General features: G+C 38.5%; 11 protein-coding genes and 1 pseudogene across 23 annotated transcripts; 4 read left to right on the top strand and 8 right to left on the bottom strand.

Moving 5' to 3' along the window:
• Window positions 1–829: 829 nt before the first annotated feature.
• Window positions 830–7,109, bottom strand: LOC103718685 (uncharacterized). 3 transcript variants are annotated; one of them, XM_017845604.4, is made up of 3 exons: window positions 6,978–7,062; window positions 3,688–3,783; window positions 830–1,511 (listed from the first exon to the last, which is right to left on the bottom strand). In XM_017845604.4, exon 3 carries the CDS (start codon window positions 1,482–1,484, stop codon window positions 1,086–1,088), a length of 399 nt encoding a protein of 132 aa, XP_017701093.1. In that variant the 5' UTR covers window positions 1,485–1,511; window positions 3,688–3,783; window positions 6,978–7,062; the 3' UTR covers window positions 830–1,085. The 3 variants fall into 3 exon arrangements, with proteins under 3 accessions (XP_017701093.1, XP_038972396.1, XP_008805830.1); XM_039116468.3 differs by lacking the exon at window positions 3,688–3,783 and adding an exon at window positions 4,823–4,860 and having other exon boundaries at window positions 6,978–7,031; XM_008807608.4 differs by lacking the exon at window positions 3,688–3,783 and having other exon boundaries at window positions 6,978–7,109.
• On the bottom strand, window positions 4,926–7,042 carry LOC103718684 (Tetratricopeptide repeat (TPR)-like superfamily protein). The gene is made up of 2 exons (XM_008807607.5): window positions 6,978–7,042; window positions 4,926–6,656 (listed from the first exon to the last, which is right to left on the bottom strand). Exon 2 carries the CDS (start codon window positions 6,618–6,620, stop codon window positions 5,064–5,066), a length of 1,557 nt encoding a protein of 518 aa, XP_008805829.2. The 5' UTR covers window positions 6,621–6,656; window positions 6,978–7,042; the 3' UTR covers window positions 4,926–5,063.
• Window positions 7,110–8,454: 1,345 nt separating the features above from the next.
• LOC103718697 (dehydration-responsive element-binding protein 3 pseudogene) lies at window positions 8,455–9,153 on the bottom strand (annotated as a pseudogene).
• A 3,971-nt stretch (window positions 9,154–13,124) lies between these two features.
• Window positions 13,125–38,923, bottom strand: LOC103718698 (myosin-1-like). 3 transcript variants are annotated; one of them, XM_008807627.6, is made up of 23 exons: window positions 37,554–38,923; window positions 35,514–35,615; window positions 35,273–35,416; window positions 35,038–35,188; window positions 34,927–34,954; window positions 34,622–34,787; window positions 34,398–34,461; window positions 34,258–34,271; window positions 34,089–34,173; window positions 33,769–33,872; window positions 33,510–33,648; window positions 31,984–32,102; window positions 31,717–31,869; window positions 31,542–31,631; window positions 31,258–31,335; window positions 29,536–29,694; window positions 27,189–27,392; window positions 24,816–25,021; window positions 24,586–24,721; window positions 21,594–21,723; window positions 20,424–20,539; window positions 14,403–14,585; window positions 13,125–14,016 (listed from the first exon to the last, which is right to left on the bottom strand). In XM_008807627.6, the coding sequence occupies exons 1-23, from the start codon at window positions 38,034–38,036 to the stop codon at window positions 13,567–13,569; spliced, it is 3,504 nt and encodes a 1,167-aa protein (XP_008805849.4). In that variant the 5' UTR covers window positions 38,037–38,923; the 3' UTR covers window positions 13,125–13,566. The 3 variants fall into 3 exon arrangements, with proteins under 3 accessions (XP_008805849.4, XP_088559179.2, XP_088559178.2); XM_088703053.2 differs by lacking the exon at window positions 34,258–34,271 and having other exon boundaries at window positions 34,089–34,196; XM_088703052.2 differs by having other exon boundaries at window positions 34,089–34,271.
• Window positions 38,924–43,346: 4,423 nt separating this feature from the next.
• On the bottom strand, window positions 43,347–61,422 carry LOC103718686 (ADP-ribosylation factor GTPase-activating protein AGD5-like). Of its 2 annotated transcripts, none has more exons than XM_008807611.6 (11): window positions 61,173–61,422; window positions 58,768–58,826; window positions 57,841–57,931; window positions 56,697–56,751; window positions 56,505–56,595; window positions 56,170–56,368; window positions 47,769–47,982; window positions 46,860–47,245; window positions 46,223–46,477; window positions 46,053–46,111; window positions 43,347–43,893 (listed from the first exon to the last, which is right to left on the bottom strand). In XM_008807611.6, the coding sequence occupies exons 1-11, from the start codon at window positions 61,221–61,223 to the stop codon at window positions 43,737–43,739; spliced, it is 1,617 nt and encodes a 538-aa protein (XP_008805833.3). In that variant the 5' UTR covers window positions 61,224–61,422; the 3' UTR covers window positions 43,347–43,736. The 2 variants fall into 2 exon arrangements, with proteins under 2 accessions (XP_008805833.3, XP_088559181.2); XM_088703055.2 differs by having other exon boundaries at window positions 43,347–43,560; window positions 61,173–61,417.
• Window positions 61,423–63,374: 1,952 nt separating this feature from the next.
• Window positions 63,375–69,169, top strand: LOC103718687 (protein TIC 20-I, chloroplastic-like). The gene is made up of 3 exons (XM_008807612.6): window positions 63,375–63,688; window positions 66,650–66,841; window positions 68,386–69,169. The coding sequence occupies exons 2-3, from the start codon at window positions 66,661–66,663 to the stop codon at window positions 69,033–69,035; spliced, it is 831 nt and encodes a 276-aa protein (XP_008805834.1). The 5' UTR covers window positions 63,375–63,688; window positions 66,650–66,660; the 3' UTR covers window positions 69,036–69,169.
• Window positions 69,170–84,027: 14,858 nt separating this feature from the next.
• Window positions 84,028–86,199, bottom strand: LOC120104749 (F-box protein At2g35280-like). The gene is made up of 4 exons (XM_089924948.1): window positions 86,118–86,199; window positions 85,206–85,461; window positions 84,935–85,097; window positions 84,028–84,432 (listed from the first exon to the last, which is right to left on the bottom strand). Exons 2-4 carry the CDS (start codon window positions 85,358–85,360, stop codon window positions 84,028–84,030), a joined length of 723 nt encoding a protein of 240 aa, XP_089781074.1. The 5' UTR covers window positions 85,361–85,461; window positions 86,118–86,199.
• Window positions 86,200–86,664: 465 nt separating this feature from the next.
• Window positions 86,665–87,805, bottom strand: LOC103698043 (uncharacterized). The gene is made up of 2 exons (XM_039116479.3): window positions 87,568–87,805; window positions 86,665–87,428 (listed from the first exon to the last, which is right to left on the bottom strand). The coding sequence occupies exons 1-2, from the start codon at window positions 87,803–87,805 to the stop codon at window positions 86,680–86,682; spliced, it is 987 nt and encodes a 328-aa protein (XP_038972407.3). The 3' UTR covers window positions 86,665–86,679.
• A 14,687-nt stretch (window positions 87,806–102,492) lies between these two features.
• On the bottom strand, window positions 102,493–103,436 carry LOC149753029 (3-phosphoshikimate 1-carboxyvinyltransferase 2-like). Its single transcript, XM_089924910.1, has 3 exons — window positions 103,194–103,436; window positions 102,976–103,093; window positions 102,493–102,868 (listed from the first exon to the last, which is right to left on the bottom strand). Exons 1-3 carry the CDS (start codon window positions 103,430–103,432, stop codon window positions 102,647–102,649), a joined length of 579 nt encoding a protein of 192 aa, XP_089781036.1. The 5' UTR covers window positions 103,433–103,436; the 3' UTR covers window positions 102,493–102,646.
• Window positions 103,437–106,290: 2,854 nt separating this feature from the next.
• On the top strand, window positions 106,291–116,480 carry LOC113463499 (putative F-box/FBD/LRR-repeat protein At4g03220). Of its 8 annotated transcripts, none has more exons than XM_088703062.2 (6): window positions 106,345–106,619; window positions 107,183–107,231; window positions 110,534–111,304; window positions 111,380–111,528; window positions 115,671–115,850; window positions 116,051–116,480. In XM_088703062.2, the coding sequence occupies exons 2-6, from the start codon at window positions 107,192–107,194 to the stop codon at window positions 116,339–116,341; spliced, it is 1,431 nt and encodes a 476-aa protein (XP_088559188.2). In that variant the 5' UTR covers window positions 106,345–106,619; window positions 107,183–107,191; the 3' UTR covers window positions 116,342–116,480. The 8 variants fall into 8 exon arrangements, with proteins under 8 accessions (XP_026664914.4, XP_088559188.2, XP_088559189.2 ...); XM_088703060.2 differs by lacking the exon at window positions 106,345–106,619 and adding an exon at window positions 106,638–106,792; XM_088703063.2 differs by lacking the exon at window positions 107,183–107,231 and having other exon boundaries at window positions 106,485–106,619.
• A 9,625-nt stretch (window positions 116,481–126,105) lies between these two features.
• On the top strand, window positions 126,106–137,359 carry LOC148702748 (uncharacterized). Its single transcript, XM_088703065.2, has 4 exons — window positions 126,106–126,279; window positions 126,627–126,697; window positions 134,659–134,745; window positions 137,063–137,359. The coding sequence occupies exons 1-4, from the start codon at window positions 126,174–126,176 to the stop codon at window positions 137,084–137,086; spliced, it is 288 nt and encodes a 95-aa protein (XP_088559191.1). The 5' UTR covers window positions 126,106–126,173; the 3' UTR covers window positions 137,087–137,359.
• Window positions 137,360–141,062: 3,703 nt separating this feature from the next.
• Window positions 141,063–142,041, top strand: LOC103718696 (uncharacterized). Its single transcript, XM_008807625.6, has one exon. It carries the CDS (start codon window positions 141,175–141,177, stop codon window positions 141,841–141,843), a length of 669 nt encoding a protein of 222 aa, XP_008805847.1. The 5' UTR covers window positions 141,063–141,174; the 3' UTR covers window positions 141,844–142,041.
• Window positions 142,042–143,255: the final 1,214 nt, after the last annotated feature.

Below are 143,255 nucleotides of genomic sequence, written 5' to 3' on the forward strand. Positions count from 1 at the left end.
TTGTCTTACCATTCACCGAATGTTGCCGAGTAGAAGACTGTCATCCTCTCTTCGCCCCTCCTCTCGTATCCTGTCGATTACTATAGCCAAACCTTTCTCTAGAATGATGTGCTCTATCCTTAGCCTTTGTCTTGCATAGGAAAAGCTTTTTTTATGCTGCCCTGAGCTCTATCAACCCATCAATGCGTCGCCCGCGGCAATAATCTGCGAGTCTTGTCTCCTGATTATAAAGGCCCACTATTTACTCGAACAAAAATGCCAGTTTTCCAATGCTAACAGCCTCGGAGTGTTAAAAAGATGCCAACTAGTTGCTTTTTGATATTCCAGAAAGCACAGCGTGAAATGCAGCAAGCATTAACTGCTTAAAAGAAATAACTTTTAGCTGAAAAAAATTCTGAATTATTTATTTTCCCAAAAGATTACGGCGTTCCCACTGATATTGCTCTCTCGTGCAATCCCACGGACGAGCCTAGCCCCTGCTCCCGTTCTATTTTGTGAGTGAGAATATACTCCAGAATTTGACTCAAGTAGTCATGGGACTTGACCACCTCAGATACGTGGTCAGCCTTGGCATCACTGAAGCTAGAAAAAACCTTAAATCCATGCGGATTTTGTAGTGAAACTCCCTACCACGTACAATGGAAGATTGTCCTGGTGGAATTTGGGGGGATTCCCTGTGGTAATAGTGGAGCTCAAGGGTCTTTTATTCACTGCTTTTGTGGTGGAAGATGATAGTCCTGCTTTTATTCACTTATTTCCAGAAGTTAGCCATAGTTCAGGCAGAAAAATAACATCCATTCTAGACATACCTGCGTGCAACCATATAATATAAATGTGAAAGCTTTGGAAAATTAATCCTTCTTGCTCAAATGCAATGAGCTTCATCGTATTTTTGTTATCATCCAACCCACAATGTAATTATAGTTTACCAAAAGCAAAGTAGAGAGAAACTAAAAGGGCCTTCAGTACAGTAAAGTTATTAGACATTCACCATCGGACAATTTAAAGGGCCTCATAGCTCGAACAGGAAATACGAAGTTGGATAAAAAGAAGGTAGAAAAGAAGAACCTCCCATGGCTCTAGAATCAATTCTTGGCCCTCAGAGCATTATTTTCTTTAATCCTTGCCCGGTTGTCAAGTTTAACAAAACGTCTCAGGTCATCCAAAGTAAGAGTTTCTGTGCCCTCTCTCCGTAGTTCGCTCAATGGAAGACGCTTATCAAGCAAGTGCCACAGCCAGTCAGGATAGTCAGAATCTGGCATGATCTTGGGATCAGCTCCATCCTTGAGAATATTGGCTCCAAATACCATGGTGCTCTTCAGTTCTTTGCTTAGCTCAGAAGCTTTAGCAGCATCGCCGCCGCCGCCCTTTGCTCCCTTCTTTGACTTGCCACCAGCTACTGCAAACCTCCTGATACCCAGCACCTGAGCCGCCTCCTTTGTGATGCTATTGTGCCTCAACAATCTTACGCAAATCATCGCCATATTCTTATTTCCTTAGCAACAATTTTACTGCATTTGCAATTTTTGAGAAAAAAAATGAAATGAATTGCATCTATAGGACTGCATTATAAATCAAAGGCCATATTATCCATCTATCATTGCATTGAAACCACCAGACCATTAAGGTGACAGGCAATTAACACTACATAAAAAGAATATACCAAAAGGAACATGGTTATATACACATAATTCTAGTCATACAACAATACATTTCTAAGTCTTTGTACAAGTCAAAGCACGGGTCTCTTTGCCACGCTTCAGAAAATTTCAAGATAAGGGCATAAAAAGTAAATATGAGAAAGACAGGAAAAAAATCAAATGCGAACTGGATCGGTTTGTCTTGAATCTTAAACATCCATTTTACTATTCTATGCTGATGATCCACCCTACTCGGAATTTCTGTTGGCTGTTGAATGATAACACTTAATCTAGAACTATTAAGAGCCTCTGGAGCAACAAACCCTCAGCCTAGCATAACCACAACAAAGGGTTCCTAAAATTCAAGAATGGGGCTCAGAATAATCAACCCACTAATCCATCACCAGCCTCAAATGCTATGTTGTTCAATTCCAAAGACCACAGATAAATGACTCGATGAACTAATGGAGGACCTATTTGGATGCCAGAATTCATTATCCAGCAGTAAGATCTTCCGCATGAGAGAAACTGAAGAAAGGAGGCAAGTACATAGAGCTTTTGTTGATTTCAAGAGGGTCAGAGTTTCTAGTGTCCCAAAATTTTAGGAACAAGTTAAATCACCTTTTTAACAGAACCAAACTTCCGAGATTACTAGAATCGGGAGCATCCTCAACTACCCTTTGATCCTTCTCTCACAGCATCACTTATTGCTTGAAATCTCCAACGAGTTGGGATCTTATCTCCGGATAATGGAATCCAGCATCCAAAAAGCACATAGAATGATTAAAATGACTATATTGAGCATAACATTATTGAAAGTTAAAACATCTATTAAGGTTTCTTGGCTCTGAACTTCAGCATCTTTAGGTCTTTAACAATCATCTGTTATATTTGTGCGATTTCTCCATGGGATAAAAACTACAAAAAAAGCGCAGGAATCAGCTGACCTAGTTCAGGTCAGCAAGCAGAAAATGGCAAGTTGAAGAAAGGTTTGCACTTTATATCAATACCATTAATTCTCTGAATTTTTTGCGAACATAGTTCCCTGCAAAATACTGCTTTTCGTAGTAAAAATGTTTTTTTCTGCAGTTTTATATTGCACATGAGATATGCACAGCACTTTCATGTGATGCTTACGTATCAAACTACTTAGCCAATGTCTTATCATAGTATGTTCAATACAAAGCATCTTACATACAGAAAAAAAGTAACTCATGCTCAAAGAGAAGTAATCATTTTTTACTTTTGAATTAGACTCTTTGGTTTCAGCAAAAAAATTAGACTCAGGCTAAGAAATTGTTCCTCTGGCATGAATGCAGCTTCCTAGATCAAGCATTGCCTTCCTCGCTCTTTTGTCGACTCTTTCCAGGTCTCTAGGAGCCTTGTGGGGTTGCTCTTCACTTGCATAAGCTTAAACTGTATAAGCAGCAAGGTATGTCTCCCAAATTGCCACCATTCCGGTAGGGTATTTATTTATAGTTGAACATAGTTTATGATCAAATCTTGATCTCGGAAAAAAAACCCTAATACTGCAGAAAATTGGCTAGAAATCCTGTAGCTATTTTTTTTAAAAAAAAATGGAGTAGTTAAATTTTTAACAATTGCAAAGACCCAAATGAGTATTCCACCATTTTCAGATTTTAAGGGTTAAATTGCATAGGACTATTACTAGTTTAAAATTCCCAATCCAGATGATGATAACAAGTATAAAACAAAACCCACAGAAAAGCAAAAAAGAAAAGCACTAGTGCATAAGTAGTAGGCCTTTATCTATAACTTTTGTCAAATTCAACTAGGGCACCCATGAACCAATTAAGGCCTTTCTATTAGCCCAAGCCCAGTTAAGTTTGATACCAAACAAAATCTCAACAAGTGTTCTATTGGCACATACATGCACAGTATGTCCCCTTTTTAACTTATTAAAATACTTTTTCTCTATGTGACAAATTACCAATATGTACAAGAGTAAAGAGATAAATGGTAACGAAGATTATGCAAAGCAAAACATCAAGAAAGCTAAAGCAATGCATAACAGAAAAAAACTTACTACTGATTAAGCTCAACGAGCACGAGTACAATCATCTTCATCAGCCAATCCAAAATACCATTTGCTTGCAGAAAATCCAAGGTTCAAAATCATAATCTGATAACGATGAAGTTTCAAACTTGAATTAAATCAAATAAAGACGGAGAGATATAAATCCAAATACAAACTCAACAAGGATTTCCAAACCCAAATCAATCATCCATTCCATAGAAGTTTCAAGAAACTCCATCGGCTACAATAAATTCAACCTCTAATTCTCCAAAAAGCTTAAGCCCTTAAATGAATGGATGGACCTTATCTTCTTGGTATTGTAGATGACAGAGGGGATGGATCATTTACCCATTGATCTATTGCCAACTCTCTAGCAATACCAAGCTCCCCTGCCTTGACAGTTTATTCAGAGTCTTGAGTTTTGCCATCTTAACAAACATCTTAATTCAGAGTTCCTGTCACCTTACTTGACTCATGTCTATGAAATCAGAAATCCCAGTATTGCAGACCTTCATTTTTTCCCATGATGAGCATATGTTCAAATTGAAGCACTTTAATTGTTAAAAATACTAAATTTGATTTCAAAAACCAAATGATTGTCAAATAGAAATGAAGCTACATGACTCATCATAAGGGAAAAGTTTGACACCAACCATCCACCAATAGAAGAGTTCAAGCCAATATATCCACAGCAGATGAAATAGTCCAATGATGGAAAGAAACCAAAAAGATCAAGTGATGTCACAAAAGATTTAAAATGAATCAATATTTCGTTGCTAATAAGATCACAGAGCATCAAGTGAAAAACTGAGTTAGGCATTTTACTGTTTGCAAGGACTTTGCCACTCTCCATACAACAACAGACCAGCCATTTATTAATTTCACCACAACTAACAAAAAATTCAAACTCATATGCTGGGATTATTCAGAAATTTTGACATTTTAGCGAGCTAAGCCATTTCCTTTAATCCTTTTAATCATCACTTGTAACATATGATTAAAATATTTGATAGTTGTCTGGTTGTATTTTCTTTACCAGTTACTACACATACCAGACACTTTAATTAAATTATGTTAACAGAAAATTAATTAAGGAAAGGAGAATTTGTTATCTTTTAATAGTATTATCAAGTTCAAGATCTACCATTGGAGGAGCAGAAACCCCTTGATCGCCACTATATCCTTCATAGGTAAAAGAAAACGGTAAGTTGGGTGGAGCTTAGGAAAACCAATTGCAGAAACTGAACTAATAAAAACAACTTCCAGAATATACTTGCGGGATTAAGTGTACAGTATTCAGGAATTATAAGGGGAAAAAAATGCATATAACATTTACCCACCAATTGCCATAGTACAAAATGAACAATCACACACATACACACATATTAAGGGGTATGGTCAATTTGCTTCATAATAGTTTTGATCCTCTCTACAGCTGCTTCCATATTTTTTTGTGCAGCTTCATCCATAAGCAGCTCACATGTTCGATTCCTAGGCTGTATCTCTCGTCCTATCATCTCATCAAAGAGAAGACATGCCCACACGATGTTACCTACACTACACAACCCATGAATCAGAAGCGTGTATGTATCAAGATCTAAACTCAAATGATGTTTATTGATGATATCACTCAACAAACTGTGTATGTGGTCATCTCGCTGTCTCAGTTTGAAGCATAATTTGAGCAATGGCCTGTAAGTTTGAAGATCAGGCTTACATGACAAATTTTCCATCTCCTTCAACACATTTAAAGCATTTTGCTCTTGGCAGTGGTGGCAAAAAATTGATATCATTGTATTGTAAGTCGACAGATTATGCCTGATCCCATTCGTTTGCATATCTACATCAAAGATGTGAGCAGCCTCATGCAGTCGACCTGCTTTTCCTAGAATGTTGATCAAAGAGTTGTAAAAAAGTAAATCAGGTTTACAACCAGATAACTTCATTCTCTTCACTATATCCAATGCTTCTTCAAGCTTCCCTGAGTTAGCAAGAGAATTCATAAAAATGGTGTAAGTGACAACATTTGGAGGGCAACCTTCGGCAACCATTCTATCAAGGAGGTCATAAACCTCCTGAAATTTATGTTGGTTACAGTAAGCTTGCAGAATAGTCGAGTATGTAATTACTGAAGGTCGAAGTCCCCAGTTTTTCATCTCCTGCACTGTCCACATAGCCTCATCAATCCTACGTGCATTGCACCATCCATGGACAAAAATGTTAAATGTGAAAGCATCAGGAGGGATGTGAGACTTGAGCACTAAAAAAGCTTCACGAGCAACCTCAACTCTCTTCTCTTTGCAAAGAGTGTCAAGCAAAATATTCATGGATCTAGTGTCCTTATCAAAGCCCATAGTCTCTAAATCATCAAACAACTTCACAGCCTCCTTCCATCTCCCGGCACCTGCAAGTCTTCTCATGATCTTGGCCATTGTTTCTAGAGTAACAAGACCCTCACTACGCAACTCGTGTACCAAATCCCACATCCGGTCCTTCTGTTTCATCTTCCCCAGTATGTCCACCATCTTATCGCAAGCACATGGAGTATGTTTGTACCCTGACTGGGAACTAGCCCACTTGAAGAAACCCAAAGCAGACTTCCAATCATCTCCAAACCTATGAAGTAAACTATCAACAAGGTTTGGTGTGAGTTGGACCCTACAGCAAGACTGATCACTCTGGAGTGATTGAACAACATCCTCGACCGTCTCATTACAAGCCTTTAAAATCACTCTCCTGATTTTCTTGGCATAAGTCAATTCCTTCAACTCAAGAGAAGAATCTGTTGTCAGGTATTTTACCAGCAGCTGCCGGTGGGGGGACGGAGAAGGCGAGAGATTTGTAGAGCGGGCTTCAGAAAGACCAGAAACAGATGAAGGAGATATCAAACAAACAAAAGAACGATAAAAACTACGACTCATGTTCCCCTTTGCGAAGGCCATCGAAAGGAGAGAGCGAGAAAGAATGCCAAAGGAGTCCTGCATCCCCCAAAGCGACCCTACCATTAGATTCTTCAGCTGAGGGTGACCCGATTACTCTAATTTTTGAAGGTGAAAACTATGAAAAACAAATTTGTTGCAATAGTTCCTGAATTCTCCCAATAACTTCCTAGTTAATCAAGCATTCAAGATCCATGAAGCAATTAAATCAATAAAGAAATCAACCAAGAGCATGCATCAACCACGAGGCGAATGAATTAGTGGTGCAATTAACTCTACTATCACGAACTGGGGTTCAAGAAATCTATCCACACAGCAAGAGACCGAGAGAGAGAAGGGGGAGAAGGGATGGAGGCTTACCAGCGAGAAGAGGAGAGCCGCCGCGCGCCAGTATCGCCGGCGGGTAGTCGGATGAGAGCGTTGAGAGGAAAGACGATAAACCCTACATGAACGAAGACCCGACCCGTTAATAAAAAGAATGGAACTGCGATCCGACCCGTGTGTAGTTCGGGTTCAGCCATGTGGTTCAGACGCCAGGCATCCCCCAGAAGTTGAAAACGGGATGAAGTCCGATCCACCAGAGGATTATGTTTTTTTTTTTCCTTCCCTTTGACGAGTTTATGAATACACTCAATAAAACCAGAAAACACAACCTCGCAGATTGCCTGAGGTAACTCTCCCTCTCCTGAACGCAAAATACTCCATAAATGATTAGCCACATAAGCAGCCATCCAATCAGCAGCTCTATTGATCTTTCTAAATACATGCTTTTCATTCATTGACCCGCTTTGCTTGCCGGAGAACACCATGTCCTCTTAGGTCTTAAACAAAAAAAGTTTTTTGCATATATATCCCCATGTATATGGGTTATTGCATATTCATCCATACAGAAACATTATTTGCATGTATCTCTTATCATCCTGTTGTTATATTGGTACTCTTTTGCTGCAAATCTAATAAAAGGGGCATCATTGCCAAAATAGGATGATTGGAGGGTGTTTGTGTGTATATGTGTGTGCAAATAGTGATTTGCCAAGAACAAGTATGCAATGAACTAGATTTGTAGGGTATATATATTAATAATCCCTAAAAAGTGTTCAATCTTATGCCAACCATTCATGGATAAGGGATTACCTAGGAGGCAACATTGAGTTTACTTTTTGTTCCCATAGTCGGTTGACCATAAATTCCAATTCAATCCCTAGGTCAATGACTATTTATTGATCTCTGACCCACATTCAAGACAAGGTGCTTCTGTGAACAAAGAAGGAATAATTATGTATGCTAGACTTTTGGACATGCTATGTCCAAAAAAAATCCATTTTTTAAAAATGCATTGTGCCTTTGATAAAAGAACAGTAATATTTTTTTTTAAAAAAAATCCATTTTGGCCTAGAATATACAAGGAGCGAAAACATGGCGGTGGAGTCCAACCGTTGGAGTTCGCATCATAATAAAGTAGATGTAGAAACCAGGGAGTAAGAAGTAAATAAAATATGTCCAAGGATTGATTGTTAAATTGGATCCAGCTTTTATTTTTCATGAAAGTTTTTGGGAAAGTATATTTATTTCAGTTCTAAGATTTTAGTACATTCATTATTACATCACCTTAATCTTAAATGGGTAAAATGAGAACAGAAAAGGGTGTTTAGTTTTCAACTCTTATTTAGATTGATTTTTAATGATTTGTTTGCCAAAAATTTATTATTTTTTTAAGTTTTTTGCATGAATATCCTTCTAAATATCAGATTTTGCATGAATACCTTTCCAAAATTGATATTTGCATGTATATTTTCATAAAATTATGTTATTGTACAAATACGGTTGTTCTAACTGTATTAAAAAAAATATATTTATATTAATTAAAAATAAAATTTAAATTTACAATGACGTTATCATCCTTACTCCTCGTTTTTCTTCTCTCCTCCCCTCTCTTGCCCTTTAAAAAAGAGCACCGTGCAATTAATTCAGTTACAATGGCTAATGGCCTTATAAGCAAACCCACTAAGCGAATGGGAAACAAAGAAGAAGAAGAAAATGGCTCATTCAGTTACAATGGCTAATGGTCGTCGGAGGACCCGTCGGGACGGGTGGGGTAATGGGTGGCGGAGGGGAGGTCCATGGCGGCCGCACAGGCGGCGGCGGCGGCCTGTACGTCGCGAGGGGAGAGGGTGGTGGGGCGGGGGAGGGAGGCGGCGAGGTCGGAGAAGTTGAGGACGGCGGCGGTGCCCTTCACGCTAAGCGCCACCACGTCGTGGGCCCGCGCAGCCATCTCCGGCGTCGGGAAGGTCTCGAGCCAGATGCGCGACTTCTTACGGGGCTCCCGGATCTCCGACACCCACTCCCCCCATGCCCGCTTCCGCACGCCGCGGTACATCGGGTGCTTGCTCCCGTCCCGCGCCTGCTTCCCCCCACCTCCCATCAAACCTCTCTTCTTCGGAGACGGTGATGGCGAGGAATTGGCGCCTGCTTCCCCCACCTCCCATGAGCATGGCATTGAGTTCCTGCAGCTGGTTTCGGTTTCGGAGGAGGCCATTCGATGTGTTCGATTCCGAAACGGCTGAAACAATTATCTCCTGGGAATCGTGTTCAAAGGGCGGCTGAGGAAGCGTATGGGGGTGAATGAGGAACAGCCATTTGGATTAGAAGCAGCCAGAGGGTACGCAGCATATGGGATTCTCTAGGTGGTAAAAAGGTTTAGATAGGTTGCTATGTGGGATCACGCGGTTGGAAGAACAAGTTAGCTTTCTTTTCTTTTCTGTCGTGTGCTGTGTGCGGAGAGAGAAGAAAAGAGCGACTTGATGTGGGTGTGGGGAGAGGCCAGAGGAAGTGAGGGAGACGGGTGGGGGCGTGGGAGGGTTTTAGTAGAGAGCGGGAGGGCTGCTAGGTGCGCAGGGAATGGATAACCAAGTGCGACACAAAGCCTTTTTTTTTTCCTGTGAGAGATGAAAAGCGAAGAGAGAAAAAAAATAAGAATAATAATGTTATTTCAAATTTTAATTTTAATTTTAATTAATATAAATATGATTTTTTTTAATACCGTTAAAACAACCGAGTATTTGTACAATAAGAGGGTATACATGCAAATATTAATTTTGGAAGGGTATTCACATAAAATCTGATATTTAGAAGGATATCCATGCAAAAAAATCTTTTCTTTTTGTACTTTTTGTATTTGTGATCCAAATCGAATGCACTCAAAATGGCAATGTAATAAAGTTTTCGACATTTCATTTAGCTTCCATATCCATATCAAACAACTATAATAAATAGGAATCTAAATTCATCATCTTATTCAAAGTCAACATCAGTCCAGAGCATCTACATAAATAGCCAACCCATAATCAAAATATTTAGAAAAATTATGAAGCTACAAATCCATGACCAACTAAAAAATCTAAAGCTCTGCTGCATAATTGCCAACCTTACTAGTGCGTACTCTAAGCCTGGAACATCCTGATCCTACTTATTTGAAAAAAGAAAAATATAGATATCTGAGTGACACGCCTCAGTAAATAAAACTTATATTATTTTACCAGATCAAACAGAAGTTTTTCGATGTCAATATAATATTTTTAAAAAATAACGGTTATTGAAAAAAAAACGTATTTCATAGTACAATATGTTAATATAAGTCATAAAAAAAATTATGCATAAACAAATCATCCATATTTCATAAACATGGTTCCAAGTTCATTTGCCAATGCAAATTTTTTGATACTCTCATATTTGAACTAAATAATAATGTGTTGTAGGCCTGATATCATGTTCTTGATGATCGATTATTTATGTATTCTTGCCATGATTTATTTGCATGTAAAGTTGGCTGACACTATTTATAAAGAATGGAATGCTTTTAGGTTGATTGCTTGTTGTGATCACCAAAGTAACCTTAGGCATGAAAAACCAGAAATTTTCTATAATGTATAATTCTAGATAAATATAAATGGCCCAATAAGTTTTAATAGTGTAATTATTGCGTCTAAGCTATTGAAATGCTGAGTTGATTCCAAAGAAGCATCTTCATGTTCAATGCTTAGACGGATGAGATGGTAGTAGTGTGCATTGGATCAAGTGGTATTTTATATCCAAAGGTATGGTGTTTGCTTGTACCCGATGTGTATGTCTTGCTAGGTTCACCATGATGAAGATATACCACTAATGGGGTATAGTCACTAGCATATTATGGCACTTGCCCAAAGAAGAGACAATGATGTACCTGGTTGCCTGCTGAAGTTAAATATAAAGAAATTTAATTTTCTTTGGATAAAATTTAATTGTTATTTAGTCTTATTAATCGATGATAAAGTGAGCATGTATGAATTGCAGTATTTATTCTCATAATCATGGATAGCAGCATTGAAAAAATTCCTTTTCTTAATGTTTTTTTGAATGAAAAATAAGAACAATGCTCATATTATGATGTGCTGACCTTGACCTAGTATTCTGAGTGGATGAACCTTCACCACTTACGAATGAAAGTAACAGTAGAACAAAGGAGACTTTTTGAGAAATGAGAGTATTCTAGTGCCTCAGTTTGCTCCTAATGAAATCCAACGTCGTTAGGCATATTAGAGGTTCCATCCCTTCATCTAACAAGGGACATATTTTTTTGGATACTATGGAGCAGCAAGTTGTAAGCTCTAACAAGAGACAAAGGCCAGCACCCTAATGACGAGATTAGTCGCCATGAGCTATATAGACAAACTTGGTATGTACGAGCACATTATGAAAATGAGATATATTTCAATGCAGTTAAATGATAGCAATATTTCTATATTTGATGTATTCTTAGTCCACTTTATTCTTACTTTTCTTCCATCTGAGTATGATCTCTTTAAGATCTCCTATAATACATACAATGAGGATTGGATAGTTAATGAATTACTAACCAAATGTGTGCAAGAGGAGGGATTGAGAAGGAAGAAGATAGAGAATGTGAACTTTGCTTCATAATGGATTGGTGGAAGAGCATATAAAGGAAAAGGTGTACCCAAAGAAAAAGGAAAGAAAATATTAGCTGTGGTTTCAGGTGAAGCCAGCAATAAGGTTATCAAATGCTTCTTCTACAAAAAGAAAAGATACTTAAAGAAAAACTGCATAAAGTATGAAAATGACTACCAAGGGAAGGTACCCTTTACACTTATGTATGTTTTGAGTCTAATTTAGTAAATATTTCAAATTCTACAAAGTAGATTGACTCTGGTGCATCTGTGCATATTGCCAACAACTTACAGAGCTTTCTATCAAGAAGGCCTCCGATTGAAAGTGAACAATCTAGTGTCACTGGAAGTCAAGCATATTCACATGTCAAGGTAGTTGGATGCTACAAGAAAGTCTTAGATTATGGATTTGTCTTAATTTAAATAAGATATTTTATATTCCTTCTTTTTTCAAAAATTTAGTTTCTGTGCTTGCTTTAGTCAAAGTTGGTTTACATGTTTCGTTTGGAAACTCTACACTTGATTTAATAAAAGACTATTATATTCCTTCTATCTTTACAAGCTTTCCTTCGATCGCTTGTTTGAGCGATCTTTCTTTGTAGACTCTTCTGTTGGCAATAAAATAGATAGAATTAATGAAAATTTCTCTACATTATGGCATCGGAGATTGGGGTATATCTTGAAGAAAGGTTAAATGATAAGTGAAGGATGGGAACATAAGATTAATAAAAATTTCATTGATTTTGTGTCCTGTATTGACTACATAAAGACAAAGCAGACACATCTAAGAAAAATACTAGGAGGAGTAAAGGAACTTTGAAAATTATTCATACATATGTATGCGGGCCTTTTTTTCCCATGTCTAACAAATGAAATGTATTTTGTCACATTCATTGACAACTATTTATGGTATATATATCTTTACCTTCAATTTGATAAGGCTAATATTTTTGAGACCTTTAAAGAATTTAAAATAGAGGTAGAGAGACAATTAGAAAATATGATTAAAATAGTCAAATCAGATAGAGGTGACGAATACTACGGTAGACATAGATATTGGATAAAGGCCAAGACCATTAGTGAATTTCTAAGGAAACAAGGCATTGTACCACAATGCCTAGGCACATCAGATCAAAATGTTGCAGCTAAAAGAAGGAATTAAATGCATAAAGAAATGGTTTGAGCTATGATAACTTACTCTATCCTGTTTATTGGTATGAGGCTGTAAAGACAGCTATGCATATCTTAAACAGACCCTACTAAGGCAGTTTAAAAGTCTCCTTATAATCTATGAACTATTAGAAAATCTAGTTTGGAATATATGTGTATATTGAGATACCCTGCTGAAGCCAAGGTTTATAATTCCCAAGAAAATGTATTTGACCTTAGAACGACTATTGGTTTTTTATTGGTCATCCAGAGAGGTCAAATGGGTATAGATTCTACTGTCCATCTTGTACACCACAAATATTAGAAACTAATAAATCTAGATTTCTAGAGGGTGGCATTTTAAGTGGAAGTGGAAGATCTTGAGACATCGTCTTTGAGGAAATATAGAAAACAATTGTTCCAATGAAATGGAAGTTTCTATTTATATGCTCAAATGCAGTCATTTCCAAGAACGATGGTTAATAGTCCTCTCCAATGTTCATGAATCTGAAATCAACACTTTGAAACCCAAAAAACAAATGAATCATTACATGTAGTTTTCTTCTTTTACATGTTCAAGACTATCCCTTAGCTATAGATGGGCACTTCAGCCACTCCTCCGGATGTCGATAAACATGGTGAAAGTTATACAACCATCTTCTGCACTGCAAGTATAGCAGAAATGCAGCAATAGAATCAGATATGTGTAAGGAACCCCTTTCAGCTTTCTGCAAAAGTCATCACCTCTGTTTCCAGCCCCGGGAGTTGGAACACAAACAAGCTTGGTCACTGGGTACACGAAAGCAACGCCGCCTCATATGAAAGAGCTGAATATTAAAAATTTATATTATTTTTTTTTACTTTCTGCCACAGCCCAACCATCTTCTACGGGGCTTTTTCCTTTCAAAATTCGCAAGTTTATGAAGTGCTGCCTTTGTCTCACGAAGCTGGACCCCGTACTGCTTCTTCCACGCTGTAAAATGGGACTTCAATTTTCGTAGATCTTCCATGCCTGAACCTGACTGCTTCACCTCAACAAGGATTCGTGCATCATTCTCAAAGGCCTGCCTCTGCTGTTCGAACTCCTTTGCAAGACGGCCAACTGCATTCTGCTTGTCGGTGGAATCTCTTGCCGGCCCAGAGTCAGAAGTCTGATGTCTTTTTGGTGCGGCTTCATGTGTGCGTGCCTCAGCAGACATTGGACTTTCAGAGTCATGACTGTGATGAATTGGTAATGCATCAAGCCTTCCAGGTTGGCTCACTCTGTCATCAGCAGCAACACTCTTTTTTGCTGCAGCCAGACTCATCTATGACAAATTGCCAGATTCATTAGCTATACGTGGCAATTCTATATCCAGTTACAGAATTGTTGCATAAGGACTTAAGCTAACAGGGGGTCATTATTAAAGTGTAAAGCAGAAACTTGAATTATATAAGCAGAAAAATACAAACTTCGTGCTATGCATAAATACAATAACTTAACCGCAGGACATTTGTCAGGGCAAAAGGCATGGGTCTTAGTTGTTACTTCCCATCATCACTCTCTCATTTACAGGACATCAAAAAGGAGATGAGAAAATCAGAATTTCGTAGAAACAATCAAATGATTCAAATCTCTATCCTTTCACAAGGGAAATCTCATTGTCAGAAAGTATACTTTATCTAACTGAGAAAAATTGGTCAGCAGATTCACCTGCAAAGATGTTATTTGATTCTGCCACATCTCCTCCATAGATTTCATTTTCGCCTCATACTCTGACAACCTTGTCTCATATTGCTGAAGTTGTTGATGTAATGCAGCATTCTCCACCAGTTTTTGTCTGAGTTCTGCTTCAGACTTCAGAATCCGCATCTCCAGCACTGCTGGAACTGAAGCCTGCACTCACAAAAATTTTACTTTGGTGAAATAGTTTAAATAATATCATGGTTCTGAGGGGGAAAACTACTTTATAGCTTCCAATGGGATACAAAAAATAAATAACTAACGTGTCAAGATTTGACTCACCTAAAGAGCATTAGCTCATATTTCAAGCAAGAAAAAAATCATCTCTTAGGATGGCATGGAAAATAGGATGCTCAGCATCTCAGGATTCAGTTTTCTCCTATGTTCGATATTTTCCACTATTCTATTGTTATTAGATTCCGCATGCCCAAACAAAAAGTATTCTGATTAAAAGCAGCTCTCAGATCTTAATTTTCTTAGGTTTTTTTAAAAAGATAAAAAAGCAACAAAAGATTCATCATGATGTCCTCAAGTAGATATTTAAACCTGAATGGAGACTAAGTAAAATTTACAAGTGAAATATTACACTAGAATTGTTTACATTAGCAATACCGAGGAGCTCCAAGAGTATACGAACTCTGAAGAAAAAGCATATAATGTCCTCATAGAATTGGACACCAAAATGAACACTGAAACTATTATTTATAGCCACCACTGCCACTTTTACAGGCAAATTACAACACAGATATGAACATTTTAATTTAATGGCGGTATGAGAAAACAAGCGATATGGAGAAAAACTGAAACTACTAAATTGGCCATATCCAGGCATCCATGATTTATCCAACTGTCAAAACAATAGGATATTATGAAATGTTTGAAATTCAGTTTCAGGCCCCCCAGGTAGAGTTTTGGTTTCAGCAGTTTTGGTAGTTCCACTTTGAGTTTCCAAATTTCAGTCAGAAATATCAGAAAAAAAACAAAAAGAAACAAGGAAAAAGCAAAAGAAAGAAATTGACACAAGTTATTTCACATCACTTTGTTGTGTTATGAGTTATTTGGGATCATAATCTGTGTAGCTTCAATAATTTTAGGCTGAATTTTGCTATATTGAAGCATAGCGCACTAATTTATAACAAAAAATTCTCATCTCCCAAAATATTGGCATTGCTATCTTCACAGGTTATAATATCCTTCAAATCTAATATGCACATGTATGATGTATCTTCATAGTCTGTTCCTAAACCGGCTGAAATTGGCCGAAATTGGCTGAAACCGACTGAAACTGACGGAAACTAAAAATTTCGTCCATTGTCAGATTGGTCTCAGCTGAAATGAAATGGATAGGTTTCAGGTGAAACTTAAAACGTTGTTATTATCATAGCAAAAAAACGAACACTTTATGAACATCGCAACCATGACTTCTACCACCATACAATTGTACTTGGCAGCAAGTATAAGCTAATTATCCTTCATACTTAGTCCTTGCTACTACTTCTACAGGTCATTTCCACCTCAAAGTTTGAACTATATATGCTAACAGACATTGTAGTTGCTTCTGCTTCCTATATGCTGCCTTCTATGAGTTTTAATCTCTTCCCAACTGGAAGATTGGCTCAACATGAAGTGCACATATGAAGAACAAAATGCATGACATCAGCATTTCTTGCACAAAGTTTTTCACAAAAAGTGCTTTCTAATTCTCTTTTACATAAACATACCTAATACATATATATGTCCATAGATAATGCACGTTCCGGCATGATAATGATCTTCACATTTCCTAATGATACATTTTGATAAATAGCTCATTTTCTTTGAGTATTTGATGTAATGTTAACATGGAGCTTGTACATAATCAGTCATTTGTCAAGTACTCCATTGGAGTATGAAACTTGTAATTGTATATATTGGCCCCATGATCTAATGATATATGGATTCACTATAAGGCATACATCCCAAGTTTCACATATCAGAGCTAAGATTGGATTTTCATAACATATGAAGAAGTGTGAGGCATCAATTTGATCATCCCACTGTTCGAGAAACATTAAGCGGACAACAAAATGAATCTAAATCTGCTGGCAAAAACTGCCAGGCTATTACAGGAATCAAGCAGTTGCACCATCATTTACTGCCAGAAAAGCTGCTAAAGTAGATGGTATGTTAGGTTTATGATGCTCTCCGAAGAGGAACTTATCCCCATATTTGGATCATGAGTCAAAGCATCTAAATTTAAATATTTTCACACAGCATTCTGATAAGTGCCATGGATGACTTTTGCCAATCTTCTTTCGCAGGAGGACATGCTACTTGGTTTGGAGGGTATTCTGGGCCTTCCTTATCATTGAACGGTAAGCCACAATGCAATTAGTGGCTTCAATAAGTTTTTGGTCATTGGTACAACTTCAGTTCCTAGACAAAATTGATCTCTAAAATTGTCCAGTCCTTTATAATGCTTTGAAATACCTCTCCCACCCCAACTCCCCTTCTCAAATAAAAAAAAAACATTTTGGATTCAAATGGTTTTAGGGCTTCAGTTTTGCTTATTTCTTTGATCATAGGCAGGATTTACTGCTCGCAGAGAACACGTCGTCAACAATTTCTCAGTTGTTGTAAACCATCCTAGACCTGCTTTATGCTCTATTGCTATTTATTTACAATTTTCGCTTTTGTGAGCCGCTTTTTACTAGTTACTTTTTCTTTTTTTATCATTTTAAGCTTCTATATACTCTACTATTTACAAGACATGTCATAGTCAGCAAGTAAAGAAGCATGCTCTATAATGAAATAAGAACGGCAAACTATCAGTATCATGCGTGTGAAGATCAGTTAGTGGAAATTTACATAGTCTAAGGTACGAGTAAGAGGAATAATTAACAATTGCATGTTAAAAATGTGAATAAGCAGCATAGATCTTAAACAGACTAATTACAATCCTCTTATCAATTTAATCTCATCGAATAGGCCAAAAATCCAACATAAATCCAAAGTAGATTCAAGTATCAATACTTCATTGCTCCTAATCCATAAGAAATAGTCATGGATTATGACACAACGAGAGCAAACAGCATCTCCATAAGAAAACAGATAATGAGCAAGTAATAGTACATATAGGGTACAACCCGGAGTTTCCTAAACACTTGAGAAGACTACTAACCAAGCAGTTATCCTTGTAAAGCAGGCAGTCAGTAGGTTTTCCTAAACCTTTCTAGCTGGGCACAGAAAGCCTTTCTAATAACAAAAGCAATGCAGCTTGCCTATAGGATCCCTACTTGACCACGCTTTTTGTTCTTATAGAGCCCACAATCCTTTCATGGGGCCAAACACCTTCTGCTAGTCAGATCCCTTTAGCCATTTTCCATCCGGAAATATCCTTTTCTATTATTAGTACATGGCCCTCCTCTAGCCATTGTTGCAACCCAACTACGAACCTTGGCCTTTAGGGTTCCTTCAGTTTCTTGCGGATTTCCTTAGGCTTTATTCGGTGCAAAAGCTCTCTCCCTTGTGACCTTATCTCTAATCAGCATTTGTGCCTATTGTATTCGTTCCCCCTTCTACCATGAATTTTCAATTCCTTGTCCTATAGTTATCTTCTCTTGGCCTTTGTCCCTCTCACTGAGTTTGTTCCACCATTTATTTGGGGTCTGACGATTTATCATGTCTCTGACTAATTTTGGCAACATCAGTCAGATGCATTTCTAGATTGTCCAAGTTTTTATTGTTCAGTTCTCAAGCAAATTTTAACTATCAAGATCGGATCTTACTTTAGAATGACCCCTCCACACAGTTCACCTACTACCTTAAAATTTTTCAAACATGGTGTCAGCTCACAGTTTAATTTGCCCTACCTTCCAACAACTCCATGAATCTCAAACTTGCTTCCTCATCCATGGGATCAGTCTTTTAAACATCTTAAGTCTTTAGACTACCATCATTATCTTGAGATGTGTAACAACTCAGGACCTCACCCAAAATGGCTAGCCGGAAAGTATTATTTGGGTTCCTTGATCCTGTATAAGTACCCAAGATCTACCCAGCGAATAACCAATATGGGACTAAACACACACCTGCACGGGTCCTCACATACTCCTCCCATTTAAACCCCGACATCATCGTCAGGCTAAGGCTTCAAATCCATTTAAATTTAATCATAAATACTACGATCGGCCCGTGGTTAGCCCAATAGAACCGTGCTGCAGTGTCCCCCTAGTCTATATAGGTTATGGCCGAGTCCGCTCCGATACCATTTGTAACAACCAAAAACCTCATCCAAAATGGCTAGCTAGAAGATATTATTTGGATTCCTTGATTCTGTATAAGTACCCAAGATCTACCCAGCGAATAACCAATATGGGACTAAATACATGCCTGCATCTAGATCTAGCTACTTATTAACCCCGCTTGGCATTTGTTAGCTCATTCCTTTTTACATTACATTAAAGGGGCCCATCTATATGTCAGCAAGTTTTAGATCAATTGGTGGCTCATACACATAAATAGTGCCAAACATGCAGATATTTAGCATGCCATTTTTGCAGCATAACATTGTCAATGCTGCATGTTTACAATTATTCAAATTGATTTTGCTAGCTAACTCGGTTTTCTGCTGTGACTTTAACAAACGTTTCCACCATCATCTTAAACGAATATATTCATCACTTGCAGTTCTCTATCAAACATACGCATATTTAGAAGATCTCTATGCTATCAGTTCTGAAAGTGAAGTTGCACGTCCAGGATAGACCTAGCATGTGCCGTTTCTATGATCTCTAATGATGGAATCTTTCTTTTATTTGGTGTTAAGCTCCATTTATCTCATTATTAGCATTGCACCTTATTCCTTTGATTCATTGCTTATGCTGGTTACTCTCCCACTGTTGACTTCAGCATGTCCTGAAACTCATCCTTCAAGCCTTGCACCCAAAATGCATCTTGTACAAATCACATCAGCCACTACATTACCTTGGTGGTTCGTTTTCTCTCAGCAAGGGAATTTGTTTTTTCACTCATGATTAACTTATAGTCCTTTTCTTCTTTGTTAAAGTTCATATGACCACAATTGGTACATATACATAGTCTATTCTTATTGCACCCTGACCTCTTGTATATGCATGTCTCCGAACTTGTTTGGTTTGCAGGAAGGATTTTAACTCACTGAAATTTTTTTTTTTTGAGAAGCTGATGCTTAGATATATGGTACCTAAAAAAGTAATTTTTGCATATTTGGTTGACAATGAGAAAGTGATATAAGAAACACACTCTCCAGGGCGACTTATATTTGGTTGAGCATCTGGTTTCCTGAGAAATTATATAAAATACCTATTATACCCTTAATAGCTATTTTTTAAATATTTTTAGATCTAAAAATATTTTTAAATATTTAAAAATAGCTATCAAAAATATTTATTGGGTTGAGTTTCTAGAGTTCTAACAATTTTTAATAGTTAGACAACTTTTTTATATCGTGGCCATTCTTTCATAGTATATTTTTAGTAGTTTAAGATTAACTATTGAAAAAAGCTATTAAGAAGATCATGAAATATGGCTTAAGGGCATTTTTGAAAAAATAAAAATTACTACAATTTCCATCCCGTGGGAAAGTGGCTTTCCCATGTCCTATATGGATTTTTCTTTCCCATAAAATGTGGAAAAGTTATTCCCATAGAAAAGTTACCTTCTGTTCTCTCTCCTTTGAAAGCTCCAAACAAATATGAGATATTTTTCTATTTTCCTGATGACCACACTTTCCCCCCAACTTTTCCCGCGAACCAAACAAGTCTTGAATGGTATGTGACTCCAACAATTTGCTTTTCATATCTTAAAAAAGAAGTAATAAAAAAATCCAAGTGACATAAGAACTTTCATGATGACCATCAAAACCATCTTTTGACCTTCTTTTGATGAATATTTGCCCAAAGAGTATCCACAAATAGAACAAGAATGGAAACATCCTCTTTAATATCATTAAATAAATCTGACATAAAGTACCTGTATTTGTTGAAAATTCTTATGTAGCTCTATATTAATTCTCTCATTATCAAGCTTGGATATTGCTAGACTCTTTAGATTGATCAATTTCTTCCTTGCCAACCAACCACGGATACCTGCAAAAGAAAGGAGACAGAAATTTGAGAAAAACTATTAACCACAATTATTTATGAACTGTCCTTACTAAAATTATACTGCTAAACTGCAAGGCAGTAATATGCTTCTGCAGGTCTTCAACTGTTTCCTGACAATCTGCCACTTCACATTGTTTTTTTGTATGGAAACAACAGTCCAGCAGAATGTCTCACTATTTCACTTCAAACAACTACTACACGGACCATAATTCTTAGATGGAATGGTAAACTTCATGTTAGAAATTATAGACAATTGTTTAAAGTGAGATAAATAAGTTCCCTGGTATAACCTAGAATATTCTCTGAATAAAAAAGCATCCAATGGATTTCATATGATAACAAAACTGTAAATTGAGGGAAATTTTATATTGGTGGAGAAAATATACAATTATCCCACCTTTCTCCTCTCAAAAAGGAGAGAACAAGCCAAAGTAAAGAAATTAGCTGAGTAAGAAAATTATACAAGTCATATAAGTTTGTCAGAACTCAGAAGTATGTAAAATATCAAAATGTGAATCATATGGAGTAAATAAAAAAATGAAGCTATTTGATGGACAATGAGTTAGAAGGTTCTAAATCTATCCCAAACTTTGACAAGAAAACTATATTTTGTTTTGCATTAGAAACTTTTATATGAAAATTACTCACAAACAAAACAAGGAATCAACAATAAAAGTTGATATTCAATGACTCAGAATCCTCATGGTTTTCAGTTGATATGTTTTTGATATTCTATTATCTTCCAAACCTGAAGCAACTATTGTTCATGTTTAACTTCAATGTTTGGACAAAGAAATTAGGGAAAAGAACTTCGTTAAGTATGCTAGAGAATTTATAAATATCAAAAACATTTTTTTCCAAACTTTATGAACACAGCCTTTGAATGAAAGCTAACTGGGAATCCCTTTTAAACAATGGAAGGCATATCAATCTGCCTAATTCAAACAGCCATTCTTGAACTTGATTAACAACATAAACGAAGTAAATTAGTAAAAACAAGTCATTGAGTATCACTAATATGCGATTGTAGGATTACATGATTGAAGTGCAATCACTCCTCTCTTGAGCTCCTGAAAATTATGGCGAGATATAAGACCACGATAACGTCTCTGAATCCAGAGGATTGCTTGCATCGTACGGTTTCTAATATCTTCTAGAGAAGCTATCTGCAAATCATCAAACAAATACATAAGATGACAATGTTGCAGGGTCCCATGCCCTGCCCTCTATGATAAATGGGTGGGTCAATTTTAAGACCTACAGAAAGATGTAGATTCAAAAAGAAATCAACCTATAGAATGAATCCAAATTCAATGCTTTGGTAATGAAGGATCTATGCAATGCTAAATTGTTATTATTGATGGTTGTTGTATTGTTGTCAACAAAGAAAAACTAACTGAACTTCTGACTGTAACACTTGTTCTTTAACTCCATGATTTAAATTCTTAATTTATGAATTCAATTCAATGGAACAACAAACAATTTTTTTTAAAGTACATCTTTCTGGCATTTATCATTAGATCATGCGTAACCTACTTAATGATGAAACAAGCACTCGGTGGTTAACTAAATGTAAATGGCTATAAATAAGTTTGGCTTTTATTAACATTTTCAAAAATGGAGAAACAATTCCATTTTCCTTGCCGTATAACTGCGAACAATAATATATAATAGTCCTTCAGTTTCATTTCTTAGAATTTCACCATACACCATATATCGTTATAGTTTTTGTTATTACACTAGTGAGCTTTATAACTCCAGTAGAAACTCATGTAAACCTGAAATACTGAATATATGCCTAAGTTGACATTCAATAAGATTAGGTAATAAATATGGTTTATTGCTAGTTGAATAAGTAAATGAATGACAATCTAGTTTGTATTTTTATTTGCTCAAGACTATTACAACCAATGTTTGCCGAACCAATACTAGAAGTCAAACCAGCCGGCAACCAATTCAGTCCATGCTGGGCATACCCAAACAGGGAGAGGGATGGGGAGACAGAGAAGCAGAGAGAGGAAGAGAGAGGGAGATAGAGAGAGGGACAAAGGGAGAGAGAGGGGGAGAGAGAGGAAGAGAGGTGAAGAGGCTTACTTGTCGTCGGTCAGCATCATCAGCATCAAAGAGGAGCCCTACAAGCAATCGAGTGAACGAGATGGGCGACCAGGAGAGCAGGATGGGCGACCGAGCAAGTGGGACGGGTGATCGGGCAAGCGATGCGAGCGACGGAGCTTCGAAGCTCCAATCATGGTGTAAGGGGGGGGGGGAGAGAGAGGACCTCAAAGGGCATCGAGGGGGTGGGAGGAGGCTCGAGAGGTTTTGAAGGGGTTGAACCGACCCGACCACCTAAACCATTCCAATTCTTGACTGGTTTGGGTCGGTTCAGCCTTCCTTGATTATAATTTTACAAACAATTTGGGTTAAAAAATATTTCATTTTTTTCAAGGTACCTATAGAAACAAGTAGCTATTACAAGTCATTTTAGAAAGGCAGAGTCCAGAATTTTATCAAAATCATCTATGACCAGATTTTTTATTCTAGAGGACCATGTTATCATTTGCCGAAGCAGCATAGATAAGCATTGCAATTCTACCTTTTTTTGACAAAAAGGAAGGGAGACCCCATTTACAATATGGGTCTGTTTGGAGCCCTATAGATGGAGTTGTGCTGCAGCTCAAGCTACAATGCAACTTAAGTTGGTTGTAGCTCCATCTTAGATGGAGATGAGGAGAGTGGTGGAGGGAGGAAGGAGAGGATGAGATGGAGAAGCAGAAGAGGAGAGATGGGGGGAAGGATGGGGTGAGGAAGGAGAGGCTAGGGGGAGACAATCCAGAGGAATCTTGGTTTCGAACATTGGCAAGGAGGGTGCATGGGCGTCAAGGATGGTAGGGGGAGCGCTAGATCATAAGGGAGGTCAAGGATCAAAGTCTAGAAAGGTGTGGATGAGGGAGGTCGGGTAAGGCATGATCGAGGGAGGTCAGGTGATGTGTGGCGGGTCACGGCTGGGAGATCTGGCAAGATGTAAGAGAGAGAGGTCAAGGGGAGGTTATGCAAGGCATGGCTAGGGAGATCGGTAAGATGCGGGCGAGAGAGATCAAGTGTAGGTCCAGCAAGTGTAACAGAGAAAATTTGGCAAGACATGGGCGAGAGAGGTCAAGAGGAATTTTGACAAGGCATGGCTGGAGGCATACGGTGAGACATGGGCTAGAGAAGGTTGAGAGAAGGCCCAGCAGGGCATAAACGAGGGAGATCCAACGAGGCAACAGTCAGAGAAGCCTAGGGGAGTCAAGCGGGGAATGACTAGCGAGATTCGATAGGAGGAGAGGTCGGGATAGGGAACCAAAGAGGAAAAAAATGATGACATGGAATGGGATGCTAAGACTTTGATTGAGATGGAATAAGGAGAAAATCCTTTTCTTTATTAAGATACCAACTTGAGCAGCTACAACTCGTCCATGGCCATTTTGGCTGTGGATCAACCTAATGCAAGATAGCCCTAAGTTGCAGCCTAGTGATCAACTCAATTTGTTGTGCAATTTGAGTTGCAAACATCCAAACAAGTGGACTATCCCACACTAGCAACTTGAGCTGCATGTGGCTCTACTTACAGGACTCCAAAGAGCTCCTATAATTACCCAAGTCCAAAGTTTTGGGGATGCACGATCTAGGAATTGAACGCAAAACCTTTGGTTACTGAATAAAGGGGTGCAACAACTAGGACAAGCCCCACTTCCACATTATTTATTTCAATATTATAACTACTAAGTGGATAAATTACTAAGCGGACCTTTGCAGGCAAACAAAATAAATATTGTATCTGTGTACCCATGATAATGTCACCCATAGACTAAATCCAAATCCAAGTTCATGGTGAAAACTTTGCAGAAGTTGTCATGTATTTAAAAGATTTTTCAAGGAATTTCCCACAAAAGATCCATCACTTAATAAGGAAACCTAATTCGTAGCTCACATGTATGGTCGCCCATGGAAAAAGAAACAAATAATAAAGATGAATAAAACTGAATTACCTGTCCTGCACGGAAAAATAACTTCGTGTAACCAACTTGATACATTTCAGGTAGGATATTGAACTGTTGAAGAATGGCAACTGAAACACCGAGTGGATCCTGAAACTGAACATCCTCCAAGAGAAGAAAGCCATACCTTAAGGGACAATTATAAAGGCATCTCACAATCACAACCTATAATATAAATGAGTCATGAAGGAATCAAATATAATACAGATGATATTGACTACCTTTCCGCAAATTGTTGATGTGTCATCCGACTTGGATAACCTGACCTTGAAATCCTGACTACCTCCAAAACCCCACAGCATCTGAGCTGTTGTAAGACGAGATCATTCTCATATATGCCAGGAAGCTGCTTATTGTTTGGTTTAATGCATCGAATGAAGTGAGGAGTGGTGCGTTCTAACCGCTGCATCAGTTTGAATAATTGACCCTAAAAGCATATAAAGGATTTTACAAGTAAGATAAATTAGGAACTCCACAATAGATTTTCCAAGAACATATTAAAATGCCCAAAATTTCCAAAGAGATTTTCCAAGAACATATTAAAATGCCCAAAATTTCCACTTTTAGCTAACATAATGTTGTAACTTTAAGTAAAATGGTTGAAATTTTGCAGGCAGGTACTAATGGATGAGTCTAGCAAGAAACAAGAAACATGAATAGTTTCCTTCATAATGGTTTGATTAAGTTTTAAATTTTACAATCCATCTTGATAAGAACATTGTCCAGGTTGTTTCAAGATCTGACAGACAGAAAGGTCAAAACTAAGTGCATCTTGAATCTAACCTAGCCTGAATAACAGAATTTTACTGGAGAACACATCCCAACAAGATTCATTGTGTCATTACAATATGTCTTAGCAGTAACAACATATGTTCCTTCATTAATCTATCATCATAATAGTATTTTTCCTGACCTTCTGAAATACGGTTTCTAAGTGTACAGCTTTATTCAAATTCCATTACATATACAGGCATGCACAACAAGAATTTTTTCAACAAAACCATAACTCTAATCGTCCACCCTTGTCCCAACTATGCAGTGATACTGCTAAGAGACATCCAAACCCAAAAAATGTTGCTTACAAAACATGCATATAACATTTCATCACAAATCAACTAAAATGATATGCTCACAAGCTGCAAAGTGCAGACAGTACTATATACTTTAAAGTCTAAAATGATGTTTAGTTTTTTTTTTTTCTTTGACTTGTATGTCTTCTTTTTTTAACCGCTTTTCCAGTCTCTTCCATATTTGGATTTTCAATTATTTTCTTATAATTTTTCATTCAAAGATGCTAGCATCAAAATTTTTCCAATCAGTTCGAGAAAAGAACCAAGTCTTCAAAGTTCAAACCTTGCTCACAGTAGTTAACACACAAAATGGTCACCTGAAATGTTAAAAAGTGAAGTCCATTCAAGTCAGGGTACCAGGCAGCATATCATGACGCACTAGCAATTGGCATAAGTGATATAAGCAACTAATTCATAGATGCTATGACCCCATTGCATGCTTAACTAAAAGGGGTATACCCAAAGATGGTCGTGATAACATGATTTAAATATCATTTGTTTTTTATTTAATGAATAATGTAGCATACGACCAAATTGATTGCTATGCACATGGTACTTCTATTTAGGGTGGACAATGTGGCATTCGCTCGCCTCCAACATCTATGACGGGTATAATTGAAAAATAAAGAAAAGTTGAAGTTAAAACGAGAATACAAAGAGGTATCATGACTCTCCCATGGAAGTGGACTTAGAGAATGATGGGTTCATGTGCAGGAATTCCCTTAATATAGCAGATTACCAGCACAAATTCTGCATTCTGAAAAATATTTGGTATCTATTATACCAAAAATAGGTAGTGCTTCTATAGCTCCCACCACTAAGGCTATAAACAACTAACTACTAATAAATAGATATAATATACCAATTATCCCATGAAGAACATTCATTAATCATTACTCAATACAACTTTAAAGGAAAAAAAACAAAGAAAGAAAAGGATAGGAATATATCTTACAATTTTACGCCTTTGAGTATGCAAGGATTCTTTCATTATGATCAAACAAATATCAGATTGCTGCAAGTGGCATACTGTATTCTGATATCTAACAAATCAGAGTTTAAATCACATCCCGACCTAAGCATGGTATGATGTACCATACCGAACTGAACGGTACCTGACGTACCGTACCATACCGATACCGGTGGTGTACCGACACTCACTATGCGAAGCGTACCGCATACCATACCGTACCGACACTATTCTAGTGTGGCACCGATACGGAGTCTGGTACCGATACAGCGAACCTTGAACCTAACATAAAGTCTTAAACCACTTTCCAAGAAATCTAGAACCAAAGAAGCATACGGCGATCAGCTAATAAACTTAATTTCGTCTAAAATGATGAACATGTATCATAAAATTAACAGAGAAAGTATACTTAAAATCATTATAATGATGCAATAGAAATTGACATTCTTAAACTAAGTCATGTCTTTTTCCTATAGAAATTCTAAGGGAAAAAAAGAATACAGAAAATGTTGATCAGAGACAATGGAAACTTTATTCATGTTCACATGATGTACCTTAAACTTTATCGCAACACTCTGCTTTTGTGATTCAACACTACCTAATCGTCGAAGAGGACTAACTGGATTCTGTGATTGATTAAGTAAATGAGCAGCCAATAACTGAGGGAGTTGGCAGTTACAAGACAGAAGCAATTGGATAGAATCTGAATGAAGTGGATCTCCATTCTTCTCCAAGAAGCCATTTGTTTCATACAAAACCTGATGAACACAGTCACACAGTGTTAGTCATTTGAATTACACTAATATGGTATACAAATAAACAAATATAAAAGGTTATCTCCATCTACAAGTATAGGTTCAATTGCACCTTACCTTGCAAGTACTTTTAGAAAATGAAATTTATGCAAAAAAAAAAGGAAAAAGATTACAGATGCAAAGCACATCTGAAATTAACTTCATTCTTTGCATGCATCACTAACTAAGTTTAAACCTGTTAAGTTTGACAGTGCATAGAAATTATATCGGGTGCATTATTCAATATGTTTGCCATGCATTTTCCTCCTTTTTTTCCTTTTAATTAGATTGTGCCCGGATTGTGTAAAAAAATTCTGTACATTTTTTTTTTTTTACATATGACCTGTGGTTACATGTCCTACATACCGTAATTTTTTCTTAACAAATGGCCTGTGGTGTTGTGTCCTACATATAAGGCTAGTCCTTTCTAACTGAATATGCTTCACTTAGTTCCCTCAAGAGATGATGCATGCAATCCAGTACTTGCTCATTAATTTTTTACATTATCTAATCACAAGTTCATCATTATAAATAGTTAACAAAATTTCAGGAAAAAGTGTAGAATTCAGCTAAAGTTGGATTTAAATGGGTTGGCCCTCTTTGCTATCATATATTCACCCAATAGTTATGACTAGAATCTCTTCTGAATCCTCAAAGCAAAAAAAAAACACAGATCTCACTTTCTTTGACAAGACAAGTCTATCTCCACCCTCCAACCACATATTTAGTATTAGTGATCTAGTTCTAACAAAACAAACCACCCCATCTGCTGCCAATTAATAATATTTGAAAGGAGGCCTCTACTTCTTTCTTCACCAGCAAAGGATCTATCAGTGAGGGAATCAAAGTGTATGGTTATTTTCATCCTATCAAGCCACCGTGCTCTGACTAGATATATATACTCATACCATTCAAATGACTATGGAACACATCTTATCCATTCTGTGTTTTCTAAAATAATATATAACAATTTCTTTTGGCTATTGAATCCATTTTAACCACTACAAAACTTTCATATATGCTTTCATGTGTACTTCTAATTTCTTGAGAAGTGATTTTAAAGTTTTCAGTTCAGCTCGCTTGAGTTGCGTCCCTAAAACCCATAGCTTGTCTTTCTCGGGCTTGTTATTGCTTTTATAGCCACAATGCATCTTCTTCTGGAATTTCAGAAGAAGGATGACAGAACATTAAAAGAATAGAAAAGAGAGAGGGACAATGATTGTATCTTCTAGTTACAATAGGCTAACTTTGGATCTTGTTTGCCCTTTTGAATTAGCCTTAGATTGTGAGGATCAAATTTTATTGCTATGGGTCAGGGTAGACATCACATGAATAAAATGCACACACTGATGAACCTGTGCTAGATAAATAACAAAGAGACTCCAATCACAAATTACCCAACTCCTTATCAACTATCCCAAGGGGGAAAAGAAAAGATCGAAAAACCCAATATTACATGACAGCATTGTGATTACCACATCAAGTGCTCTACTCTAAAAGTGAAAAGTATGAATTTGGCATACATTAAGATTGAATAAACTTCACAACTTGCTCCTCATTTTGATGTTATGTTTTCAGCATTTCATGATTTCGTCATTTTTCCTCATATAATTTCTTAAATGATGCAATTTACTGCTATATAACTTGGTTTTCATAATTTTCTTTATTTTACTCACCTTTATTAACTATGTTCATCAGAAATTGCACCAGTATCAGCATAATGTGGAAATGAGATGCAGGCAAGACTATGACCATGACCATAACTATCAAGCATTGCCCCAGCTATGTTCTTATCCATCAAATTAAGGCAATGCAAGACTTAACAAATTTAGATTATTTCATTAGTTCCAAGAATAAATTTGCAGATCAAATAAATACAACTTAAGATGCAGCCTTGGAGATTCATGTAAATGTATTCCTGTAAAAAGATAGGGTGCACACTTAATAAAAAGAAAACAGAATCAAAACCATGAAATATTAGAAAGCACTCTTTCAATATTCATGCATGAATGTTTATAATGAAGTCCTCATTCTTTCAATATTCATGTATGAATGTTTATAATAAAGTCCCATAAACAACTTAAAGACTTGGATAAGAATGACTCACCTCTCCAGCATAGTGGCAAATTCTGAAGGCACCTTCTCTTTCCGCCTTAAAGCAACGATTACCAATCAAATGCTGCTTAAGCTTGTCAGCAAGGGTCAAATCAGTTGCTTTGGGGAAAGTTAACTCTTCATCCAATAAAGATAACAGCCCCAGGGGTTTCTGTCATTCACAGGATCTCAATGTCATGATCCAAACATCAAAACTATACTTCAAGCAGTATGCCATGGCCATGATATTGTCGAGAAAACATAAATGCAAATGCCATTAAACTGTCATGAATGACAAACAAATGGTAAGATTTTCCTTCAGAATGTTTTGAATCCCACTATCAGTTAAAGTGCCTGATGTGTGGTACAAGCTCTTGGAATTATTTTTTTATATTACTCTACAATTTGATTTCTGAGCTTGAAGATTTAGATGTTATGGGAATTTACAATGACATTGATTGACTGAGGAAGCAACAGGATTCTTCTAGTCTTTTTCTGTCGGATTCTTTAATCATTTTATTAACCAGAAGGGGGTGGTTTAGCAGTTTGCCCTCTAGCTTCAGTGTTGTGTAGATGTGCAGCCCAGAGAAAGTTAAGATTTTTTTCCTTTTGGAGCCGGCTACTGGATATATTGGTCAAGTGCTTGCTAAGAAGAGCTGGAAGTTACATCAGAATGGTGTCTTTTATTCTGCTCCTGCAGAGACCATAGATCATGTTTTTAATATTCTCTATTAAGTGCCTTTCAGGTTAGGGGCGATCCATCTTGCAGAAGTTAAAAGACTAGTTTGAAACAGTTAGTTGGTAGTTTTTTGCTAGTGGTTCTGTTTTGTAGATAAGCAAACTGGGTGATCCATTGTTGTATGCTTTGTGTTCTGTTTGTTTCCTTTCTTTCACTATCTGTATGATTTGGGTGGGATCACCCTCCCAAGTCAGTAAGTCAAATCCAAAATAAATTAATCATAACTGAATACAGCCAAGAATGTGGAATCTGAAACAGAGGATTAAAATATCATGCTCTGATTTAAAAATGACAGGATTGCCTTAATGTTCAGATTGGCATTTCGCACATATTTGCATTTACAATTGTTATGCTGGACTTATAGGTCATGCCCTTGCTACTGCAATGCTCTTGTTACCATGAATGCATTTGAAGCACCAGCAGGACATGAATCTACAGGACCAATGCAGCACATGAGGGATAGGATGGTCAGTTGGTCACACTGTTCATTATGAGCACTATATGCTCAAACAAAGTGTTATAACTCAAAACATATAGCTAAGTGAAAAAATAAATAAGCAGATTTTCTAGTATAGATTTATCAGAATTCATATCTCAAAAGATAATGCAATGGAAATGAACGCCTAGATCTTGTACACACTCACAAAATTAATGACTTTCTAACTTTCCATCAGCAGAAGGCATCAGGTAGTGAATGCCATTGGCAGCCGTCATAAGAAGCAAGTAATACTGTAATAGTCTCCAAAACAAATTGCAATGCAAACTGATCAAATTTTATAAAAAAGCTAACAGAGCCCAGATGACAAAGGAAAGAAAGGAAACACGAACATTGATATATGACAGAGTAAAGAACCGGACATCTTTTATGGTTAAACTTCTCAACAATTTTGCTGCACTCAACACTAGCCAGAACTTTATGAAAACCAGAGATTTATTTAAAAAATAAAGTCAATAGTTCAAAAATGCCTTCTCAAATGTAAACGATCACAAAATTACCTTCTCAAAAAGATTTAAACATTCAGTATTGTCTGCAAATTCAACTTTCGTCCAGTCGATCCCATCTTGGATATATTCCTAATATCAATAAGAAAAGCGCATAAGGCCCTTCGCAGAAAACCAGGTTATTTTGTGCACAGACAATCTTATATATATGGTACTTATCAGTAAAAAAGAAAAGAAAGAAAAACAAAAAAAAGAAAAGGTGACTTAAATCTCACAACTATAAGTTAGGCATTATGTATAATTAGAAATCCTAATACCAGCATATTTGGGATGCTCACCTCCTGCTCAAGTTTGAACGGATGTCGATTGAAGTGCTGCTGCAGTCTTTCATTTGCATAGTTTATACAAAATTGTTCAAAGCTGTTCTTCTGCAACAATGACAAGTGCATTTTCAAGACATAAGCTTGTTGAGAATGTCATTTCAATAAACAAGATATCAGACAATAATCGTACATCATAAGATTCAAACCCATATATGTCCAAAATGCTTATAAATCTCCCAGTACGTGATTTTCCGACTTCCAGTGACCTGTTAATTTGCTCTACAAGCCAGTCGAACAAGCTAGAATAAATTGATTTTGCCAATGCATCTCTGGTGCTGATGGCCTACAGAGGGATAATATGCCAATCAAAACCTACCACATAAATGCAGGCAAAGAGAGAGAGTGGAAGGTGGGGGGTGTGGAGAGGGGGCAGACAGTTGGCTAAGCAATTAGGTACCTGGGGCAATGTCAGCTTTTGAATAACTATGTCATTTCCAGCTTGAATTTTGTGAGTTGATAAAGTCAGCATCAGGTCAGGAACTTTGCAACCCATCAATTTTGTCACATTTGTTACAGCTGTACAACATTTAAAATCAATGGTGCAGCATACTGGTGAGTGAACATATCAGCTTTAAAAGACATCCAGAACCAAACAGAAATTCTGCAGAATTTATTTACACTAACAACAATATATTCTACATGGTCTGTAATGCAAAATCAAGTGCTATCTTATTTCCACACTATTTTCATATTTATGCTTCGAGTAAAGGTTCTTGCATGATATGGTTCATCAACAAAAGTTGATGGCCCAGATGCCGTAGCCAAATTTTGCAGTATTCATATTTTCATGTTTCACTTTTCATATTTTCTTCTTAATTCTACATTTTAATATCTAAACCATGGTCTCAACTCTCAAGTATCATTGTTGTATGACAACCAAAATATCATAAATGAAATACCAAGAATGCCTCTCTCATTAAAAATTCTCTCTGGAATGTGATTACAACAATACGAGATTTCTCAGTTCCTATACATGAATTCAATCTCTTGACAATGTTAGTTGAAGCTTCCCGTTAAGTTTTAAAATGTACAGGTGCAAGTTGTTGATCGAATCCTAGCGACATCAAATTTCGGTGCCACAAGTGAAATCACAAAAAACATAAGGGAAAAGGAAAATAGGAAAATAGGAAAACCTTTAAAGAAACTTGGCATGTAACAACCAACATCTTTTGCCTCCACCAAGGTTCTTTGAGATCTGCAAGCTACTACTAGTGCTAGGCTATCACATCAAAATATCAGGTCATCATCTGTATAGATGCATTCTGTTAATCGCAATCCATGATAAAGTAACCAAAGTTAAAAAAGAATGTTCTACTTATTTATTGATGTAAGTTAAACATTAGGTTTTATATTCACCTTTAGTTTAATGGATTTGTTAAGCAGCACAAAATAATATGACTGTTACTGCATAGTCATAACAGGTCTGGGACACCTTATTTTAGAGACTTGAATATTAGTTAATATAGATATTTCTCTCTCATTGAGAAAGTCAAGTTTAAATCTCACTAGAAAACCTTCATTGATTAGAATAGGTGGGAGGGTCCTAACTTTGGTCATAGGTGGTAGACTTGAACATATAACCATATTTGCAAGTGAAGCAAATTAACAGATTAAAAGTCAGCACATAAATGTAGGTTATGGAATATCAGATCATTCTTATGAATTCAGTTCACAATCAGGGGCCCAGAATTTGATTCCATCCACCATGAAATTGTAGCTGCATTTGGAATGTATATGAAACTCTGTCATGATCTAGAACCATAATAAGGAATATCATAATATTAATACAGAATAGATTATTATGAAGCGTCCACCAGAAAAAAGCAAATAATCATAAAGTTTATCATTATGAGCGCTTATAAACCATCTAAATGAAAGAACCAAAAAAAAATGGCTTTGTAGAAATTTGACTAACAAGAATACCTTCACTTGGAACGACTTCCACATGGTTTTCATTGTCAATTACCAAATACTCAATATTTCCCAGCCATAGAACTGCAGCAAGCATTGCAAATACACTCTCTTGATCTTCCTTAGAGACTCGAACAATATCTAATGCTTCCTGGACAGTTGAACACCAATTAGAGCAACATCCAGAGTCTTATGACTTCCAGAAGGCCAGATTGAAAAAAGATTCATACAAGAGGTTCAAAAACGGGAATCAGGGAAAAATCTAAAATACCGTCAGCCTGTGAAACCTTAAAGCATCATCAACATCATCAATTCTCAAACAGTCACTCTGCTTCAAATATTCGTAATTGTTGGCTGCTTTCAGGTTTAATTTCTCTGTAAATTGGATTGAATCTTCAAACAAATGTCCAGCACAAAATTATTGCTATCTAACGAATATACTTAAAATATAGATGCTCATCAAAGAGTAAATCATGTGCAGTAAAAAAAATGGCCTCAGTAAATGAAAGGCAAGCCAAGCCCCTAGAAGTTCGTATGTCTCATGTAACTAACAGAACTAAAAAATAAAGAAAAATTTTTCTTTTTGACTACCTCTGAGGGATGCAGGAGCTCCTGCACAAAGTTGATAGAATACATGATATGATCTTTCTCCTTTTGCTCGCTGAACCACCCTAGACTGCTCATGGATGATATAGAAACCTTCAGTGACCAGTACATCGCATAGCAAATAAGCTAAAGTTTCAAATAGCAGTTGACATACCTTCTCAAGCAAAACTGCAAATTAAGTTCAAAGTCAACGAACAAGGCATAGCAAAAGAAATTAATTAGTTGACTAAATAGTAATAAAAGTTATTTGTTTAAATGTGTTAAAAGAAACAAGAGTCATTAAAGCATGCTCACAGGTTTGGATCTTTGCACCGCAAATTCTTCCAGATGTACTGAAATGTATATCAATCAGCTTCCCCTGCAACAAATTATGGGAACAAACAGCTACATGACAAATCTCTCAAACGCTCATTTTGACCATGAAATTACCCACGAAAGCATAGTTTCGTAAATTATGGAAGCATGCCTGTTACAGACACTGTCTGCCTGTCACTAGGAAAATAGGAAAGAGGACTCACAAATCGGCTAGAGTTGTCATTTCTAAGTGTCTTTGCATTTCCAAATGCTTCTAGTATAGGATTAGTCTGAAGAATTTCATACTCTATACCACTGCCACCCCCCAGGGCAGCAAGGTATTGCATCGCAATCTTCGCTGTTTCAGTTTTCCCAGCTCCGCTCTCACCACTGCAATGCAAGCCAAATGTCGAAATTCCATCAGCAATTTACCTAGGGACTACATACATACAAATGATAAATAGAACCTTGGAGAGAGAAAGGGGTAATTAAAGAATTCATATCTATGAACCGAGAACCTGTCATTTACCTAATGATGATAGATTGATTTACTCCATCTGCAAAATCCATATATTAATTACAATGGTTGTTCATCATACTGCATCCAGAACTATATGCCTAAAAGTAACCATATCCTCACCTCTCATCATTTCATTGAAAGCACTGTCAGCTATAGCATAGACATGTGGATTCTCCGTAGTTTTCTCCTTATAAGCTGCAATATAGTCATCTCCATAAAGAGGAACTTCTTTAAAGGGATTGATTGCAACCAAAACAAGCCCTGCTTTGGTCTGCATAAAGAAAATATGCAAGATTATACAGGCATATGCAAATTGAAGAATACAAGAACAACATCAATTTGTAACAATACTTACATAAACCATATCATGAACATATCTGCATTTAAGATTGTGAAGAACTGAAGGTTCATTTAAGTAACTAAGCTGTATAAGATCATCCACTCCATCAAGGACTTGTGGATTTGATGGTAAGAGATTTTCTACAAGCACTGCCAAAACCTGTGTGCAACAAATAGGGAGTGCTTAAATACCATTAAACTGAGTGGTTATTGCCAAGAAAATACTAATACACAGCTAGACCAAACATAAAACTCACTCTGCCCTCAGGTAGCAAGATATTAGCATTGTTCCCTGAAATTGATTGGATTTCTCCCAACCCCCACTCAGCATCTGGAAGACGACACCAAACCTGAAGTTTCTGAAAAACAGAAGGCTTAAAATTTAGTGAATGTATTCCACATCAATCACTAAAATTTAATGGAGAAAGTACAGAAGTGGAAAACTTGGAAGCAAGCTTGCTCATCTCCATATCAAGAAAAACAGATCTTCACTAAAAAGGAAACAAGAGAACTCTAAGCACTTTAGGTTTAGGGTGTTTGTTGTTCATGAACTATACAATTATGACAAAAAAAAATGAACAGTAAAAATGGACAAAAATAGCCTAATTTAAGCCTGAGAACCCAAAAACTAACAATCAGAGAGGTTAAAGTCAAAAAAAGGATTTGACATGCATGCCAATTATCAAGAGACGAAATTGCCAAATAGGGGTGTCAAACATATGTCGAAAAAGGGGTTCTCAAACATCCTCAAACAAGGTTTGGGGGATGAAGGTGATAGGAGTTGGAGGAGTGCAGAATAAAGCCCTCAAAATATGTGGACAAGTATGAGGCTATCAGAATGTGAAAAAAAACTTGGTGTGATTGTGCATATGGGTGATGGTACACAACATATACAAATAATCAGCTTCTAATATAATGTTTCCAAACATCTTCATGAAAATTCAACACAAGAGCCAAATCCTCATTATTCAAAGAACCTTGGTTCCACTAGAATTAGGCAATTATTCTGGCTGCAACATGTGCTCACATCATCAGAATTGAATAATGATTTTTGATGGCAAGAAGACAGGTATGATCATCAGGATATTTTGATTTTATGAAAGTACAAGATGATGGAGACCGATGAATATGATAGTAACTTGGAAAAGAAGATACTAGAAAAGTCTGAGGCTCTATAAAAGAACAAAGTGATCTGTAATTTCCATGAATCACCATTTTGAATACATGACACCTATAGTGCTCAGTTAGGCAGCAAATTGAATAAAAAATTAAGATAACAGAGTTGAATTTAAGTCCTTAATATAGGGCTAGTACATTTGCTAACCCATTCTTCATTCATAGCTTGCAGAAGAAACAAAAGACTCAAAGATGAGACTGCTGGTTGAAAAGAATGCATCATTCTTCTAGTTTTCTTCATGATTTTAGGTGTCATTAATGGAAGGAAAAGAAAGTAATTTGTGATGATGGATGGGAAAAAAAAAAAGGTGAATACCTAAGATAACATGGATGTCAGTTGTGAGGAAGAATATAACAAAGCTTGGAATACAATCGGAGGTGGCCCTAAATAAAAATACTTGGCGAATGAAGATCCATAAAGCTGACCCCAGATAGTTGATAAAAGGCTGGATGCTTATGGTTTTGGTTATCAATATTAAGGGGAAAAAAAGATCCTACATATAATCAAAGAGAAGGTGCACAAAGCTTCCAAAGGGTCTATACGACCATAAATTTTATGGTTGTAAGCAGAAAGATCAATTTTAGAGTTTTAGATATTTACTAAATACCTCAGCAAAAATTGTGCTGTGGAGACATGACAACTTTGACTCAGAAAGGTGCACCACACCATTATTCTCCAAAAAAAGAAAGAGTATTTGTATGTATCTCCTCTAAAAGTCATAGGAAGTTCTCTCACATATTCACTTACTATTAGAATGGGAAATTTTCATGTGATCCCCACAGTTTCTATCCCAAGATAGCCTTTCCTTTCATGTTTTCCAGATCCTGGAAGTTCCCCAGGCCACAAAATGCTAACTCTGACACTGTTCCATCTACTTAATCAGAAGGCCACCATATGTGCAGATTATGTTGACACTGAAACTAGCTTTACTAAGTTTTATGTTCTTATTAAAGTATCAAAAAATTAAGTACTTTTAAAGTGATAGGTGATAGGCAAATCTAATAATATATTAAATTTTATACAAAGCACTGCACTGCTTTAACAGCAAAATTTTTATGTTCTATACAGTAGCTAATTCAAAGATTAAGTGAAATTCAAGAGTATCATCCAAAAAAATTACCTTCTTTAAGACATAATTTTTTATGTGACCAAATCTCAGCTTCTCTTCCAACAGACCCACCAACGACAAGGGGTCCACAGGAGACCCCGAGCCATTGACATCTTCTGACCTTTCTTCATAGCTGTCTAGCTTCGATATCTTATCATAAGGAGATTCTTCTGGCTGGTCGGATTTTGAGAACCTTTTGCTTCCAAAGATACTGCTTTTGAATACTGCTTCCTTGTCTTCCTTCCAAGCCTGCCCATCTTTATTCTGCACCCATTTCTTCGGATCCTTCATCAGGCATTCAGCTGTATTGGTTTCTATCTTAGAATTTAACAGCAATGACCTCCTCGAAGAAGGAAGGCGTCCTCTTAAGGTGGGTCGTACCGGCAATGCTGGTGGCACATCCTTCGCCTTCCGGTCCCTCTGCTCGAGAGCCTCCAGCATTTCCTCCAGCGAACTCTTTGTAGCCAGTGGAGTTAAGGGCATGGCAGATGACATGATTCCCCAGACCCAAGTCACAAAACCAATGCTAACAAAATCACAATTTTCTCAATCCAGTATCATCTTCCTTAAACCAAAAAAGTCTGATTTCCCTCAAATACAGGAAAAGAAATAATAAAACCTCAAGAAATCGTCATAAAACAGAGATAGAGACTAACGATGAGCCCAGCGGTTCCTCAAAGGAGCTCAAGTCCTAACACCTAATTCCACAACTCTATTTCCCAAAGCGAACGAAACACCAAACTTCTCAATCTGGCTTTATCTTCTTCACACCAAAACCCAATTCTCTCCTCAAACTCAAATAAATGCAATAAAAAACGCAACTTTCATCTACTTGACATGGAAAACCAAAAATCCCTCATCAAAATCGCAGCTTTTCCTCATTTTGATCAAAATAAGACATCAATAAAGAAGAAAAAACAGAAATTTCACCGCCCAAAACCCGCATCTCTGAGAATCGGAGCGTGTTTCCACCGAAGAGAGCCTCTGCGACGGAGAGGAAAATGACAAGGAATCGCAGCAAAAAAAAAAAAAAAAACTACTTGCAGAACCCTAATTCAAGTCGCCCGTTGGGGAAGCTGGTAGGAGGCGAAACGCTTCCAGGGAATGGAACGGAAATCAGTGTTCTTCGCTCTCCGAAACATTGCAAATTTTCCGGAGGCACCTCTCTTCTGAAGAGCTTCCAACCGCGTTGATCTGTAATTAGAGGAAAACAACAGAAAGGGATTCTAAAATTGTTGTTTCGGTGAATGGGGACAAGGGAGATTTTATGCGTGAAAAGCGCGAGCTCATCCTTTTTCCTTCCTTTTTTTCCGCTTCTCTGCTTTTAATGAAGAGGAGGAGACGGAGGATAAGCCCGCCAGTTTCGGAGACAACAATTGGCGAGTTGGTGTCTTTACATCTAACACCCTCACTTAACAATTATTTGAATACATGGCCACCTTGCTCACCTTCCAACCCAATTGGAGGTTGGTTCAGGTTAGTTCAATAAAACCAACCCAATGTCAATTGGTTCTTACTTTTTTGACCTGGAACTGAATCAAATAATAATATTGGAGCCCAACCCAACCCGGCTCAGTTAAGATTGGCTGGAGGCTTTCTTCGCGACCCACCATTTAGGACTTTGCCTCGGCAAACCTATATCGGCGTTTTTTCTTTTGCATTATCTTATTCTTTTTTATTCTGTTGACTACCCTCACTCCTGCCGGGTGTGAAAACAAATAAACTACTAATTTTATTCACTATAATAAAAAAAAAGTTTTTTGCATTTATATCCTTATAAATATCTAAACTTTCATATATACCCTCATAAATTTACTATATATCCACATATCCTTATAATTAATATTTTATGTGGGGCCATTATAAATATCTTAAATTATATATATATTCTTGCAAATTTACTATATTTATGCATATGCTTATAATTTATTTCTTTTTATGAATATATCCACATAAATTTACTCTAATTGTGTGTATGTTCTTACAACTTATTTCCTTCTCCACATATATCTTTATTGAGGTAAGGATATACATGCAAACAAAAAAATTATAAGTATATACATATAGAAAAAAATAATTTACAAGGATATACATGTAAAAAGAAATATTTTATAAAAGCATACATGCAAGTAGCAAATATGCAAAAGGTATGCATATGTTTTGGATTGTTATAAGGATATACCTACAAAAAGAATAATTTATAAGTATATACACATAAATAGTAAATTTATGAACATATACGTGTGCTTTCATATGTTTATAAGAGTATATGTACAAAAAGCTCTAGTAAAAATTATATATATATAATTCAAAAGATATCTTACAATGATATAATTGAAATGTTTATAATTCTAGAATATAATATGTTACAAAGAAGCAATATTTAATCAAAATCGTGAGTGAAAAATCTATGAAATCAATCATATATTATATAGCATAATTAATTTATTTATTCAAATTATATATGCATATATTTAGATTGGACTGGTTCAGATCTGGATAGGACCCTTTAGCCCAAATCTAAGCAGATACAATCAGATTTATGAATATGGGAACTAGAATTTGCATGATTGTATTAGGAACGTGAACCAAACCAACCCTAGAAGGTCGCTTAGCTCAAATCTCATGTGCGCCCCTATTTGACAAAAATATTTGTAAAGAACTAAAACTTTAAGATTCTCCAAATTACTTTTTGACCATTATTTTAACAATATTTATTAACTTATTTATAATTTATTCATGGATGTTACTATTTATTCACGATTTTTTTATGACCAATTCAAAAATATTTGTGCACTATAAATTAATGATGCTATATGTTCACAATGATGATGTTGATTTTACCAATCTTCATACTTCATGAACTTGTTTTTATGAGGATAAATATATAAATATTTGAACAATCTTATATTATCATTTTATTAGATACATTTTATGATATTTGTTTATTTATTTTTAAATTTTCAATTTTTCTAAATTTTGGATTTTATGTCCTGTCAAAATATTTCAGAATGCCAAATGGTAACTAGACACCGCAACTTTGCAAGATTCTGCTCCCTTAAAATGCTAACGTGTGGCCACTAAATAGAAATTCTTTTCAATGTAGATGGTGAAAGAGATTGGCAAGTCTAAAGAGGATGGCCATAAAGATTACTTTTCTAAATCTTTTCCTACATAACGGTTTAGTTTTATGGTTCATGAAAGAGTCTTCTCGTATTCTAGTCTTTTTTTCCTTTTAAGAAAAAAAGGTTTTTTATGAAGAAATGAATAGGTCTTCCACCTATCATTTTTCAAGAATGCAATCTAATAACTTACAATTTTATATTTCGATCAAAGTACTTTACTATTTTAATTCTTCCTTCAATATCTTTTCTTCTTTGTAGTTTCCAAATTTTTCCATATATCTCATCCTAGAGAGCACAACATGCACCAAACTAACATCTCCCTTAAAATGAAGATCTTTGATAACATCTGATTGGCTACAATAGCAAGTGCAAGTATTAGAGTTCTTGAATTCTTGTCAAACCAAATACAAGAATTTTTTTTCTTATACAAGATAAAATGTATAATATTAGGTCATATTTCAATTTGGAAGCAAGTTTAATAGTCAGGGTCTAAAATTTCTTTCTAGTACATGCATGTTAATAAGGTAATATTAGTTTTTATATATCAAGTTATAGCGTAATCTAATGATTTCTGAAAATTATTTATCTAGAAAAATGATATCAAAGGAAGATAAATTTTACCACGTTCAGTTAGTGAAAAAATACTCCAAAAAATAATACAAAAAAAGTTATGATGTTTGGTTGGAGGTAATCTTATATAGGAATATTGCAAAATTTCCAACAATACTCTTGAATAAATGATTCAAGTAATGACAATCTTTTTGTTTGGTCTCTTTGTTGGCTATTTATAGCCTGCTTATACGAAGGTTATCAATATGGGCCATTTCAAATATTGAAATATATTTGTTTGAGTTAATAAATATTTTTAAAAATTAATTATATATTATAAAATATATCCCTTATTATAAATAAATTTTAATTTATTTTTGATATATTAATAAATGTATTACTTCTTAATAAATCTCATGTAATATTTATTAATAATTAATAAATTTTTATTAATTATTTATTAATAAATATATTCATATATTAATTATATTAAATTATTAATAATAATATATAATTAATATATTTAATGAATTTAGTATTTTGATTAATATATTAATGACTAACATATTTATAATATATTAGTATAATTAATATAATATTAATATAATATAAGTGAGGGTATTTTCTTCGAGAAATAATAATTTCAGATTATCTTCACTCGATAATCCAGCTTGAAAAAAAAAATATCACTCTCATGGTTATATTGGTTTTACCTTCTCTCTCATTAAAATAGATATGGGATCCGTCATTTATTTTACCATCTTTCTCATTTACTTTTCATACTAAATATAGTAATATGATATGAAATTTATTTTCTCATGTCAAATTACCTCCAACCAAACAAACCCGAGAAGCATCGGGCAGCAACAAATGATATCGCCATTGGTTACCACATACGGTGCTAACACAAACGGGCTTTTTGGATTCGAGAATGTCTATTTAGATGCTCTCATAGGATTCGTCTTCTTTGGAAAACGTGTAGATGAATCATGTTGGAAAGAGGTGGCAATATATCTTATAGAGGATTTTATAATAGATTGGAAAAGAATGCGGATCTTCCTTGCAGGAATTAGAAGGCAGGCAACATGAGATCATCACCAACGAAGGTGGATGACAAGGAGATCACTGGCTGGCAGGAAAAGGAGAGAGAACTGTTCCCTAGCATGAAGAGAGACTAGAAATGGAGTCAAACAAAATATTATGATGTATTTTAGGATCTGAGAAAATGCGTGTCAATTCTGCACAACCAATCACTAAATTGATCGTGCAAGACTGTGCAATGGCGACTCCATAATTGACCAAAGGACCTGTTTGGCAACAAATCCTGCAAGTTGCACCAATCTCCTCTCTGAGAGATTATTTTGTGAACATGAGAACCTGCAACTTTACCCCATTCTTTTGAGATAAGAAATTCCTCCTAGGTGATGTATAGATATTATTGCTATAAAATAGGGATAAGTGACCGCTTGGCTTTCCTAATCCTTTTGTTGCTATCACTTAGCTTTCTTTATCTATCTATACCTCCTGTATATTTAAAACAAGATCCCATCACAAAATCTTGATCTTATCAGACCAATAAGATCTTGCAACATCCGAACAAGAACTATCAGAAGATATTTAGGCTTGATTAGGAACTTCAGCACCTTCTTATGTTAATATTTGGACACTTCCTTGGAGACCTGCATTGCTTTCTCAGTAACAATAAAAGCAAATGCAACACATTCAAGTATTCTCACCACTTGTTTATTGACTGTTTTCCTATTTATCCTCCACTGCTCCTTGCGTGATCTTCTTGGTGATGGTGAACTCAAATCATCCTCCAACTGTTCTCTTTCAATTTTAGATAAACTCCACTGCCTTCCAAAGCATACCCTCCTCTTACTAGCTCTTGCACTGTGTGAGGATTTTAGCATAGCTAATGTAGATTAGTAATGTCAGTTACAAAGATAAACTTTCATGTAAGATTAGGACTGAGGAAGCAGTTAAATTTTCCCAACCAGCCTTAGCTCAGCTGGTCGGCATCCCTTTCCATTAGGAAGTGTTCAAGAATTTGAACCCTAAGGGTGCAATCCCCATATATTTCTCAATAAAATAAAATGAAACAAAAGGTATCAATCCGACACTTACCCTCTATAATAAAATGGTTCATTCTTGGAAAAAATTATGAAGTTACGGGTATACAATGGAACTCCAAAGACTGCAGCAATATGTGCAGTTATGTTCATCTGAGTTGTAGAAAATGTCAGAGTAAAATTTCATACTTTACATCAAGTATACTCCCAGCCATTGCAATTACTATAGAGACTTCAGCAACCACTGGCCCATCTTTATTGATCCCGGACACCCTTTCATACAAATGAAGACATCAAATAAGTATACAATGCCTAAAATGCAACTTACAACTCTATGCAGGAGAACCGCCACTGCTATGTATTTATATGTTTTTTTTTTCTTTCCCTGTAGATCGTAATGCTAACATGGAAGACCGCCATAATCTGTTGTGCCATGTGCCTTTCTCCGTTTAGTGTTTTGAGAACATCCCTTGAGTTAAAGATGAGAAATCGTAATCACTTAGTGATTGGTTGGGAGTAGTAGAAGGGGACGAGGATGCAGTGTTTCTGCCAGCTCCACCTGTGGTTGCTCCATTAACAGGTGCAGCTGATCCAGTAGCATGCATCCTGCAAGATAATATTTTTAGACACATATAATCTCATGCTAGCTGCTCTTAAGAGCATCTTTTGGCAATAATTTTAATATTTACGCAGAACATATATAAATGGTACGGAAGAATAAAATTGACTTTGATAGTGCTCTCTAGACACTTCAATTTTCAAGAATTTCTATATACCAGCACTTTTGGAGATCCCCAATTACCTTAGATGCCTTTTTGGCATCACTTTCATTTTTTTTAAATAAAAACAGAAATTATATTTCAATTTTATTTTTAAATTATTAAACTATAAATATATTTGATATGATCAATTATTTTTTTAAAATATAAATAAGATGATGAAGGCCAAGATGGCGGTATTGAAGGTGGAGATAGTGGAGGTAGTGACAGTGGTGGTACTAGCAATGCAACGCAACACCAGGTTAGTGGTGGGGGCACCAATAATGTGGCAGCGACAATGATGGTAGTGGTAGAATGGTACAAGTTAAGGTCGGCGGAACCGTTTCGAACCGAATGGTTCCGGCCATCTCGAGCCGTATCGATGGCTTGCTGATACGGTTCCGGCAACGAAAACAAAATCCGTTGTCGGAGCCGAAGAAGGAGAAGGAAAGAGAGCGAGCGGAGAAGGAAGAGAGAGGGAGAGGGCGGGAGGCGCCCGGAGGCCGCGGGAAGCGAGGCCGGTGGAGGCCACTGCCGCTTCGAATAAAATAGGGGTCTGGCCGCAGCTATGGCCTCTACCGACCTCCGCCACCATCCGCTGGCCTCCCTCCCTCTCTCTCCCCCATCTCTTTCTCTTTTTCTCTCTCCCATAGTCTGTGTTGTCTCCTCCATCGGTACAAGCTCGGCACGGCCCGTACCAATTCATGCCACCGGAGAATGGTATGATGCCCGGTACCGATTTCGCTGACCTTTATAGGTAGCGGCAAAGGCCATCGTGGCAAAGGCGGTGCAGCAGAGGTGATGGAGACAATAATGATGGTGGCAGTAGTGATGGTGATGGTGGAAATAATGATGGTAGTAGTAGTGACAATGGTAATGGTGGAGACAATGACAACAATAGTGGCAACAATGCCGGTGACAATGGATGTAGAGTTAATGGTGGTGCTAAAAGGCATAAGTTTCTTATTTTTGAAAATGGTGAGGTAAGATTTCTTTCTTTTACTTTTTCGAGAAATAATGAAAATAAATTTTAAAAAATAAAAATAATAGTACCAAAAATATTTATTGCCTCGATTTCTGAAATTCTATTTTTAAAAATAAAAAAAGAAATAAAAGGATGCCAAACAGGCCCTTAGTTATATTTTCTTCTTAGAGGCATAACATGAAAATTCATTAGCTGTTCTAGGCATGAGGCTGCCTGAGGGTAAATTGGTTTTAGTCCTCACAACTTGCTGGCACCCAATTAATTTTGGTTTAATTGATATGGACTCAAAAATTAGCACAAAGTATGCAAATTGATTAGGAACACAAATCCTGTTTGGAAATCCCAAGATTTTGCATTAAAGAGACCTCAGTTTTGGATTTTAAGGGTTTTTAATACATCCAATGTTTCCTAGGACTTAAACATTCGCTTGGCTTGCATAAGTACAAAAGGATGTGTATGAAGAATTATAAATTGATTTTCTTCCTTTTTTTACTTTGCATGGTGCCTCACAATTTTCCCAGCTTAGTGAATTCCATTTTACTCTTATTTCCTTCTCACTATTCTTAGCTTTTTTTTCAGCTCGTCACTTTTAAATTTACCCCTTCACTAGACTGCACCAATTTTGTGTCAGGTCCTCCAGCCAAACAAACTTACAACAGTCTACTAGGAATTACCATGCCAAATTAGATCAGGATGCACCATAACTGTGGCAGGTGCATTCAGAAAACTTATGACAGGCTTCACCAGAAGAGAAGAAAAGTTGGACGATATTCAGGAAGGGGCAAGTTTAACGTTGGACTATTTTATTAAAGAAATTATAAATCCATATTCAAACCCTAAACTTTTATAGCCTACAAGTTATGCTTGACTCAAAAAAAAACCTGAATTATACAAGTAATAGTGATTGGCAACAATAAAGTTTAAATTAGCCTGAGTATCAGTAGAACACCAAAATCCAGCAATAAAAAAGGGTGTGGCATGAACACAAAGATTAAAAATAGAAATGCTAGGCGAATGCCTACCTAGATGTAGGAAGAGGACCAAAATTGCCAGATGGATGTGCCTGACCGATGTTTCCAATCTGCCATCAGAAAGAAAGAAACAAGTCAGAATCGCAAATTTGCAACATCCTGAGTAAGCAATGGTGTATTTGGAGCATCTTCTTTTTCAGGTGCGTATTTAAGTGTAATACCTGACTGAGAATGTCAGTGTTCTGTTGTCCAGCTACAGATGACATTCCAGGAATTTGATAAGCAAGATTTGGCCAAGTTTGGGTTATGAAATTTCCATTAGGTTCATGTGAATCAATACCTCCTGGCTGATGAGTTTTGCCAGGAAATATTGGAGGTGCACTGCCAGATTTAGCTGCAGCCATGAGAAGAGCCTGCTGTTGGGAGAGGAAAGCAAGCTGCTGTTGACGAACGGCATATGATGACACCATATTGGACTGCAATACATCAACACAAAAAGATGAAGCAATTAAACCTTTTTCTCATCAATCAAACCCAATTAAAATTTCACATAATAATAAAGAAAATGCATAGGAAGTAGTTTAATTGTGACCTTCAGCTCATCTATAAAAGGTAATATCTCATAAGCTTAAAAAGGGTATTTCCATGCAGCATGACAAAATTACAAATCTCCCAATTACAAAGGTTAGAGCTATCAACAAGTTTTTGGTTTAAATGGGAAAAGAACTAAAAAATTACTCATATATTCTCATTTAAATTAATTTGATAACCGAAGTTATGAAAATACTGCAAAAGTGCAAATAACTCTCTACTTATTTCAAAATATTGCTAAAGCATGCCATTTCCTTCATGACTGACCTTATCAAAGAGGCTCATGATGTCATTTTTCACATTTGCCTGAGATTTCTCTGGAGCTGAAGGCGGTGCCATTGATGCTGGATCTTTAAATAGGTCATCAATCCCTGTTGCAGATTGACTCTTTCCAACAGGTTTTATAGTGCTGTTTTTCTCTGAAGCCAAAGGCAGTGTAACTGATGGTGAATCTTTAAATAGGTCCTCAATTCCTGATGCAGATTGACTCTTGCGTTCAACAGGTTTCATGGTGCTGTTTTTCCCTGGATCTGAAGGCAGTGTAGCTGTTGGCGAGACTTTAAATAGGTCTTCGATTCCTGATGCAGATTGGCTCTTGCTTTCAACAGGTTTCATGGTTTTGTCTTTCTCTGTGGCACTGGTTGCTTCTGCAGCTGCAAGATTCAAGAATTAACAAATTATTTGACTGCATCATTTACAACTAGAATTCATCAGATGAGATACATGTGCAGCAGAAGGGACAACAGTTATTATTTCTCTGATCTCTTAGGTGCATGAGCCTCATCAAATTTATTATCAAGAGAAGCATGTGCAGTATATGGAGAGGAGCATTACCTGCATGAAGGTTTAATATATATATATATATATATATATATATATATATATATATATATATATATATATAACTTATTAACTTGCATGAAGGTTTTGGAGTACAGAAGCATGCCTGGACTTCAAGGCATTTACATCTTATAGAGATTAATATACCAGTTTCAGTTCTACCTAAATGTGAATCATCTAAGATGGTTAGAAGAAAGAGATTGATGATCACAAGAAAAACCCAAGTATAGAAAAAATGGAAGCTGCATTTCAGTGAAGGAAAAGTTGACCACAGGAAACAAACATGAACTGCAAAAAAAGCTCAGTCCCCATGACTAAGAATGCAGCATAGCTTACACTGGAAATTTGCCCATGCATTATCATCAGTGGAAGATGATTCTGACACATTTTCACTTGGGTCCTCCACCATAAGCACGTTGAAAAGATCAACTGTCTGATCAACTTTTGGTGGTGGGGCAGGTGGAGCATCGACTACAGCAGGAGCTGTCTCTGAAGGCTGTGGAGGACTTACCAGGATTGTGACTGGTTCTGCTTTTGATTCAGGGGGTACCTATTTAACAGGAAGCCATAACAGGTTGTAATTATCTTCAAACATTCTTTGATATAATAGAACAGGAATCCATTTTAAGCCGGGGAAAAGCAAATCTTTTTATAAGAGTTCATACATATGATAGAAACTACAAAGGCAGAACACATAATAAAGAAAAAGTTCTGCTAACTAAATCAACTGCATCAGGTTTCATGATCATAAATTCACATAATAATGTCCATATTATTCAACAGATCACAATAAAATTTACATTTAAAGGGAGAAAGTATTAAAGAAATCCAATTGCAAAAGTTAAGACATCCAACAACCATTAATAACATAGACCAAACAAAGAAGAGTGCACGTGCCACTTTTGAATCCAGAATCCCCAAGCAATACCAATTAAGGAAAGCATTTACAGTTCAGAAATCTACACTATATCAAACACGGCCAAAGCTGGTCCCCCACGCAAGAGGATTCACGTCAGGTTAACAGCCTCTTGTAGAAAACTTGTCAAATAATGAAATGGATCCAAGTTTAATATTCATGAATGTTAGGATCTCCCCTGTTAAGCTTGTAACATTAGAGGTATCCTTAAATAAGAATGCACAGGGAATGAGGATCTAAAAAGCCAACCCCAACTAGTTGGGACAAGGCTGGATGGTTATGTTCATGTTTATACTAATAAAATATTAAAAAGAGACAATTTGAGTTTCAGGAGTATTCTAGAAATACTCTATTCATCAATTTTTGTTTCCACCATATCCTAGAGACCTAGACCCCAATGCAAGTTAGGATTTTTTTTTTAACCAAATCGACGAGGGACCATCAAAAGTTCTCATGCATCCACCTCTAAGCTATAGCAAATAATTGGAAGCATTAAATGCCCCAAAATCCTTACGACTCAGTGGTGTTCTTTTTCTTAACGCCAGAGAAAGAGGAGAGGTAAGGGATTCTGCCTCATTCACTAATAACAAATGAGTACCTGAAAGATATGGAGAAAAATGAAAGACCCAAGAGAATAAGAAAAAAATACGTTATTGGTTGTTTCATGCTAGAGGCCTAGATGTCCTAGCGTGCTTATGTCATCCTTTCTCTTCTCCTGGTCCCACCACAAATGGTTTCAAATATGAAATGAAGAGACAATATTCCAATACGTAAGCACAAACTGGTTACCAAAATGTTTTTGCCCTCTAATTTCGTAATTCCCTACTCCCAATTTAAACACCCAATAGCAATATTCTGAAATCTTAATTGATTAGTATTGGCCATTATCATAATTGAGAAACTTAATGATGCATGATGGCAGTGAATCAACTGTCATCTACATCTAGGCATCATCTATCAGGCATTCTGTATTAAATCAAACAGGGATATATTATTAGGAATGCATGATTCCATGATATTTGGGACGGTTGATGAAGTTTGCATCTTTTGCTTCTATTGATCCTGTCAAGGTGACTGACTTGGGAAAGAAAAAAGAGCAGCATGCAGATCAGATTGCTCAGATAATGGAGTGAAACCCACATTATTGAGGAAGGACATAGAAACAGATAATTTAAAGATGAAGTTGTCTCTATATCTATAATTAGAACACTTATTATATTTGAGATTTGTGGAATCCAAATCAGTGAGCAATTATAACAGAACAAGAGGAGGGAAGCCCACATTGGAACCTGCAGGTATATTTGTCAATCCTATTGGGGAGAATCCTCCTGTTGGATCTTTAATCTTCCTTTACGTAGGCTACATATGTATGTCATGGAGTTCGTCACATGACAAATAGTAATCTTCTAGAATACTTTTTTTTTTTAAGTATATCTCTCTCCTCCTGAAAATACATAATCAATAAAGCACCCAGCTCATCTTTCCTGTTAACCCAATCAAACATAATAAAGAACAAACTATACATTTTTTCCTAAGAAACCAAAATTTAAATTGAAATCAAATCTATCTCTATTGCAAATATTTCTTTCCTTAATAGAAAAAAGGCAAAATCTCATGTTCGTCTCCTTCCTCTTTTTTTAACAAAACTCATGTTCACTCCCTCATGCTTCCTAACAAACCATGCCTTATCACAGAGTTTTTTTTCCCTCTGAAAATACATTCTTCGCAATTTTAAAAGTCCCATCCTGAATAATACTAGACTATATTTTTTCCCATTTCGATCCAACTATTCTCCCTTTCATGCCTTAATTGTTACGTGACCTTCTTTACAATTTGGAAAAGAAAATGCTCTTCATGCATACTTCCTATTATTTCCAAAGAAAGAAGAAAACAAGTGAATCAAAAGGCAGGGATGATATTAATAATTTACATAAAAATATAAACGGATAGCATCAAAAGTATTGTCTTATATTTTTAATTTTATTTTTAGTTCCTGACATTAACACCTCAAACTCTGTTTTTTAACTTATTTCGTTTCGTTTTGTGTTTTGCTTTTTTCTCAAGCCTGTTATCATGCTATTATTGTACTTCCTGTTTACTCCATCTTTTAATAATTCTGCCTTCTCTCTTGTAAACAATCCATGACATGCACAAAATTAGTTGTAACACATGAAAAGAAAAAAGTTCAGTACAGCTAAATAAGTTTGTAAATGGATTAGACACAACTCAATATGACATCATAGTTTGGTATGAATAGATAACTGAGATCCAAAAACTGTAACCCTGTCAGTTGCAGATCTGTCATAAGTCATAACTAAACATGACCGAAAAAATATGAATGAATTAACCACAGTATTTGCTCGAATATTTGGTTCTGACCTATTTAATTCAAAATTCATCTCACTCAGCCCAAAAAGAAAAGGGTGAATTGGCCCTAGAAATGCAATGGATCAGAGCTTATACATTATATGCACATGATTATACACATAGTATTTAAAACATAAAATTATGTTCCTATGTTTTTCATCTAGCTTGAGAAGCAAAATTTGAGAGGACTCTCTTACCAATTCAATAATCAACGCTTCCATAGAAACATATAAATAAGTTGATTTACATATATTTTCTTAATTTAATCACAATAAGTTTGATGTATGATCACATTAATCAGCCAATTGCAAGTTACTGGACACATCAAAAATCTGTTTCTGTTGATTCACTTACCTCTCACACGTCATGATTTTTTCTTTCCTTTTGTATCAATCTCAATTAACCCATCTCATGTCTCACTTTATTATATGTGGAATCAGTCTTCCATAGTTTTTATAAATAGCTCACCTACACATTGTGGTTTAAGCTGTCCGATACATGCTTACAAAGCTGTCCATGATTAGAAGTGATTGATATGTGCTCTTTCAAGCACTAGCTGCCATTCCAATGACTAAGGGAGCACATAGAAAAATTGTGCATGGACCCCTGAATAATACCTTTAATCCACATCCCACTTTCCTTGCCTAATTTGGTTTCATTTTTTTTAAATATTTACAGTGCCCGACTTTCTGACCGTTGCGCATTCTCGAAGTTGGATAGCTCATCTTGTTATTCTTTCTTATACTTCTCCCCCATCATCTCTATCTCCAATCAAACTTGGAAATCTTAGCTAATTTAACCCTTCAATGGTGGCTCCTCTCTCTCTCTCTCTCTCTATCGTGCATACACAAAAACTCCCAGCCCATGCACCAAGTGCCATGCATTTTTCACCATCTCTCTACATCGTATTTTCTCCTTTTTGCGCTACTTATAATTTGGTGATTGCAAATGGCCCTTGCACAAAATTCGTAGGCATCTCTAAATATCAGAAGACAGAAAATGTATATATAAGGTGTGCACAACATATCCAAAAGAAATTTAGAACAAAGACTCAAGTCGTGGTGGGACGTCCCGTAGAAACTGGGACGGGGTCCCATCCCGAGTGTCAGGATAAGACCATCCCGCCATTATCCCAATGCCCCGATCAATATGTCTTGGGACATCCTCTATCCAAAGTGTTGGGTCAGGGTGGGATGGTAGTGCGTCCCGTTCATGGAAAAACTGGGACCGCCTCGTTCCATGGGTTTTCAAAACTTGTTTTAGAAGGCCATATTTCCTTTTGATTTTTTTAAGAAAATTCTTTTTGATTTTAACTGCAAAGTCCAAGCTTCGCTTAGTTCATTATATTGTGGATTTTTTTACACACTTCAACAACTCCAAGTTGCAAAAAATCTGGTACTTTTAGTGTTTTAATCCATTTATTTATCAGGTTGCACAGATACTCCTGTAAAAAAAATTTTGTGTGTATTTACCCCAGAAATAGATACTTGCATACATACCCCCCAACCCTCCAGCATTTCAGTTTTTTCCAGCAATACTATCCCTGCTACTGTGGTTCCCTATGCCTCATAAGTCTAACTGCACTATAAATAGGTTACACAATAACCAATTAAGTTGAATAACAGAGCTGCCCTCAAGTTTTGAGGGGCATTTCTGGAGGCAATTATTATAAAAAGAAAAAGAACGCTAAAGTTTCTATTGTCCAATGGAGGGGTATTATAGCAAAAGGTAATACATGTCAAGGTAAATGGCCATCTTTTGACATGGTCAGGACATGCTTTAACCACATGGGTGGTGTTGCCAAAAAAACCCAAATGTCAAGGGAATACATGCAAATCAATTTTCTAGGGCTTAAGTACACAATGAAGGCAATTTCATGGGCACATAAGAAAGAAATCTTATTTATAATATTCCATTCACTTTATTCTAATTGAATTAAAAATGATACATATCAAGCTTCTTCTCAACATAAATCCTACATACTAAGAAACAAATCAACCATTTTATCATTCATCTTAAGATGTCTCTAAACCCTCTCTAGATTTTATCATGTCCATATCCATATGCATTTACATGCAAGGATTCAATTGGAACATAACCTTCTTAAGGAATCAAAGAAGTACAAAATGGTACATTTCTTAAATTTTAGTATATTCAATGTATATTACAATTTATTTTAACAAAATGAAATTTAACATTAAGAATATTTCAAAAACACATATTCACAAAAAAATCTTATGACCGTAAATTGTTAACTAATATATATAGCAAACTTTATGTAACTAATATATGTAAATTTTTTAACTTTTTTTTTAATCGCAATGTGCATCACGTGCGAGCATATGCTGGTACACAAATGAAATAGAAACTCCAACGAACCACTTCTGGGTGACAAGGGGATCAGTGGACCAATTACAATAGAGTATTATTAGTTTATCTGCTCATTTGTCATGCACACGTTTAGTCAAAGGACAAGATAATCCTCCATAAGATTATAGACAACCACATAGAAAATAAAGGCTGTTTTGAACCGCATAAACTTGGTGTAGATTGACTATGACCACCTCGTTATCAACTTATAATAAAACTGCCTAGATCTTAAATGTGATATTTTCTTGTTACTACTTCAAAATTGTCAGTTAACTTCATTTGAACCTGTATAAGAATATGATATGCCAATCAACCTCACATGATGATCTGCATCAATCAAAAACTGTATAAACTCATAGGAAAACCATGCTACTTAGGGCCTGCTTGGGTAATCTGGCAGGACTGAGCTAGATTTCCTGCTGGTTTAGTGGATTGGGCAGCCCATTTGGGCATGGTCCATATCAACCCAATCCCCCCAGCCCAAATCATGAGGAGGGGGAAAAAAAGACCTCCATGCATCTTTTTTTTCTTCTTGCATTTCCAACATCCTCTCCCCTCATGGTCGCTGATCCTCCACCCTCTCTCTCTCATCCTTCCCTTCCTCCTATGTCCCCTCTCTCCCCTCTCCCTCTCATCCTTCCTTCCCCCCACGTCCCTTCTCTCATCCTTCCCTTCCCCCTACATCCCCTCTCTCCCCCTACGTCCCCTCTCTCATCCTTCCCTTCCCCTCTCTCCCCTCAATTCCTGTAGGATATTTCTGCAGAAGTAACCAGAAAAGCCCTTAAAGAAATTTCCAGCTGATGAGTTTTTAAAAAACCATTTGTGCATGGAATGGTTAGTGTAAATATGCCATCCAAGTCAATGGGATCAAATCATTAACCCTTTGCATTTGAGGTATAAAGGCAATGAGAAGTGAGAACTGACAACACAACAGCTCCTTTTGCCGTGTGAAGGCAGCAAGTTATTCTGAGATGCTTTCCAGGCAAAAAGGAGAGGGAAAGGAATACTATGGTATTGTCAAATGCCTGTGGATTTTGTGTAGTTTATCTATAAATGTTTCAATTGAAAGTTGGTGCTGCTGGCCAACAAAGAATCAACTTGAAAACGCAGTGCAACTAGTTGTTTCAAAGAAAGGCTTACATTTTGACATGACGCTGCTGAACTAAAGCACCATACTGCAAATTGAAAATAAAAATATCATGTTGATTCTTTATATCAACATATGTTGCAGAAGCAGTTAATAATCATTTGACCTCATCATATTGGGCCTAAGGTCATAATCCTGAATCTTACAAAAGTTTGCCAGCATATTGATCCTGAAGCAAAAATTGATATAAGCAAATCTAATAATCTAATTCTAGGTTATTCCACATAATGGGTCAATTTGAGATACAAGCCGAACACCACCACTTGCTAAATTTATCGACTAAGAACAAGATAAAGTTCACATAGGAGGTGGAGCAATCACCTTGGACACTGAATGAATGTCATTACCTCACTGAATGGTTCAAAAGAATCATGAAGCCTGATTCTATATTTAATAATACTGAATGGTATTAATAAAATCATCCATATGTACACTTAATCTGATCCACGGGGTACAGATACAAGGGCATAGGACTGAAATGACAATATGGACCTTTTTGGAAATTTCCAGCTGGAGCGTGTGAACAGAAGAGGGAGAAGCATGGGGATCCTGGGGCCAGCTCCCTGCAGGACAAAAAGAAACACCTTTCGAGGTCTTTTCCTATCCCACAGGAACGGGCCACGGCACCCCTGTGGTCTCCCTTCCTTCTCTCCAACTTCCTCTCCCTTCATCCTGCGGTTCCATCCCAGCCTATCCTGACGGATCCAGCCGAAAAGGCCCTACAATCATTGAAAACACCATGGTGCCCTCTAAAAGTCTCTAGACCAATCAAGCCATTCTTCTTTAGAATGCAATAACAAGGTAGAAACCCATGATGTCAAAAAATTTTCCAGCATATATTTCAAATCCATTCTATAATTAAAAGCAAATTCCTGAGTGGTTCATGATGCTCCACTCAGGAGTCATCTTTCTCCATACTACATGTAGTGCATGTCGCACATTCTAGTAATGTAATAAGAAAACAAAGTGATAATTGCTGTATACAAACCAAATGCTCTTTTCGGAAATCCTTGACATAAAGTTTGCATTATACATCCTTCTTTTTAAATGCTAAGTCAGGTTCAAGCCCGTGACCTTAAGGTTGACATTATTAACGTCAACAAGAATTTCAAAGTTGTTCTTTTTCCAGCTGAAAGTATTTAGTATGCTCAAGTACTTCAGTAATAATTCTCCAGCACTAGTGTGAGCACAGGGGCAACAACAATGGATGCCATACATTTTAGCACAGAATCTTACAATGTGCTGAGTACCAAAAACCAACTTCTAGTATCATTTGCAAACCTTTCTCACATCAATAAAATCTTAATTACTGAAAAAATAATAGTAAAGATAAAGTTTCTATAATGTTCAGGCAAAGGCATCCTAAATAATCGTAAAACTAAAAATCGCCGAACCGGTACCGGTCGGTGTAAGTACCAATTTGGACCCGTTTGAACCGGCCATAGCGTGCGCACGCGGCGAGCACCAGCGCGCTCGGCTGTGGCATTTAATGCCACAGCACAATAGCTTTAAAATCCACAACGCGGCGCACTGTGAAAACCGTAAATGCCATAGAACAATAGCTTTAAAAGCCACAATGCGGCGCAATGTGAAAACCGGACTTGGTGCCGGTTCACACCGAGTCCTGGCCAAATCGGACGGAACCGGTCCAGTTCCATCCGGTTCGGCCTTGTATTGGTCGGTTTCAGGGCTAGAATTGTTTCTGTGGCCGAATCGGACCGGACGGCGCCAGTACCGGTTCGGTACGGGCTGAACCGGCCGGTACGGGCCGCTTCAACATGCCTTGCATAAAACCTTTTTCAAAAGCATTTTCAACATTTCACGGCATATGGGATAGTCAACAAACAATGCACATGACAATTATTATACAAGTTTAGATTGAAGTAGATATATCTATAGAAATCTGTGGACTGAAAAAAATAATATATCAAGATTACCGGGCTGGGTATTTTAGGAACCACAAGATTATCTGTCCTTGCATTTTGTGGTGGAATAGTAGTCCGCTTCTCAGAAGAATTCACATTATTGGCAGAACCATGTCCACCACTATCACCTGGTTTCTCTGAATTTTCTTCCACCAACTCTGAAATTGATGTTGACTTTTTATCCCTTGGTACCCATCTTTTTTCTTCATATCTGGAAGCTCCATTTGTTTTAGTAAGAGTAAATTGAGCTTATAGTAACAAAAATCTTACAAAGATTTGACGAAAAAGGCACACATAGAGACATGTGAAGTATGTCTACATCCAAAAAATAATGAAAATAGCCATACTTTGCACGAATGAAGTTCTCTATTCCAACTCTGTCGTAATTTGGAGGTAGTTCTGCTTCCCAATAGCTATTTGCCTTTTCGTTTCCCATTTCTGTGCACAACCAGAATCCACAACACAATGATGACGATGAAATGATAGAGACTTTTGAAGTAACAAAAATACAAAATGAAGAAAAAACTCAAGATATTTACTTTGGATAAACGCAACCTGCTCCGGGAGCCATGTGTCTAGTGTTGCAGACCTTACCTGCAGTAGAATTTAATCAGGTGAAGTTAGAAGTGCAAATAAACTGGTAAGTCATGAAAATATAAGCCAACCAGAAAACACAGCTATCCCTAGAAGTCAAGCAAAATGACAGGTCATATCATGGACCTGCAAATTAGATCTACATATCTCAATTGTTGCCAATTCCATGGTGGGAAGGCTTTGTTGAGTAAAAAAAATCCAAACTTAGCTGAAGTTTAAGTGGCATGTTATTTTTCAAGAAACTTTCTAGCATATTTTGTGCTAAAGTCACGTCATGTTTATATCTGTTAATGGATCAACAGAGACAATATCCCAGTGAAAACAGATGATAAAAAAGGGGAAAAGAACAGGAGGATAATATAAAAAATTCTCCTAACAAAGATACTTGAGCCTGATTATGACCAAGATGACGAAGATTATTACAAAGGCGAGGAGTTGACCCTAATCATCTCCACAGTCATAGTTAATAGAAGGTAAAACTATTATCTCAATAAACAGAATGAAGTTTAACCTTTTATTAGAGAGAGCAATAACTTCTCAAAGGTCGGACACATGCAGAAAATATAAAAACCGAAGTTGGTTCTGTCGGAATTATCATCTGATGCATAATATCTGAAGGTTTGAAAGCTAACAACAAAAAGATCATAACTTACTAGGAACTAGAATGATAAAACACTTGGTCAATTAAGCTTCATCTCAATGGCATTAATGTAAAAGTATGTAATATGTTTCTATTTCCAACCAATGATAACAATATTGGCTGGAATATTACTACCGGGATATCATACATGACATCATAAGCATGACCTTTTACAACATGCAAAAATAAAAAATTGACCAGTAGATTCAGAAAAAGGGAATAAAATAAACATGATCACAGTGCATATTGGCCACAAGATGAGCTCGTCAATACGATTGTAAGTTATAACAGCAAAGAGTGTATGAATAGTGCCTATGGATTATAATCCTCTGTTTACAAAAACTCAACTTGGAAACAACGATTCTATATCTTCCAATGAAATTGGTCTACCAAAAAATGAAATGTAATTAAAAAATGAAGAGTGCACGTAGTTAGGAGCTATTAATGACCTTTGAAATGTGCACTCCCAAACTTCTATGGATCCCAGAACACTGCATGCAGATAAAGATACCCAGATTTACACTTGCCCATCGTGGACCTCTGCAAGAAGATGAGCCAAACTTAGATTCAAACAGAAGTCTTATCATAGAACTATCTCAGGTATGACCTTATCATAAAACTATCTAAGTTATTATTTATTCCAATGATAATTAATAAGGCAAGAAAGCTTCACCTTATCTCGCTTTGTGCCTTGATTGGCAAAAATTACTGCAGTCCCATGTATACCATATTGGTATTGTAGTCAATTCTTTATATTTGGAATCATTAAATTTGATGAATTCTCAGGACAATTTGGGAAAAGGCACAGTAATCTTGGCCTAGTCTCAAGAACTGCTATTAGAGAAGCAAAATTCACAGTTCTGATCTTCAGAAAATAGTCAACTTGCAGAAACCAGAATTTGATAGTATAGGAAGAGTTGCAAAATATTTATACCATTTCTATGCTCAAATAGCATGCATGTATTGCATGTAGCATAAAATGAAGGGCTTCAGGCAGTAATTATTTATAATGAGGATTTCCTTTTTAATTTTCCTTTATTTTGGAAAGATTGCATAAGCAATAGTATATGGACTTGAACAACGGCACACTAAAATCTCCTACCAGAGGCTTAAAATCTCAGCACTGATGCCTGTCCTGGTCAGGCACCAGTTTGGTACCGTACTGTACCATACAACACATGGTATGGTAGTTGGTACTGACACATAGCCGGTCCTTTCTTTCATACCAGTATGAGGGGCATGCCAAATGCCAGTCTAATTTGGTACAGAATGGTACTCTGATCCTTGCTCCTAGCAATATCTAAATACCTGTTTAAAGGTCTGGATGCAAAACTAAGCAACAATGAAATCTAGTTATATCTCAATCCAAGACTTACCTAGCTTTGCAGTCGGCACATTCCTTGTTCTCTGGCAATTTGAGAAGACCCCCCAATATCTGCAAATAAAAAAAGTAGAACATCTTTATATGGAACAGGAACTCAGATGGCACCTCAATGTAAACGAGACAACAGAGTCTCTATACTTTAAGAAAAATAATCCACAAGCAATGATTAAGGAGTGAACTGAGGGATGAACATGAACTTGTATTTACAAGAAGCAATAGATTTGGCAAAATAATTATATAGAGTTGCCAAGCCAGAGGAGGTCAGGGTTATAATTTATCCACCTGCAAAGACTCCACAGGAAGTTAACCACCAGGTGGGGGGGCTCCAGGACAACTATAAGAACATTCTTTGGAGCTTTCAGACTCACCAAGATTTACAATATTGCTTGTTCAAAAAAATGTGGTGAACAAAAGATTGTTTGCTACCTATGTATGTCCTGCATAATCTAGTAAGGACACCCTAAATTCAATAGAAGTATAAACCAAGTACATTCAGAAGAACTGTAGGTCCTTACTTATGTTTAATCTTCAATCATTAAGGCCAGAAACTAACTGAAACGACTCAGATGCGAAAAAATCATAGACAAGAGACTTATAGGACACATCTTACATGGCTTGAAAAGTGCACACAGCATATATCACAATTTTATTGTAATAGAGAAGAATTGTGAAGAAAAAAATCTATGTAGTTTTTTATCAGACTTTTTGTATTTGTGCAAAGGCGCCAGAGATCAATGTCATCTTCGCTGCTACCATTGAAACCACTATTATGCAAAAGCTCCACTCACATAATAATTCAGCATCGCCTTAATAGCACTGATATCACACCATCACTATGTTGATTGCAATTCTGAGGCCAGTACACTTTGTTTGATATAGTTTTGGAGAAATGTCAACCATCAAAGCAGTCATCTTCATGGGACAAATAATGAAAAAAATTACAGAAAAAGAAAAATTAGAAACAACTTATTTTACTGGCTTGAGTCGATAATATACAGTACAATGATTAGCTATTTGGACACTGATGAGCAGTCAAGGTTATATCCAGTATGTAAACTCCTGACAAATTGATGGAACAAGAACACTAATGGATGCTAAATTGAAACATTAGATTTGAAGATAAAGGATCTAAAAGTCTATTGGACTGTAGTAAGGAATGGAAATGCAGTCCTCGTGACCATTCAAACGATAACATGGTTGTTATCAAAAGCATGGCCTAAATATACGGGATCATTATTTTCAACATCTCAGATCCATTATACACATTGGAGAAATATCAGAAATATCCAGCAAACCACATCTCAGATTTGCTTCCAGACTGTTACACAATCAGTGCATGAAAATAAGGAATGAACAAAAGATACATGACATCATACAAGTCCAGCAACAGTGTAAAGGTGAAGATATTAGCTGCTATGATTGGTGAAAGCACATTGTATTACCACTGCCAAGATAATAATGTCCAGATGGAAATGTGAATGCTGCAACATTTCTTCCAACGAAGGCTTATTCCAATTGAACCTTCGAATGTGATTTTCTAATCTCCTTATTGTAAAATCCTAAGATCAAGAATTGTAAAATGATTCTAATTCAAAAGTGGAAGAAAATAGGACAAAAGTAATGAAGTAAATAGGGATGAAGAAGAAGGTTTTGCTGCAATCTACTAAATAAAAAGGGCCAAGAATTATTAAAGTTTATAATTTTTTGATATATCCAATGTCTGGATCATGGGAATGCCTCTCTCCAATGACTATGGGTCAACTCGATCCAAACCAAGATAACAAAGATCGATGGTGGCCATAAATCCAATTTAAACTAATTTTAAGATTCTGAACAAAGAAGGAACGAAAAAAGAATCATTGTATATAGGTCTATAACTCAATCTCCTGCTCCAATCCCGCATTCAATTTTTAAGCTATGTCTATCAAAACAAAAGATAAAGAAAAGATATTAATCGGACAGCATCATGCCCAAATAACGGTATGCAAGAACGTTCGAGAATTTTCACCGTATAAAATAAAACGAGTAGAGCCGAGAACTGGAAACAGCCATCAGATCCCTCATTCTCATTGCAAACGGATCAAAGATCGATCTTTTTAATAATTTAGTTACTTTTCAAGGATCGATATTCGACGCATTGTGTACAGTGTACCAAATGAAGAAATTGAGGCAGAACTCCTCCACCACCAAAACACCAAATCTTGAACCCGATAAAAACTCAGACATTAAATCATTAATAGCACGCCCCAATCCCGGATCTACAAAATTCCACCTTCCGGCACATTAACTCACCAAATCAAAGAAATGGCACTAAAATGATCGCATCTTTTTACCATAGAGATAGAATTTATCGGTTAAAGTCATACAAAAACGGGGTAATCTGAGACAAGAACGGACCTTTCGGTGTTTCTCATTGAGTTCTTTGGAGACGGAGGCCTTTTCATTCATTCTGATGCCCTCGTCGATTCTCGGAGCTTCCCCCTGGATTCAGAGAGAGAGAGAGTTGATTGCAAATAGATGGGAAAAGGGGGGAAGAAGAATCGACGGCTTCTCCCCTTTATCGTCTCTTTAGCTCTCTCGTCCCCGAGGAGATAGAACAAGAAGGAGAGGAACCAAATGGACTAATTTTCCCTTTTTAAACTACTTTTCTTCATCTTCTTATTATTATTACTATATGGGGTTTGTTTCACTGGATCGGTTTCCTGCAAGCCTCACACGTGAGAAGGACAAACGTGTGATGCATGGATGCATTTCAGATCCAGGCTATACGGAATCTGATGAGAATCCATACAAATAATGGCGATTTATTTATATCTATGCTTCTTGATGAAGAAACCTTTGTAATAAGAGTCCAGCAGGGCTGATGTTTCTGTTCACGTGAGAAGCACATGCAAAGTTCTAGAGTTTGGTACTTTCAATCAAAACAGTCGATTATATTTTGGTCTAGGAACTCTAACTTCTGCATCAAATTGAACATACATGTGTTTGAATTAAGCCTCACTTGATTTTCTTAATATATTGTATAATAAATGTATATCATATATGTGCAATTTTAATTTTATTATTTAGGCACGATTTAGAATTTTAGGATCCCTTCGGCCATCGAAATGCTTTATCGTGGAATATATTATATTGGCCATTAGTCAACATATAAAATATTAGGGAAAAATAATGTAAGTTGGAAAGTGCTTGGGTGTGTATGAATGTACGTACGTATGTATGCACAAATTATAGGAGATAAACTACATACTTTATATTAATTTTTTGAAAAAATAGATAACAATTCAAAATTAATGATAAATTGTCCAAATTCGAGACCGAAACATCTGATATATATTACAAAAATTAATTTGAAGCAAGAATTCATATTTGTGTGTGGATGATAACTTTGGATATATTTTACTCATAGCATTAATTTCATGCATGTTGGTAAACGATAATGAGAGCATATCCTAGATTTATGTACTTGTATCCATATTCAAAATATTGTTTATTTTAAGTATAAAATTTTACCTTTTAAACAATCTTTAAAGTTGCTAATTACCGACGCATATGTTAGTTCTCACTTTTTCGGCCTATCTTCTTCGAACTTTCATGCAAGAATGACTTTATTGCATTGAATATCGAAGAATTATTATTTTTTAATCTTATTTGTTAAGAAAATAATTTTATATTTCTTTTAGGGTATGGAAATGGAAGCATTAATATTCAATAAAAAATATTGGTAAATTAGAAGAAAAACTCTAGGAAGTGAAGATATATACTTCATCACATATTAAAGTTTGGGAAGTAAGTAGTGATTACAAATTGTTGATAATGAGTATCAATGTCTTCTCTAGTAACATGACAATCCACGAGATAAAAGACCTCTCAAACTTTCTATAATATAAATTTTGGTTTACAAACTTCTGCAAACTTTTGGCTTTTGTTAACAAGGATGGATCCTAATAGGTAAAAAAAATAATTAACTTTTGTAATAATATGTTGAAACTTATAATCTCTTAATATTTAGAAATTATAGGCCAATGATAGAAGTATTGCCTCTAACAATAGCAAACTTAAAATTTCATGATATTTGTAGTTATTTAATTTCAAACAATAACAATTAAGTTTTATGCAGAATGCTTGATTTTTTATTTAGTATTATCTCAGAATTTATGATTTCCTAATATCAAAATGTTTGTACTTGCATAAACTTTTCTTAATAGGTTTGAAAAAGCAAATCCAATTATATATTCTTCAGATGATAATAAATGCTTACCATCTAAAAATCATGCTTATGTCATATGAAATGTATAGTCTCAATTCCAGCAAAGACGTTTTTTTTTTCCTCAAATCAAAATGCCATCTACTAAAATCCAATTGAATTGACAGATTTCTCCAGAAATATTCAATATCTATTCAATTTTTATACTTTATAAATCCCAGATGTCTATTATTAATTTATAAAAAAATATGGGCACGTCCCAGATTTGCTAGTAATTCATGTAACGTGGAAAATTTTTAATTATAAAACTAAGATGCAATCGAGATATTTAGCTCAAGGTATACAAATGGAAGTTTTGAGAGAGCCCAAGCTTCTACCAAATCTCTTAGACAAGATGCCTGTGAACAACCTGATGTTTTGGGCTTGAGCTAGTCCTAGGTCGCTCGAGTTCAGTTCATCCACGCTTAGATCGGCACAACCAAGATCCGTACACACGCCTTGTCATGCAATTGGGTTGGGTATGTAGGATTCTAGTTGGATCCACCAAAAGATTCTGCCCTTCTTCCTCCTCCCAGCTCCTTTCCTTTACGGTCGGCGTTGCACGGCGTGCCCACCCTCCGCTCCCTTTCGCAGCCGGCGGGCTTCTCGCGCTCCACCGTGAGCTCCGGCATCTACGTAGCACGGCCCGTCCTGGTGCCGTGGACCGGTACTCTCTCTCCCTCTCCCTCCCACTTTCCCCTATCCCCGTCTTTCAGGGTTAGTGATTTGGATTCAGCTAAAATTTCTCATCGTGTGATGCCTATTAAGTTGAAATAATTGGTCCAGATCTCTTCAAAAAAGAAATAATTGGTCCAGGTTTTAGTTGTAAGTAAGCCAGCAGTTTTTTTTTTCTTTCCGATATGATTATAAGTGTCGCGGTTAAATGGTTTTCTAAGAAGTCCTAGAAATTGGATAAAAATGATGGATAAAAATGATACTTCAGAGATCAAGAATGATATTTATTGAAAAAAGATAAATGGAGAGGAGGTAGAACCGTTTTTGCAGCTTCCTTCGACAACAGTAACTCAGCTTGTTGGTCTGTTTATTACTATTGGGATTTGAAGGTTGAAGGATTTGTTGATGCGTATCTATCAATGGGTCTGTCTTTTTACTTGTACAACTTGAAGAAAAAATGTTGCATACTTGTATAGCTCAAACTTTAATTTGAGAAAAATCTCTGTTGTTTCTGGTTGGGCGTGATTGGAGTAGGCTTGAATAGTATTGTAACAACCCAAGATCTCACCCAAAAAGGCTAGTTAGAAAGTATTAATTAGATTTCTTGATCATGAATAAGTATCTAAGATTACGATCAGCTTGTGTTCAGCTCAAATATGCCCGTACTACATTATCTCCTAATCCATATAGGTCATGGGTTGGATCCGCTCTGATACCATTTATAACAATTCAGGATTGCATCCAAAAAGGCTAGCCGGAAGATATTATTTGGGTTTATTGATCCTGCATAAATATTCAAGATCTACCCACCTATGATCGATGTGGGACTAAATACATGCCCACATGTGTTCACAAGTATTCTTGTTGTCAATGTTGTCAGAGGTCACGTTGGGCGTGCTGGCGAGGGTGGTTGCACAGGAGGCACGGGTTTCGTCATGTCTATAGGGAGGCAAATAGCGTTGCTGATTGGGTGGTGTCCTTCGCGGCCCATCATTTTGGGAGCTTTGCCTAGGTAGACCGTAGACCACGTGTCGGTGCCTTTTTTCTTGCATTGTCTTCTCTTTTCTGATTTTGTTGGTTGCATGCACACCCATCGTGTGTGAGCCGCCGTTGTACCCAAAAAAAAAAAAAAGTTGTTGGAGGCACTCCAGGTGCTTTCCTAGGCAATTGGGCGAAGTTGCCAAACCCCTAAATGCCTCAATAGTCCTCTCAAGAGACGTAGGATTGCTAAGGCAATGCCTAGGGGTGCACTTGAGCAAAGCAAGAGGTGTTTGTGCGAGCACTTCTGCAATGTGCATTACCATTCTTCTTGTCCTTTCTTGCTTGGAACCAGTTTAGATCACAATGTATGATGACCGCAATCTCCTTCTAGATATGAAACTCATGGACGTGAAAGGGAATCTAACAATCCAAAATATAAGGAAGGATTAGTGCCAAATACAGGGTCGTTGTGATTGACAAAGATTCCAGGGCAAGGTCTCATCTCATCATACATCACATATTGTGATGTTTGACAACCTAAATCATTTCCTTCTTGCCTACTGTTTTGGAGCTCTATTAGCTCTAATTTGATGTTGATTTTGGTTAATTGGAGCACTTATAAGTAAAGGGATACTCTAGTATCGTCAGTGGTTTAACTTTGTATGGTATATGTTGTTCAGAAACTTGAATCATGTTCCGAAAAGTGGTTTTTGCTGTCAGATTGGAACTTTGAAGCTATTTTAGGTTGTTCAGTAGTTCGTTCTTGCTGACATTTGCTTAAAAACATGTTATGGAAAGTGATATTTTGATGTGATATTTCAAAAGATGTGAATCATGATATGTAATGTTCAAGATGATCATGATTTAGGATGTTGAAACCTGAATTATGAATCTTAATGTTTGTATTGTTTCAAATAAAAATACTTATTTTTTTCTGATGCAATTATGGGGTTTTTCATATATTATCAACTTGCTTTAGTCAGGCGAGCACCTTTTGGTGCCTAGTGCCTTGAGCGAATAGGGGTCCTGTAGCCTTAAGGACACTTTTGCTTTTGATAGTCTTGCTTTCCAAAGGATGTTGCATAGTTGCATGAACTTGGATCTTTCATTATGATCAGCATCTGCTCAAGCTCATGGTGAACTATATTATATAGTTTTAGTTGATGTGGCAGCTAAATGAATGCAGAATGCTTTGTTCATGTAAGAACCACCACACTTCTACACTCTTCTCTTTTTTTTTTGGGACTTTTTGCATGCAAGTCTCTGGGCATTAGCACTTTGCTACATGCCCTTACAAAACCTTTTTTTTTGTTGGCATATTTGTTGGGTGAGTTCTTTTGTTGAATACTCATATAATAATAGCGAAGACATTGAATCCCCTTATCAATGGCTTCAGGTTGATAACAGAGTTATCTTAATTGCCATTCACCTGCATTAATGCTTTAGGTCTGTGTAATCGAGAGAAAAGGTGCACCTGATTTCAAAGGTGCACCTGTACAGGTAGAGCAGAGGACAGGATCTGTAGCATGATGAAACTTAGAGCCTTCAAAATTGTGGGGTTATATGATAGCAATGACATCATGGTAAAGAATTAACTCTTGGTTGGTAGGCATACTCGAGTCATATCTACATATGTGGAAATGCATTTTAAACTATTTAAGTAGGTAAACCATCATCATGACCTACAAGTTTTGTCCATTTTATTTTGGGTTGATGTGATTTATTCTTTTTCCTTTATTCCTATAAGTGCTATCTACTTAACATGAGTTTTTATGAAAAACCTCGACTAAACAAAGAGAATATGATTTTTCCTTTGATCATATCAGAGTTCATCTAATCTGTGCTTGATCTTCCATTTTCAAATTCACATTTGTTCTTCTAAGTCTGTGCAATGTGTCTCGTTTACATTGGTCATTTGTTTGGCTAGACGGTGGTACTAGTAAGCTAATTGAGTTTGATTTGATCTATTAAGGTGCTGGAGAGATGATTCTAAATGGATGGACGGTAATCTCAGGAAGTATGGCAATGAAACCTGGGCACTGCGGGGCATCATCATACAACTCTTCTTTTACACGCTTTGCTCGGCCGCCCTTGTTTTCTACTTGTCCAAAAGCAAACTTCTCTTGTCAACCTTCTCAAGTAATTGGAGTCTTGCCCTCCAGAGGTATGCACATAATGCTGGCTTACGTATATTTATTGTATTAAAGTTTATTGTATATAAGGGAACTTAAAATCTGTGCAGAGGTTTGCCAAATTGCATCCCAATCATTTATCATCTATATGATACTAGCGTTGGTGGAGAAATAAGGGGCTGTTTAGTTGCCTGCCTTTCGAGGTGCAGCTATAACTAGAAATGCAGCATTTGAATTTGCAAGTTTCTGTGTGGCTTGTATCAGAAAATTGCAGCTGCGGTTCCGTGTCTGGTTGTTATTGTGGAGAAGGTGTGATCACCCTAGAACGGATATGGTAAGATTACCTCCACTGATATTATTATATCATACTATCACATTATATTAATACTGCAGTATATTATATTATGTAATTTATAATATAATATAGTATAATACAACATTGTAATATAACATATAAGATAACTTAAGATAATACAATATAATATAATATACTATGATAGTGCATTATCTTATTTAATTAATGATATAATACTATAAACTCCTATAATTATTGTATTATTTTGTTCTAATAACTAAATTAATATTGATAATGTAATATTTTATAGTAATTGTTATCATAGTATAGTAATAATAATATTATATTTACATGCCTTTGTGTTGTAATTATAACACTATATGATATTACTATATTAATTATTATTTTACCATATATAATCTGTTACAATAAGAATTATACATATCATGATTTTTTTTTATATTAGAATAATCATAATATTGTTATCATATGATTATTAGGGAGAAAGGGAGGCAATGTAGCTCTTTAAGGCTGCAACTAGAGCCCCCATCTTGGGATGCGGCCATTTTTGGTTGCATCCATGGATGCAGCAAAAGAGCCTCGGTATGCAATTCAACTGCCTGTATCCAGTGCAGTTGCAAGCAACCAAACACCTGCATCCGTCCGCTTGCATCTAGGATGCAGCATCTAAGGCCTAGATGCAGGCAACCAAACAAGTGTTTCAACACTGCATGATCTCCAATATTGTAAGAAAGATAGGAAGGGGTTTGCTTAATTCACTAGAGTATTTATGTGCTATTCAGTAAAATCCATAGCTCGAAAGTGGTTTAGGAATGACATCTAAGCATCTCTTCATGCAAATTTAATGTCTCTTTAATGCAACTTAACTGAAGATACTACAGTTTTGTTGAACACCAGGGTTGCTACAGTATCCTGACTGCAAAGACACTGCCTAAGCAATTGGCTTTTAAGTTGATCAAGATGACTGCTGCCGTTGCTGTTGAATGATAAAATTTCACTGGTCTATATTGCTTAGCATATATAATTGCATTTCTTTTGGTTTAGGAGTCACCTTCTTGGAAATAGCAGAAGTCTTTAGGTAGTGCTGGGGAGGTAAAAGATTTTCTGATTATCTGAAACAGTAGAGAGGGTCTCAGGTTATATTTGCAATCCACTGAGCAATTGACACTATCGATGAGGCTTATCTCAGGTTCTAATTTCATATACGTTGCATATATCATGGTAGTCAAGTGGTTTGACAGTGTTGATTTTGAGTGGCAGGATGGATCACTGCACACCTCTCAAGCACCTCAGCATCCCTTCTCAGAGGAGATTATGGCAGCCTTGCAGATATGGTGCCAGATTTGGCCACACGATTGGCTAAGTGGCCTAGAAATCGGATGGTTCCTAGAGCATCGAAGGATGTTCCATACAGCTTCCGCTACCCTCCGATGACCAAAAAGCCGAGGTGGTGGTGGAGGACCTTGGCCTGCATTCCCTACCTAATGCCTCTTCACGAGACCTGGATGTATGCAGAGACTGCATATCATCTTCACCCTTTCTTGGAGGACTTTGAGTACCTCACCTACCCCTTCCTTGGGTTCATAGGCAGTCTGCCAAGCTGGTCTTTAATGGCCTATTTCTTTGTAGCCTACCTTGGGGTGGTGAGGAGGAAGGAGTGGCCGCACTTCTTCCGCTTCCATGTTGTGATGGGGATGCTGCTCGAGATCGCCCTCCAGGTCATTGGGACTGTGAGCCGTTGGATGCCACTTGCTGTGTACTGGGGCAAAATTGGGATGCATTTCTGGACTGCCGTGGTGTTTGCGTACCTGTTCACAGTGCTTGAGTGCATGCGCTGTGCACTTGGAGGCATGTATGCAGACGTCCCATTTGTCTCTGATGCCGCATATATTCAGATTCCATATGATTAAGAACTGTTGTATCTTCTTGTATTCTTTATACTATAGAATGGTGGTTTCTTCTTGGAAAACTCTTTTTAGAGGGAACTGGAATTTATGGTTTTGTCATTACATTTTGTACAGGAAACCAGGAATCTTTCTTTGTTTGTTGGCTGTGTCATTGTGTGTTATATTTTGAGGAATTGGTTTTTGATTCATGGTTTGTTGCCATACTCTGCAGAGAAACCCAGTAGACTCGAATGTGGAATAAATGAGAAGGGTTAGCTACATACTTCAGTGTTACAAACAACACCAGGTTCTCTCTGCAGCCATTTAAACATGGATCAGGGCATCTATGAATAATCCTTTCTCGAAGTCAGAGGCTTTTATATATGACCAAAGCACCAAGCTATGCTCAACCTTGATCAGTAGCTTTGATTTGATGGGACACCCTTCTTTATCATCAGAGAATGCCAGTACTTCAGGCAAACATGCCTCAAGTGCTGCATTACAATTTTATTTAAGCTTAACTCTTGGAGTTTGAACAAATGAATAATAAAAACTACGGAGTTACAAACTAGTTCTGCAGATATTTATTAGTTACAATCTAAAATTTTTTGTTAGAAAGCTTGGGTAAATTTGTAATGCTTTTTGTTATGTTTTAGTCGGAATTTGAAATTTGCAGATCATAATATCGAATAAATTATTCTAATATGGAAAGCTGTATTATCCAATATATTGAGCATTAATATTTTGTTTTTTCTTTATATACTTTTAGCATATGAAGTATTGTGCCCGTAGTTCAAATTATTGGACATTGTAATGGTTGTGGTCTCGGAGTGAAAATGGACTAGAAAATATATGTCCAAATCTATTTCAATATCCAAATATATTTAGATATGGATACAAATTCAGCATTTGATCAATATTCATGTCCGGTAACAAATGGGTTGGGTTAATTCGTGACCTGACCGAACCGACCTATTTAGACTCGACACAACCCATTCTTGAAGATTTGTGGGGCAAGTCAGGTTTCAAATATTAAACCCGTTCTACATTTTCAGTTAAGTCTTGGTCTTACAAATTTGACCCGACCGACCCGACCCAATCCAAATTGGCCCAAAAAAAAAGTATTCCAAGCCATTTCTTCCTTTTCTCTGATAAGAAAAAATTGCTTAAATTAATCTCACTACATTAAGAAGAAAAGGCTAGCTGTTAAGGTTATTAATCTCTTAAAGTATACTATAGTTCTAGATAAACATTAGTTCAATCAGAATTAAGACCAAAATTCTTTCATTAAATCTTGTTAATAAACAAGTGTATAACTAGACCAAAATTGGACCCGACCAGGTATTGAATATTTTGGATCAGATTTGGGTCATACAAAAACCTCAATTGGATCCAAACAATCTATTGAGTCTAAAATAATTGTCATGAACCCAACTTGATCTAACCTGATCATTACTAGATTGGGTTTTAGTCCAATATCAAGACATGTACATGAAATAGGATTGAGTCAGGGTCATGCATGCCCTAGTCCCGACCCGATTCATAAGCAGCCCTATTTTCGGTGATTTGCTGGTCCAAGGTGGAAAAGCAAGTTGATGGCAAAGTGAAGGGGTTGTGCGGCATGCCATCAGTTTGTCATCGGCATCCAGAGAAAATGATACTAGATTCGGGTGCCTTAAAACTTCAAGGACTTTTAGAAAATAGTATGCTAAATAGATTAATTACAACTATTGCAAACTATTATGGAAGCAACAAATATCAAGGATAAAAGTAGATTTCAGTCTACCAAAAGATTCCCTTTTTTTTAAGTATAAATTCTATCTTTCCTTTTCACCTACTCTTGGGTGGTTACCCATCTTGGGCAGTTTTGCCCACTAACCCACTCTCTTCTAACTCACTATTTACCATTTTCTAACTGGCTAAGTTTCAAATGCTCAAAACTTGAAGCTTTCCTGCCTTTATACATGCCTTCATTGGCCCGTGAGTCTATATTTCCCAGCTTAGGTTGGATTCAAGTTTTCCCAGAATCATCAGCGTAAGGCCGATTTCTTTGGTGTTATTCAACCGTCAATTTATTTATTTTTTAATCGCCGCATCAATTCAAGGTAAGATTGTCGATTGGTCTGATTAATCTACCATGTGGCATATGTACAAAATGTGATGCAAACAAGTCCTAATATTTATATACTGAAAAAAAAGATATAAATATAGATAGACAATTACTTAGTCGGTATTTATATAGCTTTAATAAACTTTAAATAAAAATAAGAGATAATATCAATGCCTTTAACTTAATTTACCTTCCATTAAGTGGTCTACTTGATTTTTTGGCTCGTAAAATTTAGCTATCTTATTCATATCTGTATTTATATTTATATTGTTTCTATCCAATTTATCTATATCCATTTAAAATAATTATGGATTTGAATTTTAGCATTGAAGTGCTATCCACATTATACTAAATATAAATATAAATATGAATATACTAATATATGATCTATTTTCGGACATATTATAGGCACTAACTTGTCGATTAGAATAATATTTTTTAAAATTAGTTGATTCAAAATAATAAAATTTATTTGTGAGCAATGATATAAGCAGATAGTGCTGTTCTTTAGTTGTTGCTATAATAACCAATAATGACTATTATTGTACTCTTCCTCTAAAAAGGGGCAAGTAGACTAGGTAATGCCTACATTGGGTAGAATGGCACATGATGATCATTTTTTAATACTAAACTATGGTTTTTGAGGGGCGTTTGAAGAAATAAAGTGTTAGGAACATTGGAATGGGCTTGCTCTTTTTCAAAACATAATCGAGTGACTTAGTTCATAAAATAGATAATTGTGACACTCATTGTGTTTGGATTGGGCACGGGTCAAGTCAGTATCCAATTTTCTTAGCGGGTTGCAGTACTTAGCAAACTTAATTTCTTTATGCTTGCAAAATGATTCATTAATGACATAAATTCAAAATATTTTTAATAAATTTTATAGAATTCAGAACAGCCCAGTGTCAATGTGTTAGGAACCCGCCCATGCCGCAGAAAATTCAAAAAATTCAGATGGCAGCGGAATCGACATAAGCGGGATCGACGTTCATCGCATGAACGTTGTTTCATGAACCGTTCGTAGTTAGATAAGGATTAAAAACTTTTAAACTAATTTGAAGATCAGATCTTCACCTTGTGCGGGTAGATGATCACCGCAAATCTGAGTTCGTGGTTTTAGGAAGAGGGTTCGCTTGAAGCCGTTCACGTGTCCGGCCTCTACGGGTATCCACACGAAGCAGAGATCCGATCAAAGCTCTCTAGTCTTCCCGGGGTGCTAGCTCCCTTGCAAAGACTTCTTTTGATGGCTGATCTTCTCTCTTTCTTTCAACTCTTGAATGTGCTTGAAAGGAGGAAGAAGAAGGAGGAATAGAGGAAGAGGAACAAAGGCCCTGCAGCCTTTCTTTTCTTCCCTGCGTTGGATGAAGCAAAGGAGGAGGGAGGAGGCCGCCAAGCTTCTTTTTCTTCCTCTTCTTGCTTGCGGCTGAACCAAGGAAAGGGAGAGGGGTGGCCACGGCTTGGAGGAAGAGGGATTCAACTTGATTAGGGCGCCGGCCCCTTTGCTCCCTTTTTATAGCCATCTAGGGCTCCTACAATTTAGGAGCCCAGAGTTATTTCCTAAGAGGGGGCGCCGGCCCCCTCTCTTCACCCCGCACCACATGGAAAGGGGAGGGGCGTACGCCCCTCCTCATGGTAAACCCTAATCCACATTAAGTAGGGTTTGGAATGCCCTAATGTGGTCAAGCCCTAATCTAATTAGGCTTAGCCCAAGGGTGAACCAATTTGGATCCAATCTAGGTAAGTCCTAATCCAATTAGAACTTAAATCAATTTTGACTCAATTGAACTCTTCAATCCTAATCCAATTAGGAGTCTTATTGATTCATTAGATTAATAATTAATTGTGACTTAAGAAACCCTAATCCAAATTAGGACATATTTAATTTTAGTCCTAATCCAATTAGGACTCTAATTTGAATCCGAAGTCCTAATCCGATTAGGACTCTAGGAATCCTACTCCAAGTAGGAATCCAATTTTAATTCAAAACTCCTAATCTAATTAGGATTGTAGGAATCCTATTCCAAGTAGGAATCCCAGTCCTACTCCAACTAGGATTCCCAGTCCTAATCCAATTAGGATTCTAGGAATCCTACTCGAAGTAGGATTTGTGTTTAAGTCCAATTAATTAATTCCCTTTGTTCCTTCTTCAACTGAATATCAATCGAATTGATTACTTGTGATTCCTAATCACGATTCAACCATCGGATCGGTCAATACTTCTAGTGTGTGTGACCCCATAGGTTCTATTCTGACTGGTAGTGAGATATATTGCGATCTCTATCACAATATCATTGAAAACTTCTTTCAATGGGTTGGAACGATTCCAACTCTACTCATTAGGGTTTATCGATCATCGAGATAATCCCTGTGAGTCCCACTATCCACCAGTGACACCTAGCAGCATGTAGTGGCTACCCAGTAGAATAGAATGATGAACCTCTAGGTGCAGTTATCGTGTGATACAGTCCTATTATCGTGGATCCCTACAGTCCGGAGGTCATGGATAACTCGTCAAACCCCTTCGTCTGTCATATGTCAAGATTTATTCGACTCGAGTTCGATAGTGGAAAACTCTTTCTCCACTTTATATTACTGCCCTGGCCAAGGTCTTAGAACTCAGTCTAACAAATCACATAGGATCACTCCTCTTCTATCAAGGTCGATAGATTCCATGTAAGTGCATACCCTACTCCTACAGTGAACTTAATGCAGCCAATCTACACTACAAGGACCGATATGACTAGAGACAATGTATACGTGTAGTCAAACTACAATAACCTCACTGTGAGTAGCTGAAGCACCGCAGGTCAAAGGACCAGTCATACTACTGCAACATCAAGCAAGTCACTGACGAGTGGATAGACATCCAAGTGACTTCTTGTCTTGGTCACGCTCAGTACCCTTGTTCTGTAACAAGCACCTGCACTATCATTTCAGTGTCGCCACACTGTGGACTCGAGTCTCGTCCATCCATAAGGAAAGTAATGTGTGCACTGATCTCATCGGATCGATCACCGCCCTCGTGATGATCCATCGATCAGGAGCATTCAAAAATTAATCACCAATGATACATGGCTCAAATTCTCAACTCTTGAGAATATGCATCATCATCTTATTAATTCCTTGGACGATTCATAGACACATAAACAATATGAACGAAAAAGATGCCTTTTATTTATTCAATAATAATAAAGTCAAATACAAATTATGTCCCAGAATTAATAATGTGTCAGCCAAAATTGGCTTCTAGGGCATACATCTAACAATCTCCCACTTGCACTAAAGCCAATCAGTCATATATCTTAGTCCCATCTTCTCAAGGTGGGCTTCAGTCTTTTGCTGACTTAGCTGTTTAGTGAATGGGTCTGCCACGTTGTTCGCGGAGTCTACTCTCTGCACTTCGACATACTTCTTCTCAACATAGTCGCGTATGAGATGGAAGCGCCGCTCTATGTGCTTGGACTTCTGATGAGACCTTGGCTCCTTAGCAAGAGCTATGGCGCCATTATTATCGCAGTAGAGTGTTATGGCATCTGATGACATTACATCCAATTCCGCAATGAATTTCTTGAACCAGAAGCCTTCCTTAGCAGCTTCAGAGGCGGCGATGTATTCAGCTTCCATAGTAGAATCAGCAATGATCGGTTGTTTAGAACTCTTCCAATTCACCGTACCACCATTGCACAAGAACACATATCCAGATGTTGACTTCCTATCATCGACATCAGTCATGAAGTCTGAATCTGTGTACCCTTCTACCTTTAACTCTGATGATCCTCCAAAGACTAAGAATAAATCTTTAGTTCTTCTCAAGTACTTAAGAATATTCTTCACCGCTGTCCAGTGTTCTTCACCTGGATTCGACTGATATCTGCTTGTGACACTCACAGCAAGAGCTATATCAGGTCGTGTACATAGCATGGCATACATGAGGCTCCCTATTGCCGATGCATAAGGGATCTTGCTCATGCGTTGAATCTCTTCAGATGTGTTGGGGCACATCTTCTTGGAGAGATGAATTCCATGTCTTAGGGGTAAGAGACCCCTTTTAGAGTTTTCCATGCTGAACCTTTTCAGCACTTCCTCTATGTACATCTTCTGTGATAGGCCAAGCATCCTTTTAGATCTATCTCTATAGACCTTAATTCCCAAAATATAGGATGCTTCCCCAAGGTCTTTCATGGAGAATTCTTTTGACAACCAGACCTTGACCGAGGTTAGCATGAGAATATCATTTCCTATCAGGAGGATGTCGTCCATGTACAGTACGAGAAATACGACAGCGCTCCCACTAACCTTTTTGTAAACACACGGTTCCTCTTCGTTTTTGATAAAATCAAACGTTTTGATTGCGTCATTGAAAACGAGTGCTCCATCTCCGAGATGCTTGCTTTAGTCCGTAGATGGACCTTTGCAGCTTGCAGACCTTGTGATCTCCATCACTGGAAGTGAAACCCAAAGGCTGTTTCATATAGATGTTTTCATCAAGATATCCATTTAGGAAAGTTGTTTTCACATCCATCTGCCAGATTTCATAATCATGAAATGCTGCAATGGCAAGCAATGTTCGGATGGATTTCAGCATGGCTACAGGTGAAAAGGTCTCCAGATAGTCAATGCCCTTGCGTTGACTATACCCTTTCGCCACAAGCCTTGCCATATAGGTCTCTACCTCTCCATCCGAACCTATCTTCCTTTTGTAGATCCATTTGCATCCAATAGGTACAATACCTTCTGGTGGATCTACTAAGGTCCAGACTTGGTTGGAATGCATGGAGTCTAACTCTGACTTCATAGCTTCCAACCATTTCTCGGAATCGATATCAGATATCGCCTCGTCGTAGGTTTTGGGATCCTGCGTGTGATCCTCGGTATCCCTATCTCCCACTAGGAACATTTCCTCGGTATTCTCTTCTAGTATACCTAAGTATCTATCGGGAGGATGGGAGACCCTACTTGATCTACGAGGTGGTTGAGGGACATCGTGTACTGGCTCTGTATTAATGGGTTCGATAGGATTCATGACTCGTTGCTTTTCAGAGACTTTCTCTTCAAGCTCAATTTTCCTCCCACTGCCTCTATCAAGGATAAACTGGTTTTCCAAGAAGATGGCATGACGGCTCACAAACACATTGTGATCCTCTGAGACGTAAAAATTGTATCCTAATGACTCTTTAGGATATCCTATAAAACGAGCACTTATGGTCCTAGCCTCTAGTTTGTCTGCCTGTAGTCTCTTGACGTGGGCCGGACATCCCCAAATCTTGAGATGACCAAGATTTGGTTTCTTACCATGCCATATCTCATACGGTGTGGTAGGAACGGATTTAGAGGGAACTCTATTAAGTAGATATACTGCGGTAAGTAAGGCATCTCCCCAAAGAAACATAGGTAAATCAGTGAAGCTCATCATGGACCTGACCATATCCAATAGGGTCCGATTCCTCCTCTCTGACACTCCGTTGAGTTGAGGTGTACCCGGAGGTGTCCACTGTGAGACTATGCCGTTTTCCTTGAGATAGTCCCGGAATTGCCCACTAAGGTATTCTCCTCCTCGATCTGATCGAAGTGCCTTAAGAAGTTTTCCAGTTTGTTTTTCTACTTCATTCTTGAACTCTTTGAACTTTTCAAAAGATTCAGACTTGTGTCTCATAAGATACACATACCCATACCGTGAATAATCATCGGTAAAGGTAATGAAGTACGAATAACGTCCCCTGGCTAGCACATCGAATGGGCCACATACATCTGTATGTACTAGGGTAAGTATTTCAGTGGTCCTCTCCCCATGTCCTACAAAGGGCAATCTAGCCATTTTTTCTTAAAGACAGGACTCGCAAACTGGATATGACTCGGAAGTCAATGAGCCGAGAAGCCCATTTTTATCCATTTTGTTCATCCTATCCTCTCCAATATGGCCAAGTCTGAGGTGCCACAAATATTTTTGGTTTATCTCATCTCTGGATCTTTTGGATCCTTTGGCACTCACTTCTTGCTCAGAAACATTTATAGATACATCCATATGCAAATGATAGAGACTGTCAATCATAAAACCACGTGCAACTATTTTATTTCTGAAATAAATAGAACAACAGTCTTTGTCAAAAGTAAAAACATTACCTTCCTGTGCTAGACATGAAACAGAAATCAAATTTCTGCTAGCAGCAGGTACATAATAGCAGTCTCTAAGCAATAAACTAAAACCAGACGGTAGTCGCAGATGGTAGGTGCCCACAGCCACAGCAGCAACTTTTGCCCCGTTGCCAACCCTAAGGGTTACCGCACCTTCCGCCAGCCTTCTACTTTCCTTTAGATCCTGCATGGTAGTGCACAAATGAGCACTAGAACCAGAATCTATAACCCAACTAGAAGTACAAGAAACCGTTAGATTAGTTTCAATTATGAGCAAGTCTATACCTTCTGAAGGTGTGTCACCTTTCTTATTCTTCAGGCTCTCGAGGTATGAAGGACAGTTTCTCTTCCAGTGGCCGTCGACATTGCAGTGGAAACATTTTCCTTTGTCGTTAGCCTTTTTCTTTTGAACTTCCTTCTTTGGCTTTTTGTCTTTCTTCTGCTTCTTAGCAGGCTTCTTTTTCTTCCAAGTAGACTTTCTCTTGGAACCAGAAGTCAACTCAGCAGCAAGGACATTGCCTCTTGAACCTTTCAAGGCTCTCTCAGCAGTTACCAACATATTTATCAGTTCAGTCTTAGTGCATTCAATCTTATTCATGTGGTAGTTTACTATAAACTGACCAAATGAATCAGGAAGGGATTGAAGGATCAGATCAACTTGCAATTCCTTGTGCATGTTCATACCGAGCTTCTCAAGCTCCTCTAGGTCCTTGATCATAGTCAGACCGTGATCATGAACGGACTGCCCCTCGCGCATCTTTGCTTTGAAGAGCCTCTTGGACACTTCAAAATGAGCTGTGCGACTCTGCTCACCATACAACTCTTGCAGGTGTGCCAGTATGTCCCTAGCAGTCTTCATATTTTCATGCTGGCATTGTAGTTCATTGGACATGGATGCCATGATATAGCACTTGACCCTAGTGTCATCGTCTGTCCACTTCTCATGCGTCGTACGCTGATCAGCGGTCGGACGTGTTGGTAATGCGGGGATGTTATTGTCGAGCACATAGCCTATTTTCTCGCAGTTCAAAACAATTTTGAGGTTTCTTAGCCAGTCCTTGTAATTTGTACCGGTCAATCAGTTGGTCTCAAGAATACGGGTCAAAGGGTTTGAGGCTGACATTATGATCTGCAGAGAGTAAAGATTCTAGTTAGACTTTTGTACTTGATCCTTAATCTGTTCTAAGGTCTTTTAGAACGACTGTACTTCCCACTATTTTCTCGAATTCCTCACACTCCCCTGGTAGGAAAACGGAAATTCTACGCGACTAGGGTTTCTAGTAGGTACTGCAGTCTCACCAATCTACATGGCACCTCACCTAACAGTTATTGGTGACACATAGATGGATGAGTGTACAACTCTTGTACAATGCTTCTCAAGCATGTTGCAGTGCAACTTGGTCTCTAAGCCATGAAGACCTCACCTAACAGTTATTGGTCCCATTTCTTAGTTAAGTCAGACCCACCGTATAACCGTAGGAATAAAGTCGTCATTGGGTCCTCACCTAACAGTTATTGGTGCCCAACCCCACCTTTACCCTACAACATCTCATGTCTATAGAGAGGTCCAGCCCCCCGATGCAACTTGACCACTGTGTCCAGCCGAGACAAATCAACATCAAAAAGGCCTTAGCAGCTCTACTACAGTGGAAGACCTGTTGACTTAATATTGGTTAATTAGGTCTTAGTGTTTGCAACTTGAGCTCTTCATAAGAGGTAATCGAACAATTGGCCAGGTAAGCAGGTGGGAGGCTCCCCTTACTCAGAGAGTAAGGTCCTAATTAAGTAACCACCTTTCATGCTTTCCTAGACACCAATTAGATCAATTAATCTAATATGACTTGCCCATGTCGGTTCACTCTCGACTTGATTGAGGAGGTTTTAATTTAGGTCTCAATTGGGTTTGCTACATCACATGTAAACCTATCTACCCGACTCTCATTCACATCACATGCAAACGGCACATTGCAGGCAGTTATAATCGCAGCAATAATTAAAGCTAAACTTTAAATAGGTGATGATCATGGATTCTAGTTAGGTCGTATTACAAGCACATGCACGTCAATCGATCAACTGGTCTTCAACTCTTGAATTGGTTCCAAGCCTCCTTGATTCGATCCTTGATCAACTCTTGATCCAATCGCCATCAACCGCTTAGATCACCTGTTCATCTCATGCCTTGTCTTCAACTTGATCGTTGACGTACATCACATCACAGAAATACAACCAGATGTAAAATAAAAATAATAATAAATTACATCTCATTTTAGGAGGCACGCAGGCCTCTCAAAACATTAAATAAGATGCATGCAAGCATCTGAAAAATTACATGACATTACAGATCACATCGCAGGTCATTACATTCGATACCAAAAGGGTTTGAATCCTATGATCATCACCATATGCAACAATTATAATTTTCAGATATGAAAACTAACTGATTATCTCATGACATAGGTTGTTGATCATGCTAATCATGATTCTAAACTTTGTAATCTCATTAACAATGCAATTAGAATCATCATCTTTTCATATAAAAATCAGCATGCAAAAATCAGCACCCTAGAAAAAATCTGCATGCAGAAAATTTTCAGCATGCATAATCTTTCAATTTTCAGATCTAATAAGCCTACTAATAATTAATCCTTACCTTAATCTACGAAGCCTAAGCTCTGATACCACTGTTAGAAAACCCCGATCATGCCGCTGAAATTTAAAAAAAATTCAGATGGCAGCGGAATCGACATAAGCGGGATCGACGTTCATCGCATGAACGTTGTTTCATGAACCGTTCGTAGTTAGATAAGGATTAAAAACTTTTAAACTAATTTGAAGATCAGATCTTCATCTTGTGCGGGTAGATGATCACCGCAAATCTGAGTTCGTGATTTTAGGAAGAGGGTTCGCTTGAAGCCGTTCAAGTGTCCGGCCTCTACGGGTATCCACACGAAGCAGAGATCCGATCAAAGCTCTCTAGTCTTCCCGGGGTGCTAGCTCCCTTGCAAAGACTTCTTTTGATGGCTGATCTCCTCTCTTTCTTTCAACTCTTGAATGTGCTTAAAAGGAGGAAGAAGAAGGAGGGATAGAGGAAGAGGAACGAAGGCCCTGCAGCCTTTCTTTTCTTCCCTGCGTTGGTGAAGCAAAGGAGGAGGGAGGAGGCCGCCAAGCTTCTTTTTCTTCCTCTTCTTGCTTGCGGCTGAACCAAGGAAAGGGAGAGGGGTGGCCACGGCTTGGAGGAAGAGGGATTCAACTTGATTAGGGCGCCGGCCCCTTTGCTCCCTTTTTATAGCCATCTAGGGCTCCTATAATTTAGAAGCCCTAGAGTTATTTCCTAAGAGGGGGCGCCGGCCCCCTCTCTTCACCCCACACCACATGGAAAGGGGAGGGGCGTACGCCCCTCCTCATGGTAAACCCTAATCCACATTAAGTAGGGTTTGGAATGCCCTAATGTGGTCAAGCCCTAATCCAATTAGGCTTAGCCCAAGGGTGAACCAATTTGGATCCAATCTAGGTAAGTCCTAATCCAATTAGAACTTAAATCAATTTTGACTCAATTGAATTCTTCAATCCTAATCCAATTAGGAGTCTTATTGATTCATTAGATTAATAATTAATTGTGACTTAAGAAATCCTAATCCAAATTAGGACATATTTAATTTTAGTCCTAATCCAATTAGGACTCTAATTTGAATCCGAAGTCCTAATCCGATTAGGACTCTAGGAATCCTACTCCAAGTAGGAATCCAATTTTAATTCAAAACTCCTAATCTAATTAGGATTGTAGGAATCCTATTCCAAGTAGGAATCCCAGTCCTACTCCAACTAGGATTTCCAGTCCTAATCCAATTAGGATTCTAGGAATCCTACTCGAAGTAGGATTTGTGTTTAAGTCCAATTAATTAATTCCCTTTGTTTCTTCTTCAACTGAATATCAATCGAATTGATTACTTGTGATTCCTAATCACGATTCAACCATCGAATCGGTCAATACTTCTAGTGTGTGTGACCCCATAGGTTCTATTCTGACTGGTAGTGAGATATATTGCGATCTCTATCACAATATCCTTGAAAACTTCTTTCCATGGGTTGGAACGATTCCAACTCTACTCATTAGGGTTTATCGATCATCGAGATAATCCCTGTGAGTCCCACTATCCACCAGTGACACCTAGCAGCATGTAGTAGCTACCCAGTAGAATAGAATTATGAACCTCTAGGTGCAGTTATCGTGTGATACAGTCCTACTATCGTGGATCCCTACAGTCCGGAGGTCATGGATAACTCGTCAAACCCCTTCGTCTGTCATATGTCAAGATTTATTCGACTCGAGTTCGATAGTGAAAAATTCTTTCTCCACTTTATATTACTGCCCTGGCCAAGGTCTTAGAACTCAGTCTAACAAATCACATAGGATCACTCCTCTTCTATCAAGGTCGATAGATTCCATGTAAGTGCATACCCTACTCCTACAGTGAACTTAATGCAGCCAATCTACACTACAAGGACCGATATGACTAGAGACAATGTATACGTGTAGTCAAACTACAATAACCTCACTGTGAGTAGCTGAAGCACCGCAGGTCAAAGGACCAGTCATACTACTGCAACATCAAGCAAGTCACTGACGAGTGGATAGACATCCAAGTGACTTCTTGTCTTGGTCACGCTCAGTACCCTTGTTCTGTAACAAGCACCTGCACTATCACTTCAGTGTCGCCACACTGTGGACTCGAGTCTCGTCCATCCATAAGGAAAGTAATGTGTGCACTGATCTCATCGGATCGATCACCGCCCTCGTGATGATCCATCGATCAGGAGCATTCAAAAATTAATCACCAATGATACATGGCTCAAATTCTCAACTCTTGAGAATATGCATCATCATCTTATTAATTCCTTGGACGATTCATAGACACATAAACAATATGAATGAAAAAGATGCCTTTTATTTATTCAATAATAATAAAGTCAAATACAAATTATGTCCCAGAATTAATAATGTGTCAGCTAAAATTGGCTTCTAGGGCATACATCTAACACAATGTATATCATAGGTTCACAAATTCGGTCTCATGCCCTGATCTATTATTATGATTAAAGCTAACTCCCAAATGGATACCTGACTAGACCTAAATTATTGTAGGATGTGTCAAGAAATGCATAGCAGATATATAAGCCCATGGCTTGGGTCATGTCCAGTTTACATCTAGACTAGATCGATGAGTCTTCGCAATTAGATTTGGCCATGGCCGGTGCAAACATAAGGTAAATATATCACATCTATTAACCCAATTAGTTTACCGTCCAAATTGTTTCCGATTTAAATTTGGCATCTGATTTAACTTAGTTCACACCGTTTAGGCTGTCAAGTTGCTCCCTTTTGTACGGAAAAGTTGGTTTCCTTATTTGTTTGGGGGCAATTTTGGTTTTTTACTTAGGTAAATAGTTCCAGTAACGCTACTAATTTAAATGGTTGTAAGCGTTGGTTTTATAAAATATTGCGTATGGGGATAATATACATAAACTTCAAGATGATTTGTAATTTATCCTAACAATTTAATAATTATTTTAGAAAACCACCTTTCAGAAGTTCACCAGTTTGTGCTATCTCACCATGCTTCAGGCTCTTACTGAAGTGAATGATATTGACGGCTTGTAGCAATGCTACGAGGAGAGGGAGCAGAGTTTTAGGTAGCCTATGATCTGAAGTTGATGAATTTGATGATTAGAGTCTACTCAAGGAAGAGCATGGTTGAAGAAGCTGAATCACTTTGGGAAAGGGCCTCAGAGAAGGTTGCAAGAATTGACTTGAGGGCGTGCGAGTTGTTCTTAGGAAACTAGTAGAAGAGCCACGAGGGTGAGGTTGGCTCTAAAATGGTCACAAAATGCAGTTTTAATGGTCAAACAGGACAAGTACGTACGTAGAAGTTAGATTAAGAGAAAGTGATCGTCTTCTTAAAACTTTTATAGGAGGCGAAGGATTGGAGGGTGCAGAGAGGTTCTGCAAGAGTTTGAACGCGCTTTACTTTCTCGATTCCAAAGCATATGAATCGCTGATCCGCCTCCAAAACTAAGAGAACGCCAGAAAGTGTCAAACTAGTATGTATTCAATTGGCTGCTCTGGGCAACTTTTTTGGGGAGGGATTGAGTTCTGTGTTATTCATGATAAGACTTCTAGGATTAATGGGTAACGTTGAAGTGAGCTCGAACCTAAGTTCTTTGGAAGGGCCTATGATCAGAAAATCACGTTGAGTTATGCGTCATTCACCATAAATTTCTGGAGGGTAAAGAAGGAAGGCTTACTCCATAGTCCCTGTAGGGCCAATGCTTAATCCAACGGAGAGTAAACCCTTAATGATTGTTGCTTGTGCGTGTTAAATTAGCAAGACATCATTTCTTCCTTTGAAGTTAATATCAATTCTTATAGTTGCCAAAATTTTCTCTCTTTTTTTTTCGTGGTAGATAACTAAATCTTTTTGTAAGAAGCGTGCAAGATCCCCAGCATCCAAATTGAGGCCCGAAGGGATTCACTATAACTAAATCTACTCCTTCAGTCCTTTGATCATTGTATTTTAAGATATACTAAAAATTAACAAGAATAAAAAGATAATATTATTGAAATTATGACAAAATAATAACAGCAATTGAATACAAAAGAATCTATTAGGGGAAGACCGAACACCAGCTGGGATTTAATAAATTTAAAACACTACGTACGTAGATTGAAAGAATGAAAGACACTAAAAGCAAAGGACATGCGGAAGTTTGACATCAGACTTGTGTATAGAATTGAAAATACTCGGAAGTCCATTTGCAAAGCTCACTGCAAAAGCTTTGACGTTCTTCCCATCCCTCCACCCGACCACACGTTGGACTTGTGCACCGTTCAATCTGCCGTGGTGACCATCTCTTCATGGTAATCCTCCGTACAGATTCTATGACCTGCCTCCGGCACTGCTCGAAGTAGGGGTTCTGAAACTTCATCCTCTCAGAATCCTCAGTTCCACCAGAAACAACTCCAATTTTGTTCAGGTATTCCATGCCAATCTGCCGAGTCCGGTGATCGCCAAAGAGTAGGATGCCCATTGTGTACGTTGCGGCATCGTGGCCACCGACCATCGCCTTCTCGAGATAGCGTAACCCTAAGTTCAGGCTTTCCAGATTGAAGACATTCTCCTGAAAAACATTGATTAGAAGAAATTTAAGAGTTAGACTACTAAGAAAAAATAACTATCAATTTACCATGCAGCTCTCAAAGGTGCTCCTCCTATGTTCGTAAATCCATGCACCGTGTTTGGTCTTATTTGGATCTCTATTCTCAAAAATTCTTGCACGTCTATAGGCTCAGGAGTGGGTATTATTAGATATACACTCTCATAAAAGGGTTGTTATTATTGATCATCATATCAGAATATATATCTTTGGCCCTTTCTACACTGGCAACTTCTATATTGTCTATTCACTCAAAAGAAGGAAAAAAAAGGTGAGTGAGACTTCTACATTGTGTTCTCCACTGATGCAATTGGCTGGAACAAATCCCAAGTTGAACTTTGTCAAAGGCCTGTTATTGTTGTGATCTTTTATATTTTCCGTGTGAAACGTTATCTAGAAGTCTTAACTTGCAAGAAGAAATATAGCAATGTAAAGCATGGGTAGATGGAGTTGATAGTCTACGTACCAGTCCAAGTATAAAACAAGCTTTAAGATTTCCGGCTGCGGCGCAACTATTGAGAATAGCGAAGTAACGCTCCTTGTTCCACCAATGCATGCTCCATTCTTTCTCCAAAGAAATATGTTGTCCAACCAACTTTGCTTTTGATGCCGTTCTAAACATCTTGCACCTACAACAACGTTAAGCGATGCAGCACATCTCAAGAACTTAGTATTTAATTAATGTTCATCATGAAACAAAGAAATAGATAAAGCATGGATATTGCTATAAAACTCACGTCATCTGTAGGTTTTCGAGATCGGATACTGGTGTTGAAGACAATGAAACTAGCTGAGCAACGATCTCTACGATGAGATCATGTGGAAGAGACTTGATGCTTGTAGTAGTTTTAGCTCTCCACTGCTTCTTCTGTATTCTTTTTGTGGCTTTCATGGTTAGTGAGATAGGCTGAGTTGTAAGTTGAGGGGCAATCTTAACTTGGAGAGAGAGGATACGTATTTTTTCAAAAAGTACTTCCAGAGATCACGCAAGGCCTAAGATGAACGAATAAGGAATTAACTACAGTTCTCATCAAAATTCAGACAAAAATTATAAAGCTTTATATCGATTATTCAACATAGTTCAATAAAATATGCTTATATAAATGTATATCATCAAACATATAACCCATTCCAAAAAATATGCAAGATATTAACCTACAGTTGTTTTATATTTTTTTTATCTTTCATTTTTATCCAAATTTTCGATCAATCATTATTTTACTGATTTAGGCCCTTCATGGTCACACTAGCCCGAGACACCTTCTAGGTCTTTTGGTCAACTTGGGTTTACCAAAATATCTGGACCTCTCCTAGTCCTAAAGTATCCGAAGAGAAAAAGAATGATAAAGAGAGAGAAAGGGTGATAAAGAAAGAGAAACATGAGAGAGAGAGGAAAGAAGAGAGAGAGAGCCCTCTCCTCTGCTCAAAACAGGGGAGAATCTCTCGCCCTCTCCTTCTCAACCCGCCATGAAAGTGCCGAGGGACGACGGCCCACAGCAGTTCCCCCACCCGGCAGCTAGGGCGGCAGTCTCGAACATGAGCAGCGGCCGGCGGTGGTCGGCAACCGGGGACTCAGAAAACTCTAATCAGGCCATTGGCGACAGCTGAGGGACTCAGAAAACTTGATAAAAGAAGGTGAGGTGGCTCACCTCGTTCCAACGACGAATCGGCGGTGGCTCGTCGGAAACACTCAACGGGGAACCGGGGGCTTGGACGGATCTTGCCGGCGATTGATCGATGATTAAGAGCGACAAACGGATGGAAGAGGGGTAGGCTTTATATAGGTGAACTTCCTGGGCCAGCTGGAGTTCTACGTGCTTGGGTTTTGACCAGCTGGAGTTCCTGGTCATAACCTCCCTCTCCTAGTCGGACTCGGAGAGGAAGAAGACTCCCGAGTCTCTCTCCCGACTCACGTGCCAAGCGGCCGGTCCAGACCACTCCCAGGCCGGTACTTGGAGTCCTTGGTTTCGTAGAAATGTCAATCCTCAATGCAAATTGTAACAAACATAAAATCATATGCATCAATCTCATATTTTGTGCTTCCAAGTGATGCTCTTATAGATTACATGGCAAACACCCATTTTGTAAAGACTAAAGACACAGGCACTTATGTTTATCGACGTGATTCACACATCTTTTATTCTCAAGACAATATATATAAATAATCTCTCTTATTGCAAATTTACTTCACTTTTTTGGGATGTTCTATCTTCAGCGCAGGATGCGCAACTCTATCTCGTTATCTTCCTTGAGAGAAAACGAACACAGCTTGCAGTCTGCAGAGAGGAGTGATGAAGTCTTATATTTGTCTTCTCCACCAACTACAGGCATCAGCACGCCTCGCTTTACCGTATTCTCGTAGTCAGGACGGTATGTTCTTCCCAGAACTCCTTCCACTTGGGGTGAGAGCCCAAAGAATCTGAACTGCACCTCCAAATGTGCGTAGGAATCATCTGATGGTATCTGATAGTTGTGTAACTCATCATCTTCCTTGGTGATTGGAACCACCTTGAGCATGGCCTCTGCAATCCCCTCAAGCACGACCATGATGCTGTTTCTGGTTCCAGTCCTCTCCAGAGTCAGCTCTGTATCTGGTGACTTCCAATGGGAGAGGTGTCCTTCTGGGACCAGCAAAGGCTTTCCATCGTAAGAGAACTTCAGGTGATCAACGTCGTTGCTCCATTGCTTTACATGAGCTGCCTCGACAGTGAAGTTGTGAGAACCATACATGAACCCAAGAGCTTGAATCCAAGTGAAGTCGCGGGTCCTGCCGGCAGGCCGGAGGCCAATGAAGCGGGCATTGATCTGGAGGTGAGGGTCGGAGACCAGGCTGAAGTGCTCATCCTTTCTCCCATGAAAATAGAATACAGCACCGTCAGCACCAATGAAGCGAGGGTCATGACAACCAGACCCTGGGCCTTCGCAGTTGGGTTTGTGGCAAACTGCAATTTGATAGCGATCTTGCAATTAAATGGAGTTTTCACACCATGCAGAACATTGACTTTTTTTTTTTTAGTGAAGTTAGTTCCTCTATTCGTTAGCTGAATTCAAGAGGACCAATGGAGAGTTGAGAGAGCTCGTTAAAGAAGCCATGCTTACCTCGGCACACAGCCTCACATTTGGGGGAGCGGCAGTCCATGAAACAAGCTTTGGCCCTCGGGTGTCTCGGTTTGATGTGTGGGCACTCCTTTGGGCATCTGACAAATTTACCAAAGCATGGGCTTCCTTTCATGGGACAAGTAACCTTGTCTTGGGGCCAGGCTCCTCCCATTTCCATTGTGACTGCCACAAACAGCAGCAGAAACATCGCCATCCATTTGCTCTCGATGGACTGCATCTTTAACAAACTTTAGAGATTAACTCAGCTGCTGGTTAGAAGGCTTGCTATCCTTGATATATTTATAAGGTTCAAGTAGTGTGGGTTTTCAAGAGTTCGGCTCTTCTTTGTTAGACTTATATTAGGCAGAATTCCAGTTTAACAAGAAGGCCATGGATTCAACTGGTGGAAGGCAGATGGCCTTTTCTCTGTTATCAGTAGAATGTGGAACTTGGCCACTGAAAGAAGAGGACTTGGATGTTGAGCTTGGTTATGTCTCTATCCCCGTAAGTGCAGGCTCAATGGTTCCTCGTAGTGGAATTTCTTCTAAGAGTTGTACTTCGATCCTCTCAGTATTCAATCGCTTGTTTACTTTGGATCTTTGGCAGAAACCCAATAACATAGAAAGGCTTTACCTGATCGGGGTCAGCAACCTATTGGGACCTTAGTTTCAATTTTAAGGATGGGAATGGTAGGCTCGTCGATGTACACTAGCCTGGCACCTTTTTTAACATATTAAAGACAGGCGGGATACAAAATAGATTAAAAATCTGTTGACCAGAGTCCGCTCTGACTATTTTATTAAACAGATAACTTAGTCTAACCTACAATGGGTTGAGTCAACTTAAACAAATTAAACGGTTAAGCCTTGCCATCTTTAGTTAGTGTCATTAACTTTGTCAAGAATATTTTCCTTAAAGAACCCTGTCAATGAATAAAAGAGTAATAGTTAGTTCCTTTAATTCCATCCCTATGTTGGTTGCATGTGCCATAAAAAATTTCTGTTGACCGTAATGAATTGCGCACTTGTGACAGTGCTAATAGTGTGCAAAACTTAAATAATTTAAAGTACATCCATTTAGAATTTTTTAAGACATAAGTTCCATTAACTTTGTGAAGAATATTTTCCTCAAAAAAACCTTGTCAATGGATAAAAGAGCGACAATTAGTTCCTTTCGGTACCGATGTCAAAACAGATACAATGAAAAATTCTTGTTGAAGGTAATGAATTGTCCACTTAAATCAGCACTAGTGTTATTGTCACGCCCTCGCCTGCACAGAGCACGTGAGGCACCTAGTGCCCACGTGGGGGCCGCATGAGGGGAGGACCGCGGGGCTCTCTTGCCAGATATTGTCCGGTTTCGGAGCCCGCACGGGCGTCGCACGCACCGCTCAGATCTTTTTCCAATTTTGTTTTCCATCCAAAATGCGTCTGTAGGATTTAGAGACAACCGCCTCATATGTCCAGGTTCTGAAACGAGTCTAGCCGATGTATAATTTTCATTCACCCACCCTCCGACTAGAGCCGTCCTCGGCTCTAATACCAAATATCACACCCCCGCTTGTGCGGGGCAGGTGAGGCACCCAGTGCCCATATGGGGGCCACATGAGGGGGAACATGGGGCTCCCCTGCCAGATATTGTCTGGTTCCGGAGCCCGCACGCGCGCACACACGCTGCTCAGACTCCTCCCCGGTTTTGTTTTTCAGCCAAAATGCATTTGCAGGATTTGGAGACAACCACCTTATATGTCCAGGCTCTGAAACGAGTCTAGCCGATGTAGGATCTTTTAGTTTATAATATGTGAAAACTACAAACAATTGAAGCACTTCCATTTAGAAGATTCAGATGACTTTTTATCTAACTTTTTTTTTTCGAGGCATAAACTACATAATCTTTTGGTGAAGTATCTTCTGATTCATGTATATTTTTTCTTTATGCATACATACAGTCCAACTTTCAGTTATTTATGTCTATAAAGGAATGTTATGCTGTTTATAGAGTTTAGGTGAAGGCTTGAGCAAATACAATAGGTACAGCTTCCGTGGAGATGCTTGGGACATTGCCACCTTAGTCTAACATTTTGTTTAGGAAAGGAGAGAGAGAGAGAGAGAGAGAGAGCGAGAGAGAGTTTAGTTGTCATCCTATCTTTTCATTGACGACACAAAACATGGTTATGACAAACTTTGAAATGCTTAACCCTTGGACAACAAAGTAACTAGGTAGGTATAATACCGAGCAACTATGATATGGAAAAATAACGGACAGTAATAATAAATAAAAGGATAAAAAAAAGGATTCTAATGAGATACAGATATCACCACCCAAAGGAAAGATAAGCTCACCACCCGAGCAAGAATGCCAAAGGGATATAGAAATCACAACCTTAAGGAAACTCACAAGGGATACAGAGCAAGAATTCGCCACCTATCGAAATCCACCGAAGGATAAGACTTTAAGAAGAAGCTCTTCTTCACAAGCCAAAGGCTCAATTTGATAATCAACTCAAGTCTGCAAATTTCATTAGCATGAAGGGGTTTAAATAGGAAAACTTGGAACAACCCTCCAATCATGGGTAATTAAAACTTGGAACAACCCTCCAAGCATAGGTAATTAAAACTCGGAACAACCCTCCAAGCATAGGTAATTAGAGCTTACTACTTCCCAACAACTATTAAATAAGATTAATGCCCTAAGTTAAGCATGGGTAATTAAAGTTTGCTACTTTCCAACAACTATTAAATAAAATTAATGCACCTAATTCTTGAAAAAACAAAGAAAGTAAAGAAAAACATGAATTTCCATAACATCCTGCAAGCCTTGCACCAACGAGCGATCGGTTCATGTTTGAGCATGATGAATCACTTTGTGCCCAGCTCAAGCTCACTTTATTCTTTTTCTTGAAATAAGTAGGTCCTTTCGCTTTCATGACAACTGACTTCAAACCTTTCTTTCTGACGGATCGCCCGACATGTTCCGTAGTTGCTTCAATAGCATACCGAGATGCGTTGGAAACTAGAGACAGAGCTTTTTGATAGAGGACCAAGCTGATGGAGGACCACTACAGGGAGAATAGAGAAGGGAGAAGAAGAAGAAAAGAGGAGGAAGAAGAAGGAAGAGGAAGAAGAGAAGGAAGAAAAGGGGGCTAGATTTTTATTCAATCATTCAATACCCTAATTCATGAGAGGGGTGGCCTTTATATTGGCCTTACATCAGGTCAATCAATTCACGACATACCAAACTTGGATTCTCCATCAATTGACTAAATCAATCGATTGATTACATACCAAAATCAATCCAATGACTCAACAGCTAATCCAATTGACTTCAATAACAAACAACTCACCAAATTGACTTGACTAAACAAAAACAAACGACCAAATTAACTCGATCAAACAAAAGCAAAATACAGAAAATAAAAATGACACAAACTAGATGGGACCCAATCTAGGGCTCGACTCGATCTGGTGGCTCAAGAAAACCTGCTAGCCATGATGATGTCAATCCCTGGTGTGAACGCGAACGAGTGGCTCTGATGGCTCGATCATCTAAGTGAATAGCTTTGATGTCCCCTTCAACTCTTTTCAAGTGGAAAAAACTCGACCCCGTCGAGTGCAGGTCTGACCGGCTGTCGTACTACTCTAGAAGGTCAGGATCAAGGCGCTGCAACTCGGCTCTAGAAATCTACGTCATGTCAGACTCTGGTCAGCCTTTCCACCGAACAACTTAACGTTGGTATCCACCATTCCTGGTTGATATAACCTGCTCATCCAATATATGTTCTATTTGTTCTCTGCGTGCCTAAAATTTGGAGGCGGCCACTCAACAACAGGTACCGGGTCAGGGTGCTCAATAAAGGTGGGTGTGTCAACAAAGGGGTCAGAATGAATAATTGTTGTCTTTTTGTAGGAGATTAAATCTTTAATATTAAATGTCGCACTATTTTCATAGTCATCAGGAAGATCTACAACATATGCATTCGATTTAATTTTCTTTAGGACTATGAATGGATGCGCACTACAAGCTTACAGTTTGTTGAACGTTCCGAAAGAAAGTCGTTCATGCCTAATTCTTACTATGACATAATTTTCCATATTAAACCCTTGATAATGTTTGTGCGAATCAGCAAGAAATTTATAATTTAAGTTATTAGAGTGAATGCATTTGCTGATCTGTAGATGCGATGCAAATGACTGTGCAGACTCAGACACTCTATGCTAATGAAATATGGGGATCAGGTCTACGGCGGCGGGGTGCTCAAAGCTAGACTCCACACTGTTAACTCGAGCCACAAGGGTAAACACGGGTAATCGGCTTTTGACATCTTTCACTACCCCTTTCGACGTCGTGATGTGAAGTGGTTTGTTTGTACTTAGGTCAATAGTTTTTCTTTGGGATTCATTCTGGATAAATTCTAATCCAGTGGGTTCATCTTTAAAGTATTTTACATAATCTTCTATATTTGGTTCATAGACTTCTTCGACATATTCGGCCTCTTAGTTTCCAGCTTCTGGTTCAGTAATCAGGTAGGTCTTAGTGGAACAATGGGACGCTATGCGGCCGAATTGTTGACACCTACAACATTGGGTTTGGTTCCTAGGGGTATGGGGAAAGACTATGGGTGGCGGCCAAACCGATTTCAGGCTAGGCTGCAACGGGGGTTGGCAGTTTAGGGGTCCTAAAGTTTCGCATGAACTCACGAACCTCTTCTTTGATTTCTTCCCTTTCAGCTCGTATGGCAGTGAACTAGTCTTGGAGGAATTTTAGAACTTCGGAATCCATGGTAGCAAAGGGGACTTTAGGTTGATTGGTTTGGTACTCCTTATCACCACGGGTTGGCATGCAATGAAACCCTAGATATGCAACGTCAATAATGTAAACCTAGATATGCAATGTTAATAATGAAATCCTAAAGATGCAATGTTGATAATGAGACCCTAGATATGCAGGATAACTTATCAATACAACCTAATATGATTTTAGAGATTAGCAAGCTTTCACAAAGTAATTTAAAATTTAAATGTTGCTGATTTTAACTTCGGTTATTTTAGAGTTAGGGTATGAGATTAATCAAGTTAAGAATTAGGTTGCAATCAAGTATTACGGTTGTTCTGATCCTAAAGTAATCTGATCGTGGGATGTTGAGAAACATCCTATTGCTAGGGTGTGCTAATTTAGTAACAAGATTTTTAAAAGGTGAATAGGATGGGTTTGGTAATAGATGTTTTAGGTTATGAATTTTTGACAGCAAAATAAAATTTCCAAAATATGGTTATCATGCAAGAGAACTAGAACATAATTAAATGAACAAGCCAAAAAAAGTGAAACCTATCACCTGTCGTGAAACAGACGACCAGAATCGCTCGGAGGCTGGGGCACCGATCAGGGACGCAGTGCAGTTGATGGGCTCTTCAGTTGTCGCAGCTAGGATCGAATCCAGTCAACTCAGCAGGCTTGATTGCAACTTCAAGAACTTGGTGGATGACGGGCCGATGCGGCAGGACCCATGGTGTAAGGGGAAACGGAATGGACCTAATAAAGCAGGCCCGTGAGTGTGAATGGAATTGGGGAGGGGAGAAGGGCATGGTGTGAACTGGATTGGGAATGAAAACCGGTTTGGTGAAGTCAGATAATTGTGAACTGGGTTGGGGGAAGGAGAGGGGTCTGCAGTGTGAAAGGGGCTGGGGTAGTTGGGCTGGTTGGGTTTCGATTTTTGAAGTGGTGGGCGGGCCTATGGGGGCCCGTGGGTAGAAGAGGCTGAGGTATTTGGGCCCGAAGGGCCTGTGGCCTAATGGGCCCGAGGGCCTTGGTGGGTCGCAGGTCAGTAAGAGGGGGGGGAGGAAGGAGACAAGCCTTAGAACAAATGAAGCCCATGAGAAGGTGGGAAGTGGCTGTTGTATGAAAGGGAGTTTTGGGAAAAAATGGAGAAGAGGGAGAGGTGGGGGTTTTGGACACGATGGAGTTCTTCCACCGGTAGATGCGGGAGGGGGACAAAGCGTTTGAGGGGGCGCTGGTGGCAATTTCGGAGGGAGCACCGAATCGATGGTTGCTGATCGCGGTGCAGGTTTCAGGGAGGTGTGGAGAGAGGAGATGGAATCCGAGGGCGGTGAGGTGGAGCAAGAGGGGTGCTCAGCGGAAGGGGGAGTGGTGGGCAGCAATGAGGGAGAGAGTGGAGCACAGCGGGCGGCGGCGTCGCGGGTGGGATGCTCGGCGGCGAAGAGACGACGACCAAAGGAGGCACTCAGCAGAGGGCTTCAGTGAGGTGGCGCTAGGAGCCAGAGGAGGAGGAGACGGCGCTCGGACAGTCTGTCGGCGGTGGCTCGGTCGGTTACGCTCCGACGACGACGAAGAACCGAGGTGGGGGCCTCGATGGCGCGGCGACGATGGCAGCTGCGGGGGCAGTCATGGAGAAGATGAATAGGTAAGTGGTTTTTTTTTAACAGCACATGCGGTCATGTGCTGTTCCTTTTTTTTTTTGGATGGCACATGCGGTCACATGCGCCTCTTTTTTTGACTTTTTAAAGGTTTGGGTTATCGGGCGCAACCCGCTCCAATACTCATTACTGCCAGCACATGCAGCTCGCGTGCACCATTTTTTTTTGTTGTGGATCTGGGCTACTAGATTGTGGGTTAACAGGTGGGCTCTTACCCATTAAGCAGATCATCTTCAACCTCCCGACGGTTCGGGAGGGCGGGCCGTTCCTCGCGGCAGTGGTTGCGAAAAGGGCTGCAGCCGTAGAACATGCAACAGGGAGGGGCGGTCGGACATGGCGGCAGCAAGCGGCGGCTCCCAGCATTGCGTCACAAGAGGCGTCTCTCCGGATGGGCTACGCACGGACGTAAGCCGAGCCGGACTTGGGACGGCGGGCTTCCGTGGGGCTGCAGCAATCTCCGGTGGAGAGCCAAAACCACGGGAGCGGGAGCGGCAGTGCTCCTCTCTTTGGATCCAATTGATGGGCGGCGGAACTGTGGGACGGCGGAGTGGTGTTGGGGCCCTCGGAAGGCGTCGCGGATGGGTTGGGGAAGGGGGTTTCGCTTTCTTTTCTCGGGACCCACCTCAGTGGCGGTGGGGTACTGGTGGCGGCGCCTGGTGGCGTGCGGTGCAGCCGGTAGCGAGGGGTGGAATTGGTGGCTGCGGGCTTGGTGTTCGGTAGGAAGGACCTGACGAAAGGGGTTTTCCCTTTTGCCTCTGGTGAGAATCGAGAGGGACAGAGGGACCCTTTTTCTTTTGGTGAAAATCGAGGGAGGGAGAGAGGCCTGGTGAAATCGAGAGAGAGAGGAAAGAAAAGAAACTGGATCGTGGCTTTGGCAGTAGGGGCAAAGCCGACCTGCTCTGATACCAAGCTGATGGAGGACCATTGCAGGGAGAATAGAGAATGGAGAAGAAGAAGAAAAGAGGAGGAGGAAGAAGAAGAGAAGAGGAAGAAGAGAAGAAAGAAATGGGGGCTAGATTTTTATTCAATCATTCAATATCCTAATTTATGAGAGAGGTGGCCTTTATATAGGTCTTACATTAGGTTAATCAATTGACAACATACCAAACTTAGATCCTTAATCACTTGACTAAGTCAACCGATTGATTACATACCAAAATCGATCCAATGACTGAACAACTAACCCAATTGATTTCAATAACAAACAATTGACCAAATTGACTTGACTAAACAAAAACAAATAACCCAATTGACTCGATCAAATAAAAGCAAAATGCAGAAAATAAAAATGACACAAACTAGATTAGACCCAATCCAGGGCCTGACTCAATCTGGTGGCTCAAGAGCACCTCCTAGACACGGTGATGTCAATCTCTAGTGCGAATGCAAATGAGTGGCTCTGATGGCTCGATCATCTAACTAAATAGCTTTGATGTCCCATCACTTTTCAAATTCAAAAACGATTTAGTCATTGGACTAGATAGTGGGTTGGTCTTGGGATTCATTGGGCTCAATGGGTAGATTCTTAAACACTCCCGTGCTCCCCCTGGTTGGAAAAGACTCGACTTCAAGCCTTGCTCTCCCTCTTCATCAGAATAGGGCAAAAGATCAGAAACATTGAAAGTTGTGGATATACTATAGTCACCTGGGAGCTCGATCTTGTAAACATTTTCTCTAATGCATTAAATCACTTTGAAAGGACCATCGACTCTAGGCATGAGTTTAGCATGACGCCCACTAGGAAATCATTCCTTTCGTAGATGAATCCAAACCCAATCACCTTCTTAAAAGTTGCTGGCTTGCGATGCTTGTTGGCTTACTTTTTATATTTCTCAGTTTGCTTGAGAATGCGATCTCGAACCTGTGCATGCAAGATTCAGTCACCTTTCTTTTTATTGGAGCCTCAGTCATCTTTCTTGTTAGGTGTTCAAAACTCTTCTCAACTTCACTCATCCATTTGAATATTCCTCCTTTCAAGCATTCAGTGATAGAAGCAATGATAGTGCTGAATCCTTTGATGAACTGCCGATAGAATGATGCAAGATCATGAAAACTTCGGATATCATGGATTGACCTAGGTGTAGGCCAACTTGTGATTGCTTCAATCTTGCTAGGATCCATCTTTATGCCCCTGCTAGAAATAACATAGCCCAAGAATACAAGGCTTTCAGTAAAGAAATGGCACTTCTTCAAATTGGTAAATAACTTCTGCTCCCTTAGAGTATTGAACACTTGTCGAAGATGCTCCAAATGTTGTTCCTCATGCCTGCTGTATACCAAAATATCATCAAGATGGACAATAATAAAATGTCCGATAAATGGTCTAAAAACATGATTTATAAGCCTCATAAAAGTGCTAGGAGCATTAGAAAGCCCAAACAACATAACCATCCATTCATATAGACCATCCCGTGTCTTGAAGGCCATTTTCCATTCATCTTCTGGCCTCATTCAAATTTGGTGATAACTGCTTTGCAAATCTATCTTCGACAAGATAGTGGTGTCATGAAGTCGATCAAGAAGATCATCAAGTCGAGGAACAAGAAAGCGATATTTGACAGTAATCTTGTTCACTGCTCTACTATCAACGCACATTCGCGAAGAAGAACCAGGACAACACATGGGCTCATACTTTCTTTCACCAAGCCTTTAGCCAAAGTTCTTCTACCTGCCATTGCAATTCTTCATTCTCCTTAGGACTCATCCTATAGGCTGCCTTGTTAGGAATGACAACATCAGGTACCAGATCAATGCAATGCTAAATATATCTTATGGGAGGAAGACCAGGTGGAATCTCCTTTGGAATGACATCAAAAAACTCAGCAAGAAAAGGCTGCACCATTGGGGGTGGCTGGCTCATTTGTTTCTTCATTTTCTTGGAATACTACAAGAGCACAAGCTTTAGTAGCACACTCCAACACCTTCTCAAACTCAGATTTTGAAAGTAACTTACTTCCCTTCCCTTTGTCAGGTTTGGAAAATTTCTCTAATCGAAGAGGACCCAAGATTATCTTTACTCCATCTTTCACAAAAGAATAAGGGTTTCTAAAGCCATCATGAATGGCTTTTTTGTCATACCGCCATGGTCTACCCAAAAGTAGATGGCACGCATCCATCGGCACAACAACACATAACACTTCATCCTTATAATTCTTCCCAATAAAAAATTGAATAAGACATTGCTTATTGACTTTTACCTCATTCCCTTTGCGAAACCATGGAAGCTTGTAAGGTTGAGGATGTGACTCCATTTTTTGTTTCAATTTCTCCACCATATCCTCAGCCACAACGTTTTCACAACTTCCTCCATTGATAATTACTTCACAAACTTTGTCATGAGAAGTACATCATGTGTGAAAGATGTTGGTGTGGAGCCACTCATCTTCATCTTTACGATCAATGCTCAAACTCTGCTGAATGACAAGTGATTCTCCATTATCAAGGTAAGTGACTTCTTCTTCTTCCTTTTGTTCAACAAAAGTCACAATTTTGCGATTTGGACAATCAAAGGGAATATGGCCAATTCCTTGGCACTTGAAACATTTGCGAGGATCGGCAAGTGGACGACTTGAACTAGCTCCCCCTACTTTCTTTGAGAACTTAGAATTCGTCGCCTTACCTCCAAAAATTTATTTAGAGGTTGTAGACCTCCCTCGGTTGGAAGGTCCCTTTTTTGTCATAAATTGTTGGCTACTTCCACGAGCCCCCTTAAGTTGTTTCTCCACTTTTAGTGCTAACTTGACAAGATCGGCATAAGTCCAATATGGTTGTAGTTGGACAACATTTCCGATTTCCATTCGCAGTCCACCAAGATAGCAAGCAATAGTCTACTCCTCTGGCTCAGCAATATCACTTTTCATCATTAGATGATCAAACTCTATAGTGTACTCCTCCATAGAACTCTCCTTTTGCTTAAAATTGTGGAACTTAAGGAAAATGTCTTCTCGGTAGTTTTTCGGCACAAATTTTCTCTTAAGCTATTTCTTCATCTTCTCCCAAGTAGCAATATGATTTCTACCTTCACGAGCTCGCTGCTTCTTCAAATTCTCCCACCACAAAGAAGCGTACTTCTTCAATTTGATGGCAGATAGGTTCACTTTACGATTATCCAGAACATCTTTATAATTAAAGACCTGATCAACCAAGTAAAGCCAATCGATGAACTCCTCAAGTTGCATTCTTCCTTCAAACTCCGGAATATCAACTTTCACATCAAGTTGATCTCGCTGAAATCCTTGATTTCGTGGAGCATGTCGACGAGGAATAGACTCATTTGAAGATGCTTCACTTCTAGAAGCATAGAATGGATTTTCTTCTTTGTCTCTCCCAGAAGAATCTCCTTCTGAATCATGATGGGAGCCATCATGATCAAAAGGTCCATATCGCTCAAGACGTCGCTGCAGTTGTTGTACTTGTCTCCTCAACTCATCTACTTCAACATCACATAGATTTCTTTCACAAGCAGGAGGTGATTCAATATTTGGTCAATGACAACGACCCGTCATAATAACCAATGGCTCTGATACCAACTGATATCGGGCAAAAAAATAACCAGGTAGGAATAATACTGGGCAACTATGATACGGAAAAATAACGGGCTAGAATAGTAAATAAAAGGATAAAGAAAAAGGACTCAAATGGGATACAAATATCACCATCCAAAGGAAAGATAAACTCACCACCTGAGCAAGAATGCCAAAGGGATACACAAATCACAACCCAAAGGAAACTCACAAGGGATACAGAGCAAGAATTCGCCACCTATCGGAATCAATCGAAGGATAAAACTTTAAGAAGAAGCTCTTCTTCACAAGCCAAAGGCTCAATTTGATAAGCAACTCAAGTCTGCAAATTTCATTACCATGAAGGGGTTTAAATAGGAAAATTTGGAACAACCCTCCAAGCATAGGTACTTAAAACTTGGAACAACCTTCCAAGCATAGGTTATTAAAACTTGGAACAACCCTCCAAACACAGGTAATTAAAGCTTACTACTTCCCAACAACTATTAAATAAGATTATTGCCCCTAGTTAAGCATGAGTAATTAAAGCTTACTACTTTCCAACAACCATTAAATAAGATTAATGCACCTAATTCATGAAAAGACAAAGAAAGTAAAGGAAAATATGAATTTCCATAGCATCTTGTCAGTCTTGCACAACCTTCAGTAAAATCACCAAAACTTCCTCTAGAAAACTCCAAATTGCACATTGTTTGATGCATTGGAAACTAAAGACTAGATAGTGGGCTGGTCTTGGGATTCATTGGGCCCAATCGGCAGATTCTCAAACACTCCAGTGTCAGAGTGGGGGAGGAAGAAGACTCCAATAGGAGTCTCTTCCCTGCCTGCCTCGTGCCACATAGCCCAATTGGCTTTGGGCCTGGCCTCTTCGGGCCGACCCATAGGCCCAAGGAGCCGGCCTTACATGTTTGGTCTTATTTCATCCTCTATTCTGAGAAATTATTGCACTTCTATAGGCTTAGAAATGAGTATTATTGGATCTATACACTCATAAAAGGGTTACTATTACTGACCATTATATCAGTATATACATCCATGATTTTGGCCTTTTCTATTGAAACAAGATTACGGTCGCTATTGTCAAGAACATACTTAGTTGTCATAGGTAATATAATGGATAAGTGACATTATGTTACAGAACCACCACTCGATGTATCAGCATCATTATTTATTTATGGGTATAGAAATAATATCTTGAATTGATCAAGCTCAAAAAAAAAAATCAAAAAAGTAACTAACTACACCGGCAAGTTCTATATTGTCTGTTCACCCAAAAGAAGGAAAAAAGTGAGACTTTTACATTGTGTTCTCCACTGATCCAATTTATGGCTGGAACAAATCCCAAATTGAACTTTGTCGAAGACTTGTTATTGTGATCTTTTATATTTTTCATGTGTAACTTTATCTAAGTCTAACTTGCAAGAAGAAACATCACTATGTAAAGCATGGGCAGCTGGAGTTGTTAGTCTCCTTACCAGTCCAAGTGCGAAGCAAGCTTCAAGATTTCTAGCTGTGGCGCTCCTATTGAGAATAGTGAAGTAACGCTCCTTGTTCCACCAATGCATGCTCCATTCTTTCTGCAAAAAAATACGTTGTCCAACCAACTTTGCTTTTGATGCCATTCTAAATATCTTTCACCTACACAACATTAAGCGATGCAGCGCATCTTAAGAACTTGGTATGTAATTGATGTCCATATTGAAGAAAAGGAATAGAACGAAAGATGGATACTATTATAAAACCTACATCATCCGTAGGTTTTCAAGATCGGATATTGGTGGTGCAAACTCTGAGACTAGCCGAGCAACAATCTCTGTGATGAGATGTTGTGGAAGAGACTCAATGGTTGTAGTTGTCTTAGCTCTCCGTTGTTTCTTCTCTATAGTCTTTGTGGATTTCACGATTCATGGGATAACAAGGTAGTTTTATTCAGCTCGATCTCTTGATAGTAAGTGGATTCAAAAGGAGGAGAAACAGAGTGAAACAAGAACGAGATAGCTTGAGGTTAAGATGCATGCCACTTGCTACCAATCCTCCTCATGAGATGGAAATCCTCGTGATATGTCCGCAAGGTAATTCGATGTCGGGAAGGACTTGGATTCCGCTACGTTCCAAATATGGAAGCAGAGCCGTCTCTGTTTAGAAATAATTCTATAGGACCAACCAAGCCAAGGGAGGAAGGAGAATCCTTTCACGCGAAAGAAGGGATACGACCCCTGACCATTTTTAGTCATAAAAATCTCGATTATGTGGAGGGTGCCCCATATCGGCACAGACCGTATAATTCTTGGGCAAGACAATTTATCGATACGGAAAAATACATACATGATTATAGTAACCGAGATTTTCGAGACTAGGGATAATATATGATAGGTTATTATGATGAAAACTGAATCAACTTCTTTATTAAATAGTAAATAAGATATTTATTAATTAAAATAAAATTTTAGGTAAATTGCAAAAAAAAATTATGATTAGGGGTAAATTATACACTAAATATTTGAAAAACCTATATTCATCTTTTTGAGGATTATTTTAATCCAACATTTTAACCCATAACTTGATAAAATGTTAGTCAAACGATTAACTTTAAATGGGATCCAAAATGCCACGTCAGAAAAGAATTAAAAAATGACCAAAGTAATCCTAAGTGATATAATAATCATCCAAGGACATAAAAAAAATGATCTAAACCTGATACAGTTTTCTTTGAAGCAATATATTTAGACTAAGATCCAATCCAATGATCAATCAACTCAATTGATGCAAATCTTTTGGAAACATCTAATCACTTGAGTTGAGTCACATTAATCATAATGCAGCAGTAACTCAATACAATTGGGTCTGGCTAGGCCAAGCCTAGGTTCTGCATCTAATGCAATTCTAATTGAGTTGAGCTCGATCGAGTTTGGATAAAAAACTTCAAGATTGGGCTTAATATTTTTACCACTATTTAGAGCTTGACTTCACTTTAATTCAAAATTGAGCCAAAGTTGAGCATAATTGAACAACTTGATAATCTTATATTGAGCTCGAAATCAAGCTAGATTCGAGCTTGAATTAACATTTTAATAGATTGAAAAGATAAACAAAATTATGTATGTATACACATGTTCAGACTATTTTGCTGGTTCAAGATTGATCTGCTTAGCTATGAATGGAGCTTGATCAAGCTTCTATAGAGTGGAGCCTAGCTACAAAGCTTGTTTGATAATCTTATTAATGATCACGTGGGTTCTACATGGAATAATTTGGGAAAGGTAGATGAAGTGATATAGGTGACTGGGCTTAAAATTTAACATCTTAAGCTTTTAAGTTGAATTCGGTTCCAACTTATGTATATCAAAGTATTCTCCTAGTAAGAATCTAACACTTCTATTTTCCTAACAAGTGGTATCAAAGCCAATAATCGATGATATTTGAAATCGCTTGAAAATATAAATATGTTGGTGTCTCTTGTGAAGAATGATAACATGCAAATTTGATAAGTGGAGTATGCCAATCGCTTTCGGCAAGTGGACGCGGTGGAGCAAGCCACTACAAAAGAAGGAATAACTCCCGGCGCTTTTTTTGGTCTCTACCGACGCTTATAAGCGTCGGCGAATTCCCAGCCCACGCGACCCAAAGCGTGGGTCAGACGTCGGGCAGGTGGGCGTGGGTCCGGTTTTTGCCGATGCTAAGAGGAAGCGTCGGCAAAAACAGGGATTTGCCGACGCTAATGAAAGCGTCGGCAAAAACGGCTTTCCCGACGCTTTAAAGCGTCGATAAAGCCCAATCCGGTTTTTCGTTTTCGCCGACGCTTTAAAGCGTCGGCAAAAACAGCTTTCCCGATACTTTAAAGCGTCGATAAAGCCCAATCCATTTTTCGTTTTCGCCGACGCTTTAAAGCGTCGGGATTGCTATTTTTTTTAAAAAAAAATAAAAATACGAATGTAAATTATAAAGGTCAAAAAATATGTGCTGCCTAATCATAATAAAAATAATAATTATAATAAAAGATAAGACATTCTATGGATACATAAAATTAAGAAAGGGAAGCTATAAGATGACTGCTTTCCAAATCACTGCCAACTAATTTCAGATACCAATTTATATGAACAAGTTATAAGCTTGCAAGAGTGCAAGCTAAAACTTACCATCTCTAATGGCTGTTGGACCATCCGCAAATAGCGCAACAACAGCAAGGGTCATGGCAACATCGGGCATTTTATTCATGTTTACATCAACGGCACGCAAGTTTTTTCTCTTGGAAGGATCTCGTGGTGGACCAGTAACAGTGACACTGTTCTCAGTCCATGTAACCTTGGCTCCCATTTTCTCAAGAACTTCTGCGAATTTCACATCACCCTACATCATAAGGGCAAAACAGAGACACAGCAGGAACACCCTTGTCAAAAGAATGAAACAACCAGTTGGCTAAATGCTTCAGGATCTACAGAGATAACTATTAATACCTGCAAACTGGTTGTACCACAACCTTCAACAGTGACAGTACCCCCAGTGACTGCAGCACCTGCCAAGAAATAACTAGCACTCGATGCATCACCTTCTACGTAAGCCGTTCCAGGGGATCTGCAACAGGTTACGATGCAGCAAAGTGATTCAAGTTGAAAAAAATTATCAAGCGGCATCATCATCGATTTATTGTGAATCTTCAGATTTCTAAACTCACTGGTACTTTTGACCACCCTTGATCAAGAATTTGTCCCAACTATCGGAGTGCTCCACAGTGACACCAAATCGTTCCATCAATTTCAAAGTCATTTCAACATATGGAATAGAAATTAGTTTGTCAATGATCTCAATCTCCACATCTCCAAGTGCCAAGGGAGCTGCCATGAGCAAAGCAGTCAAGTACTGACTGCTGATGGATCCAGAGAGTTTCACCTGAAGAAAATGGTCCAAGTTCATCCCTTTATGGATCTTCCAAATTATATGCAGACTACATCTTTCGTATAAAAGGCAGCACATATGTTGATAATACAAATATACAGACTAGATTCTGAGAGTTTAGTTTTTTAGTTTAACACAGGAGTGAGAACATACACACACAAATACAGAGAGAGAGAGAGAGAGAGAGCGCTTTAGTCTAATCATAGTTTCTGAGAGAAATCTAATGAAATCACCTGATATCGATCAATTGCTTTCTTCAACAATCAATAAATTCTGTTTTTATTTTTGAGTGTCTCTATAATCATTTTTTCCCTTCAGAAGTGTGAATATATTAGAAAGCAGAGAATCCACAAGATGAAGAAAAGTTCTGTAAGAAGAATGTTTCCTTCGAAGGCAAACATACCTTCAGATGGATCTGTCTTAGCTTGAGCTGTGGCTCTCTCCGCAAAAAGCAACAAAGAGAGGATGAAGAGCAACCGAAAGGCTTGGGACTGGGTGTTGGTTGGAGATCTTGACACCGCCATCTTCCCTCCCTTTGATGGAGAAAACTCAACCTAACCCCTGCAGAGGCTCTTGCTGGCATCATGTCCTGTTTCTTATAAGAAGGTGGGGGAAAGGTTCTACCTCACTTAATTTACAACTTGTTTGGGAGATTATCTGCCACTAATCATAGGCAGCAGATTATCTGCACAAAGATGGCAATTAGGTTTCACTTTGTTTTGCAAGCACAGAAAATGATCACTGTAACCATGTTGTGGAATCCTATTACTCAAAGGAAGATTTTTCTTGATCAATGTGGTCTGTAATATTTGATCCCAAACACTCCAATAAACCAAATACCCTTGCAAATGCATATAGGCAGATGTTAATCATGCCAATCGCATACTTTTGTTGCTTTTGGCAAAATAAAGCTCATGATTATAGCAACCTAACATAATAAACAGTCAAGTAATCAAACTCCAAGAACCTTGTTGTATGTTATGTGCCAGCAATCAAGCAATTTGTGATTCATGATAATACATGAGTTAGATTACTCATAGAAAATTAAACTACTATTCGAGGAAAGAACTCACATGCTAGCATGGACAGGCAGAGTTGGAAGTTGACATTTTTCCTTGATATCCTCTCATCTTCATATTCTGCTGTTTCCCGCGGACGCCGCGCGGCGGGAGACGGCGAGCTCGGCGGCGCCGGGGGACTCGATCACGGGGAACATGAGTCCCTGGGGGCCGAGATCGAGGGCCTTCTTGGCGCAGGCGGCAGAGAGCTCCGGAAGGCGGAGGATGGCCGGGGTGCGGGCGGCGGCGAGGGCGTGGAGGCAAGGGAGGGCCTCGACGATGCTGCCAGAGCCATGCTCCATGTTGACGACCATGTAGTCGTAGCCGGCGAGGCCGGCGATCTCGGCGAGGGTCGGGGAGGAGCGCAGGAGGAAGAGGCCGTAGAGGGTCTCGCCGGCGACGAGGCGGGACTTGAGGATCCGCGGTTCGGGGGAGAGGGGGGCGGAGTCGGGATCCAGAATAGAGCTTCTTCTGGAGCTTGGGAGGGCGGTAGTCGGCCGAGGGCTTGAACACTAGGTTCCGGCGGATGAGCTGGGAGATGAATTCTTGCCGCTCCTTCGTCAGCCGCTCCCTTGCTCGATACCCCCGAGTATTGATCCTGATACCGATGGTGTCGTAGATTGGCTCCGGAGAGGGGGAGCGGGCGCCCTCTGGCCGGTCGTCGAGGGGCATGCCGGATTGAAGAAGCCGGTTGATTTCAAGAAGCCTTAAGTTGAGCGCCTGGACTTCGGGGTCGAGGTCGGCGACGAACTCCTTCATGAAGTCAGGGAGCTGGACGACCGGCTTGGGCTCCTCATCGGCCCATCGGGTCTTTCGCTTTCGGCCAGCAGAAGACCCATCGCCAGCGCTGTCGCCGGACACCGGAGGGTCCCAGCGACTGCGGCGGCGGCGGCGGCGGCGGCGGCGGCGGCTATTGATCTCCTCCTCCCCGCCGGACACATCCTTGTCGGTGCCACTGTGGGTCACGGCAACCAGGCCGTTCTCGGAGACCGGCGTCCTCTCGCCCGCAGCGGCGAGAGTCTGGCCGTCGGCTTGGTCGGGCGGGGGGTAAGGAGGTGGGTTTTCAGGGGTAGGGGGAGGGGGGAAGTGGTCGCAGTAGTCGAGGGTTTCGGAAGGAGGAGGAGGGTTTGAGGCGACGGATTGGAGGGTTAAATAGATGCTTGCATTCCGTTCTCTTCGATCTCTGGGTTGAGGGAGGAGGGATGAGAGAGAGAGCGCGGTGGCTTCTGACACAAGCTCGTTGGCTTCCGACGCCTTTGGAGTTTGGAGAGGTCGTGGGCTTCCGACGACGCTTTTTAGCGTCGTCTTAGGCCCGCAACTACCCGGACCTTTATAAGCGTCGTCTGTTGCCGACGCTTGTTAAAAGCGTCGGCAAATGTTGACGCTAGGCTAAATATTGCCGACGCTTTAAAAAAGTGTCGGCAAAAAAGCGTCGTTAAAATCCACTTTTTCTGTAGTGAAGATTCTGACTCTAAATGGGAGCTCAGACATAGTTGTCGGAAGATCTACCCTTTTTAAGGAAACATCATTTTCGGAGGGTGGAACTCTTAGATTGGAAAACAGGTGTGGCTTTTGGGGTGTCGTCTCGCCGAGTGGAGTGATAACAAATGGTGCATGCAATAGTAAGAATAGGGAGAACATTGAGGAGTCCTCTCGCATGACATAATTAATAAGAGGAAATTGATTTGGATGAGTCTCGGATTTTTCCGTGACAAACCTTTGATGCAAAATAAGAAAGTGCAAATAATTTATTATATTCTTCCTTTTGTGTAAATAAAAAATTAATATAGGATGAGTTGCGATGATTGCATACTAAGAAGAGGCCAATGCTCCATAATATTTAAAGACTACTAGGGAGGCGCAGCTTCTATTATAGATAAACGGTGCCATCAACTGAATTGTTTTTTTTGCGGCTCCATTTCGATAGATTTTGTTTGGATGGATCGTGTCGATGTCAGAAATTTTATTTTTCTAATTTTGTTGGCCACCGTGTAATAATAAAAAAAAAAAAATCCTTTCTCACCCTCAAATTTAATGCTTTTAAGCACTCCCGGCGGTCCGACAAGCCGCTTTGTCTCCTCCACCAAACACATCATCCTTTGCGTCGTTCTCAGACCGCCAAAGACATTGACAGATAGCCGGTGAAGGTGATTACTTCTCTCAAAAGTCCTTTTTCCCCCCTCTCTTTTCCCCTGATACGATCTTTGGAACAAAACCCACTATTTTGTTTTGATTTTCGGATGTTTGCCCCGTGGAATGATCGCTACGATTTAGAGGGGAGGTTTAAGGTTTTGTGATGATGGGCGGAGATGATATTATGGTTTTGGATCGTTCCGTGCTTCTGCTTCACGAAAAAAATCACCTTTTTTTATTTCATTTTTCAAACAAAACTACTTTTCTCTTATTGGATGCGGGGTATTTGAAATTATCATGAGATTTTGAGAGCTATTCTTAAATTCGTGCTCTTTGGGCTTTGTTTTTTTGACTAACGAGATGTTTTTAGGGTTTTGTAATAGTGAGTGTTGATGAGCTTACGGTTTTGGATTGCACTGTGATTCTGTCTTATCGAAAAGATACCTTTTTTATTTGTTACTGATTTTATCCATGAAACAAAACCATCCTTCTCTTTGACTTAGTTATATAGGTTTGATATTATCATGGGTTTTTGATTGTCGTTATTGAATTTGGGCTCTCGGATTTCTGTTTTCAGGAGAGGTTCATGTTTTTGGATGGCGGGCAGGGAATAATTTTAGATTTTGGTATGCTACATGCTCCTCTCACACAGATATATATATATATATATATATATATATATATATATATATATATATATATATATATATATATTATATTTGATTCTGAAATCATCATGGAGTTGTGATAAGTGATGTTGAATTTCGGCTCTTCTTGTCTGATTAGTTCTTCTGAGAGAAAGAACTGGGCAGTCTGAGGAGTTTCAAGTTTTGATTTTTTTTAATCATTTATCTTTTTTAGTCATATGATCTTTTAGATGAAGCCATTTTGTCTGATGCCTCGGCTCTTGGATTTGAAACAACCACGCAGTAGTAGCTGTTATTGAATTGTGTTTATGGGTTTATGTTTTCAAAGATGATACTAGTTTATATGTGATAATCAGGAATAAGACTCTTAGGTTCAGGTTGCTATTCTGTTTCTCTTTGGGATACTGGGTGCATCTCTCTCTCATTTTTTTTCCTTCTTTTTGGTCCTATTAACAAATTCGCTTTATCTGACACTTGGATAATAGGTATATGGGTTTTGGAGTGGTCAGGGACTTTTATAGCAGTTGTTAACTGGGGCTTATGGGCTTTTGTTTTGAAAGATGATATTAGTTTTAAATGTGATGAATAAGGATAAAACTTCTGGGTTGGATCCATGATTCTCTATATGCATGTGCTTGGTAATGTTAATGAATGCTACTTGGTCCTTATCTCTTTCACCTTTTTCTCCCCTCTTCTTCTAAGGAATTTTGATCCCCTGAATGTAGTCGCCCGTCTGATATTTAGATACTAGGTTTGGAATGATCATGGGATTTGGATAGCTGTTTTAGAGTATTCTTTTAGATTTTTGTTGAAAAGATAATTCTAGTTTTTTTACGCGATTGTGAAGACAAGAGTTTGGGGCATGGATTACTATTTTGCTTCTCTACACTCGAGCTCGAAAACTTTCAAGGGAACATTTTGTCTTCTGAAAAAAGTTAGTTTTCCAATTTGATTCTTAAAGAAGAAAAGAAAAGCCTGCTTTTGTTTGATGGTTAGATACTTGGTTCCTAGAGTGATCAAGGACTTTGTCTGTTGTTTTTGAGTTGTGCCAATTGGTTTTTTGGATTTGGTGAATAAGATTTATGTGTAATGGATAGGGTGAAATCTTTGGGCTTGGTTTGCTATTATGTTTAACCTAGAAATCTAGTATATTTTAACAGATACCTGGGTTGTAGATTGCTTGTGCGCTTTTGATAGCTGTTTTTATTGTTGGTCTTTTGAGATTTTTTTTTTCCATATATAAAAAGGATTTAAGGTTTTATTTTTATGGACGGATGAAATTTGGGATTCCAGTTGCTCACTCTTTCTAAATAGTTGTCACTTTGTATTCTTAATGAAGAATTCTTGGTCAATATATATTATTTTATAATTTTTGTTTTCAGCATATTTCTGGTTTTTATATGATAGTCAGTTTTTACTGAATAAATTTGTTGTTCCTATGCGATGATAAATATGCTATTCAGTGATTAACCAGAAAAAGAAAAAGAAATGTTATTCAGTGTGTTTCTCTTTTTTCTTCCCATAGTGGATGTTTCTTTAATTTTGTTTCCTATAAAGGTGTTAGATTTGTTACTCTATCATTTTTTGCTGATCTCAAAGTAAAAGGAATAGGTAACTGTGCTCTCTTTTGTTTTGCTCCAATGAATGGAAGGAACCAACCTTCTGTTTAAGTCATAGTTGCCACCAGGGGAAATGGATGTGAGAAACAATATGAAGGCGGGAAGTGGGAACAATCCTGAAAAAAGCCCCCCCATGGGAAATGGAAACAATGACATAATATATATATATATATATATATATATATATATATATATATGTATATTATTCATTCATTCATAGAGAGAGAGAGAGAGCAAAGCATGGAGAAACTAGTTATAAAAAGATTTTTTTTGTTGTTTATATTGTCTCGTCTTCTTTCTTAATCAAGTCTTTGGAAAAAAAATATAGGTGTTAGTGTAATAAGAAAAAAATATACAGCTAGTTTGTAATATCCTATGGCTCACATTTCAATGGCACTAGATGTGATGCTATGCCAAGTAGTATTGGTGAAATTGTATATACTGTATATAAAGTAGGTAACTTCTTTGTTTATGTAAGCTTTCTTTTTTTATATTTTCCTTATCTGTTGAGAGTCCCCTTGTTGGATTTTCTTTACTGTTAATTAATTCATTTTAGGGTTGGCGCCTAGTCCGCCTAGAAGTAGAAACAGAGAGGAGTGGGAGCAATACTGACACATTAGGGTGTTTTTGTGGGTTTCTCACCGGAATCTCACACCGGAATCTCATCTGTTTCTAGGAAACCACATGATGTCACTCATGTTTAATATCAGTTTGGATATGTGGGAAAAACTAAGGCGGGGGGATGTTCAATACGAGTCTGGGATGTTCAATACGAGTCTGGGATATGAGGGAAAAATCATGCCGGGGGGACTTGAACTCTGTTCTTCATGAAACCTACTTCAAATCGGTTTCTCTATTCAATTTCCAAGAAACTCCTGTCGGAGTGGGCATTATGGTTACCAGCTTCTATGATTCACATATTAGAAGATTAATAGACATGATAGTTATGCGGAAAAGTTTTTTTCTCTTTTCGAACACATTAATTTCAGTTTAATGATTGCCAATTCATCTCATATCTCTGCATAATTCTGTTGTTCTTATGCAATGTTAAATATGCTACTCAGTGCTTAGTCGGAAAAAAAAAGAAAATTCTATTCAGCAAATTTCTCTCTTGTTTCCTCCCATAGTGAATGTTTCTTTATTTTTATTTCTTATAAAGGTGTTATATTTGTTTTTCTCATCATGGTCGAGATGATTTTCCCTACATCTTGATAAGCCAATTTCAACATAAAAGGAATAGGCAATGGTACGACCTTTTGTTTTGCTCTATTAAATGGAAGGAGCTAACCTATAATTCAGATATTAGAAAATTAATAGACACCATAATTATGTCAAAAGGTTGTTTCTCCTTGTAAACACATTCATTTCCATTTTAACGATTATCTATTCATCTCATATCTCTGGATAATTTGGTTATAAATTCTATTAGATGAAATGAAGTGCTTCAGCCTTGTGACATTCAGTTTTTATGTCAAAAAGTGGTTCACTTGTTTTTTCGTCCTTTTCTATGTTCTGTAGTTCCACGAAAGCAAATTGCTTGCATAGAATTATCAAGTATCTGATCAAATTCTTACTAAAAAATTTCCTGGTAAAGATCAGTAGATCTATTCTCTTTGCCAAATTTCATGCTTTTCCAATTCTTACTCTCTATTTTTGATGCAGATAAGGTAATGCAGACTATGGTAGCATCCGAGTCCAATGTTCAGGAGCTAGAACTTGGCAAGAAAAAAAAGTCTCAAGAAGAAGCTGATCGAATCAGCTGTTTACATGATGCCATCATTTATCACATATTCTCGTTTGTTTCCACAATTGACGTCGTGCAGACAAGCATTCTTGCGAGGAGATGGAGACACCTGTGGACTTCTGTCCCTACCCTTGACTTTGATGATGATGAATTTTCAATTGCCAATGGAGAAGATGAATTTGTTCACTTTGTCAACAAAGTGCAGAGTTGCTATAAGGCGCAACAAATACAGAGATATCATCTCTCAATTAAACAAGCAAGAAATTCAAATTTTCTTGAAACTTGGGTCCGTTTTGCAGTTGAACATAATGTTCAAGAATTATATCTTGACCTGCCTCATGGTAGGCCCTTTGAGGTGTCTTTTTGCCAATCAGTAAGGGTGCTGAAATTGCATGGAGATCTCAAACTGCCTGCCTCTGGGTGTTTTAGCTCACTTGAGCATTTGTCTCTCTTAGGGGTTCAGCTTACTAATGATAATGGAATCCTGGATGTGACTTCGGAACACTATCCTCTCCTTAGGAGCTGCAGTCTTAAAAGTTGCATGGGGTTGAACTGTCTTAACATCAACTGCTCACTTCTTGAACATCTTGATGTCGAAAACTGTTTTGACTTGGATCAACTGCATGTCTCTGCTGGGAAACTACGTTTCTTGAGTGTGCAGAGTTCCTTTACTTATGGAATTGATACAGGTTGGGTTGAGATTGCGGCTCCAAGTCTTCAAACTTTTGAATGGTTGGATTACATTACTGATAATTTTTCTATAGGAAACTTCACATGCTTAAAATCTGCACATACATCTCTTGTATTTCACTATCATCCAGAGAAGAAAGAATCGTATATGAAAAATGCAAGAAAGTTTCTCCATCATCTTGCATGTGCTGAAACTTTACATGTGGAAATGCCTTGCCTTTGGGTATGTTTCTTTTCTAACAGCATGCTCTTCTTTCTTTCTTTATAATAGCAATGATTGGTCCCCTTGTTGCATTCCTTGGATAATGTTACCACCTGTTAACCATGAGTCATGACACAATTTGATGTTATTTATTCAGTTATTCTTTTCTTTTTTTTCATTTGCCCTTTTGCACACAGTCACAGAATTTTTACCTTCTTTGTGCAAGCTTTGTATAATTAATTGATCGCTAGGTGATTTGTGAATGTTATCATTTTGGTTCTTATAGAGACAATTTAATTGTTTAAATGGAGTCATCAGGGTTTTTTGGGTAAGAACTTAGCATTCCTTATGCTTAATTCAAAACACTAAATGCAATCAAGTGGTGAAAATATAGGATGAAAAAATTTGTTGTGCAATCCATCTTAACAAAGAATAATCCTGAAAGTGAACGTCAACAAGCAGGCTAGAACTTACAAATATCATCTAGTTTGGTGGTTTTATTGCCGTTCTAGTTTCTGCTAGTCAATTGTGTGACATTTTGGTGAGTTAACTTCTTTGTAGATGGACTACCCACCTACGGAGTGGTTGCTTTAAGTCGAAGTTTTGGTAGGTGTAGTTTTGGTAGTCTGGTAGCCCAAGGGACCTGTTCTGGCAGTGGATAAATTCTAATTCCTATTTAGATGATTTTGCATTTTTTCTACTTGGTTCTTTTAGGGCTGCTTTAATAGTAGTATGATCATGGAAATGAATTCCCATAACATCATTGAGTAGTGGAACATATCATGGAAACTTATGTCTGCACTTGTTGAAAGAGCTGTGATAAATCTACCTGCATCTGTAGCACACATGATTCATATTTCACATCTTCCCGGCTGAGTAGTGGGTTGACATCAGGGTCAACTTCAATGTATTTGAATGGAAATAGTCTTAAAACTGATTAAGTCAGTAGGGGGATATGATTTGTATGAAATATATAGATCCAACTTGTGCCATTTGTTATATGTACTGTCATTGTGATACTATTTAAGATAGGGTTATCCACATTTTATCTGAACCTTTCCTCTTTCTTTTCTCCCATGAATTTTATATTCACCAAGAGTTTTATTCATATGAGTCTCTCTCTCTAGCGTACATACACACACATTCTCTCTTCCTTTCTCATTCTCACTCTTTATCACATTGCAGTTCACATTTGTTTGCTCAACTAGCCTGTCCTCTCTCGTCTGCACCCAGATGACATAATAAGAATCATGCTTTGCCTAGTCTTTTTATTCTCGTATCAATTCTGGACACTCTTTACAGATGTTATAGAATTAGTCTAGAAGTTATAGAATTAACATCACTAGAAGAATATAAGTAGAATGTCCTATCATGTAACTAATTTATTTCGAGGGACATGCAACTGTACAAGCAATAAGTTTCAAGATTGCAGGGATTAAAATACAAATACAGAACTGACAAGGATTAGTATGCAAACATAATATATTTCAAGGACTAATCCTCAAAAAACCAATAAAGAAAGAATTAGAAAACTTAGTTACAAACATATTAGGAAAGAGTCATACAAAAAAAGAATTATGACAGAAAACGAACAAAGGAAAATGTAATCAAATATTTCCTTTTGATGAGATTATATTAAAACCATTCCTTCTTTTTGTTATTCTCTTAAGATCATTTTGTGAGAATAAATAAATTAAAACAATAAATGCAACATTATGTTGCAAATAGAGAGGACACCATAAAAAAAATTATGAGAGTATACAAATTGCAAACGATAAAAATATCAGCTGTAGATGGATGGAAAATATTTAAGGGTTAAGCTTGACATATATTGCAAAAAAAAACTTGGGTTGAGCTTCCATTGATAGTACCTGATGAAGCAGATATTTTCGGGAGGACCATTAATTTTGATGAACAAAATAGCCCAAAAAAAACCCCTATTCATTGATCATGTGTGAGCATAGCTCCTACTGTCTTTCCTCACCCCCAAATTCCCTTACCTCTCCCTCCACCGCTCCTCATCTACCATGGCCTCTGCCTCCCTAGCTGCCATTGCCTCCAACTTTTATGGCCATTTGATGATCCTTATCCCCTAGATTGAGTCCAAGCTCGACACGGCCCTATCCATCTGCTACTCGGAGTATATCATCAAGCAAGGTTCGCTGTACCGGTCGGTACCGGTCGGTACCGGTCGGTACCGGTCGGTACCGAGCGTACCGTACCCATACCGATAGGTACCGGTATCGGTACACCAATGTCGGCACGGTCGGTACCGAGTATACCGTACCGTACCGAAACTCGGTACGTCTATACTAGTGCGGCACCGGTACGGGGTTCGGTACCGGTACGGCGAACCTTGTCATCAAGGAGCTGCACTACTTTGTTCTCGCTAGAAGTGGCAAGCACTCCCTCCCATCATGTGCTTCGCCGCCTGCAAGCTTGTGGATGGAGATTGCTTCACTACCTTCCCTATGCTTATGCCCTCGAGATGGTCTGTGCCACCTTCCTCATCCCTGACAACCTCCTTTGCTTCAGTGCCATCCTGCTCTGCCATGATAGGGATCGTGATCTTCCTGGAGTAGTGTCGCTTACACAATCAGCTCCTTGAGCAAAAGATCCCCAAAGAGACTATTGCCACCATTCCCTTTCTCGTGATGAGTTTTCCTCCAAGGATGAAGAGCTCGGTTGATTTAAGGAGGGATCCAAGCACTTGGAGGCAGAGTAAGAAGCTTGGAGGCTTGAGGTAGAGAGCCTGGAGTCTGAGATTGGTGGCGAGGAGGAGGGGTGATGGAAGGAGGATCAAAGAACTAGAGGCAAAAATTGAGGAGCTGAAAAGGACCTCCTAGGAGCAAAGCTTTGGCAAGTCGAGGTTGCTCTTTGGTGGAATAGCAGAGATCGATCAGTGCTCGTTTTCTTAAAGGTTAAATGGGCTCATTGACCCCTTTGCTTGATCAAATCTTTTCAAGAACTTAAGAAAGCCCCTAAAATCCATTGACATTTTCAAATCATGAAATCTATAAGGTGGAGACTATGGATCAAAGGCAGAGGAATGGAGAATTGAGAGGACCTGCCAAACCTGCTGCAAGCAAGAAGAGATTTTAAAGCCTCGAGTTTCTAGGGTTTTATGCTCCTAACTTAGCAGGTTGCCATTGTTACTATTGTTAACCCAGGGAGCCGGTGTATGGCCTCCCATTCTAAGAAATAGAATTCGCAAGAGAGACAGAAGAAGGCAATCCCTTCTGCCATCAAAAAAAGAGAGAAAGGAGAAGGCGGTGAAAGAGAGAGGTGGCGGCGGCACTGGAGGAGGGAGGAAGAAGAGGTAGGTTTTGACCAAGGAATGCCCTTGATTAACCGAGGCCATGGTAAATTGAAGCAATAGAATACTAAAGGAAGAGGTTTTTTGGAATTTGGGTCGCCATTATATGGGTCGATTTGTAATATCGATAAAATAGAGACTCCAAAATGCAAAAAATCTGATATTTAATTATGATATTTGTGACAGTAGAGAGATGTGGAAAAATAAAAAAGTGTATGAACAAATTTAAAAAATCTAATTATTTTTCATATTTTGTAATGTATATCTACTATAATATCTAAGTTTATGTTTTTCTGTCTAAAACATGCATTGAATGTGCTTGGGTGCTATTTTTCAGAAATATAAGTTTTCCAGGCAGTTATCCTTGCAACCAAACATATTGCTGAAGTTTCTCTAAACTTTAAACTGCAGAGAATTCCATTCGACTAGATAACAGTGAGAGAGGAGTTAAAGTTCAAGAAGCTCTTGCGATGAATTTTTAGGTAAAGGACATGATTGACAAGTTGGCCAAAAGGATTGCCAGTTATCATGATGATTCTTGAGCTGCTTGAACTTTCTTTAATGGTTTCTAGTGTTCTACCCCTCTGAACTGTTGTTAGTATATTCTTTGATCTCTGGATTAATTGCACGGTGCAAGTTCTTAAATAAAATTACCTTAGTCTTTGAAAATTTCTTTCTGAGAAATTTCAACATTATTTTCAAGTATTGTCTTCATCTATACTTGTTATTTGGCCTGTCAAGTGATGCTCACTGTCGTTTTTTGTGGAACCTTGCTGATTTATGGGTCTTCAACTCAGCTTTGTTTCTGCATGATATTTTTAGATATATTTTCTCTTGTATACTACAGGGTCTACATTCAAACAAGGAGCTGTTAGAAGGGTTATCAACTAAATTGTTTAATTTAAAGCACTTGACATTGTTGGTGAGTCTTGATGACCATGTGCTTCGGGGAGTCTCATGCTTAATCAGGAGCTGCTCAAATCTGGAGATTCTTCATATCCACACCATTGATGAGCACATTCAAGAGGTTTGTTTGCATTAGTTACATTATTGAAACTAAGTAATGCTTGTTATAGTAACCAAGTATCCACTTCCATAATCTTCAACTTTTGCTTCTTCTTTACCATTCATGCATTTGGTTACCTGCTGTATTTTTTGTGCGGGTGTAGCTCGTATGGCTCACTAATCGTATCTCGGACTATTCTGACTAGCCTTCTCACTCTTCAGGAACTCAATAATAGCTTCCCCGATTTATCCCATTTTGACCAGAGGGAGTCTTGGAGTTATCAGAGGAGACCGTTGGATCATCTGTCGGAAGCAAAGATATATGGATTTAGAGGAAAGGAGCACGAGATCGAATTTATGCAATTCTTGCTCGAACATGCAATTACCTTGAAGAGAATGATTATTCTGTTTTCAGGCCAGGTTTTTGTGGATCAGGTTATGAAGACTCAGATGGCTGAGAAACTGATGAAGTTTACAAAAGCCTCGCCGGATGCTGTTGTGTCATGTCCCTAAAGTTGAATGGCTTTTCCATGGGCTTGATGATGTTTATGATCTTGCAGTGCTATTCTGTTCACTTTAACAGATTCAGTAATAATTTGCCAATTGGGATTGTGCCTTAAGTTTAGTTGAAATAAATCATATTTTGTTGGCATGTTGGCTGTTCATTTTCCATGCTTCCACTGCACTAACAAAACAGGTGATCTTTGGTGAGTCTGTGAAGTTAATGTAACCCTACTGGGGGTGTTCAGGTCCAGAAGACTCTCAATACATGCCGATCAATTTATAATTAGATGAAAAATATAAATCCACAACCAACCGATTTATTTATCTGACTGTATGCTCGCCCACCAATTTAATTTTCACTTATCAGTTATATGTATAATTAAACATAAAGCAAAACATGGCATCCAAAGAACGCAAACAATACAATTAAATTTAAGTTAAAATATATCATCGTAATAATAGCAAACTAAGAAATTTAGGATATATGGTAAGTATAAATTGATCCAAATGGAATTTCACATTCCAAAATCCCATGTCCTGTCCATTATCTCTGTAACCATTGTTTTTAAAATGAGGGAAACTACATGGAATAAAATAGAGAACTATTAATTATATTGGGTTTGGGTGTTGGTTGGTTGCTTATATGGGTTGGCTTTAGATTGACCCAGAACCAATTTGACTTGAAATAGAATCCAATTTCTCCAGATCTTTGGGGTTGCCTTTCTCAAGAACAGAATTGTTTTAAAGATGAACTCGATGGAAACCTTGGAGAATGCTTACCGCATGGGGTTTTTGTATCAAATCCAAGCGAACTAGGAATAGTACTGGGTATGAATCCCATAATCCAAATTTCCGACCCATAGGTCCATCATATAGGCTAGACTGCATCCTGATTGCAGTTGCAAGCTCGAAACTGGATTGGGAATGGATTGCTGAAGACATTGACACCAATCCAAATGCATAGATTGATTCGCACCAATCCGAATACGAAGATTGGACTCACGATCTGCAAAACCTTCATGTTCCTTTCCTTTTCTAAGTGAGATCATGAGGCATTCAATTAATATGACATAGCATGTACAAGCATAATTTTCCCTCAAATTGAAAAATCATTGAACAAGAGGGTGCCAAACGGCTCAGTTGACGAAGTTACTGGGTGTTAGATAGCAGCGACCTAAATTTATACTTTGACTTCCCAATCAGAGTGGAAAGTGATAAATAGATAAGAAAATAATGCTCTCTACGGTGAAAGCTAAAACCACAAGGTTCTGATTGAATCTTTGCATGCTTCCTTCAACAGCAATGCTGAAACTAAAGGTTCTGGTGCAACAAAACAGTAAACGTGCAAACAAAATGCTAAACAAAAATGCTAAAACAAAATGCTAAACAGAATGCAAATAAATCTCCAACAGCTAGTGCTCCAACAGCTAATGGACTTGGTCTTGCCGCATGTGCTGCATGTGCTGTTGACAGAGTCTTCTATTCATCCCAGATACTTGGGATTCTTCTTTGGTGCCTTGCTCGACCTTTGTGGTCTATCAATACTTCCCCCACCGAGTGGACCCTTGTCCTCAAGGTCCACTATAGGAAACTGGTTCAGCAACATATCAGTATTCTCCCATGTTGCATCTTTGATAGGTAGGCGGCGCCATTTGACCAGACTTTCTTCGACAAATTTATCTCCTTGTTTCACCCAACGCGTATCAATGACTTCCTTTGGTTCCAACACGACTTCCTGTCATCGGCGATGGGTGGTAGTTCCAAACTCGTCTCTTTCGGCTCCCCAACATACTTCTTTAAGAGCGATATATGAAAGACATGATGAATGCGTGCTCCTTTCGGAAGTTTGAGTTTATAGGCAACGTTGCCTATTTTCTGCAGTATTGGGTATGGTCCATAGAAGCGGCTGGCCAGCTTTTGATGTGCTCGTTTAAAAGCGGTATGTTAGCGATATGGTTGTAGCTTGAGGAATACCATATCACCTTCTTGGAATGTGACATCCCTCCTCTTTTTATCCGCCCTTGCTTCATACGATTGATTGCTAGCTCCAAATTGGTCTTCAACTATTGTAGTAATTCATCTCTCGTGAGAAAACTTTGATCGACTTCATTCACCTGGGACAAGCCATCTGAATAGAGTGGAATGGGTGGGGGCAAACGACCGTAAAAAGCTTGCAAGGGGGTCATCCCAGTGGACCCTTGATAGGTTGTGTTATACCAAAACTCCGCCCATGGCAAGAAAGCATTCCACCTACGTGGCCATTGATGGACAAAGCAACGTAAATACTGTTCAACACAACTATTAACCACTTCGGATTGTCCGTCAGTTTGGGGATGATAGGCGGAACTCATTTTCAACTTGGTGTTTGACATTGCAAAAAATTCCTGCCAAAATTTACTGATGAAGATGTGATCTCAGTCATTGATGATTGATTTTGGCATGCCATGAAGCTTGACGATGTCTTCAACGAATTTCTCGGCCACAGTCTTGGTAGTAAAGGGGTGAGTTAGAGCAAGAAAATGAGCATACTTGTTTAATCTGTCTACCACCACCAAAATCATGTCCTTGCCGTAAGAAGTTGGTAGACCTTCAATAAAATCGAGGGTAATGTCATCCCTAACCTGACAGGGAATGGGTAATGGTTGAAGAAGACCTGCGGGTGCCAATGTTTCTGTCTTTGTTTTCTGGCAAGTCTCGTAGTGCATGACATACTCCTGGACTGACTGGTACACAGAAGGCCAGTGAAACTGCTGGGCCAGCCTCTTGAATGTCCGCAACATGCCTGAATGGCCCGCAAGCTTGCTATCATGGAATTTACTCAATAGCTTCTTGCGGATTGTGGGCTCTTGAGGGACCACCACTCTATTTTTGTAAAAAACTAGCTCATCTCGCATTGTATAGGGCCCTTCTGGATTCTTCTTAGCTAAGTGGCCCACCAGGTCCATATAGGCGTCCCCCACCGAAGCCTTTTTTATATCCTCCCAAATAGTGACCTACGGTACAAACAAATGGTTAAGAATAGGATTGCTTGGTCAGCGAGAGAGGGCATTGGCGGTGGAATTCTCGCATCCTTGTCAGTAAGTGATCTCGTAATCGTAGCCCAGAAGTTTGGCTACCCACTTTTGTTGTTCTAGGGTGGCCACTCGTTGCTCCAAAAGATACTTGAGACTACACTTATCAGTTTGGATGAAAAACTTCCTTCCCAGTAGATATGGCCGCCAAGTACGTACTGCCTCCACTATGGCTAGCATTTTCTTAGCATAGGTGGACCATGATTTTTTTGAGACTCCCAAGGCTTGGCTCATAAAGGCAATTAGCTTGCCTTGTTGAGTGAGAATCGCTCCAATTCCATCCTCGGAGGCATCCGTTTTAATAGCGAAGGTGTCATTGAAATTGGGCATGGCTAGGATAGGCGTGGACGTCATGGCTTGTTTGAGGGTGTTAAAGGCAGCTTCCGCTTCATCATGCCATCCAAACTGCCCCTTTTTGAGAAGATTAGTAAGAGGGCGAGCTAAGATGCCATAATTCTGAACAAACTTTCTGTAGTAGCCTGTCAAGCCTAAAAATCCACGCAACTCCGAAATGTTAGTAGGTTGGGGCCATGCTACCATGGCTGCAATTTTTTTGTTATCTACCTTTACCCCCCGATGCGTGACAATATGCCCTAAATACTCTAGTTCTTGTTTGCCAAAGATACATTTACTTGTTTTGATGAAGAACTGTTGTTGTCTCAGAATTTCCAAAGCCTTTTTAACATGTTCTAGATGCATATCCCACATGGGACTATATATCAAGATATCATCAAAGAAAACTAAAATAAACTTCTAGAGGTAAGGCAAAATATAGAGTTCATGAGGGCTTGGAAAGTTGATGGGGTATTACACAAGCCAAAAGGCATAACCAAATACTCAAAATGGCCATTATGTGTTCTAAAGGCAGTTTTAGGAATATCGGATGAGTGCACTCTTACCTGGTGGTACCCAGCCCTCAAATCTAGTTTGTTGAAATAGGAGGCACTGTGCAACTCATCCAACATGTCATCCACGGTGGGAATGAGAAAGCGATCTTTGATAGTGACGGCATTGAGTGCTCGATAATCGGTACAAAACCGCCAGCTGCCGTCCTTCTTTTTCACCAACAGTACTGGAAATGAAAAGGGGCTGGTGCTAGGTCGTATGAGGCCCATCTTGAGCATATCCTGAATTTGTTTCTCGATCTCCGCCTTTTGAAAATAGGCGTATCTATATGGCCGCACATTAATAGGCTCGGTGCCTTCTTTGAGAGAAATGTAATGATCAATCTCTCTTACTAGTGGCAATTGTGTAGGCTCACTAAAAATGTCAGCATAATCCTCTAGAGTTTGTTGCATGCTTTCCTGCGACATCTCTGCCACGGTCTGTAGGCAAACTGCAAACAACATGTGCCCTTGGCTTATCTCCTTTGAGACTGTCTTTAAGGAAGCGACTTGGATGGGTGGGTTGTCGGATCCTTGCAGCCGCCTTGCTTGATTGTCCCATTGGAAATCCATGGTCAACTGTTTCTAATTGCAAACCACCGATCCTAACATTTTCAACCATTGGACGTCTAACACAAGATCAAGGCCCGTTAAAGGACGAGAATAGAGTGTGAGTGAAAATAGAATGTCTTGCAGGTTCATTTGTACCTTCTCGAACCTTTTTTGACATTTTAGACGTTCCCCATTAGCCACCCGTACTGTGAATGACTCGGTTGGTATTACGAGTAACCGAAACAGGCTGGCCACACGATCACTGATAAAGTTATGGGTCGACCCGCTACCAATCAGCACCACGACCTCATGGGAACCAACTTTGGCAGCCACTCGCATGGTTCGCAGTGTAGACCATCCCGTCAAAGCCTACAAGGACATTTCAGATTCTAGTTGCTCTTCGTGATTATCATCCAATGGCAGCACTTTTGTAGCTTCTTCATATATGACTGAGCTGTTACTGGATTGACCTTCCAGTAGCAACAACTGTGGCCCTTGGTACTTGTGTCCCGCCGTAAACTTCTCATTACAATTGAAACACAATCTTTGTGCCCTTCGTTTCTGCATCTCATCCCAGGACAGCCTCCTAATTGGTGCACTTGGCACTGCCCGAGTCGCAGGCAGAAGGGCTAGTGGTGCACAAGCCGGTGGTGTTGGCTGCATGAACCTCCTTTGTCATGAGAGCTGCTCATCCATCATTCACGCCAAGCTGATGGCTTCTTTCAGTGTCTTAGGTTTGAACATGCGAATTCCATCTGATATTTCTGGCTTCAAGCCTCCCATGAACATCCCCGCCAACGCTTTTTGTGTCCATCCCCACACCCGATTGCCAAGCTTCTTGAACTCCCTCTGGTAGTCCCGTAAGGACCCGGCTTGACTCTTGATAAAGCTTCATCGAAATCCTCACAGTCAGTGGGTCCAAAACGAGCCCATAATTCTTCTTCAAATACCACCCACGTCATCGACCGACCTTCCTCTATGTATGCCTGACACACCCACTACCACCCGTGGTTGGCTTCCCCCTCAAGGTGGAAGGATGCCAAAGAGACTTTCTGGTTGTCGGTAGTGCCCTGGTAGTCAAAAAACTGGGCCACGCGATGTTGGATCATCTCCCGCATACCTCAGAAACTCCAGCTTGGCTGTCTTGGATGAGAAGACCAGCCTTCCGCCATTGTTGTCTTCACGGTACGTCCGGGAGGACCCTACTCGCTCGTAGTTGTGGCGACTTGGTGGCTCCTTTGTTGAAAGCACAGCTTCCGAAAGCTTGTTGATGGTGTGAAGATACAGAAATTTATCACTTTCCACCTAGTCTAGCTTCCAAGAGCTCGATCCTTTCCTTGTTAGACGCCATTGAACCTGGCTCTGATACCAATGATAGGTCCCAATCAGAGTGGAAAGTGATAAATAGATAAGAAAATAATACTCTCTTCGATAAAAGCTAAAGCCACAAGGTTCTGATTAAATTTTTGCATGTGTAATAACCCCAAAATTTTTTTTATATAAAAAGGGATAGAATAGTCCTTTAAAATTGATATAAGGGGTAAAATGGGAAGGAATCAAAAGTTAATGGCATAACTGTAGATCCGTTGAAGTGGCAGGGGCAAATTGGGAATTTAATAATATTAAAAAAGGGTGAATAGTGTTTTGATGTGATTTAATTGGAGGGTTTGAGCTACGGAATGAAGCAGAGAAAGAAAGAGGGAGGGGGTTCACAGACGGCAACAGAGAGGAAGAAAAAGAAGGAGAGGAAATGAAAGGAAGAAAGGAAGAGGAAGAAGAAGAAGAAAAAGAAAAGGAAGGAGATCCTGGTTGCGCTGCCAGCTGAAGGGAAAAACATAGATCTCCTTCCCCTCTACGCAAGGACCTCGATTTCCAAAAAGAAAAAGGTAAATATCCGTCCCTATCTAGTCTTTTGATGACATTAGGCTATACAAAGGGTGGATATAGTCTAGAGGGGTCGGATAAGGGTTGTAGAGGCGGTTAAAAGAGGAAGAATCAGATTTTGACAAATTTTTCCGGCACTACGGAAAAACTGTGTCGAAGTCCCAACTTCGGAAAATTATTTAGGGGGTCAAACGACCTTCGATAGCAATGCATATTACCTCTTTGAAATTCTATATGAGTGTAGAATGTTAGGTAAAAATTTCATCAAATTTGGAGTTTGGAAAGTGGATCAAACCCAGGATGAAGTAACCGGCTGTCGGTCCGGGTTACTGTTCATCCGAGTGGGAAAATAGGGGATTTCATGCCATAATAGGATATTAAGCCCAGATTAAGCTAAGGGGACCTTGTACTCATGCAAGGGAGTCCCTAATACACATAAATGGTGAGTTAATTAATAAAAAAGAAAAAAAAGAAAGAAAAGAAAAGATTTAGGGAACGGGGAGTTGAATCAATTAAAGTTCCCTATATTATAATTGGCACGTATATTATAGCCCTCGATACAAGACTAAATGTATTGTAAATGCATGTCACAGTTGGGCAAGAAGCTAGGAAACAAGAGGAAGAAGTTTCCCACTGCCTGCTGTAGATTTTTGGAGGCGTATCAGGGCTGTGCCGGATTGACAGGTGAGTGGGAGTCATGTACTTTGCACTATGAGCATCCTTAATTCATTTTCATGAATGTCGCCAAGTGTGAATTGATTCCACTTGAGCATATTGATTGATATTGTAGTAGATTCCTCTATAATCTTGATTCTCCATGCTTGATTATTCTGTACATGCATTTGAGGGAACATTGAGAGGAATTACGAGGGGTTGATGAGTAATCAAATTGATTCCGAATTGTGAAATGATTTCTTTTGTAAATTGATTTCATTTCCTCTATTTTAAAGACTTGTGAGTCGTAGCTTGATTATACTCTTTTATGAGTAATTAAATTGGTTCCAAATTGTGAAATAACTTCTTTTGTAAATTGATTTCATTTCCTCCATTTCAAAGATTTGTAGAGCCTTTTTAGTGGTGTATTGAGTTGTATTGCACTTCCTTGACCCTCACTCCTAACCCTGATGTTAGTTTATGATTGGGTCATGATCGAGTGAGTGGTAATCTTGATTATACTCCTTTTTAGTAGAGTATTGGGAGGGTGCATTATGGCATTTATGCATGGCTTGGCAGTATCTGCAGGACATCTATAGTCGATGGGGTTGAACATCGGCCTTTGTGCACATAGTAGCCTTCTGGGTGGGCGGAGCCCAGTCCCTTCCTAGGGGGGACACGGCCCTAGGCGTAGGATCGGCCGGTCCTACGACTTATATTCTGCTTGCCGCCGGGCATAGTAAGACCCCGCGAGGTGCAGTATGGCTTTCCGCGGATGTAGAATTCCCGCGAGGTGCCGTTTAGTATGTAGATGTGAGATGGATTTCTGTTCTGGATACTGGCCGGCATTTACATGATCAGTATGGTATCTTATCCTGCATGTGCATGTGACAGTAGGGAGTTGTTGCTGGTTCGCCTGGGGCGTAAAACCCACCTCCCGATAGCTGTCTAGCATTTATGTTATCGGTATGGTGTCTTATCCTGCATATGCATGTGACAGTAGGGAGTTGTTGCTGGTTCGCCTGGGGCGTAAAACCCACCTCCCGATAGCTGTCTAGCATTTATGTTATCGGTATGGTGTCTTATCCTGCATATGCATGTGACAGTAGGGAGTTGTTGCTGGTTCGCCTGGGGCGTAAAACCCACCTTCCGACAGCTGTCTAGCATTTACATTATCGATATGGTGTCTTATCCTGCATATGCATGTGACAGTAGGGAGTTGTTGCTGGTTCGCCTGGGGCGTAAAACCCACCTTCCGACAGCTGTCTAGTGATGATTTCAGCATATTGACACCTGATTTGTATGTTCCAGCATTATGATCTGTTGAGCATATTCATGAGTAGCATATATGTTTACTTGATTATTCCATATATGCTTCAGATGAGTTGATATTGATTGTGGTGATATTGATGATTTACTCCATATTCTTTATGTTGAGTTCATGTTCATCTTATTATTGATCTTGAGATTTTACCTCGAGCCATGATTATATCTTGTCTCATGTGCATAGTACTCTCTACTCCACTCACTGAGTATTTTTATACTCACTCCCCAGTTGGATGTTTTTGATTGCAGGAAAGGTATTGTATAGAGAGGAGCAGGATTAGTGGTTGCCTGCTAGCTGTGCCGCTCCATAGTATAGTATAGTATAATGTAGATAGAGGTTTATACCCTTTTGGTGTATTATAAACCTTCTATTGTATATAGTGTATAGTTACAGTCATAGATCCTGTTGTGGATATGGGTTTGACCATGGATGGAATGGGAACCAGATTTTTATACATATGAGTTATATGCCTGAGATAATGTATTGATATATATTGTCCAGGTTCATTATGTGACGGATTATGTGATTGCTGCTCTGACAGGTAGTGTGTTGTATGTATTGAGATAATCCTGACAGGTCACTATAGGAAAAGTGATCATTTTGTGCATGCATCATGCCAAATTTTTCAAGATTTATTGATGATTGATAGGTAGTAGGGTTCTACGCGGTGGCTGGTGGCCTTATGCCTACCCGCACCCTAGGACCGTCGCGGCGGCCCGCCAGGAACGGGGCGGGGGTCGTGACAGCATGCCTGCTTCATTCATGTTCGTGAACTATAAATAAGCAAAAGCCTAACAAATTAACAACAACAATGCTGAAACTAAAGGTTCTGGTGCAACAAAGCAGTAAACATGCAAACAAAATGCAAATAAATTTCCAACAGCTAGTGGACTTGGTCTCGCCGCATGTGCTGTTGACAGAGTTTTCTACTCATCCCAGTACTTGGGATTCTTCTTTGGTGCTCTGTCCGACCTTCGTGGTCTATCATACTTTGACTTCAATTAGGTTTTTCTTTATCTTAAGTTAAAAAAAAATAAATAATAATGTGTCATCGGAACAAGGTCCGATTTGCTATTTTGCTAGAAGTTTGCGAAGAAAAATAAAACTGTTAAATTAAGGCTGCATATTTTTTTGATATTCTCAAAAATAACTAACAATTAAACATATATTTGTGGTCGATGGCTATATTTATGTGTGGCACAAAGAGTAATCATGCAGAGTTTTTATTTTAGTATATATAATTATCCATCATTCTGAATAAATATCACTAACCCTGATTATTTTCCTGCAAAATTCTCTAATAAATCGGCATCTGGCCACTGGAAAGTGAAAACAATTAGAAATTCGGTTTGGATCGGATGACAGTCTAAACCGGAACCGTTTCGGATCTGAACGGGGTCCAAACTATTTACATCCGCTTCCCGTTCCTCACCTCTCAGTTGAAAAACGGCAGCTCTCTGGAGACACCTATGGCGGCTCGGGCGGCGCTCGCGGTGGCTTCCTCCATCTCCCGTTCGTCCCTCCCCTCTCCGGCAGTCAAGCACGTTCCCCGTCGGGGCCTCGCCGGCGGCGGTGGTCCGTCTCTCTCCTCCTCGTCGATCCCTTATCTCTTAATCACCCCCTTTATTTATGTCTTCTTGTTTGATCCCTCCTCTTCTCGATTGTTGGACAAGACTTTATCAATCCAGTAAACTAATAGATAACAAAACTAATTCTTTTTCCTCTTCTTTTCTTGGGTAATATTATCTCACCATTGTTTACAAGGTAAATTCTACTTACCCTGTCGATTTAAAATTAGATATTTCAAAAAAATCTAAATAAAATCCAAATAAAATCTAAACCAGATAATTTTCATATTCGGCAGGGTTATATGCCTATTAGGTTTTTATTGTGATATTTTTGTATGTTTTAAATTTTTGCAGATCATCATGGACCCCCAAGGGTTAACATTTGGGAAGACCCGTTGAGTCCATCTAAATGGAAGGAAGAGCATGTAAGCTTTGCATTGATGGCTCCATACCTATTTCACTAAATTTTGGTTTTAAATTTATTATATGAACCACAAAATTATGAAATTGCAGCCGGTTCCTTTAAGAAGTTTGAATTTCTTATTGATGACACGTAAATATTTTGAACCTTTTCTTCTTAAGTGGATTTTTGTGCATAACATAGTAAATTTTTGAAGATAACATGCCAAATCTCTGGTCAATATGTTCAATATCTTGCATTTTGGTCAAGTGGCATGAAGATGTAAATTTTTATGTTTGTGTGCATGCATATGAATGTGTGTGTAATTTGTAAATATGTGTATATATATGTTTACGAATATAGGAAAACAAACATATACATACATAAAATTATACTAAATGGAGCCGTCATCCAGTTGTGGTCCTGGTAATTTGGGTGACTAGGAATATACCTACCTTTTTTTTTGGCTCAAAGTGGCTGCCTCAGGGCTTGAACCTGCAACATGACCCTTGTCAGCCCAAGCCTTTTACTATTGGATCAAACAATAGCTACACAAATACAATCATGCTAAATACAATTTTTTTTTTTACATATTTTTTTTTACATATTTTTTTTTGAAACTTGGAAATTAAAAAATGTGGAATCTGTATGAGGTATAAATGAGCTGATCTAGTACTTCCATGCATCTATGTAACTGTTGGAAATGAATTTCTTGATGCATTCTATTGAGCGTATTGTTGACCTAAGTGGAATTCCACAAGGATGGGGTAAAAGTTTTGGAGTATACCATCAAAAAAATTGTTTTGCAGTTTGATCATACTTTAGGAAGTATTAGTTCCAAAGTGGAAAATCTGCTGTTTTAAGTAGAAAGTTTGCCTGGAGCAGAATAATTTGGCTCTATAGATAGCTCTGCTCCAACTTCAGAGCTTAAACTTCCTTTCCTTTTGGATGAGATATATTAAGATTTTGAGTTCAAGGATTTAAGGTTAGAAACTTTTTTTTTCCTGTTGTCATTCCAATTGGTATATGCGACTCAAAGCAAACCTCATAGTTCACTCTATGTCTAATCTGGACATGACATTCAAATCAAACAATGTGGTGTGATGTAGGATTGTAGCTATAATCTGTTTGTTTGTTTTACCTGTTTCTTCTTGTTGGCTAGATATTAGGCTGGGAGACGAGCTTGCTTGCATGCCAAATTTTAATATTTTTTAGTCAGATTGTTGAGCTGGTTCTGTTCAGAACTTTCAAAAATTTAGCCTGGGCATACTCACTTTGCATCTTGGTTAGCTGTGAGACATCAATTCGTGACTAGGCAGATGGGACTACGCCTTAGCCTTACCTTAGCGCTAAGAAGGGGATCTCGAGCCGCCTATTCGAGAGAGAGGTTGAGAGACGTGATGTGCATGAGACCGAGCCACGCTCGCCAAGTCTCTAACATTGATGTCATATATTTATAAGCTTGGATCTTTGACAAGCTAGGGGCTATATGGTAGGTGCCATAAAATGGGTTTCATCTCTGGGCATTGCATTTTGCTTGGGTTATGATCAGCTAGCGGACATCAGGTTGAAGATTGAGTAGATATTCAAAGTTCAAACAAGAAAGTGATTACCACCATGAAAGCCATAATATCCCAATTAGGTTGGTGCTCCCACTTCGAAGTCTCATTGAAATCTCACTCCTGCATTTCCTTGATGCTTCTTTATCTTCAAGTTAGAAGCTCTATCTTGCTCCTACTCTTGTTTCCAGATCAGGAAAATAAGATTAACTATTAGATATTATATTTTTTTTCTTTTCTTTTTTTAATGTTGGCAAGAATTGAGGTTTGATTTTCAGGTGGAGGAGGTTAGCGTGCCTTTTGTAGGCATAACCTTGTGAAAGTTATGTTCAGGCATGAAAATACCTGTTTTGAAGTTTATTTTGAGCATTGCAATTTCCATAATGTAGGTTTATGAAGTTTGGTTGCTGCAGTGCACAATAAGTGGGTTAAAATTTAAAAATGAAATTAATATAGGAGTTTGGGTCATTATAGCAATACAAAAGTCTAGCTCAACTAAACTTGTTTTGCAAATAATATGGTTAAGCTTATATTAGTTGCCTTTATTTATATGCAGCGACCCAAAATAACTACTACTTAATTATTTTGAGAGTAGTTTCGAGTATTGGTCCATAATAGATGCAGAGATAGGATTGGCACATGGTTTGTCTCCTACATTGAAACTAGGTACCTGACTAGCATATCATACCAATAACAAAGATGCCTGTACTGGTTAAGTGCTGCTGTGCTACCGATACTGGTATTTGGAACCTTGATTTGGAGATTTTGTAAAGTACCAAGATTTCATCCATTCTGCTCAAGGGTCAGATTATTTTTAGGTCGATTTGAAGCTTGCGCTCACATTAATTAACCTTTTCTTTCCTCTCGTAGATCTGAAATCAAAGTTCTGATTCGAGGAGATAAGTTCATATCTGATTTGGAATCAAAGATGCACCATCCTGGCTAATTTTAAGACTTGGATAGAATTAGAAATCATGAAGTTGGTGGTTAACTCAAATTTTCCGCAAGGTCTTCATTCTCATTTCTACTAGACAGAATTCTATTTTTCCTGCATGTAGAGCAGAAGTTTTGTAGACTAGGGAGTCCACTAAAGGTCCGACTTCATTTGAAATGCAAGGCAGGAATGTCTGTTAATGCTATCTAATTTCATTGAACAAGATTTGTTTCAGCTATTCATTTTTGCCATTTTGTCTTTATTTTTAGTCTTTGATAGGTTTACTTGTTAATCTTTGATAGGTTTACTTTTAAGTGGTGAAGATCTAGAGGTTTGTCATGAGTCTGGAGAGGTTGGTAGAGTGCTTATGCGGTATAACTTCATGTTTGTTTGCCACATTAACCCAATAAAGGACAGTGAACAAGGCCAAAGGAGAGGAAGAAAGGGGGTTGTCCATATTAGCCCCCTTGGGCCGAACCGGGGGGCAGAGTTTGCCCCCGGGCCGAACCGTCCGATTAAGGCAGTATCGAGCCGACCTGGTGTGAAACCGGGTCGGTTTGGCAATCCTATTCAGTTCCGGCCGGAACTGCTATTAGACTGGCTGAAACCGGTCCTTTACCAGCCAGAATCGGTCGGTTCGATGCCGACTCGGTGCGAACCGGCCGGTTCGCACCGAGTCAACCTGGTTTCAAACCGATTTGGGTATTATATTATTGCCACTGCCACCTGATGCCTTTTAAAGGCATCAAGTAGCGTTGGAAAGGCCCGAGAAGGCCTTTCCAACGCAATTTGAAAGCTGCTCTGCCGCTTCCGCTTTCCAAAAAGTCCACAAATAACACCAATTTGGGCTATCAGAAAGATCCAAGAATAAAGTGTGCTTCCTTTTTTCCATCTCCTTTCGTTCTTTTTTTGGAGGGTTTTAAAAAATAGCTCAAAAATTGCAAAATAAGGAGAGATCATGCCAAAAGTTTCGATTTGGGCTTGATTTTGTTTATATGTTGTAGATCTATGGATGATGTACATGTTGGCATAAAAATTTTTAATTTTTGGGTTACATATAATTTTTAAAAATTAAAAATATATTTTCGGATTAGAAAAGGATAAATTTTTAAAAAATAAATAAAAAATAAAAAAATTGTAAAATTAGAAATATATTTAGGGGCATGCAAGATACTCTCTATAAAAATTTGGTGTTCATTCATTCAAGTTTTGATGCGATCATATGCACGGTAGCCTCACTAGATGCAAAGCATCCATGGTTAGGTATGGCATGAAATATTATTATGCAAAGTAATAGAGGTGGATCTTTGGTTTTGCATTCGGACGTAACCACTAGCAGCCTTTCATGCCAAAACTCGAGGATGAACCATGTGTGGTATAAGTGAATGATTAATGTGATTCATTATCAGTCTGATAGGTTTTGGTATTGATTGATGAGCTTAGAAGTTGTGTCAAGAGTTTGGACTGTGGTAGGCCAGGCCTAGCACTTGTGAGGTATATATTAGTCATTTGCCATATAATTGAGCTTTTAAATTTCTCGGAACCCACAATAGGTTAAGCAAAGAAAGAGGAGGCTGAGTTTGGTATCTATATGGCCCCCTTGGGTGTCCATATTCCCCTCTACAATGTCTTATGTGGTAGAATATTAGTTATTTTCCATATGATTGAGCTTTTAAATTTCCTGGGATCCACAAGGGGCTAATCAAAGAGAGGGGAGACAGAGTTGGGTATCTGTGTGGCACACATGGGTGTCCATATGCCCCTCTGCAGCACCCTTTCTTTTGTTAGGTGTTGATCATGGTTTAACTAAAAGGGATCTTAGGCATTATATTTTCAATTTGAAATTAAAGATTGAAAATAAAGAAGGTTTTTGTTCTCTTAGCCATCCGGGAAGTCTTTCCCTCCCTATTCTCTCTTGACATATTTCCCTTTTTGTTTGCTGTTATTGTCATTATCCGATAGGATCTAAGTAGATCTGAATTAGAAAAATCACTGATTCACTATCATTGTTGCAATTAACCAGCTTCAGCTGGGCCTACATTAGTTGATATGGAGTCTAACCAAAGCCTTTGTCCGCTAGATTGGGAAACATAGATCATGATTGTTGGTTGTCTATATTCACAAAAAGATTAAGAAGACAAACTGGCTTTCTTCACACACATCTGTTGATCCACAAATGCATCTTGTTTCATTTGCTTGCTGTGAAATTAAGGATATGCAAGAATTTAGAGGACAAGTTTAAAGGAATTGGGTTGAAGTTCTACAATCTGTACAAACAGGAACTTTCAGGGTGCCTTGGTTTTCAATTTTATAAAACTATTTTTTTTTTTTTTGTAAAACTTGATTTTTTATGGAAATAGGTTTTTATAGTGTTTTTACTAAAATTTGTTTTCCTTAGTTTGTTGTTTGGTGGCATAAAGTTTGTGGGGGTTTCATAATAGATTGGGAAAAGGAAAATGAGGGGACAGATGAAGGTAGTGCAGGAAGACAAGGGGGCCAATGGAGGAGAAGATGAGACTAGATGTGGGAGGGCAGAGGTGCACAAAGGAAGAGGTGAAAATGTAGAAGGGGCAGATGGACGAGAGGAGGAAGAGGATATGATGAGGGTGTCTTCTTTCCTTGATATGGGAGGATGTAATCGATGGGTGGGATATTTGGCTCCATAGACAGTATTATTTGATATTTTAAGAAATAACTCTTTAAAAAAATACTTGGTACTTAGGTATTTAGGTATCCATGAGATACTTGGTTTATCTCAAACCTAGTTTGTCATTTTATGAAACTTATGAATTGATAAAACCAATCAAAATAATGTTTTACAAAATTTTATGGATGTAAAACTAGTAACCAAGCAGCATATTTGGATGTAGATGTCAGTGGGAGAGTGTTGAATATGCAGTGTGTATGGCTGGCACTTGGTAAATTTGGTGTTTGAGCACTTTTCTTTATAGTATATATGTTTTTTTTTTGGTCTGAATATGTCTTGATATCAGGTTGACTCTTGCATCTGGAAAAGGTTCAATATTCGACTGTTTTGTTCCTTAAATTTTGGGCTTCAGACTCTCCTTCTCTGTCTTACCGAATAACCTTGATCCCAACTATAGCGCATAGGTGCATTTCTACCCTTGAGTGTGATTCTGAGCGTTCTCATAATTCCACATCATTCTTGGTTGAGTTCTAATCAGATGGCTGGCTATGTGGCTTAAGCCCATGTGTATGTTGACTATCTATTGAGTGCGGGGAAAAAGAGGGAATTAAATACACTCCTTATAAATTATATCTTCTCCCTTTGCTCTCTTTATCTCAGAAAAAGAGAAACAAGGAATGTAAATTAACTAAAGCGAATGTTTTTTTTTTTTAAATTGATTCCTTCATATTGCTAGCTGATAGGGATCGCAACCCTCCATCAGATGTTTCTCCTCAATTAGTCATGTGCATCAGATATTCCTAATTTTAGTTTTTTAAGTGAATCTGCAGTGGTACCATTCATCATTTGGCAAACATTTATCTCCATAAAAGGTACCTTTTAGAACTTTGAGTATACTCAATGCAACCCGACTTTATTTATTCCCTTTTTTTGAGGAATATATTTGTAACATAATTACATAAAAAAAGCTGCATACAAGGTCCGCCGAATCGGTATCGGAACCCGTACTGGTCGGCAGATGGGTCGATATGGTACCGGTCTCCTACTGCTGGCCCACAAGACATCGATCATAGGATCATCCTTATTATCAACGAAAGTACTATGGATCGGATATGTGTACTTTAGCTCCACTTCCTCCTGAATGCACTTCAACCTTAACCTCGATTGTAGTAAATATATGCAAAACCGTTGAGGCGCTTTTGTGTCAAATGGTTTCTCTGCTTGCTGTGGATGAGGGCAAAGGTGGACCAATTGCGCTTACAGCCACTCAGAAAATCGTCTGGAAGAGAATCTAGATAGCTAGCCGTTTAAGATTTTTCATGGACAAACCCAAATGTATCCACCATTCAATTGCAAAAAGATTGAAGAAAATTACATATAAGATAGTATCATATTAGTAACTATTTAACGCCAAATAAATGTCCTCCCGATGTGTAATATACTTGAATTCATATTTTTCTTATTTACGATAGGTGCTGAGACTCCAAAGCTGTCAGTGCCCTCTCTAAATATTTTAGTCCGTAAAAAAGAACCGTGTTATAATATGTTAATAATTGAAGATACAAGTTAACTTACACATGTCACTTAAGTTAACTTATATCTTCTAGACGGAGGGCCATGACTTCTGGATCGCATTAAAACTTGAATAAATAAACACCAAATTTTGTTGGAGAGTAGCTTGCATTCTCTTAAATAATTTTATATTTTGTTTGAATTTTATTTTTTTTATATTTTTATTTTTTAATCCAAAATATATTTTTAATTTTTAAAAATTATATATAATCCAAAAATTAAAAATTTTTATGTCATTATGTAGATCATCCATAAATCTATAACATATAATAAAATCAAGCCCAAATAAAAAATTTTGGCATGATCTTTTTCTATTTTGTAAATTTTGAGCTATTTTTTCAAGCCCAAAAAATAAAAATAGAGGAAATGAGATAGGGGAGAGGAAGCACATCTTTCTTCAATCGCACTTTCTCAAATTGGGGGGAAGGGGGAGCCATTTAGGCATCTTAAGCCTAAACGAAGTAAAGAAGGTGTTTCGGCCTTTCCAACACCTCATTTTAACAAAAGAAGCAAAGGGGGAGGGCGCCTGGTTCTGAACTAAATCGACTCGGTGCGAACCAGATGGTTCGCACCGAGTTTGAACGGAATCGGTCGGTTCTGAACGGTTTTGGCTGGTTTCAGGCCGGTTTTGGCTGGTTCCAGGCCGGTTTTGGTCGATTTGGTCTGGTTTGGGCCTTTTCTGGTCGGTTTGGGGCCGGAACCGTTTTTAATGTGCGAACCGACCGGGTTCCCCACTGAGTCGGCTCGGTATGGGCCGAATCGGGCGATTCGGTCCGGTTCGGCCTACTTTGGCTGCATATGTTAGCAACCGGGAGTGTCATATCATCGGGTAAGGAGGTATCTATGCGAGGGCTCATTATCACCGAAGGCTTCCTTTGTCCTCTTTTCGAGATCAACTAAGAGGGGAGTTCGGGTGAGGGAATTGGGGGAGGAGGGGAATGCAACTAAGATTTTATTGGGCAGACGAATCGTCCGGACTGCCCAAACTATTCCGGTTCTTGACCAGTTTTGTATGGCCTGAACCACCCAGTTTGGGTCGGTTCGGCTAACTTTGTTTTGTAATGTTATGTACTTGGAGGGAGCTTACACTTACAATTATCAAATCTTATGTATTTTAAGCACTACTTCATATTGCAATCCTACAACTGTCTTGTTTTTGTATCCCTTCTTGGTTTTCACTGCTATTCTAGTTGAGATCTTGTAGAATTTTTATTTTCCTTTTTTTTTGTTGAGATGATGAGAAATGATTCATGTGGCATATTTATGACTTGCAGTTCGTGCTTGCTAGTTTAGCTGGCTGGTTCTTGCTAGGTTATGGAGGATACAAGCTTTTTGGTGGAAAGAAGGGAAAGAAGGAAGAGGTAATTGTTAGTTTTAAAACTGTGAAAACTGTACCCTCCATTTTCACACGTCATGCTTGGGAATTATGTATGCTTTGTATGCTGGATAGAGGTTATTGTGCTTTCCTTTAATAATTTAGTTTTATATCTACTTGAAGAGGATTCTCATACATCAAGTTCAAGAGCGTCTTGGAAAGATTGCAGCATAACAATTATGTGCATAGTGATATTTCTGAATATATGCAGATGCTTCTCTGATAAGTTTCACTAAGGTAAACAATAGGGGGAGGGGACGGGGTTGGGGGTTTAGAATGCTAACATGTTGGGCTGGTGGTATATTTGGGAAGAATTCCGTATACATCATATTCATATCCACTTTCAAAGCAGGTATAATATACTGTATCTTGAAGAATTTTGAGATCATAACTCCAACTAAATGAATGGGTTCATCGCTCTCCATTGGTGATTTTTTTTTTTTTGAGTAAGATAAATTGTTTTGGCATTTTTCAGAGGATAACAATTCAAGCAATCCCAAAATGTAAAGTCTCAGATATCATCTTCTGGGGATGTCACTAATAAGTGATCACCATTTGAATTTTTGTCAACTGTTCAATGCCGGTGTTGGGGGTTTAGAATGCCTGGCATCCTAACATGTTGGGCTGGTGGTATATCTGGGAAGAATTCCATATACATCATATTCATATCCACTTTCAAAGCAGGTATGATACCGTATCTTGAAGAATTTTGAGATCATAACTCCAACTAAATGAATGGGCCCATCTCTCTCCATTGGTGATTTTTTTTTTTTGAGTAAGATAAATTGTTTTGGCGTTTTTCAGAGCATAACAATTCAAGCAATTCCAAAATGTAAAGTCTCACATATCATCTTCTAGGGATGTCACTAATAAGTGATCCCCATCTGAATTTTTTTCAGCTGTTCGATGCCTTTTAATCTACTAATGCATCTGATGTTCTTAATTGATTTCATTTTTTTTTCTGAAATACTACTAGATGGCACCTGTAAATGCATGTGTAGAAAGAAGAGATTTGAAACCTCAGCAATTTTATCGAGTCTGATGGGATAGATTTTGGGAAGAGATAGATCAGTTAAACATGGGGGCGGTAGTTCGATAACTAGACACAACTTTTATAATTTTTTTTCCCAACAACCAATACAAAAGCTGGTCAATGTCTTTTCTTCTTAACTCTGATGACTAGCGACTTTGTCTAATTGGTTGTCTGCATGAGGTTGGTCAGATGGGCATGCTACTTTGGCTAACAGAGAGTCGTAAATATCATAGGTTAAAAGAGTCCATGAATTTGCTCTCACTTCCTTGGTTGAGCCCAGATCCAACTTGGATAAGCCCCATGATATTCTTCTAGTATTTTCTGTCAGCGGCTTGCTAAATTTCCCTTTGATTCTTTTCCATCTCAATCAAATGTCTCTACCAAGTGATCTCTGCAGGTAGTGGCAGGGAGTATGTGAGGTGTCTCAGTTTAATCTGGGTAGTTGAAAGTTAATTTCCCTTGTGCATTATCTCATTGCAGTGTATGACAGGATGAAAATGTATTTGAGAAGATTTTTATAGTCCCCCCCCCTTCTTTTCTTATTTTAATTGCCATTCATTGCTAATTCTAACCTTGGTTTACTGGTAGATTTTCTGCAACTTTTATAGGGTGCCTTTGGGGCTTAGCAATTCCTGGATTGTGTAGTTATAAAAAAAGAGTTAAACAAAAGTCCAATAGGGATGTAATATGATCATCTTGTGATAATATTTTTATTCAACCGTTTCAGGATATCAGCTTCATTTTTAATTTACACCTTATTACACAAGAAGATAATGAGGAAACTTAATTCACATTTTCGGCAATTATTCTTCTGGATTGACACGAGTGGCATGTCCAACGCACAAGCAATTAGTTTTCTAATATATCATCGGAATGCATTTTGCATAAACAGTTAAAAACTGATTGCGATTTTGGTAGAAAAATTGACTGATCCATGGTTCCAGTGGCTCCCTTTTAGGTGGTACAAATATGCATGGCACAAGCTTTATTGTTGCTTCTCATGCTTGAGTTTCACTTCTGTACCCTTTGCTGTATATGCCTTGAAAATGAAAACTAGGATCTTAATTTCAATCAAGAAAAAGATGACTATGATCTTAATTTTTTAGGTGTGATGAGCATTATTTCACTTCAAATGTGTGCTATCAATTGACATCACAACAAATCTGGCTTCCATACTTTTAATCAATATGTATGAAATTTTTTCCCCTCATGGTTATCTTATAGAATGTCTCATATCAAATTAATGGTTTCCTAATCTTTCTTGTTACAGGAAGTTGGAGAATCAGCGAAGTAGACTAGTTATGTCTGCAGTACTGTTTTCTTTCTTCTGTGAAAGCCTGGAAATAAAGCATTTGCAAAGACATGAAACCTCTTGAACGGTTACAACTTTGTTCTGTTCTATCGAGTTTTGTGGTAGGCTGTATAACTTGAGAGCTTTTCCTGTAATCTCGGTGAATACTTTGATATACGACAAACTCATTGTTTTTTTGGGTTTAATCACATTGTGGTAAACTCCCACAACAACTCTGTTTATTATTTTATCACTCCTGGGAGATTGTTAACTTCATTCGTTGGCATTTCGTGGAACCTTTTCTTACTATCATTTCTTGTCTGAATAAGTCAACTTTTCTTCACACAGAAATCAATTTTTTATTACATTTTGCCAGTCACTGATTGTTATCTACTTGATTTCAGTGTTCTAAATTCTTCTTCTCTATAGGTTTATGGCAGACTTAACTTCCAAGGCTCTTAGGTAGAAAAAAAACCATAGCCCTTGACTGTACCCAAAACTTATGGAATTATCATTAGTTATCTTGAATTCTTTTAATTGAAATGTGTATAATTCCTTGCTGATATTTCAAGCAATGACAGCTGGATTGTGCTGAATTGGGTGATTCGAGCTAGTATAGAATTGGATTGGTTGATAAGCAGTATGGTTCTGCTATTTGATTCAATTTGGTTCCTTTTCTTTCTCTCTTTTCTTAATTATAAACCATTGAGCAGTCTTTTTCGAAGCTTCTGTTTGGCTCTTGCTCTCCCTCGATTCTTCCCTCTCTCTCATCATAATCTCTCTCTCCCCCGTCTCTCTCATTGTAATCTCTCTCTCTCCCAGCAATCTCTCTTTCTTGGTGATCTACATCGATCGGGGTCAGTGGCGACGTTCTCTCTCTCATTCAACAGTTTGGATCGTCTCTTCCTTGATCGACGTCGATGCGGAGACCCTCTTCCTCGATCTAGCACTCGTGCACTTGATCGACGTCGATGTTCATGTCGTCGCCCTCAATTGATGTTGATGTCTTTGTCACGGTACGCCTCTCTCCCTCTCTCTCCTCCCTCGTTCCCCTCTTCCTCTCCTTTCTTCGTCTTCTTTCTCTATTTCCTAATTCTCCTTTTAGGGTTAGAGTTTCTCTCTCCTCTCTTGTCTCGATGTTTTGTTTTTGGTATGCCTTAGCTCGGTATTTATGTTCTGATACTGGATTGAACTAGTTGCCAGCTAATACCAGCCCCGATACCGGTTCGGCGAATCTTGATTTCGAGTTCCAAAGGCCTAAATTTTTCTGCTGCTTTTCAAGTAGCTCAATCGAGTTATTTATATGATAAAATGGAATTATTGATAAATCCTGAAACTAGGATCTCTAAAGTGACTGGCAGATGATTCTTATCTTGGTAAATTGCACTTCCTGCAGGCATGGCATAGTATTCCCAAAATAATATATAATGTTGTTGACGGCCGGTGGCAGCCTCGAGCAAGCCCGGGGTGCCGGCATAAAGCTCCAGGTTTGAGAGGTCTGCCATCTTGGAAACTGAGGGGAAACAGGACCTGGGAGTTCACAAATTCTGTGTGCTTTCACCCATGTTGAGTTTTCTTTTGATTTGTATGGTTAGTTTACAAATCCTCCTCTACGTGGAGTCTGAGAGGCAATAAATAAAATATGATGCTTGCCTGCCTCTCTCTCTTCCATATCAAGCGATCCATAACTAGCTGGGAGGCAATCCGTCTGGTTTTGCTTCCTTTGCCAGCATATACCTGGTATAAAAAAGGCCATAAGCAACAACAAGGAACAACTAGTTTTTACCTGGTATATATATGTCTTTACCTGTATTTCTTTTGGATGCTCCCCTCCTACATATTATTAAAGCTTTTTTTTTGAAGTGTCCTTTCCAATCACTTTTTGCACATTACCATATGAATCTCAGTGATCTTCGTTGCTCATTAGTAACATTGATCAACTGATCAATGATGCAGCCATGCCTTTGCATGCTACAATTTCTGATCTTGTATGAACCAGATGAAATTTTTAAGCTGGCCATAAGAATTATTTAAATCATCTGCGTTTTTCACTTTGTAAGCATATACAACTGAGCACCTTCATATCACTTGGCAATGCTCATCTGTCATGTTGATTAATTAGTCAATTTTGCTGTTGCATGCTGTATGAACTTTAGCACTGTATCCAATTAGTAAAATAAATGAATCTTTAAGTAGTTTGATAGCTCACTCATAATTCTTTCTTTCTTTTTTAAATTATGGAGATTTTCATTCAATAGAGCTTATTTTTTTGCTGAGTTTCTTGTACAACAGATGTGCTTCCACTTCAGGGAAATTAATTAATCACCGATTGGAAGAATGGGCAAAAAATTCAGGTGTCAGATTGTTGCAAACAAATACTTACCTTTCTGACTCTGGCATCTGGCATCGGATCAGTCTTACTGCAGCCAAACATGGTCATGTAGTCCTTTACTGGATAATAAATTTATAATTTTACCCATCACCACAGCTCTATTCACCGCAATCAGCTTTCGATTATAAATTTATAATTAACTCTTTTTTTTTGGAGCCAACGTCAACTAATCAGTATAAATTGAATTATTGCTTGTTTAAATTCTAAGTAACAATAACCATAATTTTATGTGACACTAACTGGTTTACTTGTGCCACTATGATGCTCTTTGTGGAAGATGCAGTCTGTTCTTGCGTATCAAGCAAAACTATTGCTGTCCCATTGTTGATGATCATATATAAATTCTAATGGCTTAAGCTTTTAGGCTGAGCTGGGTTTCAATATGTATATCAAGTCCTACTGCATTCAATTCCCCCATCTTCCTAACATCCGATCATATCTTTGATAAGTCCGTTGAAACCATGGATTCCCGTATCTCCTCTTCCATCCTTTTATTTTTCCTTGACATCCTATAAATCGGTAGAAATTGAAAAATATGGTAAAATCAGGCCAAAATTTTATATTTTGGCAAGTTTAGATCTTTTTTACAACTACATATGATATAATTTTTTATTTTTTACATTATTTATTTTTATTAAAATTATATTTTTAGATAAAAAATTATAAAAAAATAAAATGTTAGATTCTAACAACTAGTATCATGCTCAAGAACTAGCACGCTGTCTACTGGCTTTTTGATAGCAGTTTGATTGATTTTGGACATATTAATTGCTTTTTGCATAAAAGCTAAGCTTTTAAGTAATTCCTAGATTAATTAGGCTATTAGTCCTTAATATGGCTGATAAAACATATATGACACTTCTATCGAAGACTACATTAGGTAGAATTAAAATTTAATTTACAAATTTTTATACAACCTAAATATTATTTTTAATAGAAATTTTAGTAGCATGTAGATATTTCAAATAAGTTTTTTTTGAAGCATGCATTATATTTTTCGATAGTTATGCAATTTAAACACACTTTTTTGGAAAAATTAATATAAAGATATGAATAAAATAAGAAATAAAAATTGAGAATTATATAAATATAGTTTAGATGTAATTTTTGGAAAACTGTTCAATTTTTGTAGAATTTCTCTAAACTTTTGAGTAATTTTAAATTAAAAAATTATCTAATCCATAAAAAGCTATAGATAATTCATAGATATATAAAACGCTGCAAGTGATTATGATTTGGGTTGGCTCATGACCCCAACCGATCCGATCCGCTTAAACTCAAATCGACTTTGTGTTAAAAAAACCCGTAGGACTACATCAGATTTAAGATTGGACCTGAGTTTATTAAATCTGGATCCGACTCGACCTGATGTGATTCGTTTGATTTTTAGAAAACTTTTTTCAATCATACCATCTAACCCAAAGTCAAAACGTTGGCCCGTAAGCTGCAGGGTTGTTAAGAGTCGCGACCCCCGCCTCCGTCCGCGTGCGTCATTTGATTTTCGAGTATTCTCGCGCCGAATCTCTTGCCGCTTTTTTTTATTTTGTTTTTAGGCAAGTAATCTGTTACCGCTTTACCGCAAACTTCTGGCGCCAAACCTTCCCGCCATTCCCTGCCTTCTCATCAATAAAAGGCTCCCCATCGCCCCACCCTATTTCACCACTTTTTCTCCCATTCTCTGTCTCCAATCTTCGCAGAGATGGTGGTGGCTTTGGGGCCGGGGAGGTTCTACGGGAGCAGCCTCCCGCGGCCGCGGTTCTACGCCGAGGTGAAGCTGAACGAGGACCGCGTCGACCCACCGGTGCGCGTCATGGATCCGCTGCTCTCGTGGGCTAACGAGGCCCACTGGTCCATGGGCGGCCTCAGCTTCAAGCGCCACCGCCTCCAGGGCCGGATCGAGGGCTCCATCAAGAAGCTCCGCGCCCAGCAAGAGAGAATGCACAGAAATTCCCCTTCCATCGACCGAAACCCGGCGACCAAGCCAAGGTTCTCCGGCCATAAGCCCCAGTCTCTGGCCTCGCTCCGTTCCGACTCCTCCGAATCCGAGTCTGAGGAGGAGGTGCAGAAGAAGGCAAAGGATGTTAGCATCGTTTCGTCGCCGTCGATTGGGTCCGCTCAGAAGAGGAAGAGGGTGAGGAGGCTCGGAGATGAGTTTGATAGGATCGCGGAACAGCAGCAGATGGGGAAGCAGAGTGAGGCGGTGGAAAGTGTTGCATCGAGGACACGGAGCCGGAGGCCGGACGCGGAGGGATTGGAACTCGGTGAGGAGCCTACCGTCGCTGGGAAAGGGAGTGTGGAGAGAAGGAAGAAGGAGGCTGATGGCGCGAAGCCGAGAAGGACTTCTCCAAGGAAGAAGCAGCTGATATGATTCCTATGTTTCTTTCTCGTCCTTTCTCTTCCTGTCTCTGTGATGTTTTGGATTGAATCAACTGCAGTTTACTTGTTTGATGTATTGATGCTGAGAAAGAATGAATTAGTTTGATGAGGATCGATTTGGTCCAAGTCCTAAAACTGAAATTAGTTTTGCTCTCTGCTTGTTTGCTTAGTAAAATTCTTTAAGCTTTTATATCTTGTGTGCATGTGACTAGGCAAGAGGAATTAGTTATATACATCATGATAAAAAATCAGAGAAGTTTAGATGTGCATGTTTGCAGGCTTAGGGAATTACATATATTAAAGGGACTAGATCTGGATTCGAATTTTTTGGGTTGAAAATTAGTTATGCATAGATCCGGCTCAATCTGAATGATTTATTGGGTCAAAAATTGTAGCTGTGGATCTATTTTGATCCAATCTCATCTTTTATTGGATTGAATTTGGGTCTAACATTAGGACCCGAATAAGGAATCGAGTTGGATCGGTGTTATTCATGAGTCGGTCCGATCTATTTGTACCCCTAGATGCATTGTAATAATTTAACTTTTTAACTCAGCAGAAACTAAATATATTGGTCTATATGCACTACAATCTATGTTTGAGATTTAAATGTCTTCAGCAAAATGTAGATATGTAGTATTCAGGACCCACTCTATAATGACTTTGTATGTGATAAGGAGGTTTCTATGTTAGGTTGGCTCGAAGGCCAACAAGCCTAACTAGAGCTTAATACCTGAGGATCAGCCCCTAGGCTAAGCTAGTCTCATAGCCAAGCAAGTTGGGATCAATGTAGCGAACTGGGCAGATCGACATATGCCACGTCCAGCCAACCAATGGAGAAGGCTAGTTAGGGTCATAGTCTGGTTTAGAGTTGGAGACCTTTGGTCTGAAATTTGATAGAGATGTTGAGGAGAGATCACGACACGAAGGCCAGTGAGAGCTGCAAGGCTAGCTAGAGAGGAAGAGCCATTTAGGGTACTCTACCTATTCGAGCCAACTAGGAAAGAAAAGAAGGTAAATCCATTGGAGAGTAGATGAGGAGCCAGTTCATAGTGATTGTAAAACTATCAAGCTCTCTAACAACAGATTGCCTGAGTCATGTAATCATACAAGTAATGATGATGACTCTTCCAACAATGATGGGTTCAATGGTCAAGTGGAGGCAATAGACAGGGAGGGGGTGACATGTACTTCCCTTTGCTTACTCCATTCATTAGGGACTCTCGATTTGAATATGTGATGCAGGATATGGTGCACTAGCATAAGGCTAGGGAGGACACCATAATATACAAAAGAAGGGGACTCGGAGGTTGTGGACATTGTACTAATCTGGCTGATGAGGTGGTGCATTGAGTTGGAATCCTGGACGTACCAGTAGCAGTACCAGTAGCAGTGATACTCAAG

Source organism: Phoenix dactylifera, chromosome 8, assembly GCF_051530095.1.
Source record: "Phoenix dactylifera cultivar Ajwa chromosome 8, Ajwa_hap1_PhDact_Kaust_v1.1, whole genome shotgun sequence".
Classification (NCBI taxonomy): domain Eukaryota; kingdom Viridiplantae; phylum Streptophyta; class Magnoliopsida; order Arecales; family Arecaceae; genus Phoenix; species Phoenix dactylifera.

Bases quoted from the DNA above. Each gene is read 5' to 3' on its own strand.
- LOC103718685 (XM_008807608.4), bottom strand. From the start codon at position 1,484: ATGGCGATGATTTGCGTAAGATTGTTGAGGCACAATAGCATCACAAAG.
- LOC103718684 (XM_008807607.5), bottom strand. From the start codon at position 6,620: ATGGCCTTCGCAAAGGGGAACATGAGTCGTAGTTTTTATCGTTCTTTT.
- LOC103718698 (XM_088703052.2), bottom strand. From the start codon at position 38,036: ATGTCATCTGCCATGCCCTTAACTCCACTGGCTACAAAGAGTTCGCTG. The intron at 25,022-27,188 runs GTACATCATGTG...ATATGCTTTTAG, and splicing joins GTGTTGCGATAAAGTTTAAG to GGTCAATTATTCAAACTGAT. The intron at 21,724-24,585 runs GTAATTCAGTTT...GATGATTTGCAG, and splicing joins TATTTTTCCGTGCAGGACAG to ATAGCTTCTCTAGAAGATAT.
- LOC103718686 (XM_008807611.6), bottom strand. From the start codon at position 61,223: ATGAATGAAAAGGCCTCCGTCTCCAAAGAACTCAATGAGAAACACCGA. The intron at 56,369-56,504 runs GTATGGCTATTT...TGGAGCTTCCAG, and splicing joins GAGAACTTCATTCGTGCAAA to ATATGAAGAAAAAAGATGGG. The intron at 46,478-46,859 runs GTCAGTCATGAA...GATGTATTGCAG, and splicing joins TCATGAGCCTCTTTGATAAG to TCCAATATGGTGTCATCATA.
- LOC103718687 (XM_008807612.6), top strand. From the start codon at position 66,661: ATGATTCTAAATGGATGGACGGTAATCTCAGGAAGTATGGCAATGAAA. The intron at 66,842-68,385 runs GTATGCACATAA...TTTGAGTGGCAG, and splicing joins TGGAGTCTTGCCCTCCAGAG to GATGGATCACTGCACACCTC.
- LOC120104749 (XM_089924948.1), bottom strand. From the start codon at position 85,360: ATGAAAGCCACAAAAAGAATACAGAAGAAGCAGTGGAGAGCTAAAACT. The intron at 85,098-85,205 runs GTGAGTTTTATA...ACGTTGTTGTAG, and splicing joins CTCGAAAACCTACAGATGAC to GTGCAAGATGTTTAGAACGG. The intron at 84,433-84,934 runs GTACGTAGACTA...AATGTTTTTCAG, and splicing joins CTTGTTTTATACTTGGACTG to GAGAATGTCTTCAATCTGGA.
- LOC103698043 (XM_039116479.3), bottom strand. From the start codon at position 87,805: ATGCAGTCCATCGAGAGCAAATGGATGGCGATGTTTCTGCTGCTGTTT. The intron at 87,429-87,567 runs GTAAGCATGGCT...TTTAATTGCAAG, and splicing joins ATGTGAGGCTGTGTGCCGAG to ATCGCTATCAAATTGCAGTT.
- LOC149753029 (XM_089924910.1), bottom strand. From the start codon at position 103,432: ATGAACTTGGACCATTTTCTTCAGGTGAAACTCTCTGGATCCATCAGC. The intron at 103,094-103,193 runs GTGAGTTTAGAA...AACCTGTTGCAG, and splicing joins AAGGGTGGTCAAAAGTACCA to ATCCCCTGGAACGGCTTACG. The intron at 102,869-102,975 runs GTATTAATAGTT...CTTATGATGTAG, and splicing joins GTGGTACAACCAGTTTGCAG to GGTGATGTGAAATTCGCAGA.
- LOC113463499 (XM_026809110.4), top strand. From the start codon at position 106,769: ATGATGGGCGGAGATGATATTATG. The intron at 106,793-107,182 runs GTTTTGGATCGT...TTCTGTTTTCAG, and splicing joins TGGGCGGAGATGATATTATG to GAGAGGTTCATGTTTTTGGA. The intron at 111,529-115,670 runs GTATGTTTCTTT...TGTATACTACAG, and splicing joins TGGAAATGCCTTGCCTTTGG to GGTCTACATTCAAACAAGGA.
- LOC148702748 (XM_088703065.2), top strand. From the start codon at position 126,174: ATGGCGGCTCGGGCGGCGCTCGCGGTGGCTTCCTCCATCTCCCGTTCG. The intron at 126,280-126,626 runs GTCCGTCTCTCT...AAATTTTTGCAG, and splicing joins GGGCCTCGCCGGCGGCGGTG to ATCATCATGGACCCCCAAGG. The intron at 126,698-134,658 runs GTAAGCTTTGCA...TATGACTTGCAG, and splicing joins CTAAATGGAAGGAAGAGCAT to TTCGTGCTTGCTAGTTTAGC.
- LOC103718696 (XM_008807625.6), top strand. From the start codon at position 141,175: ATGGTGGTGGCTTTGGGGCCGGGGAGGTTCTACGGGAGCAGCCTCCCG.